At 31.4% G+C, this 144179-nt stretch overlaps 12 protein-coding genes, 5 non-coding genes and 1 pseudogene across 19 annotated transcripts; 11 read left to right on the top strand and 7 right to left on the bottom strand.

Moving 5' to 3' along the window:
- Positions 1 to 4051: 4051 nt before the first annotated feature.
- LOC114176981 (vacuolar iron transporter homolog 4 pseudogene) lies at positions 4052 to 5131 on the bottom strand (annotated as a pseudogene).
- Positions 5132 to 7569: 2438 nt separating this feature from the next.
- Positions 7570 to 8405, top strand: LOC114179395 (vacuolar iron transporter homolog 2-like). Its single transcript, XM_028065723.2, has one exon. The coding sequence runs from the start codon at positions 7643 to 7645 to the stop codon at positions 8258 to 8260; it is 618 nt and encodes a 205-aa protein (XP_027921524.1). The 5' UTR covers positions 7570 to 7642; the 3' UTR covers positions 8261 to 8405.
- A 7129-nt stretch (positions 8406 to 15534) lies between these two features.
- Positions 15535 to 18241, bottom strand: ATRZ-1A (RNA-binding (RRM/RBD/RNP motifs) family protein with retrovirus zinc finger-like domain-containing protein). 2 transcript variants are annotated; one of them, XM_028064581.2, is made up of 4 exons: positions 18064 to 18241; positions 17082 to 17198; positions 16226 to 16784; positions 15535 to 16138 (listed from the first exon to the last, which is right to left on the bottom strand). In XM_028064581.2, exons 2-3 carry the CDS (start codon positions 17190 to 17192, stop codon positions 16248 to 16250), a joined length of 648 nt encoding a protein of 215 aa, XP_027920382.1. In that variant the 5' UTR covers positions 17193 to 17198; positions 18064 to 18241; the 3' UTR covers positions 15535 to 16138; positions 16226 to 16247. The 2 variants fall into 2 exon arrangements, with proteins under 2 accessions (XP_027920382.1, XP_085527818.1); XM_085671692.1 differs by lacking the exon at positions 18064 to 18241 and having other exon boundaries at positions 17082 to 17204.
- A 5088-nt stretch (positions 18242 to 23329) lies between these two features.
- TRM11 (tRNA modification 11 protein) lies at positions 23330 to 26814 on the top strand. The gene is made up of 6 exons (XM_028060943.2): positions 23330 to 23671; positions 23768 to 23979; positions 24629 to 24946; positions 25075 to 25149; positions 25309 to 25383; positions 26131 to 26814. Exons 1-6 carry the CDS (start codon positions 23455 to 23457, stop codon positions 26683 to 26685), a joined length of 1452 nt encoding a protein of 483 aa, XP_027916744.1. The 5' UTR covers positions 23330 to 23454; the 3' UTR covers positions 26686 to 26814.
- A 33369-nt stretch (positions 26815 to 60183) lies between these two features.
- On the bottom strand, positions 60184 to 62724 carry LOC114175043 (uncharacterized). The gene is made up of 2 exons (XM_028059798.2): positions 62259 to 62724; positions 60184 to 62171 (listed from the first exon to the last, which is right to left on the bottom strand). Exons 1-2 carry the CDS (start codon positions 62722 to 62724, stop codon positions 60184 to 60186), a joined length of 2454 nt encoding a protein of 817 aa, XP_027915599.2.
- Positions 62725 to 65573: 2849 nt separating this feature from the next.
- LOC146887483 (uncharacterized) lies at positions 65574 to 66832 on the bottom strand. The gene is made up of 2 exons (XM_085670252.1): positions 66769 to 66832; positions 65574 to 65857 (listed from the first exon to the last, which is right to left on the bottom strand). Exons 1-2 carry the CDS (start codon positions 66830 to 66832, stop codon positions 65595 to 65597), a joined length of 327 nt encoding a protein of 108 aa, XP_085526378.1. The 3' UTR covers positions 65574 to 65594.
- A 1953-nt stretch (positions 66833 to 68785) lies between these two features.
- KU80 (Ku80 family protein) lies at positions 68786 to 73853 on the bottom strand. Its single transcript, XM_028066286.2, has 12 exons — positions 73715 to 73853; positions 73417 to 73509; positions 73273 to 73324; positions 72714 to 72845; positions 71756 to 72159; positions 70934 to 71220; positions 70628 to 70823; positions 70319 to 70525; positions 69844 to 70011; positions 69461 to 69748; positions 69196 to 69326; positions 68786 to 69102 (listed from the first exon to the last, which is right to left on the bottom strand). Exons 1-12 carry the CDS (start codon positions 73727 to 73729, stop codon positions 69042 to 69044), a joined length of 2034 nt encoding a protein of 677 aa, XP_027922087.1. The 5' UTR covers positions 73730 to 73853; the 3' UTR covers positions 68786 to 69041.
- Positions 73854 to 88778: 14925 nt separating this feature from the next.
- Positions 88779 to 92036, top strand: LOC114176778 (uncharacterized). Its single transcript, XM_028061939.2, has 7 exons — positions 88779 to 89028; positions 89130 to 89186; positions 89556 to 89681; positions 90542 to 90611; positions 91117 to 91209; positions 91326 to 91439; positions 91716 to 92036. The coding sequence occupies exons 1-7, from the start codon at positions 88877 to 88879 to the stop codon at positions 91767 to 91769; spliced, it is 666 nt and encodes a 221-aa protein (XP_027917740.1). The 5' UTR covers positions 88779 to 88876; the 3' UTR covers positions 91770 to 92036.
- A 10381-nt stretch (positions 92037 to 102417) lies between these two features.
- TRNAV-UAC (transfer RNA valine (anticodon UAC)) lies at positions 102418 to 102490 on the top strand. The gene has a single exon. It is a non-coding gene; the product is annotated as a tRNA-Val (tRNA).
- A 277-nt stretch (positions 102491 to 102767) lies between these two features.
- Positions 102768 to 102840, top strand: TRNAV-UAC (transfer RNA valine (anticodon UAC)). The gene has a single exon. It is a non-coding gene; the product is annotated as a tRNA-Val (tRNA).
- A 2755-nt stretch (positions 102841 to 105595) lies between these two features.
- Positions 105596 to 109507, top strand: LOC146887482 (uncharacterized). Its single transcript, XM_085670251.1, has 4 exons — positions 105596 to 106151; positions 106329 to 107291; positions 107781 to 108487; positions 108596 to 109507. The coding sequence occupies exons 1-4, from the start codon at positions 105596 to 105598 to the stop codon at positions 109505 to 109507; spliced, it is 3138 nt and encodes a 1045-aa protein (XP_085526377.1).
- Positions 109508 to 112523: 3016 nt separating this feature from the next.
- TRNAV-UAC (transfer RNA valine (anticodon UAC)) lies at positions 112524 to 112596 on the top strand. Its single transcript has one exon. It is a non-coding gene; the product is annotated as a tRNA-Val (tRNA).
- A 50-nt stretch (positions 112597 to 112646) lies between these two features.
- Positions 112647 to 112719, top strand: TRNAV-UAC (transfer RNA valine (anticodon UAC)). The gene has a single exon. It is a non-coding gene; the product is annotated as a tRNA-Val (tRNA).
- Positions 112720 to 112881: 162 nt separating this feature from the next.
- TRNAV-UAC (transfer RNA valine (anticodon UAC)) lies at positions 112882 to 112954 on the top strand. Its single transcript has one exon. It is a non-coding gene; the product is annotated as a tRNA-Val (tRNA).
- Positions 112955 to 116118: 3164 nt separating this feature from the next.
- On the top strand, positions 116119 to 118681 carry LOC114176592 (putative clathrin assembly protein At1g03050). Its single transcript, XM_028061675.2, has 3 exons — positions 116119 to 116341; positions 116520 to 117306; positions 117425 to 118681. Exons 2-3 carry the CDS (start codon positions 116622 to 116624, stop codon positions 118504 to 118506), a joined length of 1767 nt encoding a protein of 588 aa, XP_027917476.1. The 5' UTR covers positions 116119 to 116341; positions 116520 to 116621; the 3' UTR covers positions 118507 to 118681.
- Positions 118682 to 119514: 833 nt separating this feature from the next.
- LOC114176593 (large ribosomal subunit protein eL42) lies at positions 119515 to 120434 on the bottom strand. The gene is made up of 4 exons (XM_028061676.2): positions 120279 to 120434; positions 120017 to 120196; positions 119831 to 119905; positions 119515 to 119735 (listed from the first exon to the last, which is right to left on the bottom strand). Exons 1-4 carry the CDS (start codon positions 120279 to 120281, stop codon positions 119676 to 119678), a joined length of 318 nt encoding a protein of 105 aa, XP_027917477.1. The 5' UTR covers positions 120282 to 120434; the 3' UTR covers positions 119515 to 119675.
- A 7567-nt stretch (positions 120435 to 128001) lies between these two features.
- On the top strand, positions 128002 to 131783 carry LOC114175993 (Mitochondrial substrate carrier family protein). 2 transcript variants are annotated; one of them, XM_085670649.1, is made up of 7 exons: positions 128002 to 128248; positions 128325 to 128400; positions 128697 to 128792; positions 129150 to 129350; positions 129465 to 129666; positions 130315 to 130450; positions 131275 to 131783. In XM_085670649.1, the coding sequence occupies exons 1-7, from the start codon at positions 128132 to 128134 to the stop codon at positions 131473 to 131475; spliced, it is 1029 nt and encodes a 342-aa protein (XP_085526775.1). In that variant the 5' UTR covers positions 128002 to 128131; the 3' UTR covers positions 131476 to 131783. The 2 variants fall into 2 exon arrangements, with proteins under 2 accessions (XP_085526775.1, XP_027916667.1); XM_028060866.2 differs by having other exon boundaries at positions 129150 to 129666.
- Positions 131784 to 134821: 3038 nt separating this feature from the next.
- Positions 134822 to 136510, bottom strand: LOC114177146 (NAC domain-containing protein 104-like). Its single transcript, XM_028062400.2, has 3 exons — positions 135934 to 136510; positions 135417 to 135688; positions 134822 to 135316 (listed from the first exon to the last, which is right to left on the bottom strand). The coding sequence occupies exons 1-3, from the start codon at positions 136094 to 136096 to the stop codon at positions 135179 to 135181; spliced, it is 573 nt and encodes a 190-aa protein (XP_027918201.1). The 5' UTR covers positions 136097 to 136510; the 3' UTR covers positions 134822 to 135178.
- Between the last annotated feature and the right edge of the window lie 7669 nt (positions 136511 to 144179).

Raw genomic sequence — 144179 nt, 5'->3', positions numbered from 1 at the left:
GCAATTTAAGAAAAGTTTCCCTGAAAGTGACTTATTAAATATATTATGATAACTTTTCTTTCAATAACCCTACATTTGTCTAGTTTATACATGTTAGATGAGATAATGGTTTTCTTTTTATCTCTTCAACATGTTACAAGAGATGCATCAGATAACAGAAGTTAATCCTATATTAATCACTTTAACCAGATAAATTATTGTTCACTCCTTACGTTGTTTGAGCAAAATACCCTATATTAATCACTTTAACCAGATAAATTATTGTTCACTCCTTACGTTGTTTGAGCAAAATACAAACGTGGTAACCATAGAATTCTGATACAGTCTGTATATCTGTACTGAATATATACGACATAGAAACTGTGCAGCATGAATACTTACGCAATGAGCATTAATTAGAATACAGACTTCATTCAATATAACCCAACAAGGATGATTGTCGGGGAGTAATTAGTTTCATTTTTGGAGCAAGAAAAGAATATAATTGAAGTGTAATATCATTCATGATAATTATGCATTGGAAAGAAAGTGGATATGTGTATTAATTCGGGAAGTTAAAAATCAAAAGCATTGTTTTTAATGATAAGCCTTTTTCTTGCTATTGTATATAACTTACCCGAATTTTATGTAGTTAATCAATATAACCCAACAAATTTTTCTACTAATTAGTATAAGACATAACAGTGTTTAAATCAGTTGTTTGAACAAATAATATTATTTAACTGTCTTGTACTAACAATACACTTATTTTTTGTGACCAAATTTAATATGAATCGAGTTAAAATTTAACAATTTTAACATTGAAGTGATTCTTTTGGAGTTTTTCAAATTATAGAACAGTGCTAAAACCCATAAATTTAAGATAAAGAATCTGCTAAACAACGAGGTAAATATTACAAATCCTTCTAGTATTATGGTAATCATATTTACTAATGGCTTTTGCTGGTACTGCAAACAGCAAGAGGCCATAAAAAAGAACTTGTTACGAACTATATGGCTGTGTGAAAGGAAAGAGAAAAGAATCTGATATAAGAATAAGAATACCTAACAAAAAGTGAAATTCAACACGTTAAAATTTTAAAATCGGAGAAATTGGGTGGGAATTTCAGCATTCTCACTGCATGTCCTTAAAGCAGAAAAAAAAGTACAACCTGACGAACCCACTACGGGAAAATTAACACTAACAAAGCAATAATGCACAATCCACTTTGAGATAATATTTTCTTAAATGGAATTAAATGCAACGAGAAGATACTAGTTTTAATTTTAATTCTTTTATGCTAGGTATTCAATGATGTGGCATGTGGCTTTCTTGCGGTGTACACACTCCCCTAACTTATTTAATGATAAATACTTGGATCCGCAAATCCATTATGTTTTATAGTTTATACTTTTGTTAATGAGTAAAGGGCTACTACTAACCTATAACAAAGAATATGTTGAGTGTCGGAATAATATATCAACCTAGAGATATCTTCAAAATATACTCAAAGGTACACCGGTCTTCTACTTAGCTCGACACGTATCAGGTAGTTCTGGTGTCTACTTCCTTCTTATTCTTTAGTTGACCACTCTTTTTCCTATCTTCGTGATCACAAGTCTTGTTCATTATTTCTGTCGAGATGTTCTTTTACGATGAGGGTGGGTGACCTTGGCAAGGGAGCCTGATCACTCCAACACTGAAGTTAGTTACTAGTAATAACATCAAGAATGCAATAAATGGGATCATTAGCTTACCTCATGAATAGTGTTATTTATACTACCTAGATGGTCCCTGCTTGTATTGGGCCTAGGTTTTGTAGGATTAAATCGTCTTAGGGTTTCCTAATGCATCTACATGTCTTTAATCACTTTGTGATCTGTCCTTTTGCCTAGGTGGATCTGTACCGCAACACTGACATACGTGTCCCTGACTGATAATTTAGTACGTTCAACATGTGATTTTAGAACAAAACAGTTACATCCAAATACACGAAAAAATAGGTGCATGACTATACAATTTTTCAAAAGGAGACAAAGTTGTGAAGTCGTGATTTTGATTCAAAATATGAGTTGATGTAAGAGTAGCTTGCCCCAAAAAACACTTGGAACACAAACAGATAATAAGAATGATCTTACAAGATATGTTTCCTTTCAGCAAAACCATTTTGTTCAGGAGTATTAGTGCAAGAGGTCTGGTGTATAATTCCATTAAAGGCAAGTAAAATGGTAAAATCATTAGAAATGTATTCACCCCCAAGTCAAAACGAAAAGTTTTTATGGTTGTAGAGTGTTGGGTCTTTACAAAAGCATTAAAATTTTTGAAAATTATGAGATAATCAAACCGACATTTCATAAGATACATAGATCCAAGTGAACGAGTGAAATCATCAATAAAAAAGAGACATAATATCTAGAACCTCCTTTGGTGGATATAGGAGAAGGTCCCCATACATCATAATGCACAAGATCAAAAGGAGCAAGAGAAAAAGAATTACTTTTATTAAAAGTTAAAGTGAAAACTTTTGCCAGTTTAGAACCATTATAATGAGAAATATCATGATTGTTCAAAGTACACAAGACTCTAGTAGATGCTAAAAACTTTAAACGAGATGCAAAAACATGACCCAAACGAGAATGCCACAAATGAAAATGTGGAAAAAAAGAAGACAAACGAAAAGAAGATAAATCCACACTAGAGGCTGCAATTATTAACTCTTGAACTGATTCAAGACATAGAGCCCACCTTGCCTACGGCCTATCCTAATCACCTTCTAAGATGTGTGGTCCTTCAGATGGAGAAAAGTACATGTTATATTCAGAATCATAAATTTTCTCAACATAAATAAGATTATTCATATCAAGACCAGGCATGTAGTAAATATCAGACAAAGATAAAGATGATATGACAATGGTACCAATACCAGATAATGGAATTGAATTACGGTTAGCAGTTGCAGTTGAATTGGATGAGTTAGGTGATAACGAAACAAAGAAGACAAATGATGTGACATATGATTAGTGGCACCCGAGTCAATGATTCATTTTTCAGAAGATATATTCGGTGATAATATATTTTGAGATCTCAAGGCTATGTTGGCTTGCGACTGGAAAGCAAGTCTAATTTCCTTTGTTAATAATTCATTAACAACATCATCAACAAAAGGTAGAGTGCTACGATGCAAATTTGAACCACGCAAACTTTCAAAATTACTACGCAAGGCTATAAGAAATTGAACCAAACATCGTGATTTCCTATGAGTAATATACGGTGCAAAAGCACTCAATTCTGCAGGCTCAGTCAAGGCAAGTTAATCCCAAAGGATTGTCATGATAGAATAAAAGTCTTGAGTTTTCATGCCATTTTACTTCATTTCACAAATATTTGTCTCAAGTTAATATTGTTTGGAAAAATTAGATTGTGTATACCATCAGATAAGTGATCTCATACCTCAGTTGTAGTATCATATTTTTCCAATTGATCGTCAATCGAGTGTGCGACAGAATTATTGACCCAAGTGATAATTTTAAAGTTATCAATTTTTCATACCACTAAAGCAGTAGCATAATCATCAGCTTTGGTGTCAATTGAATTTTGTCTTAACACCTGAAACATAACCCCCCACATGGACTTTCCACAAAGAAATTTTTTCATAACATAACTCCAGTATGAATAATTTTTACCATCCAATTGCATACTAATAGATTGAAGAGAATCATCTTTACGAGTCACCATAACAAATTGAATGCAAAATAGAAATGTGAACCATATAGCGGAAGCAATGAACGAAACAAACTACAAACCCAATATTAGAGGATTACAAATACCTTAAAATGGCATAAAGAACATGGTGTGGAACCTCCAAAAATGCCTTAAAGTGGAAAACAAAATTGCTATCAGATGAAACAAAGTCAGTATAAAACTAATGAAACCTAGTAAAACGTTTGAAAATTTGTGAAAGAAACTTATAACTTAGGACTTAGGTATTAGGGTTTAGAGTTTAGGATTTAGGAATCCCTTATCAATCATGAACTGTTTAGGACTCTTGATATCATGTAGAAATCAAAGAAATATATGAAGAAGAGCATTATGTATTATTGATTGTCTAGACATTGTTACAAGAGGTGTATTATATAATACATAAAACTTACCTTAAAAGTTATAAGTAAATAGACCTAAAACATGAACTTGTGCTAACAATATTGAAAAAGGATAATAGATTAACCTATACAAGAAAATAATAAAAATCAGTATTTAATTCCTAACAAGTTGGGTTCATTTTAATAAAAAACTACCACAATCTACAAAGAGTAACACATGCCGGCACAAGTACTCATTACAAAACCAATAAAAACCTTTACTAAGAATATCAAACACATTCAAAGTTGAGCAGAGCCAATCAATCTGGTGAGGCCAAACGTTACAGCCATAGCCATCCAACCTCCAATCAGAACCCTAAGACAGGACCTCATCACTGGAGTTTTTCCAAGAACTGCTCCAACCCCTCCAAACACCAACAAAGCCACGCTAACCGCAGCAGCAACAACTCCCATCCTAATCTTGTGGCTCCTTATAAACACAGCTGCTAGCATTGGCACCAAAGCACCAATAGAAAAGGCCAGTGCTGATGCCAGTGCAGCCTGAAATGGGTTTGGCAACTTCTCCCTTTGAGCTTCTCCATTCACTCCTCCATTGTTATTAGCTTCCCTCTCTCTCTTAAGCTGAGTCATCTCTATGTCATACTGAGTGTACACAGAGACAAACTCTCCAATTGCCATGCTACAAGCCCCAGCAACTAATCCAGCAAAACCAGCAATAAGCATGGCACTGATGTCTTTCTTAACAGCTCCAACACCCATCATAAGTGAAGCAACCGAGACTAACCCATCATTGGCTCCCAACACTGCTGCTCGAAGCCACTGAGCCCTTTGAGAATAGTCAATGTTGCTCTCTTCACTTGGTTTTGGCTCCACACCATCAGAATGGACAGGGATCTCAACTTGGTTTGATGAAACATCGTTAATTCTAGCTCCAAGGTTTGCCATGAAGGATGATAAAGACAAAATGAAGCTGGAAAATTAATACAGAAATGGAAAAGGAGGAATTTGATGGTGTTATGAGATATTATTAAGAGCTTGTGAGCAACACACGCTTCCAATGAAGAATATTTATAGTGAGGGATATGGTGAAGTTTGAGGTGTCAATGTACCTAAATTTTGATAAAGGAGTAATAATGGTGATCAGGAAAGCACTAATTGCAAGTTAGTGACTTGTTAAAAAATATATATGGTTCGCGTTTAAAATTCTCCACCAAAAAGTGGATCCAGGTCTCATCAGATATTCCACTTCAATGTAATTTTTATACGTTATTCATCTTATTGACTCCAATCATGTTTTTAGGTTTGGTTTATTAATTTGCAGATTGTAACAAGGAAAATTAATATATCAGATTTCGAGAATATATGAATAGTTAAGATTTAGCTTAAATGTGTTCAAACTTCCATATAGTAAATGTGTTCAATCCTGCTTTTTGCTTTAAAATCTCCTATAGTAACAGACGAATGTATTCCTATAGGTTGTGCATTTGATATATTTTCTTATTGGCCGCGTCTGAAATATCCTCATCTGGATAGCTTGCCAACACAAGACTATATATGAAGTTTCTACATAGATTTTTCTGTACGGATCACATTTCTTCTGATTTTTTGTTGCATTCAATGTCTCAACGCAATAGATAAAATGAGTGTTATATTTTCTTCATTTTAAGTAAGTGTCATTTGAAGTTTGTACTACTATTAAAATATCTATAGAAAGGTAAGAGAATGTACACCAAGTTATAAGTTGCTTGAGATATGCAAATCCGAGATTAATTAATAACTACTTTTAGTATTCACTTTTGCTTGTTATAGGTCAGTTTTGACTCATGTTAAATCTATGTTTTCTTACCGTGTCAATCACCACCATCATAACTTATATAATATTTGTTGAATTGTTAAAGAATTGTACGTAAGTAGGCAAAGGAAAAAAATAGGAGAAACATATGAATGTTAAGTGGTGTCCTTTAGGTTGTAGCCACAAAACAATATTCAAGACAATACAAGTAGAATATGTATATATATAATAACTTGGAATTTTTGTGATTCATTGAGAAATCATATGTAACTTAGGCAGTTGAAGCTTATGATGTAAGTAAAGAATCCCAGAGAAAGTAAAACAAATGGGCTTCTTAATTTAGAATTACATAGACTGGGATTTGGCATGAGATTATATATTATATTTGTTGGAGTGTGCACTCCACGGGATAGTGGTCATTAAAGTAAAGTGATTAATAAATTGGAGTGAGGAGTGTGTAATCCACACTAAAGCTACAGGCTACACACTTTCCTGAAGGAAAAAACAGCCAAAACTCGGTGCTTAAGTTTATCTTTCTGCAATTTAAAAAGCATTTCCTGAAAGTGACTCTAATGATATTTGGCTTTCTTTTAGTGTGTGTTATCATTACTTTTTTTTCTAATTTTTCCTTGTATATTGGAATAATAGCCATTTGTTGAGTGCTCCTCTTCCTTCATTTATTTTGTTTAAGGCGAGATATCTTATTTTTCTCTTCAATTGTTACAAAGGACACATTAGATTAGAGGAGGTTAGACCCATATCATCGTGTGAAATTATGAAAACCATGATCAGGTTGCTGATTCCTTAAGTGGTTTGAGCCAAAAGACATAACCAATGCTCATAAACATGTGAATTCAAACCAGTCTAAAACCTATATAGCACCATCGCAAACACTGTGTGAAAGACATGAGCATAATGATCATTAATAAAAAAGACCTGGCATGCATGATTGTGGGAGAGATAGAGAGAGAGAGAGAGAAAGGTACATCACACGAACCCACTAGGGAAAATTAACAATAATATTAAAGCATAATGCATGTCTCCATTTATGATTTTAGTTTTCTAGATTTGAAGAAGGAACTGGGGTGAGATAATACTAGTTTTAAATAGTTATTATTTCCTCATATTCAAAAGTGGCATGAGGCTTTCTTGTGGAATACACACACCCCTGAATTGATTAATCATAAATACGCCGATCCTCACATCCTTAAAGTTATGTTTTATTATTTGTTTTTAATGAATAGAGGGGTTGCCACTACCCTAATCTATATTATAAGTACAATGGAACATTCCCTTGTTAAAGATAACCCCTCCACTAAATCTATACCTTCCTATCTCTATTCTCCAATATTATCATTCACTTATCATTCACAACTTTGAATACGCACTCCAATTTTGAAAAAAAAAATGTATATATTTTCACCATGAGAAATTGTGAAAAAGCTAAACAGATGCTCCTTGATGATATAAACATATCCTATGCGTAGTGACCAAGATAAAATGAATCATACAAAGCATCCAAGCAGGTCCATGAAAAAAGTTCATTCATTGTTAATTAAAAGCTTCAGGAATTATTAAAACAGGTGGCCACCCTTCATAGTGCTCTCCACACCATCACCACTGAGGTCCATTATCATCAAGAATACCTAACTGTAATCTTACTTCTATGTTCTATGTCTATATAATAACTTCCATGAAGAGAGTGTGCCCTCCACAGGCAATCTTTTTCTATTTTCCCTTTATCCTTGTACCTTTCAATTCTTGTGCATTATGGATTCTCTTGGCACCAGTGGCAATGAAATGCCAATTAACCATGTTGAGATTCTCAAACACTCCAATGATATAGAAGCAAATGACATGGAAGAAAACAATATTAAGTACTATGAAAGGGAACAATGTCTTGGGGCAGCAGTGTTTGGAGTCAAAACTGGGTTGTTCGTAACCACCTTTTTGATGACTGCCATTGAAGCTTTCAATGAAAACATCATAGCCATGCTTCTTGCTGGTTTCTTAGGACTAGTTGCTGGGGCTTGCAGCATGCCAATTGAAGAGTTTGTATCTGTTGACACAGAGGTAGCTCAAATGAAAGTCCACCATAACGAACACAACGAAGTGGAGGAAGATGATAACCTTCTAAACCCTTTTCAAGCTTCCTTAGCATCAGGAATTGGATTTTCTATTGGTGGAATGGTGTCAGTGCTAACAGCTGTTTTCATAAGGGACTATAAACTCAGGCTGCTAGTTATTTCTGTGGCTATGTTGGCATTGTTGGTATTTGGAGGGATGATAGCAGTACTTAGAAAAAGTAAACTAGTGAGAAGGAGTGGTGATAGTGGTGATAGTGGTGATTGGAGGTTAGATAACTATGGCTATTATTTTTGGATTTAAGGAATTAATTGGGTGTAGTAGACTTTGAATGTGGTTACCATATATACATAGACAAATAACTTCAGTTGTTTTCTCTTCCTTTGTTTTCTTTGTCTAGATTGTGAAGGTATTTTCTGTATGAGAACATGTCTAATTGGGGTGCTAACTTTCTTCTATTCTTCTTTCCCTCTGGTGTTTCATTAATAAGCATTCCATGTCTCTATCTCTCTCTCTGAATAAAGCACTGAACTACTTACTATATATGATGTGCATGCACACTTATGAGTACACCTCGTTTTGCAATAAGAGGCAAAATCCATGTTTAATAAAAATGAAAAAATCATTTTATACATGTCATTCAGAAGTAATCAACTATTAACCCATTCAGCATATGACAGTCACATGATATAATGTGTTGCAATGATATGAGAATTATAATGATATGACACTAAGACATTATAAACTGGCTTGTTAGGACCCGTGGCAGAAGATGGTGATATACCTCGGTTTTCAATTGAACTGAGGCAGAAGGTGGGATAAAAATCTTCAAAACCAGATACAATCCATCTCCTTCCTCTGGTGTGCGAAAACCCTAACCTTCTTATTTTCTTCTCTGATCCTCTGTGTGAGTTTCATCAAGGAGTTGGAGAAGTGTACCAGTAGAGTGGCTGGTTGTATTGCATTTTGAATGGGTTTGTGACGTTGTTGTGTTTGTGACTCTGGTTGTGTTGGTTATGGAGATCTCATGAGGCGCTGCTATGCGGAATCTCGCAATTAGGGTTTGCGATGGCTTGGTTCAAATATTGCAGCGTTCAGTTTTCTGGCATGGTGGACGTGTGTTGGCCAAGTTCGCTAGTTCGTCTGCGAGGAAGAATCTATGGCGCATTCTAGATCGTTGGGTTCGTTCCAATTTGTTGCAACGAGATTTTGGTAAAGAACTGGTTCGTTTTGTGAGTGTAGGAACGTCAACGAAGCTATGTCAATGGTGATTCAAAGGTGTTGCGTCATTTTCGATATGCTCGTGGTCATGCTTCTCGATTTGCTCCCCCAGCATTATTCCGACGTAGTTCATATGGTGAAGATGATGTGGATGGCTGGAGTGGAAGGACAAAGAAAAGGAGAGAAGGACCATTTCTGCATTGGCTGAGCTTAAGAAATAGATAGAGGAGTTTCTAGAAAAATAATTTATTTGGCCATAAGGATAGAAGCTCAAGGTTGTGTGCCAATTACAAGCAGCTCAACCAGATTACCATTAAAAACAAGTATCCTTTTGTCAAGGATAGATGATTTGATCGACCAGTTGTAGTGTTTTCAAAGATTGACCTAAGATTTGACTATAATCAAATCTTGGTGATGGATGAAGATGTACATAAGACAATTTTTTGGTCCAGATACAAACACTATGAATATGTAGTGATGTCGTTTGGGATGACTAATGATTTTTCTTTGTTCATGGATTGCATGAATAGAACATTCATGCCTTTCTTAGATAAATTTGTTGTTGTATTCATAAACGACATTCTTATTTATTCCCAAATCATTAAAGAACATATTAGCACAATGTTGAGTATTTTAAAAGAGAAACAACTATATGCAAAACTGGCAAACTGTGAGTTTTGGAAGCAAAAAGTACAGTTTCTAGGACATGATGTTTCGGTTTAAGGGATATTAGTAGATTCTACCAACGTGGAGGCAATGCTTATGTGGGAGTGTCCTGATATAGTGTCAGCAATAAGAAGTTTTGTGAGATTAATGGGGTATTATATAAGATTCCTAGAAGGATTCTCCAAGATAGTGACCCCTTTTACACAACTAACCTACATGGATCAACCATTTGTATAGACAGACAAGTGTGAACGGAGTTTCCTTGAAATCAAGAGGAGGTTAACCAATGCCCCGATATTAGTCATTCTTGACATAAGTAAGTCTTTTGAGGTTTTCTGTGATGCTTCTCATCAGAGATTGGATTGTGTGCTAATGCATGAGAAGAGTTGTGGCATATGCTTCATGTGAGATTGATGACTGTTTCATAACAATCATTTCTCAGTAAGTGTACTGGTACGTAGTAGTATTAACAAGTGTCGTATCCACATGGATTTAACAAGTATATTAGTAGTTTGATTTTTGGGTTTTTTGATTGATAGAGAGTGCAAGTAAATAAAAATAGTAGTAATTAGATAGATTGAGTGGAGTAGGGGCTATGAATTGATTTCATCTCATCTTCTTCTACTACACCACTACCATCTTGTTTACTTACTATGCAAATCATTCAATACCTTGGGAGTACTCTTTCTATGTAGATTTAGGTTCATTCCTTATACATTAGAACCTAAAGACTCCAAACCCAGTGTGATTCCTCAACTCCTGGTAGAATGAGTCCCTACTTTAATGTGCAAGACTCTTTCCTCTAGCATCCACTTTGGTATGCCATGAAGCATCCAGTACATGTTTGATGATTTAATTGGACAACAGTTTGAGATTGGTTTCCCAACTCAAAATCCAAACCAGTTAAATAAGATTAGTGATCAAGTCATCATTTAGCATAAATCAAATCACAAACAATTGAATGAAAGCAAAGATAAATACCCAAGAAGTAAAAGTGAATAGAATTAGAATTGATTACATCAAACTTGGACACGAGGGAATTTAGCTACTCAGAATATTACAATGCAATTCTAGCAACATCTACACATAAGATCTATACTAAGAACATCTTTCTCGTGCCTCACAGACCCTATTTTATCCTACTATTACATTGTGGAGTCTCCACTCAATGCTTGAAATGAGGACCCAAACTCTTTATTTATAGGAATTTTTGGATGATGCTAAGCCCAACTTTTGGTGTTCAGCCACAGGGGGTTACTTCATAAGTGAGTTTCCTTCTCAGCTCAGCCCCTTGTCCTAGTGCTTAGCACATGACCTTTCCTTCTTAGAAGGGTTTTCTTGGCTGCTCAGCCTCGTGGATTTGGGCTCCAGGTTTCCTTGCAAAGAGGGTTTCCTCATGAGGCTCAACTCCATTTATTATGCTCAGCCAGAAATTCCAAATATGTTGTCTTCTTTTCTACTTCCATGGCTTAGGTCTAGTAATGTAGCTTAGCTGCATACTTGATATTTTCTTTTATTTTTACTGCAAAATAGCAAAATATCATTATAATTCATAAAACTCTATTTCTCAATATCTCATTTTGTATTTTAAGCTAAGGAGATTTGTTTTATATACAAAAGCACCATTTGATACATGATAAGTGTCAAATTCAAATGGAAAATTTACTTATTCTTAACATTTATCAGAGATCTTAGAAATTTTAATAATTAGAAAAATATTCTTATATGGTTAAATATTTTAAGTAAAAGATGAAAATGTTTGTTAGTTATAATTAGAGGATTTATTTTATTTTAAAATATTTTCTAAGAAATAAGATTTGGTGAATAATTATTGAATTAGAAAAATATTATTATATATTGTTAGATATTAATTGATATTGTCGGATATTGTTATATTGTTACAAATTAAAAGAAATCTTGAGATATTGTAAGATATTATGAGATATTCTTATATATTATATATTATTGTTAGATAATAATAGGTGAGACTAAAATATTGTATTTCCCTTAGAAATATTAGGCTTATAAATATATGGGAGAACAAGGTTTAAGGGGAGAGTTTTAATAGAAACGACGGCAATTCAAGGAAGAAGGAAAAAATTTTTAAAGGACAAGTTTTGAAGGCGAAGAAGGGAGAAGTGAAGAGTAAGAGGCGAGGGAGCTTACATTCTTGTTTTCTTTTTTTCTTGTTTTCTTTCTTGTCTTTTTGTTTGTGTGTGATGTAGTACTTTATATGAATCTAATTTGTGGAGTAGATGCTATTTAGTATGATTATGATGACATGTAAATTTGTTCTAGTTTGGAAATGTAAATATATATATATATATATATATATATATATATATGTGTGTGTGTGTGTGTGTGTGTGTGTGTGTGTGTGTGTGTGTGTGTGTGTGTGTGTGTGTGTGTGTGTGTTTGTGTGTGTGCGTGTGCGTGTGTGTGTGGTGACTTTGTGAGAGGTGGTGAAAGGTAACTCTGCATAGTTGCACCAGAGTTAAACTTCTTTGGGGCTCTTGAGGATAATGATGGGAAGTGACACGTGTGTACTTCATTGGGGAAGCTCTCGAAGAGAGTAATGGGAAGTGACACCTATGTTGGTAAGTTGCATGCGAGAATTACAACTCAATTTCTCAACGTTGAGTTCACTGATGGTTTATTATATCCAGTAATGACATGTTTTGTATGGTTGTGTGAAACAATTGGTATAATTATATGGTGTTGTGAGCCATGTGGATATGTAAGGTTTGGGTGAGTTGTTATATTATGATTGATGTGTATTCTCATTATGATGTTTTGATGTTTGTATGTTAGCTCACCCTTCCATTTTTGTATGTATTCTATTTTTTGTTACGATGATTATGTAATATATTTGTATATTACATGGGAGCAGAGGATGATTTTGGTAAAGATGCACAACAATGAAGAATGAAAGTTGGCAAGACAATAGAATAATAGAAAATTCTTAGAGTTTTAATTTTATTGTTAATTTCATCAATTTATCAATAAATTTTGAAGGTAAGATATTGTTTATTTTTATTTATTTTATCTAATTAAGTGGTGACATTTTTTTTAAAATACCTATTTGAAATAAGGTTGTTCATGTAGTTATAAAACATAGAAAAGCAAAAATTTTTGGATGTTACACTTCAAGGCATCTGAAGATTCTTAAGAAAAAGTATTCTACTCATGACTTGGAGTTGACAGTAGTGATGTTTTCCTTAAAGATATGGAAACATTGTCTTTATGGTACACAATTTCATGTATTTAGTGTCATAAGAGCCTGAAATATTTGTTTAATTAGAAAGATCTAAAATTGAGACAACAGATATGGATGAAGTTTTTGAAAGATTATAACTTCCAGCTATAGTATCACTCAGGAAAGGCTAATGTAATGGCAAATATGTTGAGTAGAAAAGCAGTTCATATGTCATCTTTAATGATAAAAGAGTTGGTAGAAAAGTTCAAAGATATAAAGTTGAATGCGAAGTTGGGTGATTAGTTCTTCTCAAATGGCTTCTATTAGTGATTTTCTTAGGTTGATCAAGGAAAAGCAATTAGTAGATTCTAGATTGAAGAGTACAAGTAAATTGGTGGGAACTAATCTGACTAAGGAGATTGAGGTTGTGAGTAATGGAATGTTAAGGTTCAGAAAGGTCATGTGTATATACATGATGATGAAATGATAAAGAAAATTATATTAGAGGAAGGTCATAAAGGTCATGATAACATGCATCATATCATGACTAAGATGTGTATAAAGATCTGAATGAGTCTTTCTAATAATCAAGAATGAAGAGGGATATAACACAATATGTAGCATCATGTTTATCTTGTTAAAGGACTAAAGTAGAGTATCAAAGGTCAAATGGTATGTTGCAACAACCTGACGTGCCTACGTAAAAATAAAGATAGCATAGCTAGAGACTTCATTACCCATTTGTCAAGAGAGGAAATGTTGTTATATGAGTGATAATGGACCACTTAAGGAATAATGCTCATTTTTAGCGTATAAATCTAAGGATGTCAATTACAAAGTTCACTCAGTTGTATAAAAAAGGTGATGAGATTGCATGGAATGTCATCTAACATTTATTCGCTAAAATTGGATGGTTACAGCTGATGATTTTTTACCTCCAATAACCTTTTTAACTATCCTTAACAATGTCATAATAGTTAACATTTTATTTTCATTTGGATTTATTCAAATAAAATGAAGAGCTTTATAAAATGATTAATTTAATTAATTAACCAAATTGTCTAAAAATGTAAAATATCCTACTAAAATAAAGCAAACATACATGTACAACAAACTAAAATTAAAATTATATACGTTTAAGTTAAAGCAATTTTTAAACATAAATTTATTGTAATTATTTTTGTAACAAAATCATCTCGTTTAAAAGAGCATTTTAAAAAAGATGTACATATTTAATCAATAACCGTGCCACCAAAAAAGAAAAGAAAATAAAAAGGAAAACAGGCTTCTAAGCATGAATTAAAACAGAGAAAAAAAAACATTCAAAAACAATTTCAAAATAAAAAAAGAAAATGCTTTAAAAATTTAAAACTAATCCACATGCTTGTAGCCTCACCACGAGATAATGGTAAATTTTACAAATTTACCCATTTACATAATTTCTTATGTAAATTACACCCACCTGGTAAAAAATCAATCTCTATGTGCTGCTTTCTTTTTGTCAGGTCAGGGGCATACATACTCAAGTTAATTCTATCCTCGTATCATTTCGTGCGTCAATATGTAATCAAAAGCATAACAAGTTTTTAATTCTATATATAATCAATTGTTTTTCCTTTCAAAACATCTATTTATATCTATTTCAAGTATTTATAAAAAAATAACTCGATATTCTTTATACAATACAGTGACATTATATCAAAACTAACTTAGTAGACACGTGAAATAAAACTGACATAAAAATTAAACCAAAACAATTAATTTCTTAGATATCCAATTTGAAAACAAATTAGTCAGTACTCGACTAAAAATATTGTCATCAAATACTTATTTAAGCCAAGATTAAAAGCATGTAACAATACCCATAAGGCATGGAAATTTGCAAAATTATACAAATATGAAAATGGGTCAGACAGAACAGGTGAATGAAAACAATAGATTGAACAGGGTTTGGCATTTCACATGACAACAGATATATAGACATAAATTTTTAGCAGAGAGCATGATAACCAAATTACAAATTTCTGGAGATAAAGAACCAATTTCCTTTGATAATGATAGTGAGAAGGTTAAGTAAGGCGGCAATCTGAAATCTGATATTAACCTTGAGGTTGAAGAGCATGGAAATATGGGAGCAAAGTGAGGTTTCACTAGCGCTCTATGGTAAGACAAACTGGATCTCAGCAAACAAAACATTACATGCAGGCAGGTAAAAAGTTGGATGAGAGCAATCTTCCACCAAATAGAGCAACAACGTAAAAAAAGCAATGGATCATAGTTGCTCAACGGATCATGATCTCCCAAACAAAGTGCCACAATCATAGAAAAAGGAACCCCTTTCCATCAGTGCCCCGTGAAGAAAACAAGAATGGTATGCATATTTGAGTGCAATTGTGGGTAGCCATTTGCAGCTGAAAAGATTTTTTATGTTTTAAAAACCATGCATGTCCAATAAGCAACAAAAGAACCCAATGATGAATCCAAAAAGACCACATTAAGCCAAGAATCCTGCCAAAAGGTCAATAGCATTAATAAAGCGCAGGCCAAAGCAGAAATCTAGCAAAGAAGAAAGTAGGTGTGCTAGACAAATATTCAATAATTTACCGGCTTGACTACTTTTACTCAAAGATCCTGAGACGGGATAGCCAAATGGGCATTCTACTTTTAAAACTTCCTTCTCCCAATGAGAAGAAGCAAAACTCCACATTTGGACCTCCATCTTGGTCTTTCCAAAACCCAACACCAACAAAACTTTCCAATACGTCTTAAACTGAATCAGGTAATCCAGCAGCAAATATGTCATACGCAACTCCCCATGCATTAAAGTCACAATTCACAAGATACCCAGCAGCAGCAATTATAGATAGCATAGAGCACAACATCGAATTTGACCGCAAGTCAAGTATGCATAAGATTTCACTAGACCAAAAGATCAGCATTTAGGAACATAAAGAGTTTGCAAAATGTGCTGAGTATTGCATATCAAAATACTGGTATCAATGATCCATCCAAACAACAATCCCAGAAGTCCAGAGCATTGTGAAGTGGGAATGAAAAAGAAAGTTGAAGCATTGACAGCGACCTCTTCAATTTTAAAGCTGTAAAAAATCACAATTACAACTTCATTAGAACCACAAACACAAAGGGCAGAAAGGAGATATGAGAGATCATTACATGCTGAATACCTCACTGAAAGATTAAATTATATCAACGAAAGCCTCCTGATCCCCGTCGCTCTCGCTCATATGGTCCTGCACGATCACGATGATATCGATCATTTCCAGAATCTCCATGACTACCGCCATCCCTGCTGCGCCCCCCTGAAGAACGGTCTGCATTTCTATCTGGACCATAGTGACCACCACCACCACCACCACCTCCACTGCTTCCACCATATCTACTTTCCCTACCACCATACCTTCCACCACCCCTGGACCCTTCACCAGGGCATTCCCTAGCAAAATGACCAGGTTTTCCACACTTAAAGCATTCACCACCATTAGATCCTCGGCCCCCTCCACCTCCATAATCTCGGTTACGATCACGATCACGACCACGCTCCCTGTAGCGATCACCATCATCTCTAGTTGATCCTTGTTGAGGCTGGGCTCTATCAACAGTAATAGTCCGCCCATCTAAATCCATCCCATTCATAGCATCAATAGCCTCTTCCATTGCTTTCTTATCATCAAATGTGACAAATCCAAAACCACGTGAACGCCCAGAGAACTTGTCAACAACAACCTGTTTCAAATATATGATGAAAGAGAACATTAATAATTTCCAAAACAAAAATAATGCTTAGATTCTAAACATATTACACATACTCTTTGTATTTTGTTCATTTGATTTGGTTATAAACAAGTACATCAGATATGTAATTTTACTCCTAGAACAAAAAAGAGAGGATAAATTCCAGATATCAGCAGAAAAGTACAGCATAAACCAATTTCTACGCAAAAAAAAAAAAATTGATACTGATAACAATAGTTTCAGCTAGATGAACTACAACTACTATAGTTATAATATGATACTGGTCACCTTTGCCTCAACAAGCTTGCCAAACTTTTCAAACGTATCCTTTAATTTTCTATCAGATGTTGACCATGCAAGGCCACCAATGAAGCAGCGATACTCTTCCACATCAGACATTTTAAACTGCATAAATGCAGGAAGACAAGCATTAATACTAATGTTTGAATTAACTATGCAAGATAAGCCATCCCACCATCTAACAAATAGCTGGAAGTACCGGTCTCTATTAATATAGCCAATTAGTTTTCAAAATTTTAAGGAATCAATTTTCTTTTATGAACCAAAAGACAGCATAATACTATGATTAAAGATATTGCCCTACTTGTGACAATTTACATCTACATTTCAACAGAATAAAAATTTAACGGAAAAAAAAAGGTGACTATTTCCTGGAAGAAAGCAATAAAAGTTGGCTATAAAGCAATCTTGTGTATCCATGTATCAATGCTAAAGGATTAAGAAATGCTGAAAAAAAAAACTTCACCATAACACATTTTAAGGGCACGGCTCTTCACTCGGTCACTTACTAATCATATTTAAAAATTGAGGGAGAAATTTTCAGGGAAGAATTTTTTGTTCAAGTTTTTATGTATAGTGTAGCAAAAAGACAACCTGGGCAAGAAAAACCTAACTAGGAATAAAAGCACAAAAAAATAACCAAGACACAACTATGATTGCAGAAAAATTAAAACAATAAGTCAAATTATTAAAATTCAACCTATATAGTCCCTTATGCAAGCAGAAACCTTTACTAAAATTGAGAATTTTAGGGACCAGAATTCAGGCAAGCGAAACAACCCCGTAACTTCCAAACACAAAATTGACTAAACTCATTATCATATTCAGCTTCTAATTGTTGTTGCTAAGCGAATTAGGACAATTAGAAACCACTTTCAATCAGAAAGATACGAATTTGAATTGAGGGAGTGAAAGAAGAAGAAAATCAAGGTTAAATACAAAATTAGGTAAATAAAAGGGAGAAAAATACCGATGAGTGGAGAAGTAGTTCCGGGCAAACACGCGGAAGGAAAACCTAACCGAGCCGAAGCGGAAAATGAAGATGAAAGTTTGCGGAAAGACAAGTACTACATATATACAGCACTAACACCCTCGTTCCTAGGTTACCCTCAAAATATGACGTGTTTTTTTATCTATTTTTCATTTTACCCATGTTATATTTTTTTTTATAGGCTTAAGAGTATTTTTACTTCTTAAAAGATCTACGAGTTTTTTTTATTTTATTTTACTCTTTAATTCTTTTATTTCTATAAAATGTGTAATTGCTGTTCCTAATATAACATTTTTGTTTTGATTTTTATAAAATATTTGTCTTCAATTTTCATTCTCCAAAATTTTAAATTATTATGTTTAGTCTTTTATATATATTTTTTTTAAGATAGATAAATAATAATTGTTTTACACATCTTTATTTATGGTGTAGTAACATTATCACAACTATTATATGATCCGGCTCGACCCTTCACGTATTGATCATTTAATAAGCCAACTTAACCTGACTCACTTATTAGTAAGCCAAAAATATTTGAACTCGACCCAGCTCACCATGGGTTGGTGAGTTAAACGGGTTGGCTCACGAATTCACTTAATTAAAAAAATACAATTTTTTTCAGTCAAAACTAAATTATAATTCTAATTAAAATCTAAATAAATTTTAATACAATTCAAATACAAACCAAAATCACAAAAATACAAATTATCTATGTGTTGGCTAAAAAACAATCTAACATGACCTAAATGCAAAGTCAAACTTAACAAAAAACACTTGAGTAACCCTTCATTTGCGGGTTGGTGAGCCAACTTGGCTCACCACTAGTTCAATTCGGGTGAGTCGGGTTCTAGGTGAGCCGGGTCAAAAATCAATCTGTATTGAAATTTGTAAAAAAAATTTAACCCAACCCGACTCAAAATCGTAGTGAACCGGATTGGCTCGCGGGTTCCAACCCATTTTGACAACTCTATGACCTTTATAATGCTTACTTTATATTTTTGTTTAGCAAACAAATAGATAAATAGGTCATATAAATATTAAGATTCAAAAATAGTAATTTTCAATTTTAAAGAAATAAAACAAACTCCAAGGATCAAAATAAGATTTTACTAACTTTATAGAAATTAAAAACATGTTTAATTCGGTTTTATATTTTAAATTGATTAACAATAGGTTTGAATTTTAAATAAATATAATTTTTTAAAGATATGCAAGACATTTTTTATAAAAAACAAATAAAAATTAACAACTGTGATATTAAAAAAAGGTATAATTACTAATTTAGTCCTCTAATCTTTTGATTTGGTTCATTATAGTCCACTTATTATTTGTTGATTCAATTTAGTTCTCCAATTATTTAAAAAAGTTGTTTAAGGTCCTCCAGTTGAAATTAACAATGTCTTCGTACATGACACGTGTGTCAAGTCGTGAAATTTTGAAATAAAAAATTATAGAATTTCATTAGAGTAATTGGATTACTTAAAATTAAAATATTAAAATTCACCTAAAAAGTAAGAATTTGAAAATTTTCTTATTTTTAAATTCATATTTTGATCTTTGTAGTTTGGTTTAACTTAAGTCTGGACTGATTCGACTCGACATAACTCAATTTGATATGGCCATTACTCAATGTCTCGACCCAACTCGACTTGACCTAACCTAATGCAATTTCTTTTACCTGGACCCAAACCAAGTTAGATTGAATCGAACTTGATACCATATGAGCCTAGCCCAACTTCGCTCAACCTATACCTAGGTCGACTCACCTTGAACCGCGTTGGACAAACTCAGCTCGATATTGGTATGAGTCGACTCAACTTGACCTTGGTATTGATCGGGTTAGGCTAGATATGGTCTTGATCAGATTAGGATCAATCTAAGCCTAGTTCAACTTAGTTAAACGTGAGTTGTTTTAACTTGGATGGAGGTTGACATGTCCTAACTAAACTCAACCTAGGTTGAGGTTGACTCATCAACTTAGGCCCAAGTCAACTTGGCCTGACTCAATTAACTCATGTTATACTGACTCGACTGAGTCTAGGTCAACTTGTGTCGTCTTTGTCTTGTGGATGATCTAATGACATGGGTCTAATTGGAGCATCCAATAATCTATGCATAATCTTTTATGTCTATTTTCCAAAACTTTTAGCATTTGTTCATGTTCTTACTATTTCTTCTTATAAGAAAGAAGAAGAGGATGAAGTAAAATAGGAGAAATATGAGTTGTTAACGTACAAATTCATATAGTAAAGAAACTCACTCATAAAAAGTTGAGTTCATCCTTAAAGAAGGAGAATATAAAAAATCTCACTTATTTAAATATTATTTAATTGTCTTCGAAATTTGGAAGTCTGAACGAACTTACTCACTCTTGAGTTTCTCAAAAGATAAAATATAATCTCTTATTTCAAATATACTTAATCGCTTCTAATAGATAACAACTCAATTGTCTATATCCACCTATTTAATTGAGAGAACTATAAAAAAGTACAACTTCCAACGATATAAAAAGTTTACCTTTATTTTCAAATTCTCAAAAACCTAAACAAATTATTATTTACAATAATAAAAAAACCTTTAATATAATGATGATTTATGCAATATAATAATACTAATTTTAACTTGTGGTTTAGTACAATGAAAGAAAGCTCTTATCTTATTTTTCTCTTAAAATGGTGACATAGTCATATGAAAAAATATATTTTAACTTTATTTAACATGTTCCTAGAATGTAAGACCCACCTTAATTTTTATTCCTTTCTGCCCTAAATTTTAAGGACCTATCCTGAGCAGATGGCCTTGATGGGTGGTCCATAGGGTGTCAAGGCCCTTAAAGCAGCCAAGACCCCCATTATGCACTCACTTTGCCAAAAACAATGGTTGACTCATCTTCCTTTTCAAAACAGAAGCTCTGCTAGAGTTTAGAGCTCCGCCATCTTAAAGCTAGCTCGACCTCGTCTCTTCTTCACGTAAGTCGTATCTCACTCACCTTCTTCCATTTCTAACTTATTTTCGTGATTCCAACTGAGGGTCATCCTTATAACCTTGTTCCCTATCTGTCCATCATTTTTCCAGCTCTAAAATCTACTCTGGGAGCTGCTGCGTTCGTGGGCTTAGAGTCGAAATAGTTGCTAACTCTTTCCAGGTAAGGGAAGCTAGGTTTTCGAGTTTCGAATCATTTTTGGTCTGTTTTTGATGTGGGATGGACTGTTTGTTGTTGTGATCATGTGGGATGCCTTGTGTGGTGATTTAGATATAAAAATGTAGTTGTGCAGGGAGAACAGCGGCGAGATCTGATACTCTCGCCCAAATGAGCTTGTCTTGCCTAAGCGAGACTGACAGAGACTCGCTCAGGCCTTTTGCGCGAGTTGTCGCTCAGGCGGGCTATCATCGTTTTAAGCGAGAGGATGCCTCGCTCAGGCGAGAAGATCTCGCCTAAGCGAGCTAGTGCAGAGGGCCATTGTTCCAACTTGTCGAGCTCTCGCCTAGGCGAAAGGAGCTTGCTTGGGCGAGAATTCCTCTCGCCTGAGCAAGACCTCTCGGCCTGAGCGAGAGTTGGGCGAAATGATGCTTGGGTACTATTTCCATCTTTATTTTTGGGTGTTTAATACATGTTTGGTTGGATTGTTATGTTCAAGTATGAAATGAGTGAATATGCATGAGTAAGATGATGTATAAGTTGTGGATGGTGGACTTCGATGATTCTTGGCATGAAATGAACATGAAGTGGTTGGTTATCAAAGTGACATGGTATTGATATGAAACACAATTCTATATTCATGGTTTGAGAAGGATGAATGGGTATGGATTTCAAGAGTGGATATGATTGAGGATTTGGTTGTAAAGGTTGGCATAAGAATTATGTACATGATAAATATTACTTGATTGATTGAGTATGATTGGTCTGTGGTCAGTGCGTAATCCCATGAGTCTTTAGATGAGACCTCATGGTTGTGCTTCAGTGGTCGGGACGTAATTCCATGACCCCTGTTAGTGGGAGGGAGTCCATGGTGGTGTCTCATCTATATAATTTGGTAAGGATTCAAGGTAAGGTTGTATCCTAACACTCTAAGGAGTCAGTTAGTTTCACTTAGAGCGAACTGACTCTTGTGGTGAGAGTAGCAGGAGGTCTGAAATCCATTAAGGGCTAACCTTGTGTGTGAGGGTTGAAACATTGTAACACTTAGCTCGGGGATGAGCAGAGAAATCCACCACAAGTGCAAGCATCCGCTGAATCCGACTAAATTATATGTATATGGATGAGTCGAGTCTGAGTGTTAGTGTATTGTTTACGAGTCAAAACATGATTTGGTTGACATATATTCATTTGTCTGTGAAATAGCATGTATTTGTATGATAAAATGTTTTGTACTCTAGCTTATCCTTTTGCTTGTTTGGTTGCTTTGTATGTGATTTTTCGCCTTTGCGATGATCATCAATTTATTGATGTGAGCGGATGCGAGAGGTACTCGAGGTCAACAAGAGATGGATGATTCTCCTGCATAGTCTACCTCGATTGGACTTCTTTTATTTGGGCTTTTCCCTAGGGCTATGGCCCATGTACTCTTTTGGCTTTTGACGTATTATCAACTATTGCTATGTCCTTGTTCTTATTTTTGTATTTGACATCGTGGTGTGCCTAATTCCTCTTTTGTCTCTATTTGAACAACTGTATAGAGTGAGGTTTATACTTCAGGACCGCGTCATTATATTTCTGTGTGATACTTTTTTGTTTAGGGTTATAAATTAAACGAAGTGTTACGCATAACACTTAAAATAGTACGAAATTAAAAATATAGTTTAATTTTCAAACGCTATGTGGAGAAATTCTAATGAAAAACTCGAAAAAAAAAATTTCACCTGCGCAATAAAAACGGAATTCACAAACTTAAAAATGAAAATTACATATTAAACCTAACATCAAACGACATATATATGTCTGATTATAACAATCATAGGTTTTGTATTTAGGAAAGCTTAAACATACAATTTTTTTTTTTACAAAAATAAGAAAAAATATATTTATAATTTGAAAGGGATGGAAAACGTTTTTTTTTCCCTTAATATATATATATATATATATATATATATATATATATATATATATATATATATATATATATATATACACACTGAAATAAGTAAAAAAAGAGTGTAATTTTTGTTAACCAAGAACAGTGTAATTTGTTTATACTGTTTTGGTAAAAAAAGAATCGAAAATCTCATACCAAAAAGAAGAAAAAGGAAAAGGGCTGCGAGGGTTTAGGGCTGGGTTTAGTACTTTCGCTTTCTTTCTCTGTGCTTTGGTCTCAGTTCTTCAATTTCCTTCACTTTCAAACACTGTTTTGCTTCCAGAGAGAAAAGAAAACCATGTGGTATTTGTGCGTTTTCTACCACCGGTTGTTGGATTACAGAAAACCCGAAGTGGAATCTCTGGCACAACTTTTTGGAGCCATTGAGGACCCCCAAAACGACGACGTTCCCTTCCAACTGCAATGGAAGCTCCCTCCTCACTACCACACCGATTCCCCTTTCCATTTCGTAAATCTCCCTTCCGAACAACTTGCTCATAACATTGCCACCCGAAGTCAGTTATTACCGTTGAATGGTTTTTCGTTTTGTTTTATGGGTCTGTTTAAAGTTTCGATTTTTAATCCTTTTCTTTTGGGCGGAGATTCTGCAGGCATACTTGTGAAGGGAATGTATGAGCTTTGGGGGGAAGGGAGTAGCTACGAGGAGTTGAAAGAGTCTGTCTTGAGTTACCCTGATGAGAGGAAGTTGCCGTACTTGGATTCTGATAGCACTTTCAAGATTACTGTTGATTGCTTCGGGAAGGTCATTAGCCTGGGGGAGCAAAAGGAACTCATTCAAGGGCTCTCTTATATCCCTTTCAAGGTGCGTGGGGTGTTCTTTTAATCTCGTTGGTGTGGAATATTTTATCAGCCTATTTCTCAGCTTTGGTTGGGCTATGTAGGTTCGGAAAGTATTGAGAAATTTGAGATGCTATCTTGAATGCGGGAAACTATTGACTTTGTGCTTGCTCTTGTGGTTAATTGATTCTAGACAGCATTTTAAGTGTTTTGTTTTGTTAGGTAGATTGATTATATATAATCTCTTGAAATTCTATTTGAGCATTTGATTTTCACTGCCATTTTATTGGAATGTTGTCTGATGTGGTTGAGCAAGACGGAAACTGCATTGTAGGTTCTGTGAAGGGTTTTCGGATTTTATGTCACAGTTCCCCTTTGGTTGAGTTAATGTTTTTTAGTATCAACTACATTTTCAACAAGAAGTACCAATTTTATTTTATTTTTATGTTATAATTCATCAAGCGCTTTGAACTTTTCTAATGCATTGATTATTATTTTACCTTTTTCATCTGGGCCTCTTGTTTTCCCCCTTTGTTTTTATTTGAGCTGACCAGAGTCTATTTATATTTAGTTTCAGAGATGGTTATGATCAATGAAATTTCTCATTATTTATTGAACTTGTATTATTTTGCAAGAGTTTATACCCATCATTGCTTATTCATCTCTGTTTGCAGGGGCGTGTAAAGTTGAGAAACCCAGATCACAACTTCTGGCTTATAGAAGTAGATAACTATGGAGGTAATAATGGTCTTCCTCCAATTGTACAAAAGAGAATCTTCTTTGGTCGTGAAGTGGGTGGGGCTGATAGGAAGCTTATACCCACCTATCAGTTGAAAAGCCGTAATTATCTTGGGCCAACAGCAATGGATGCTGAAATGGCTTTTCTAATGGCCAATCAAGCTCTAGCTACTTCTGGGAAGCTTGTTTATGACCCTTTTGTTGGAACTGGAAGTATTCTTGTTGCAGCAGCTCATTTTGGAGCAATGACCATGGTTAGCCTCTTCCTTCCTCTTCTGGGGGATTTTTTTTTTGCTACTTATCCTATTTTTGCATTCTTTTTACGACTGATTACTTCCAGGCAAGTTATCGCCTTTAACAAGTACGGTTCTAAATTTTTTAGGGGGCTGACATTGACATTAGGGTAGTCCGTGATGGACGTGGTCCTAACTGTAATGTTTGGAGTAATTTTAAGCAGGTAAATGTGCAAACAAACACTGTCATTAGTTGTTACAATGGTTATTTATGAAATATAGTGTTTGTATTGTTAGAATTTAGCACCTGAATTATCTATTTTAGGCATACTCTATAATTTGTATTTCAATGTGATGGACTTATTTAGTTGCACATTTTGCAGTATGGATTACCTATGCCTGTTGGTCTTCTAAGGGCGGATAACAACCTTCCTCCATGGCGTCCAACGTTGAAAGAGGTAATTATTTGAAAACAAAAAAATCTTGACCTTATACTTTTGTTCTTAATTATTTATCTATTTTTTTTTTCAGTGAGAACATCCTACTTGCTGTATGTCTGGACTCAAGATTTCCAATATCAGCAATTTATTGGTGTTTTTGCTGTCTAACTAAAATAAAGTATAAAATATTATTTATTTGGGCTTTCTGTTATTTTTACTAAATTATGCAAGTAATAGATTGGTATTACTGATGATTTGAATAATGGTACACTTATGTTTAGCAATAGATTTAATCCTGGATTGGGTTTTCCACCAATCCCAATCATTTTTTCAAATACCTTGCTCTCTGAGCCTGCTAGATCTCTTTAGGTTTAGAATTGGATTATTGAGTCTTGTTTAAAATGACTGTTCAGCAACACCCAAGCTTTATGTCCTTATCCCATTATGGGCAATACATACAAGACCACCCTGAGATAAGAATGCAATCTACCAAGTCATTTTACTTGACCACTATCTTCTTCCGAAAGATTTGAATGAAGAGAACCTTAGTGTAAGGTGAATAGTAATATCCAGATTAGACGCAATTGGGTATTAGATAAAATTATAGAAATAAGTTGGGTGTCATGTTCCGCCACCAGTTGATTTGTACTCGATTTGGCAAGATAGCTGGGGCATTTTCTCTAATTATGTTTGAAAGTGCAAAAGAAAATGTTGGTTGCAATGTTTATTTATAAGAAAATTGTTGAAATCTTTTCTATTTGTTAGGTATTTGATGCCATAATATGTGATCCTCCTTACGGAGTACGAGCTGGGGGACGCAAATCTGGTGGTCGGAAGCTGCTAAAAGGGGCTGTGGAACCTTACACAGTTCCTGACGACAAAAGAACAGATCACATACCATCAACTGCACCTTACAGTTTAGTTGAGTGTGTGCATGATTTGCTTGATCTTGCAGCCAAGATGCTTGTAATGGGTGGAAGGCTTGTGTTTTTCTATCCTGTATTGAGAGAAGATGATTTTGCTGAAAACCATTTTCCAGAACATCCATGTTTTAAGTTGATATCTTCCTCAGAGCAGATCCTTAGTTCACGTTATAGCAGGGTATTACTGACAATGGTGAAGACAGGTCCTTACACAGAGGAAATAGCTGAGGTGGCTAGGATAAAGCATATGGAGTTTAAGGAGAACCATGTAAAGTGGTTGGAAGATGGTAATCTTCATTCTGCAGTTTTTAGTCCAGCTGATGCTCACGTAACAGAGGCTGCTGATCCCAAGCTTATTAAGGATCCAAAGCCTAAATACAGAGGAAAGTATGTTTAGTGTTAATGGCTTAGATGCTCTTCTCCCTCACCATTACAATAGACATTAGACAGCACTGTATTTCATTACATGGAACCCAATGTACCCTTTTTAGATTCAAATAGTGAGTTTTTCTGTTTTTTTTTTTAATATTATTCATAGACATATCTTTTTCCACCACTTTATTCAATTTGAATCTGAAAGTACCTACCGCAACATTTTACATTTTTATTGAGTAATTCAATGTATCCACTTTCTATACTCACCTCCACTTGAACACATACAGGTATACACTATAAGTCGACGAGTTGAATAACGTGTTAGATAAAATATGAAAACTTTTTTACAACACTTTTAGAACTTTTTTCTAATACAACGTGTTTAAAAGAAAAGAGAATCTTAGATGTAGCATGTTAAGACATATATGACGAGATGCAATTCTACTTGTCACCAAGGTTTTAAAAATAAAAAATAATAATAAGTTTTGGTAAATCTAATAAGGTAATCAATTGTGAACCAAGTTATTTGAAGTCACAAATAGATGACATAAGACTAAACGACTTACAAAGAAACATTAGAAAAGTTGAGAAGAAACAACAAACACATGAAGAATTAGGCAACTGTGTTCTCCATAGACAACTCTAATGGTACATTAGATCTATAAGAGGATCTCCTACATGTTTGAAAGAGTAGTGCCACATACCTCAAAGAAGATAACACGTCCATTCTACTCTCATGAGCAAAATATGAATATTAGCAAAGTATCAATAAAAGCCAAACATCTATTGAAAAACTTTAACAAGGACATACTTGCAGACTGGGGCAATTCTTACAAGGAACAGAGATGTCATCCCCCCAAAAAAAAAAAAATTTAATTTTATATATCTTTTTAAATTAGGTAGTAGTTTATTGAGAATTAAATTGGATTTTTTTATATCTTTTTTAAAGTATAACATATAAAATTAAATATAATAAAGAATAACAAAAATTCTATTAAGATATTTTTTATTTTCTTATTGTCTTTTGAGTTTTTTACATATTATATTCATCTCTCGCTCTTACATGTTTTTCTTTATTTCTGAAGAAAAAAAAAAGTTAGACACAAACTCATTATTTCTATTATTATTTCTGATAATTGTGGCTTGATTATCATAACTTGTTTTTAAGTTTGGCTTGTGATTGGTGTCGTACTTACACAAATAAATAGTTTAAAATGTAGTACGAGTAGTTCTTTCAAGGCTGTGTCTCCCAGTGACCATTATTTTCAATCAAAGGTTCCAATCCAACATAAGTAAGGGGGTGGGCAAATTCAAAAATGCAATAAAAAAATAATGAATGAAACAATAATTAAACAAATTGGCTCCCTGATTCGAATGCTCAATAATCAAATTCCTCAAAATATATTAAACTCACTCAAAATCCACAAAAGGCCTTTAAAAATTATTATACATGTTTATATATTTATTTAGATGTTATTACATTGTAGGATCTATGAAAAGATATGCTGCATATGTGAGAGTACCAACTAATCCAAATGTTCAATAATCAAATTCCTCAATATATATTAAATTCACTCACAATCCACAAAAGGCTTAACAATGAGGTGATCAATGCTTTCATTTGGTTTAACAAAATATAAAGATGAGTAGCATCCATATGAAAATGATCAGAATCACTATCTTCATAAGCAAAGTGTATTTCTATGTTCTTTTCCTTATATTTTAAGATGCTTTAATTTACGACAAGTACAACTCAACTGACTTTTACCACCGTAATGATAACTTATATTATCATTTTGCACCCACTTATATACTATGAAATTGCCTTATCTTTAGTCGATCTGAGACTTCCAACACATTTTTATTTAGAAACATATTCATTAAATACAACAGCCGTAACAAATTCATTTTTATTTAGAAACATAAGAATATGCGAAATTCCGGGTAAATAAATCTTTATAATGTTCTAAGTATTTCTTTATTTTCGGATACAATTTATATATATATATATATATATATAATATTAGGATTTTATAAAAAATAATTATATATATTTCTTTATTAGGATTTTGTTACGCATTTTAAAGTTTGAATTTCAAAAAAATTATAAAATATAAAATCAATAGATTTGGAAGAATTTTATATTTTTACAATAACTCAATGAATTTTATATACTTAAAACAAAATTATTAAAATTATTATTTCATCGGTTTTTTAACATTTTTTTAACCATTATATACACACATGTTTGTATATATGCTTTGTTTTCTCTAAAATATTTCAAAAAAGAAAAGCATCTCTATTTATAAGAACCTCTATTAATTCTCATCATCTAATATTATGCTCGATGTAAATCCAATATTAATAGAGTTAAATAGGTTTATCTCTTTTGGTATATCGTAGACTTCTATCATGTAGTCATTTACTTTCACTGTATTTCATTATATAGTAAAATCCAAAACAACAAAAGTATTTAATACAAATTAATTAAGTACCTAATCTATTGCATTAAAAGAATATAAATGTTATAACCATCATATTAATGTAACTTTCATCAAGATAAAGTACCGTTATAACTGTCGTTTGATATTAAGTTTAATAGCATTTACTGTCCTAAATCACTTACTAATTAGACGTTAATTAAAACATTTAGTAATTAATTTTTAGTATCCAAAGTCTTCAGATCGTACTTCTAATGGTACATTTTTCTCTTTTTAGTCATATCTTATTATGTTTTTGAACAATTCTTCACGTTAGTGTTCATAACTTCTATAAATATTCTGTAATTACTTTTATTTTTTTTTCTACCACTCTTATACTTAAATGTTCACATTAGATTTCATAAATAGTTTTTCGATTATTGAGAAAAATGACATGTTTTGAATTCTCACACTTGAGACTAAAATCAAATAGGTCTTGTAGTCATAAAATCTAAAAAACTTGTAGATAGAAAAATAATTAAATAAATTTGACAGTAAGAAAATATATTAATAACAAATCATTGATGGTCGCCTCCCTCCTTACATATAAAATAGATCAGTTCCATTTCAAAACTATTTAATTTTAATTTTCTTTAAACTAATATATAACTACCATATTAAAGCTATTTAATATTTTAAATTTCAAAATTAAGGACGTTTTACAGATTTCAAGTTCCATTGATTTTTCCCCTGGCATATACATTAATAAAGTAGATATAATTTTTATGATGACTAATATTCTACTAGTTCTTAGTTTTGTTATAAGATCTAATTAACTATTACTAATAGAGAATGAAATAGAGCTAGACTATTTAAATAATTTGGTGCAAAAAGATATTTTATCTTTTCTCTGCATAAGAAAGGACAATAAGTAGTAATGGTATTTAAAAAACATTTAAAGCAATAATATTATTAATGATCCTCCATTGTTTGATTTAAACAAAAACACATTGGAATGGTGATACACTTAGCATGCACAATGGCAAAGATGTTTATCCGTGCAATGACCACCTTTTTCGCAGGGCACCAAGCAAAGTTGATTACAACGTTTGTCATCCGGTGTATTTGGAATGCAACTGCTTATTTGGTTCTCAGTACAACATTTGAATTCTGTTGGTACATCTTTTTTGTTCATCAATTCAGCTAAATCCATCACACCATTCTCAAACCTCGATTCTGCTCCAACTATTTTCAAACACCAATTATTCATTATTGTAACTTCATAAGGAACATATATAATATATAACATAATGGTTAGTTTCTTCAAAAATACCTTTCTTTTTTCAATTCTCCCACATTACTATACAAACAATCTAGTTTACAATGTGAAGCAAAATTAATGAATTCGATGGAATGGAACATATATTCCACTATGAAGAGCCACAAATATTAATCACAATGAAAATTGTTTAGCTTCTATGATCATGAAATTGAGTTTACCTAATATTAGTGAGAAGACGACGAGAATGGCAGCGTAGAGTGGTAGAACTCTTCTGGCTGGTATTGCCATTTTAAAATTATATGGTTGTTGTTGGTATATGGACTAAAACTAGGATGATAGGTGATATAAATAGGTGGGTCAACCGAGTTCAAATTCTCTATTGGTTGTTTTGGTGCTGTCCTCTACTGAGCATTAAAAATACATTGTGTTGATATTTTAAATATCTTTTTAATATATTTTAAAATGTCAAAATTAGTGGTAATCAATGTATTATGAATGCACACTAGAGGAACAACACAATAAAATCCAACAGAGAATCCAAATTCGGGCAACCTCACTATTGCCTCATGCATACTTAAAGATCATTAATGACTACAATAAACCTAAAATTTTAAAATTAATGTTTATATATTTATTTAGATGTTATTACAATATAGGATCTATTACAATATATGGTGCATATGTGGGAGTACCAACTGATCCAAATGCTCAATAATCAAATTCCTCAACATATATTAAACTCACTCAAAATTCACAAAAGGCCTTTAAAAGTTATTGTAAAAGTTTATATATTTATTTAGATGTTATTACAATATAGGATCTATGAAAATATATGGTGCATATGTGGGAGTACCGGTTGATCCAAATGCTCAATAATCAAATTCCTCAACATATATTAACTCACTCAAAATCCACAAAAGGCCTTTGAAAGTTATTATACAAGTTTATGTATTTATTTAGATGTTATTACAATGTATGATCTATGAAAAGCTATGGTGCATATGTAGGAGTTCCAGCTGATCCAAATGCTCAATAATCAAATTCCTCAACATATATTAAACTCACTCACAATCCACAAAAGGCTTTTAAAAGTTACTATAAATGTTTAGAAATATTTGGTTTGGAAGATTTGGTGTTAACTTTCTTTGGCCTATTCCGACCAGGTTTTCTGATAGTTTGATATGCCTCATCATCTTCATTAGAATTAGAATATTTCTTTACATTAGGCATATTAGCCTGTTTAGAGGCTATTTTCAATTCATCAAAAAAATGAGCTTCCTTAGACGTACAAAAATTAGGAGCTACCTCAAAACTACAATGAGGTGAGTCTAAATGTTGTGAAACCTTCAAATTATTGATATTAGGAGTAATATCCCCACAAAAAGTTATATCGGCAAAAGGAATGAAAGTGCACTAGCATACCACTACCAGTAGAAACAATTAGATTATAATGTTTTTGAATATATATGTTGGGCAACGACAAAAGGTTCGTCACAAAATATTTTCCATGAAAACAATAAAATTCATTTGTTATTTTATATTGACCACAATATCATTTTGTTTTAACCACAAAGTTTTAAATTTTTTATGCATAAGGAAAAATAAAGCAGAGCAAGATAACAATTATGTCATATAATTAATGAGACAATTTAATCTTAAGAACTCAATTAAAAAACTGAAAAAAAATTAAATATTTCACTAGAAGAAAATTTTTAAATAATTATCAATTTTATGCCTAACAATATATTTAGAAGCCAATTTCGTGATTAGAAACTAATTTAGAGGTCAATTCTTTTGGTAGCCAAAACCTTAGTAGCTAATGTTAGTCACTAATTTGGAGACCAATTTATAATGGAAACAATTTCAATTACCAAGTTAAAGACTAGTTATAATATTTTAAGGTTATTTTAGTTACCAATAACTTATAGTTTATAAATTGGTTTTTATTTAGATGTTATTATACAAGTTTATGTATTTATTTAGATGTTATTACAATGTATGATCTATGTAGGAGTTCCAGCTGATCCAAATGCTCAATAATCAAATTCCTCAACATATATTAAACTCACTCACAATCCACAAAAGGCTTTTAAAAGTTACTATAAATGTTTAGAAATATTTGGTTTGGAAGATTTGGTGTTAACTTTCTTTGGCCTATTCCGACCAGGTTTTCTGATAGTTTGATATGCCTCATCATCTTCTTTAGAATTAGAATATTTCTTTACATTAGGCATATTAGCCTGTTTAGAGGCTATTTTCAATTCATCAAAAAAATGAGTTTCCTTAGACGTACAAAAATTAGGAGCTATATTAAAACTACAATGAGATGAGTCTAAATGTTGTAAACTCTTCAAACTATTGGTATTAGGAGTAATATTTCCAACAAAAAGTTATATCGGCAAAAGGAATGAAAGTGCACCAGCATACCACTACCAGTAAAAAAAACTAGATTATAATTTTTTTGAAAATATATATTTGCCAACGACAAAAGGTTCGTCATCAAAATATTTTCTATGAAAACAATAAAATTCATTTGTTATTTTTTATTGACCACAATATAATTTTGTATTAACCACACAATTTTAAATTTTTGATACACAAGAAAAAAATAAAGCAGCAAGATAACAATTATGTCATATAATTAATAAGACAATTAAATCTTAAGAACTCGATTAAAAAATTGAAAAAATTTAAATATTTCACTACGGTAAAATTTTTAAATAGTTACCAATTTTATGCCTAACAATATATTTAGAAGCCAATTTCGTAATTAGAAACTAATTTAGAGGTCAATTCTTTTGATAGTCAAAACCTTTATAATGAAATATTAGTCACCAATTTAGAGACCAATTTATACTGAAAACAATTTCAATTACCAATTTAAAGACTAGTTATAATATTTTAAGGTTATTTTAGTTACCAATAACTTATAGTTTATAAATTAGTTTTTAAATTGGTCAACTAATTAATTTTTGTCACTAAAATTGATCATTACTCAACAACTTCTTTGAATTGTTTCCGATATCAAAAATTATTATTACAAATTAAATTAAATTTATGACATAATTAAAACTTAATTAAATGTTATTTAAGATATAACTATTTTCGAGGAGGAATGTTGTTAAATGTTAATAATTGACTATTCAACATTCCTTTGAAATTTTAAAAGGTTATTTCTATTATAGATTAAAGCTTATAATAGAGAGAAGAAGATACAAGGAAGAATACAGAATGAGAGAACGGAGAACAACTTTTGTGTGTGTTATTATTGAAGATAAAAGTTCTATTTATAGATACAACATTGGAACCCATAAAGGACACAAATAAAATATTTAATACAAAATATTTACAAAAATAGTAATAAATCATATGAGTATCAATCATATCAATCATATCAGTAACACTATCAAATCAATGGACAACCATTAAGTCATAACACTCCCCTACGATGTCCATTGATAAAATAATGTGCCTCGCTAAAACATTACTAGGAAAAACCCTTTGGGATAAAAACCTAGTGAAGGAAAAAGAATACATAATTCAAAATAATATTGTTCTTTACATCTTCTTTTCTCCCCTCATGTAAACTTATAACATTAAGATGACATAGTCCAATTTTGTGAATCAATTGCTCAAAAGTTTTCCTTAGTAAAGACTTTGTAAATAAATTTTCTTAATTTTCACATGAGTGAACCTTTTGGATCTCTATATCACCATTTCTTTGAAGATCATGAGTGAAAAAGAATTTTGGAAGAATATGTTTTATCCGGTCTCCTTTAATATATTCTTCTTCCAATTGAGCAATGCATGCACTATTGTCTTCATATATGGTTGTTGATTTCATTTTCCCGTGGATAAACCACCACAAGATTGTCGCACATGTTGAATTATAGACCTTAACCAAATGCATTCACAACTTGCCTCATGTATTGCTAAAATTTTTGCATGATTTGATGATGTTGTTGTTATTGTTTGTTTCACAAACCGACATGAAATCGTTATACCATCACATGTGAACAAATATCCTGTTTATGATCAATCATTATGAGGATATGATAAATAACCTAGATTTGCATAACCAATTAGATCTGATTTTGAATCATTTGTGTAAAATAAGGCCATATTCATAGTGCCCTTAAGGTAACGAAGTATTTGTTTTACTCTATTCCAATGTCTTCTTGCAGGTGAAAAACTATATCTTGATAAAAAATTTACAACAAATACTATATCAGGTCGAGTATAATTAGCAAGATACATTACTGCTCCTGTAGCACTAAGATATGGGACTTCAGGACCAAAATGTTCTTCATCTTTTTCTTGAGGTCTAAAAGGGTCTTTATCAACATCTAACGACCTCACCACCATTGTATAAGCTTCTTGGTGTACAAAAATACCTTTGTTGAAATACTCAATTTTTAATCCTAAACAAAACTTTTTTCTTCCAAGATCCTTCATCTCAAATTACAATCGATTGCCTTTGTGAGCTCATTAGGAGTTCCAAGTATGTTTATGTAATCTACATAAATAACAATTATGGCAAATTCATTCTCAGATCTTTTCATATAAATACAAGGACAAATAGGGTTATTTTATACTCTTCCTTTAACAAGTACTCACTAAGACGATCATACCACATACGTCTTGATTGTTTCAATCCATAAAGGAACTTATTCAATTTTATCGAATAATCCTCTTTAGAATTTGCTTTGTTGGCCAAATTAAATCGTTCAGGGAGTTTTATATAAATATTATTCTTCTGAGTGCTACATAAATAGGCTATTACAGCATCCATGAGGTATAAGTTAAACCTTCTTGTGCAACAAGACTAATTAAATATCTAAATATTGTTGCATCCAATATTGGAGAATATGTCTCTTGAAAATCAATGCCAGGTCTTTATGAAAAATCTTGAGCAACTAATTGTGGTTTGTATCGAATAATTTCACCATTCTCATTTCGCTTTTGTACAAAAACCCATATGTACCCAATAGGTTTTACACCCTCGGGTGTGCGAATTACAGGTCCGAAAACCTTTCGTTTAGCAAATGAATCTAGTTCTGCTTGGATTGCATCTTTCCATTTTGGCCAATCATTTCTTTGTCGACAATCTTCAATTATCATTGGTTCTTGATCCTCATTGTCACTTATAACATTCATTGCTACATTATATGCAAAAGCATCGTCAATTTTGACTTTATTTCGGTTCCATATTATATGATTCATGGCATAATTTATTGCGATCTCATCATTTTGAGATTCTTCAGGAACCAAATCATTAATTATGTCAAAAGAATCTTTTGGGACTTTTACCCCCTCGATTAGGCAATCTTGCCTTTTTTTCCCTTTTCTCATTCGAGGATTTTTATCTTTGGAATCGACAGGCCTACCACGCTTCAGGCGTGTTTGAGATTCATTTGCTATATTAGATTGTCCAACATGAATATAAATTCTGATTGGAGCATTAACAGCGAGTATATGTGACTTAGTTACCTTTTTCTGTCAGTAAAACCATTTGGTAATTGGTTGGTCAATTTTTGTAAATGAATTATCCGTTGAACTTCTAGTTCACATTCTTCTATACGAGAATCAAGATGAGATAATGATAATTCAATCCAACCAATATCTTTTTCCAGTTTCTTTCTTTCTCCCCCTAACGTTGGAAAATCTGATTCATCAAAATGACTATCAACAAATCGAACTGTAAATAAGTCACTTGTTGATGGTTCAAGATATTTTATTATCGACGGAGAACATATCCAACATATATTCCCAAAAGTCTTTGAGAACCAATCATAGTGCTTTTTGGTCGGGAAATTGCTACATACAAAACACACCCAAAAATTCTTAAATGAGAAATATTAGGTTGCTGACCAAAAACCAACTGTAGAGGAGAGTATTTGTGATAACTAGTTGGTCTGATACGAATCAATACTGCAACATACATAATTGTATATCCCCAAGTAGTCATTGGAAGCTTAACTTTCATAAGTAATGGTCTTACATTCAATCTTAAACGTTTTATCAGTTATTCTGCAAGTCTATTTTGAGTATGAACATGTGCTACTGGATGTTCAACTTCAACTCCAATTGACATACAATACTCAACAAAAGCATGAGATGTAAATTCACCAGCATTATCAAGACAAATTTTCTTAATTGGATAATTTGGGAAGTGGACTCTTAACTTGATCAATTGTGCTAATAACTTAGCAAATGCCTGATTTCGAGTTGATAGTAAAGAAATATGTGACCATCTAGTGGATGTATCAATTAATACAATGAAATATCTAAATGACCCACATGATGTTACCCTGTATTCCTTCTAAAAATGAGATTGACTCATTTCTAATTTTTTCTAGTGATGGTCTTATTATCAACTTTCCCTGCGAACATGAAGTACATGAGAAATCATTGGACTGAAGAAGTTTTTGACTTTTAAGTGGATGTCCACATGAGTTTTCAACTATTTTTCACATCATGATATATCCAGGATGACCCAACCGATCATGCCAAACAAGAAATTCATTTCCATTTGTAAGCTTCTGCCTTACAATGACATGCGTCTCAATCGCATTAATATATGTGTAGTACAAACCTTAAAAGAAGGCTCATAATTCCTCCAATACACATTTTTTATTTGACTCAATTCGAGTGATATAAAGATATTCGATATCTCCCTCATTATTTGTCTCAATATGATATCCATTTAGACGAATATCTTTGAAACTTTATAAGTTTCTATTGGACTTAGGAGAATAAAATGCATTTTTAATATGCAATCTTGTACCTCTTGGTAGAAGTATGGTAGCTCTTCCAGAACCTTCAATTATATTTGTAGTACTAGAAATAGTACTAACATTGACTTCTCAAATTACCAAACAAGAGAAAAATTTATTACTCTTGAGAATTGTATGAGTTGTTGCACTATCAATAAGACATGGATCCTCATCATTGATGCTAACGCCAACATTCATTCTTCATATAAACATAAATATCAATATTAGATATTACTCTGTAAGAGTAGAAGAAAAATAAAACATCTAGAGGATTTTATTGATCAAGAAAAACTTATATATAAGCAACATGAAACATGAAACAGATATAAAGCATTGCCTTAAAATTAAGAACATAATATGAGAAAATCCTTTTTTTACACTCTCATCACCAATGAGACGATCAATGCTTTCATTTGGTTTAACAAAATATCAAGATGAGTAGCATCCACATGGAAATAATCAGAATCACCATCTTTATAAACAAAATGTGTTTCTATGTTCTTTTCCTTATATTTTAAGATGCTTTAATGTACGACAAGTACAAATCAAATGATTTTTACCACCTAATGATAACTTATATTATCATTTTGCACCCACTTATATACTATGAAATTTCCTTATCTTTAGTCGACCTGAGACTTCCAACACACCTCCCTCATGCCGAGGTATATACATCTCGTGCGTGAGACTAGACATTAATGGTGGTCCGATAATGGGTGGAACTATATGCCCAACAAACACAAATCTCGCTAGGATAGGCTTTAAACAATGGCTCTAATACTATGTTAAAAAAATGGATTTTAAGCCTAACTCAACCTCATGAAATTGGTTTGTAAGGTGAGATTTTCACCACATTTTTCTTTTCCCCTTTTTTCATATTATTATTCCACTTCTGGTGATAAAATGTGTATTTTTGAATTTTCCTATATAACCATGTCCACAATCATGATTCTTAGCATAACCACAACCAAGGCTACGACTTTGACCATGAAAATATAAATCATAAATATTGATTCATTCTCTTCTCGGAATGGAGTAGAACCAGTTGAGCAGATCTCATGATTTTGCATCAAAAGCTTCATTGCTTTTTTTCAGCCATACAAATGTATGAAATAAATTCAGAATATTTGTGAAATCTCTTTTCACAATATTGTTCTCGTAGGAGCAAATTAATTGCTCAGATGTTTTATTTCTTTCTATAATGGTATCATCAATACCCATTGCATCTAAATGTATTTCAACGTTTAATATCTATGATAAATAATTATTCTCCGAATTATCAAGGGCTTCAAATTGAAGGTTTGCAAGGTTTGACATGTTTACAACTAGTACATAAAATATTAATAATAATCAAATTTTATGTATGAAATTACTGAAATCAAATAATAATAATAATAATAAGGGAGAGATGAAAAAACAATCTAATACTTATCATCACACAAATAAAAATATAAGATAAAGTTGAATGAGGAAAAGATTAGAAAAAACCTCAGCTTAGTTATGTAGAGCATTATCCTTACAAACAGTGGCAAAACTTGAACAAAAATTTTAGGGGGGCCAAATTATATTTGTTATATCAAATTATTTTTTTAATTATTTTTTTTAATTTTTTTACATCATTTTCTCTATTCAAAACAAGCACTCATGATAATAGAATCCAAAACATTACGACAATAATATATATGACAGAGTAACATAAAGTTTATCATCAACAATAATATATTAAAAAAAATGTACCTTTACTCAGAGTGTTCCTCTACGTTCTTTCAATGATTTCAAATATTCAATAATTGAATCAGAACTGAAGATAGTTGCAATATCTCTTTTCACGAGAATCAGCTACATGTAACAATGAAAACATCTGAGCTAGGTTATCCACTTGATTTTTTACTAAAAAGATAGCACGGTAAGCAATATACAACATCTTTTAATGGCGAATACTCTAACCATGAAGGAAATAAGCTAAACCATGTATACTGAAATCTTCTTGGATGATCATCTTTATCAGACAACGAATAATTTTCTAGATACATTTGATATGGACCCCATTTTAGATAAGCCCTCTGTACCTCATCAATTTGATTTGGTGGATATTGCCAAATTTGAATATGCTTCTCCGTATCATGTTCTAAAACAAATTCTGGAAGATCATGAGTGAAAAAGAATTTTGGAAGAATATGTTTTATTCGGTCTCCTTTAATATATTCTTCTTTCAATTGAGCAATGCATGCACTATTGTCTTCATATATGGTTGTTGATTTTATTTTCCCGAGGACAAACCACCACAAGATTGTCGCACATGTTGAATTATAGACCTTAACCAAATGCATTCACAACTTGCCTCATGTATTGCTAAAATTTTCCCATGATTTGATGATGTTGCTGTTATTGTTTAGTTCACAGACCGACATGAAATCGTTGTGCCGCCACATGTGAACAAATATCCTGTTTATGATCAACCATTATGAGGATATGATAAATAACCTAGATTTGCATAACCAATTAGATCTGATTTTGAATCATTTGTGTAAAATAAGGCCATATTCATAGTGCCCTTAAGGTAACAAAGTATTTGTTCTAAAACATTTTCAAATTCATTATATGTAACTTTAGGAACCTTAGAAAGTTGTTTTTCATTTTCTTCAATTCTTGGATTCTCATGAAGTTTCTCCATTTTAGATGATGTAGATGCATTTTTTCATCTTCATCACAAGCCTTCCTCTTGAAAAAAAGAATTAAATTCTTTTACTCTTTACCATGATTTTTCTAATATAAATTTGTCACCTCTCATCTATTTACAAAACGAAAAATTATGAATATCCCAAATTAAATCTTAAAAACAAGACTCAATATTTTAAGAAAACTAATAACTTCTAAATGATTAGTTTTCTTTACCTTAGAGTAGATTCATAATCTTACACTTCCCTTACACAACTTCAAAGCCTAAAATAGAGCTCTATCTACACAAAGAAGAGTTTGATAAACAATTAGAGCATAATTTTATGATCTCTAATCGATAGAGATATGCCTAAAGTGTGGCAAAGCTACATATAAGAGGAAAACATATTGCTTCGAAAAAAAAAGGTAAAAAATGAACTTACTCAAAAGAATAAATTGTTCGGTCCAAAATGTTCCTGAACTCCACAATTTTACCGTAGTGCAATTTGATTTTGAAAATAATAAGAAATTGATGGTGAAAATTGAGATAGAAATAAGAGGAGCGAAAGAGATGGAGATACGAAAGAGAGAGAAACCAAATAAAAAAATATAAAAAATTATAATAGAGAGGAAAAACGTAATTTTTAAATTTAAGAAAATCTTTTTTCAAACTAAATTAATATAAATAAAGTAATAATATATAAATATTTTTTTAAAATATGTAAAAATTAAAATTAAAAAAATTTGTTGGGGAGCCATGGCTCACCTTTGTCATATATATGTTCCACCTCTGGTTAGAGAGAAAAAAAAAACATACCTTAAAGCTTAGTTGAATAATCCTCATCCTCATAACATTTTATAAATTAAAGCTAATAATATAGAGAAGATAAAAGGAATATTAGAGAATGAGAGAACGTAGAGCAACTTTTGTAGGTGTTATTATTCATAGGAAAAGTAAATTAATTAATACAAAATATTCACATGAATTATATGAGTATCAATCGCATGAATCATATAAGTATAAATGATATGAATCATATGAGTAGCTTTATCAAATCAATGAACAACTATTCATTCATAACAATTTTATATTTTTTTTTAATAAATATTACTCGCTACTAATTTTATAGTTTTAATTTAATTTCATTATTACCCACGTCCTTAATTACAACAGCCAATCAATTCATTTTTATTTAGAAACATAAGAATATGCGAAATTTCGTGTAAATAAATTTTTATAATGTTCTAAGTGTTTCTTTTTTTCGGATACAATTTATATATATATATATATATATATATATATATATATATATATATATATATATATATATATATATATATATATATATATATAATATTAGGATTTTATAAAAAATAATTAGATAAGAATGATATCATTTTGTTACGCGTTCTAAAGTTTGTATTTCAAAAATTTTATAAAATATAAAATCAATATATTTGGAAGAATTTTATATTTTTACAATAACTCAATGAATTTTATATACTTAAAACAAAATTATTAAAATTATCTATTTCATCGATTTTTTAACATTTTTTAACCATTATATACACACATAGTCTGTACATCTGCTTTGTTTTTTCTAAAATATTTCAAAAAAAAAAACATCTCTATTTATAAGAATCTCAATTAACTCTTATGATCTAATATTATGGTCGATGTAAATCCAATATTAATAGAGTTAAATAGGTTTATCTCTTTTGGTATATCGTAGACTTCTATCATGTAGTCATTTACTTTCACTGTATTTCATTATATAGTAAAATCCAAAACAACAAAAGTATTTAATACAAATTAATTAAGTACCTAATCTATTGCATTAAAAGAATATAAATGTTATAACCATCATATTAATGTAACTTTCATCAAGATAAAGTACCGTTATAACTGTCGTTTGATATTAAGTTTAATTGCATTTACTGTCCTAAATCACTTACTAATTAGACGTTAATTAAAACATTTAGTAATTAATTTTTAGTATCCAAAGTCTTCAGATCGTACTTCTAATGGTACATTTTTCTCTTTAGTCATATCTTATTATGTTTTTGAGCAATTCTTCACGTTAGTGTTCATAACTTCTATAAATATTCTGTAATTACTTTTATTTTTTTTTTCTACCACTCTTATACTTAAATGTTCACATTAGATTTCATAAATAGTTTTTCGATTATTGAGAAAAATGACATGTTTTGAATTCTCACACTTGAGTCTAAAATCAAATAGGTCTTGTAGTCATAAAATCTAAAAAACTTGTAGATAGAAAAATAATTAAATAAATTTGACAGTAAGAAAATATATTAATAACAAATCATTGATGGTCGCCTCCCTCCTTACATATAAAATATATCAGTTCCATTTCAAAACTATTTAATTTTAATTTTCTTTAAACTAATATATAACTACCATATTAAAGCTATTTAATATTTTAAATTTCAAAATTAAGGACGTTTTACAGATTTCAAGTTCCATTGATTTTTCCCATTAATAAAGTAGATATAATTTTTATGATGACTACACTAACACAAAAAAGCCCTATAACGTCACCCATATAACGTCTGTCTAGAAAAAGTCCCACGTTAAAAATGACCGGTGGCATTTTTGTAAATTATTTGACTTTTTTAACGTCTGTCCATTCCAACACAGACGTAATTTAACGTCTGACCCACAGTACCCCGACCTTATGTTAAAATTAACGTCTGAGCTCTCTGCCCCCGACTTAAATTAACGTCTGACCCACTCTGCCCCGACTTAATTTAACGTCTGACCCCCTCTGCACCGACGTTAAGTAACGTCTGACCACGCAGGCCTGACGTCAATTTTTGGGTTTTCTCTACGCGAAACGCATAAACCCTAATTGTTTCGTCGCGCCACCAATTTTTCGCGAAGCTTCTTCGTCGGCAACCACCATTCCGAACTCCTCCAGGTAATTTTTGAACGTTTTTCACTACCAAACTTGTTGGGATTTGATTATGGATTGATTTTAGGTGTTTTGAACCGAATATTTTCCGTTTTCATCCTCATTTGCAGTGTTTCACGATCCTTCTCGTCGATGACCATTATTCCGACCTCCTCTAGGTGAGTTCGAACATTTTTCACCACCAAACTAGTTGGTATTTGATTGTGGATTGATTTTAGGCGTTTTCAACCGAATATTATACGTTTTCATCCCCATTTGCATCGTTTTGAGATTATTTTGCTTGTTATCTCTTTTTCATTGTATGTATGTAATTGCTTGTATTTTTTTATTTGCAATTATAATTTTTATCTTAGACTATTTTTTTTTTAGTTTTTTTGGCCTATTTCTTTTTTTAGTTGAATTTTTATAATAATATTTGTAAAATTACGAAATAAAATTATATTTATTGTTATTTGTAAAATTGGACTAATTGTATTTGATTTTTTAATATTATTGTTGCATTAATTTTTATTTTATGTATGTAGATTTATTATAGATTCATTGTGGACCAAGGTCGATCTGCCGTATATGGATTCATTGAACCTCAAACCATTCAACCTTCGGGAAACTCACATGACCACATCAAACTTTATTTGCAAACATGGATGGTTGAGTCAAATAGAGAGATCTACTTTGCCCCATACATTGATGCGTATGTTTTTTTTTTAGTAATATTTTATGAAGTATTATTAATTATTTCTGCTAAGTACTTGTGATTGACGATAGGTATCATTGGCAACTATGTGTCATCATTCCAAGACAATGCACGGTTGTATGGTTTTATTTATGCCATAGGAAGATTCCATCTGCTTTGAAAAACATGTTACAAGAGTAAGTATTAATTTTTTTCAATAACCTATGTATCTACTTAGTTATAAAAACTAACATTTGAATGACCACCTTTTTCGCAGGGCACCAAGCAAAGTTGATTACAACGTTTGTCATCCGGTGTATTTGGAATGCAACTGCTTATTTGGTTCTCAGTATAACATTTGAATTCTGTTGGTACATCTTTTTTGTTCATCAATTCAGCTAAATCCATCACACCATTCTCAAATCTCGATTCTGCTCCAACTATTTTCAAACACCAATTCTTCATTATTGTAACTTCTTAAGGAACATATATAATATATAACATAATGGTTAGTTTCTTCAAAAATACCTTTCTTTTTTCAATTCTCCCACATTACTATACAAACAATCTAGTTTACAATGTGAAGCAAAATTAATGAATTTGATGGAATGGAACATATATTCCACTATGAAGAGCCACAAATATTAATCACAATGAAAATTGTTTAGCTTCTATGATCATGAAATTGAGTTTACCTAATATTAGTGAGAAGACGACGAGAATGGCAGCGTAAAGTGGTAGAACTCTTCTGGCTGGTATTGCCATTTTAAAATTATATGGTTGTTGTTGGTATATGGACTAAAACTAGGATGATAGGTGATATAAATAGGTGGGGCAACCGAGTTCAGATTCTCTATTGGTTGTTTTGGTGCTGTCCTCTACTGAACATTAAAAATACATTGTGTTGGTATTTTAAATATCTTTTTAATATATTTTAAAATGTCAAAATTAGTGGTAATCAATGTATTATGAATGCACACTAGAGGAACAACACAATAAAACCCAACAGAGAATCCAAATTCGGGCAACCTCACTATTGCCTCATGCATACTTAAAGATCATTAATGACTACAATAAACCTAAAATTTTAAAATTAATGTTTATATATTTATTTAGATGTTATTACAATATAGGATCTATTACAATATATGGTGCACATGTGGGAGTACCAACTGATCCAAATGCTCAATAATCAAATTCCTCAACATATATTAAACTCACTCAAAATTCACAAAAGGCCTTTAAAAGTTACTGTAAAAGTTTATATATTTATTTAGATGTTATTACAATATAGGATCTATGAAAAGATATGGTGCATATGTGGGAGTACCAGTTGATCCAAATGCTCAATAGTCAAATTCCTTAACATATATTAACTCACTCAAAATCCACAAAAGGCCTTTGAAAGTTATTATACAAGTTTATATATTTATTTAGATGTTATTACAATGTATGATCTATGAAAAGCTATAGTGCATATGTGGGAGTACCAGCTGATCCAAATGCTCAATAATCAAATTCCTCAACATATATTAAACTCACTCACAATCCACAAAAGGCTTTTAAAAGTTACTATAGATGTTTAGAAATATTTAGTTTGGAAGATTTGGTGTTAAATTTCTTTGGCCTATTCCGACCAGGTTTTCTGATAGTTTGATATGCCTCATCATCTTCATTAGAATTAGAATATTTCTTTACACCAGGCATATTAGTCTGTTTAGAGGCTATTTTCAATTCATCAAAAAAATGAGCTTCCTTAGACGTACAAAAATTAGGAGCTACCTCAAAACTACAATGAGGTGAGTCTAAATGTTGTAAACCCTTAAAATTATTGATATTATGAGTAATATACCAACAAAAAGTTATATCGGCAAAAGGAATGAAAGTGCACTAGCATACCACCACTAGTAGAAACAATTACATTATAATGTTTTCGAATATATATGTTGGGCAACGACAAAAGGTTCGTCACAAAATATTTTCCATGAAAACAATAAAATTCATTTGTTATTTTATATTGACCACAATATCATTTTGTTTTAACCACAAAGTTTTAAATTTTTTATGCATAAGGAAAAATAAAGCAGAGCAAGATAACAATTATGTCATATAATTAATGAGACAATTTAATCTTAAGAACTCAATTAAAAAATTGAAAAAAATTAAATATTTCACTAGAAGAAAATATTTAAATAATTACCAATTTTATGCCTAACAATATATTTAGAAGCCAATTTCGTGATTAGAAACTAATTTAGATGTCAATTCTTTTGGTAGCCAAAACCTTAGTAGCTAATGTTAGTCACCAATTTAGAGACCAATTTACAATGGAAACAATTTCAATTACCAAGTTAAAGACTAGTTATAATATTTTAAGGTTATTTTAGTTACCAATAACTTATAGTTTATAAATTGGTTTTTAAATTAGTCAACTAATTAGCTTTTGTCACTAAAATTGATCATTACTCAATAACTTCTTTGAATTGTTTCAGTTATCAAAATTTATTATTACAAATTAAATTAAATTTATGACATAATTAAAACTTAATTAAATGTTATTTAAGATATAACTATTTTCAAGGAGGAGTGTTGTTAAATGTTAATAATTGACTATTCAACATTCCTTTGAAATTTTAAAAGGTTATTTCTATTATAAATTAAAGCAGATAATAGAGAGAAGAAGATACAAGGAAGAATAGAGAATGAGAGAATGGAGAACAACTTTTGTGTGTGTTATTATTGAAGAGAAGAGTTCTATTTATAGATACAACATTGTAACTCATAAAGGATACAAATCAAATATTTAATACAAAATATATTTACAAAAATAGTAATAAATCATATGAGTATCAATCATATTAGTAACTCTATCAAATCAATGGACAACCATTAATTCATAACACTCCCCTTCAGTGTCCATTGATAAAATAATGTGCTTTGTTAAAACATTACTAAGAAAAACCCTTTGGGATAAAAACCTAGTAAAGGAAAAAGAGTACATCATTCAATATAATATTGTTCTTTACATTCTCTAATTCTCCCTCTCATGTAAACTTACATCATTAAGATGACATAGTCCAATTTTGTGAATCAATTGCTCAAAAGTTCTCCTTGGTAAAGGCTTTGTAAATAAATTTTCTAGATTATCACATAAGCGAACCTTTTGGATCTATATCACCATTTCTTTGAAGAATTTTGGAAGAATATGTTTTGTTCTATCTCCCTACACATGTGAACCCTAAAATCTCAATTATCCCTCATTTCATCAATTTACCACTCAGTGCCCTCCAATCATGTGTTTAAGTTCACATATACTCCATTATGCTTCAAACACACATAACTTTATTGCCTTTTTTCTACACAATTATCTCCAAAACCTTAAATCCCTAATCTTTTGAACCCTAATATTCATATATATCAATATTCGTTCAATTAACTCAAACCACATCATATTGCAATAATTAATCTCCTCCCTCAATCAACCAACAGTTAAGAACCCATCTTCCCTCGATAAAAAAAGTCCAAAACTCACAAAACACCAAACACGAGCCAAATATGCTTGTGTCGCCTGGCAGGTATTCCTACAAATCTAGGATTATTTTATCACGCACCATGGTCAAAAATATTATAAAATAATAAAACAATTAAATTAACACATTAAGGGCATACACAAGACTCGAACCCTAGTACTGTTCCTTGTCATAACTTCCCACATTAAATATTATAAAGATCGCATTACCCATATTTATAATAAATATTTATTTATTATAAATATTTATTTATTTATTTTTCCCGAGTCTTACACTAGTCAAGGCTGATGATGTGCAGAAGATAACCTTTAGGTCTAGACATTTGCATTATGAATATGTAGTTATGCCATTTGGTGTGACTAACGCTCCTACCTTATTTATGGACTATATGAACATAATCTTCAGGTTGTTTCTAGATAAGTTTGTTGTAGTCTTCATAGACGACTTTCTTATCTGTTTAAGAACGCATGAAGAACATTTTGAACATTTGAGGATAATGTTGGGCATATTGAGAGAGAAGAAGTTGTACATCAAACTGTCTAAGTGTGAGTTTTGGATGAATAAAGTGCAGTTCTTGGGGCATAGGATATCAACTCAAGGGATAGTAGTGGATCCATCTAAAGTGGAAGCAGTGTTTTAGTTGGAGCGACCTAAGTTTGTACCAGATATAAGGAGTTTTGTGGGTTTAGTTGGCTATTTTAAGAGATTCATAGAAGGATTCCCTAAGATAGTGGCACATTTGACACAACTAACTCGCAAGGATTAACCGTTTGGTTGACTGATCGGTGTGAAGAAAGTTTTCAAGAGTTAAAGCAGAGATTGACAAGTGGCCTGTGTTAATAATTCTTGACACATGTAAATCTTTTTCAACTTACTGTGATGTTTCTCATTGAGGATTAGGTTGTGTGCTTATACAAGAAAGAAAATTGTTGGCTTATGCTTCAAAGCAATTAAAGGTTCATGAGAAGTACAAGTGGTTGTACTCTGTATGAAGGTCAGAGAATTTGATTTGGTGGAACAGTTTAGAGATATGAAATTACAAGTGGTTGTAGGAGAAGATGTCATCAGATGTAATCATATGACTATATCTAGTGATTTTCTTAGATTGGTGAAAGAAAAGCAATTGAAGGATCCTAGCTTTCGGAAAATAGTGTGTTTGCTTGGCACAAAATAGGTAAGGACTTTGTGATAGAAGTTTATGTTGTTTTGAGATTTAGAGGCAGGGTTTATATTCCTGAGGATGCATAATTGAAGAGCATGATTGTAGAAGAAGGGCACAAGAGTCATCTTAGCATGCATCCTAGAATGACGAAGATGTATCAAGACCTGAAGGAGTCTTTCTAGTGGTTTGGTATGAAGCGTGAGGTAGCTCAATTTATAACGGTCTGTTTAACGTGTTAGAAAAAGGTGGAACATTAGAGACCAAAGGGGGTGTTGCAATAGTTAGAAATATAGAGTGGAAATGAGATAACACTACCATGGTTTTGTTACTCATTTACCACAGTCAGTGAGAAGTCATGATGCTATCTAGGTGATAGGTGAACAAGTGACAAAGAGTACTCATTTTCTAGCTATTAATATGAGGATGTCTATGGCTAAGCTAGCATAGTTGTACATCAGGGAGGTAGTGAGGTTGCACGGAGTACCTATTAGCATAGTATCAAAGAGAGATCCAAGGTTCACTTCTAGATTCTGGAATTCTTTACAAAGTGCTTTGGGTAGTAGATTGAATATGAGTTCAACCTATCACCCTCAAACAGATGGTTAGTTTAAGATAACGATTCAATCGCTTGAGGACTTATTGAGAACGTGTGTGCGTGATTATCTTGGTGCGTGGGATGAAGGTTTACCTTTGGTAGAGTTTACCTACAACAACAGTTATCATGACAGTATTGGTATGACTCCGTATGAAGCATTATATGGCAGGAGATGCAGAACTCCTCTATGTTGGTATCAAGATGAAGAAGCAGTGTTGGTGGGACCAAAATTGTTGAAAAACACCACAGAAAAAGTGAAGAAGATACAAGAAAGGATGAAGGCATCGTAGTGTAGGCAGAAGTCATATGTTGATCAAAGGAGAAGACCTTTGGATTTTGCAGCTAGGGATCAAGTTTTCTGGAATTTAACCCAAACCACTAGTGTAGGAAGGGCTATTCCTTCGAGAAAGCTTTCTCTAAGTTCATTGGCCCATATCAGATTTTAAAGAGAATTGGACCACTAGCTTATGAGATCTCTTTACCTCCTCAGTTGGCCAATCTTTATCCGGTGTGTCATGTCTCTTAATTAAGGAAGTATGTGTTTGACCCTTCACTATCCTAAATTGGAGGATTTGTCAAGCAAGGAAGATCTCTTCGTGGAGGAACGCTAAAAAAAACAATATAGAGGAAAATCTACCAGTCTTATCAAGGTGGTTTGGGATAAGAGAACAAGTGACTTTACTTGGGACTTAGAAGAGGATATGAAGCAGTCATACCCACATTGTTCTCTTGTAAGCCAATTTTCGAGGTCGAAAATTTTTATCGTTAGGGAGAATGTGAGAACCTAGAAAATAGTATTTTAAGAGTGATGGTGTTTTAAAATAATGAGAACCTATTATTTCAATAATATAACGCCTAATTATAATTGAAATTTCATAAAGGGATCTTATTACTTAAAAGCATTTCATATCTCTAGAAACCTTTTTCTTATAGCTCTTCCATCTTTCTAGGCTATCTAACATTTTGATCATCCCTTTGAAGATCGGAGACCTCCTGCGTGATCATTGCGGTGAGATCTTCAAGTTTATCTAATCCATCTCTCTTTGAGGTTGCATGTGACTCTACTAGCTTTTGTATGGTTCTCTGTTGATCAAGGGTCATGAGGATATGATCTGATCATTTTGTGATATTTATATGTGTAGATAGATTACCTTATGGCATAGGGAAGGTCTTGGGGTTCTTAGATCTAGTCAAGCGTTTACTCAGGTAAGGGAAACTAGTTCTTATCAGTATGAGTGAGTTGGGGAAATTGATGGTTGTGTATTGATGTTTTCTTTAATTAAGGAATGTGACAGGTTATGATTGATGAAATTGTTATAGTAGGATTAGTTTTTGTGATTTGATATGATGATCGATGAAAATTGGTATGTTAAATGCTTGTGGTTTTGCTTTTGTGTGTGAATTAGGTAATTGAGACTATGGTCAATTGATCAATTTGGTACCACATTTAATTGGTGAAAATTGTTTTGAAATGAAGTAATAAGAGAGAAGTATTAGATTGATCTATTGGATAGACCCAATTTACCTAAATCACAGCACCAAAATCTGGCTTTTCTTATACAATGTTGGGCCTTATATACCAACATTGAGCGCTGGCTTTTATGAGCCAAATGGCGCTAAGTGCTAACCATGTCGCGCTTAGCACTGGAGACCCCTATAGGTCTGGAAGCAATTAATTGCCATGACGTTGAGTGTTGTGTGCTGGCGTTGAGCGCTTGTTTTATAAGACGAATGGTGATGAGCACCATATACTAGCATTGACCGCTCATTTGTACGAGGCAAATGGCATTGAGCGCCAGCGTTGAGCGTTAGATGCCTTGTTTTAACTTTTTGGCTTGTTTTGAATATTTTAAATTGCTTTATGATTTAAATGAAGTATGTTTATAGATTTTATTACGATGAAATGAATATAGAGTGTTGTGGTGAACATATGTATTGACATTTGAAGGATTTCAAAAGAAATCCTTAATGTTGGTATGGTTAGTGGATGTCATTGATATGGGTGTGTTTGGAAGGAGATATCTTGAATTCTAATAATTATTCAAACTCACATAGAGTAGAATGAGTTTTATGGTGAGAGTGGCAGGAGGTTGTAGCCTTTGGACTTGTTCTTCGGTCATTGGCTATGATTAACCTTGTGTGTTTGCTTGATGACCCCTTGTGTCTTATAATCTATGAAGTCTAGAAACCATCACAAGTGAATATCTTTAGTGATACCTATATCTATACCATGTATTCAGATAGTTGACTTTAATGTCAATTGCTATGTGTGTATAAATCTTTATTGTATTGGTTGACATGTTATTTAATGTGAATTACTTTTATAAGCATGCCTTTCCTTTTATACTAGCTTTTTGTTTTTCTTACTACTAAAATTTTCTATATTTCATGAAGATTTTCTTGCGGATTTCTTACAACAAAACTTTGCAAGAAAAGTATTTTTTGCCATTTTTTCTACAAATTTTGATCGATAAATAATACTTTTGTGTGTAATTAATTACAATAAAATTTAAAAGTTTGCAAAAAAACTTCGTGCAAATTTTTTATAAAAAATATTTGCAGTATTTTTTTTTTTTACAAAAGAAAATCTGAAACAATTTTTGTTGTAAAAGAATCGGTTTAAAAAACAGCAGGTACCTTTCTCTTGCAAATTTAAATTTGGCAGGTAATTTTCTTATAAACTTTAAATTCGTGAGTAATTTTCTTACAAATATTAGATTTGCAGGTAATTTTTTGTAATTTTTTGCGAAAAAATTTCCCAACTATTTTCTTCCTGAGAAATTGTTTTTCTAAAAATAAATTTGTAAAAAAAATCTGCAAGTGCTTTTATAAAAAAATATATAATTTTTATTTATATTATTTTCAAATGATTAAACAACTTATTAATTTTGTAATTTATATTTTTAAGTATTTAAAAATATAAATTACAAAATTAATAATTAAAATAATAACTGTAATTCAGCGAAAGTTGATGAACTTTGATGCAAACATTTTAATAGTCTGCCTATGTTGCCAATTTCATGAAATTGAAATCATATAACAAAAGCGTTAGAACATAGAGAAATAAAATAAATAAGTTACAATGTGCTTCACTTTAATCATGCAGCACAATATATCAAAGAACATCAAGTCCTCCATCACTTCCAATCCTTCGTTGTAGTTATAGGATGTGCAAGCCAGATTATCATATGATACAATACAAAATGAATAATTATAAACAAGAAAGTGAAGCTATAACACAAGGAAGGGAAGCATGAGAAATAAATATCTCACTAGTGGTAAATATAAGCTATATGATTACATAAACTATAGCATGCTAAATGCTCCAAAAATCAAAGAAATAAAGAAAAAAACAATCAGGAGAAGCTTTCATCTTTTTCACTTATACTATCTTGTTTTTCCTTTTGCATAAAAAAAAGGAAAATAATATATTAACAGCTTTTTGATAACTTATCTCACAACTTTACTTGGCTCTAACATTTCACTTTACTTAAATTTTTTTTTTCTACAGTATTTGAAATAAATGTTCCAACAAAAATGGGCAGAAGGCAGAAAGCGTGAGTGAAGAGCATTTCGTTCGTCGTCTTCAAGTGGTGATTTTCGTCTTCAACCGTTGTTCTTCGTTACCACTCCTATTCTTCTAAAAATCTATCTTTTTCTTTTTCACATATGTGTTGTTCTTCAAAGACCCTATTCGACAAAATCTCTATTGGTTCGTCTTCCGTATTGTTTGGTGTGGAAATGAGGGGTTTTTATTTTAGTGCCGCAGTGATTGTACTGTTGTAAGTTTGTGACTTTTGTCTTTGGGGTGGAATATAACCGAGATCAGTTCTTTGTAAGGTTGTTGGTAGTTGAAGATGGGTTTTTGTTGTGTTTTTTTTTTTGTTCTGTAAAAGGCAAGGAAGATTTTTTCTTTGAAATGTGGAAAGGGATGTTAACAGGGCGGATAGCATACGGGTAGTAATTTCTAGAGATGGCAAATAAATCCGTTCCCGTGAGTATTGCCCGAACCCGTCCCCGTTTTGACGGGGAATCCCCGCATTGACTGGGTATGGGTATGGGTATGGGTAATCCCCGACTTTTTCAATTGGGTATGGGGATGGGTATGGGGATGTACATATCCCCGCCATAATACCCGTCCCCGTTTAAATTATTAAAATATTTATAATTAATTAAGTAATGATATATATATATATATATATATATATATATATTATATTATATATATATTATAACAATAAAGGGGATTCCTCTTTTTGTGTCCACATTTCATAATACCCGTCTTACCCTTAGTTATTTTAAAAATTAATTATATCCATTTTACCCTTAGTTATTTTAAAAATTAATTATTTTATAAATAATTTACTTTTAATCATTTTTTTACAAATCTCTTTTGTTTTAAATTATTATTTAAATTTTCTTTTTACATAATTTAATTTTGTTATTTTTGTTTAAATTATTTTTATTATTGATCTTAAATTTCTTGAAAATTATATATTTATTATTGATCTTAAATTTCTTGAAAATTAAAAAATGCGAATACACAGGCGCGACAGCGCCTGTGTGTTCGCTAGTTATATATAAAGAGGATTCCCTCTTTTGTGTCCACTTTCAATAATTCCAACTTTACCCTTTACAATGTAATTGTTTGTTAAATTTTAAAAAATTAACAGTTACTTTTACAAGATTTTATAAAACTATTTATTTATCTCTTTCTTCTTTTTTTATATATAAAGAGGATTCCCTCTTTTGTGTCCACTTTCAATAATTCCAACTTTACCCTTTACAATGTAATTGTTTGTTAAATTTAAAAAATTAACAGTTACTTTTACAAGATTTTATAAAACTATTTATTTATCTCTTTCTTCTTTTTCTCCTATTCATCAATAATTATTTTTTCATATTTTCTCTATACATTTTATTTTATTTTTTATAAATATAATTTTATTTTGTTTATTAACTTAATAACATTATAATATCATCAATTAATAATATAATATCATGCATATTCAAAAAATACGTGCACACAGGCGTGATAGCGCCTGTGTTTACCCTAGTATATATATATATATATATATATATATATATATATATATATATATATATATATATATTATTTTTTATTTATTCTAATTATTTGGTTTGTCATCAAACTCATTCGCATCTCAATTATATTTTTCATCTTATCATAACTTTTAAGTAATTATGTTAAAAAGATGTACGTCAATTAAAAAAATTTTATGTCTCACATTTGAATATTTCTATTATTTTATAATATTTTTATTTATTGTATATTTTCCTTTCACATGAAAATGTTTAATACTCTCAATTTAAATATTTAATAACACAAACCTTTGGTTTACTAGGTAATATAAAAAGAAAATATTTACTTATTATTATTAGTTTTTGTTTCATTTGAATAACTCTTTTTTTTTTCGCTAAAACAATTTTTGTAATTTCTCAACCATTAAGTATATATGTTGATATTTGAAAAGTTTTCTTAGATCTCTGTGGTAGTTTTCATCTTATTATACCCTTAATTATACATTTGTTTTTTTTGGTGCAATTTATTTCAATAGTATCTCAAATTGTTTATAAACATTATTTAATTTTTAATATTTTTATTTGTTGTTTATTTTTATTATGTAGAATACTATTTCGATATATTTTATCTATTTATTTTTATTTTTTAACTTATTATCAATCATACTGTAATTTTTTCTCTATAATTGTATAAATAACCTTTATTTACTACAATATAAAAATTTAATGTAATTGTCATTAATTTTTTTTATCACCATCCAACAAAATTGAAGTTCAAAAGATACAAGATCTATATTAAAATTTTATTATTATGATTATCATTTGTTCTTTGTATCATTTTGATTCAGTGATGTATTATAACTTTTATTAGTGTATAAACAAACATTTAAAATATATTTTAATTTGAATATTTGTTTTCCTTTTATATTTTTTTAAAAATATTTTTAAATTTTATCAACTAGGTTTCATTAATGTTTGCAAATTTAATAAATGTGTTGGTTCTCATGAAATTTTATTTGGTATTATAATCTAAAATGTAAACAATTATAATTTATTTTAAACTTTTATTATGATTATTATTTTTTCTTTGTATCATTTTGATCAAATGATGTATTATAACTTTTATTAGTGTATAAAAAAGATATTCATTAGAATTTAAAAGGTTGAAGTAAACAAACATTCAAAATATATTTTAATTTGAATATTTGTTTTCCTTTTATATTTTTAAAAAATGTTTTTAAAATTTTCAATTATGTTTCATTAATATTTGCAAATTTAATAATTATTTGGTCCTCATGAAATTTTATTTGGTATTATAATCTAAAATGTAAACAATTATAATTTATTTTAATCTTTTATTATGATTATTATTTTTTCTTTGTATCATTTTGATCAAATGATGTATTATAACTTTTATTAGTATATAAAAATTATATTCATTAGAATTTAAAAGATTGAAATAAACAAACATTTAAAATATATTTTAATTTGAATATTTGTTTTCCTTTTATATTTTTTAAAAAATGTTTTTAAAATTTTCAATTATGTTTCATTAATATTTGCAAATTTAATAATTATTTGGTCCTCATGAAAATTTATTTGGTATTATAATCTAAAATGTAAACAATTATAATTTATTTTAATATATTTGATATCGAAGAAACAACCATCCTTTTAATATGGAATATTTGATAATATAATGTTTCCTTTACCATAATTTTTTATTATTTTAAAAAAATTAATCAAAATTAATATTGAAGTAGTAAGAAAACGGGTATGGGTATGGGTACGAGATTATACCCGTTACCCGGTGGGGATGGGGATGGGACAAAAGTTTGATACCCGTTGGGTTTGGGTATGGGGATGGGGATGAATTTTTTTTACGGGGATGGGTATGGGATTGCGAAACCCGTGCCCGCCCCGCCCCATTGCCATCTCTAGTAGTTTCCCTTCCCATACTTGCTAGATAAATATCAGTCACGTACCCGTATCCATATCCGTTGGATATCCGTTATGCAGATACCCGCCTATTTTTTTTATATCCGTGGGTATTCATGGGTACTCGCGGGTATTTACAAAATTATTTAAAAAACAAATATTTAATCATAAATTCAAATAAAATAAAATAAAATACATCACTTTCATAAATTTTAAATAAAGTTCAAATAAACGCAAATTCAGACAAGTCTAAATAATTATAAAAGTAAATATAAAATGACGTTCAAACACAATGAAAATTCTTTAATTAGTATTTTGATCAAAAAGTCCACTTTCTCCGATTGATTCCTAAAAAATAAATAAATAATAAACCTCAATTATCACGTGCCAAGTATTCTTATTTTGATTCCATCATTTGACAATAAACATACCATAAATGTCATTGTCTATATAAGATTTGATGTGTATGCCCAATTTCAAATAAAGGAAAGAGAAAAATGTCAATAGGTGTACTTGGTAAAAGACAACTTACCAATACTTAAAGTTTGAAGAATGTAGACAGAAGACAAGATGTACAACTTAAAAAAAATTAAGCCAGAATATTTTTTACTAATATATATATATATATATATATATATATATATATATATATATATATATGAGGGTACTTTTGTGAATTAAAGTTTAGCGGGTACGGGTATCCACGGGTACAGATACTATGATACCGTACCCGTCCCGTTAACATACAGGTATCAAAAATACTCGTATCCCGCAAGTAGCAGGTATCCATTTTTAATATTCGTTTCCTACCCGTTGTGGATTTTATCCGCGAATACGAATTTTTTTGACATCCCTAAATATGAGTGGTTGAAGTTAGGGTTAACTCTTTTCTTGATGAAAGAAAATAATTCCCTAATAATTATTATGTGCTTAGAGTTAATATCTCTCAACTCATGATGTATGATTAACCAAATAAATATACATTTATCAAAATTAATTTTACAAAAGACAATCATAATTACAATATTTCAATTATCTTATTTTCATAATCACTCTTCAAATATTTTTATTCCCAATTAATTTATAAATATTTAAAGTAAATATTTTTTTTAAATGTATATTTACTTGAGTTTATAAATAAATATACAAATATATAAAACTAGATAAATGTTATTAAGAATTCATTCATCAAAAAAATAGAATGTCAATAACAAACGACATGCAAAATTCGAAAAAACATTATAAGAATTTAGTCTTTCGTGTAAAGAAATTGTATTTGAATAATAAAAGAGTCTAATTTAAGAAAAAACTTTTTTAATAGTCTACTCACATTAATAATAAAGTTCAAAATTGATCTATAATAGAAAAAAGAAATCGCTAATAACTTCTGTAAATATTCCGTAATTACTTTTTTTTTTCTTCAACTCTTTTGCTTAAACGTTAACTTTATATTTCATAGATATAGTTTTTCGATTCTCGACAAAAATTATGTCTTTAATTCCTCATTTAACACTAACATCAAAATGTTTTAGTTTTTTTAAAATCTAAAAAATAGAAACATAATTAAAAATAATTCAACATTAAAAAGTATATTAACAATTAATTATTGATGGTCGCCTCCCTCCTTACATAAAATATCTCCCATTTCAAAACTGTTTAATTCTAATTTTCTTTAACTAATATAACTTCCATTTCAAATCTATTTAACATATTTAATTTAAAAACCATTGATGTTTTACAAATTTCAAGATCCGTTGGTTTTCCCCTCGCTTAGCAATTTCTATGATGGCTATTATTTACTTAGTTTCCTATAAGATCTAATTAACTAAGACATATATAGAATGAAATAGACCTAGTGCATTTAAATTATTTCGTGTAAAAAGATAAAAGAAAAAAAATTATCGGTATAAAAGAGAACAAAGAGAGTAATATTATTTAGAAAACATTTCATCTAGTAATATCTTTGACCACAAAAATAAAGATTATGGTTGCTCCATTGTTTTTAAACAAAACACATCCGCTTTGTTTGTGTACGTCCATCCAATTATCATTTTCGTTGATACTTTATTGGGTTAACTATGTTTTTGGTCCCTCAAGTTCCAGTGAATTTTGAAATTAGTCCCTCATCAAAACTTTATATCAATTTAGTTTTTCATCTTTCAAAATGTGTGAATTTAGTCCTTTTAACCAAATTTTGTTAAGTTTATCTGACGTTTCAAGCGCATTTCATGATAGTATTTAAGTTAACATTAAAGCAAAAATGTGTCAAACAATGTAAATAATTTAAATACTATCATGAAATGCGCTTGAAACGTTAGATAAACTTAAAAAAATTTGGTTAAAAGGATTAAATTCACGCATTTTGAAAGATGAATGACTAAATTGGTTAAAAATTTTGATGAGGGACTAATTTCAAATTTCGCTGAAACTTAAAGGACCGAAAACATATTTAACCCTACTTTATTAAGTATAACCCTCCAAGAAGAAAAGTGTTGTGTTTTCCCTCTTCCCTTGCTCCTTACTCGACATAAATCATCAAAACTCATATTTATTGTTATATCTAATTTTCATCTTCCTCCAAGATTCATATTTGGAGTCTCTAATTAAATTTAGAGATTAATTTAAAATCAATAATAATTAGATAAAAAACCAATAATTAATACTAAAGATTAATTTAGACTTTAATTTATAAATCAATTATAATTTTTATTCATAATAGAAATTATTTTAGATACAAATAATTTTTAATTTATAAAATAATATCTAATTTAATTAGTATAATAAATAATGAATTTATGTTTATAAAGTTAATTATTATTTAATTATTTTCTTATAGTGTCTATTATCTATCAGTATAATTAAGATAGACCCTGATATATGAAAGAATAATCAAATCTTTTAGAAATCTAGAGATTAAAAACAATCTTTTAAGTATGTAGAGAAAAGATTAAAAAGAAGTGCGAAGAGAAAGTTCTAGAAATACGGTGATTTTCTGCAAAATGATCTTTAATTAGCTAATTTTTTGGTATTTTTAAACTTTATACTTAAATAATAAAATATTTATCCTTGATTTCAATTATATCACTTCCACTTTAAAAAATTAATTAGATCCGTATATTTTTTAATGTGAAATATATCTTTATTTATTATCTTTTTCGGAAAAATTACTTGAATTAAAATGTTATAACTTACGGTAAACAATCAATAATTACATTAAAAAATCAAACTATAATTTTAAGAATAAGAATTATTTTCGTTATAATTAAGGAAAATTTATTTTAATTGTCTTAATTTTAGAATTTAAGGATTTAGAATGCTTATCTTACGCACGAGTTTTTTGTAAATATTTTTTATATAAAACAGTGTATAATAAATCATATATAAACTAATTTATAAAACATATGTTATAAATAAATTAGATGTTGAAAGATTGTTGTGAAAATAGTTGTAATTTGTTTAGCATGAAAGTGAATAAAAAAACTTAAAAGTAAAAATTAATAAATCATTATCTTTAAGTGAAATTAGTATTATAACCATTCTCATTATAGAAATATTGACTACATTAAAAAAAATATTATATATATATATATATAATAACAAATTTGAATAACAGGATGTGCTAATATTTGATTGAGACTCTTAAAATTATAATAAATTTGACACACTTCAATGTCATATGGAAAAAGTCAACTATTGTAGATTTTGAGCATATAAGTATTATTTTTGTAGTATTAGATGTAGATGAGAACTGATACATTGACACGGTCAATAAAAAAATGCATTCACTTAAAACCTTCATAAATAATATTTTAACATGTTTTTTTTAATTTAAAATGTTAATATATATTATTATATATTATTATAATGGATTGCAAATAAATGTTTTTGTTTTAAAGATACTAACATATAAAAATGGGTGATATAAATTTATGTCGAACTAAATTTTGACATAAAAACCTCACACATCGAAACTGGAGGCACATTACATAAATAAATGTATACAAAAGAGGAAAAAGAAGTAAGAACTTATGTCAGACAGTGCATGGTTTCATGTAATTTTCTTGGTTATTTTTTACAAAATATTTGGTTTTTATTTCAGACCAAAACCTAAAATACAAAAAAAAATCTCAATACAATGTAACTTTTCAACTAATCGAGTAAAAAAAAAGTCTAATTTAACATATAAACCAATTAAACAAGAAAATAACATAAATCAGTATCCAGACGAGTATGAGATGAATATTTATCCCGTAAATAGGATACGGGGAACTACTATTCTATCCAGTGGCGGAACTAGACCAAAAATTGTAGGGATGCCAAATTATATTTGTTATATATAATTTTTTTTTAATTAAAAAAAATTAATTTTTTTACATCATTTTTTTTATTCAAAATAAACATTCATGACAATAGAATCTAAACAATATAACAATAATATATATGAAAGAGTAACATAAAGTTTATCATCAACAATAATATAAAAAAAAACAACAAAAGTTACCTTTATTCAGAGTGCTCCTTTACGCTCTTTCAATGACTTAAAATCTTCAATAATTGAATTAGAGCTGAAGCTAGTTGCAATATCCCTTTCAATATAGATTATCATAGTGCTTGCTAAAAATTCAGCCTCCATCTTATTTCTCAACTTGTTCTTGATTATTTTCATTGCAGAAAAAGATCTTTCAGTTGTAGCTGTAGAATCTGGAAGAGTCATGATAAGACGAAGTAATCTATCTATCAAGTAGTAAACTTCAGACTTTTTTGTTGTTGCCAAACATGTACATAACTCTTGCATTGTTGATAAATTCTTCAAATTTGAATCTTGACGAGCATCAATAATGAAATGTTGAAGTTGAAAATTCAAATTAATCTTCTCTTGCTCATTGAAATCCATGGGATAATATTTTTCCACAAGAGTGCAAATTTTATCAATATTAAAAGCTTTATAAGCATCCTTAGGATCCAAAGCAGAGCTTAGAATTAATAACTCCATTGCTTGGTCATTAAATCTACTATTTAACTCTTGTAATTGCTTATCAATGGTAACAAAGAATATTTCAACTTTAAAATAATGCTCCATTGTAATATGATCCTTTTGGTGACGAGAGCGTCCTTGCCTTGCTACATAAGAAGCCCCAAAATTAGGCACCTCAATATCATGTTTTTCACAAAAAGAAGTCACATTTTTTAATAACTTATCCCAACCATTTTCTCTCAAGTTTTGAATAAGTCCTTTTGTAGAACAAACTAGACGCATAACATTAACTATATCCTGAGATTGTTGTTGTAATGCTTGACAAAGAACATCTGTTGTCCCCATAATTTCTCTCATCAAATACAAGATCAGTATAAACTCAAATGAGGTCAAGCTTTTGTAAGCATTATCAGCATCACCACGTTGTGAATAAGTAGATCCATCAACAGTAATTTTTTCTAGAACTAAACAAGTTGCATCATACATATTGATCAAGCTACAAATAGAAGAGAAATGGGAGCTCCAACGGGTATCCCCAGCTCGTTTTAAAGTACCAATTTGATTTGCCCCTTTACCCTTTTCAAGCTCATCAATTTCTAACAAATATGCAATTTCATCTAACTTGGTAGCCTGTAACTCATCATGACGTTTACTAGAAGAGCAAACAATATTGACAATGAAAGTCAATTTTGAAAAGAATTGGTGAATTGGAATAACTTCTCTTGATGCAGCAACCAAGGCAAGTTGTAACCGATGAGCAAAACAATGAACATAATATGCATAAGGACAATCAGTCAAAAATAATGCTTGAAATCCATTCCATTCTCCTCTCATATTGCTAGCACCATCATACCCTTGACCACGGATATTAGAAACATTAAGATTATGTCGAGATAGTACAACACACAATTCATTCTTCAAAGTTATTGCTGCAGTGTCTTTAACATGCACAATATCAAAAAATCGCTCTTGAATAAAACCATTTTTATCAACAAATCTCAAAACAAGAGCCATTTGCTCTTTTTTTGATTCATCACGAGCTTCATCGACAACTATACAAAACTTGGAATCCCCAATTTCCTCACGAATATGATTTTTCACTTTACTAGAAAGAATATTCAATAATTCCTTTTGAATTTTGGGTGAAGTATATTTGGAATTGAATGAAGCATTTTCCAACACAACTTTTGCAACTTCATCATTGTATGATGCTATGAGTTTTATCATCTCAAGAAAATTACCTTGGTTCCTCGATTCAGTACTTTCATCATGACCTCTAAAAGCACAAGCTTGAAGTGATAAAAAACGAACTGTGTCGATTGAAGTCTTGAGACGTAACCGATTCTTCATAATTTGATCTGAGCTTTGCACTTCCAAAACATTCCTAATGTGACAATTTTGATTTAACAAGTCTTGACAAGCAGACACTGCAATATTGTGTGGTGAACAAGGATCCTTCCCAATGTGTTTAAGGAAAGCACAATTTTTTCCATTATTAACTTTCCTCCAATTTTTAAAACCTATAAAATAACATTCAAAAAGTTAAAACATGTTGATGACAATAAACTTATTGCCAATTAGAATTCAATGAAAATAAACTCAATTACCTGTAACAATGAAAACATTTGAGCCAGGTCGTCCGCTTGGTTTTTTACTAAAAAGATAGCATGGTAAGCAATATGCAGCATCTTTTAATGGCGAATACTCTAACCATGAAGGAAATAAGCTAAACCATGTGTACTGAAATCTTCTTGGATGATCATCTTTACTAGAAAATGGATAATTTTCTAGACGCATTTGATATGGACCCCATTTTAGATAAGCCCTTCGTACCTCATCAATTTGATTTGGTGGGTATTGCCAAATTTGAAGACGCTTTCCCGGATCACGTTCTAAAGTATTTTCAAATTCATTATGTGTAATTTTAGGAACCTTAGAGAGTTGTTTTTCATTTTCTTCAATATTTGGATTCTCATGAAGTTTCTCAATTTTAGATGATGTAGATGCATTTTTTTCATCTTCATCACAAGCCTTCCTCTTGAAAAAAGAATCAATTCTTTTACTCTTTATCATAATTTTTCTAATATAAATTTTTCACTTCTCACCTATTTACAAAAATATAAAATTATGAATACCCCAAATTAAATCTTAAAAGCAAGACTCAATATTTTAAGAAAACTAATAACTTCTAAATGATTAGCTTCCCTTACCTTAGAGTAGATTCCTAATCTTGTTCTTCCCTTACACAACTTCAAAGCTTAAAATAGCTCTATCTACACAAAGAAGAGTTTGATCAACAATTAAAGCATGATTTTATGATCTCTAACAGATAGATATATGCCTAGAGCGTAGAAAAGCCACATACAAGAGGAAAACATATTGCTTCAAAAATAAAAAGGAAAAGATGAACTTACTCAAAAGAAGAAATTGTTCGGTTCAAAATATTCCTTAACTCTGCAATTTTGCCGTAGTGCAATTTGATTTTGAAAATAATAAGGAATTGATGGTGAAAATTGAGATGGAAATAAAAGGGGAGAAAGAGATGGAGGCACGGAAGAGAGAAACCAAATAAAAAAGTATAAAAAATTATAATAGAGAACAAAACGTGATTTTTAAATTTTAAAACAGATTTTTTAAACTAAATTAAGGTAATAATATATAAATAAAGTAGTAATATATAAATATATTTTTTTAAAATATATAGAAAATAAAATAAAATAAAAATTAATTAATATAAATAGAGTAATAATTTTTAAATATTATTTTTTATATATATAAAAAAAATGAAAACAAAAACGGTTGGGGAAGCCGTGGCTCTCCTGTCCCTCAGTACTTCCGCCCCTGATCCTATCCTATCCGTTCCGTTTACATCCATAATCTTATCTATTATACTAAAATGACAAAGAAATGAGGCAAATTAATTTGGTATAACTTGCACATAAAATTCTATGTATTAAAAGATGTTCAAACTTAGGGTATATAAATTATAGTGACCAGTTCTGCCCCTTCCACTTAAAACATTTGTATCAACCATAACTCTAATTAAAGTTATATACTGTTGTTGTAACCTTAAAATATTTAAATTTTAGATTGAATATGTTTTTAATCTATTAACTTTCATGAAAAAATCGATTTCATCCCTAAAATAACATTTGAATCATTTTCATCCCAAACATTATTAATAAATGGATGTAATCTTCATTACCAAACAACGTTAAAGACTTATTGATGTGACAAACGGTATTGTCATGTGTGTGTTCACGTTAGTGCCCTTTCCCTTCTCATCTTCCTTCCTTCCTCTTCCATGGTCTCACCTCCCCTCTCATCCATATTCTCCACTCGCAACCACCATTATTAGAGTCTAATAAATAGAGATTAATTTAGAATTAATAATAGTAAGTAGATAAAATCTTAGTAGATAATATTAGAAACTAATTTAAACTCTAATTCACAATCCAATTACAATTATTTTATTAATAATAAAGACTAATTTAAATATCAATAATTTTTAGTTTATAAAATGGTGTCTAACTTGGTCAATATAATGGCTAATATTTTTTGTCTCCAAATTTATAATTATATAATGATTTTTTTTGTAACGATGGAAGAAGTAAAGGAAAATGAGAACATGAACACACATATCACACAAGTTTATATTAAAGTTGAGAATAAAAATATATTTAATCTTATATTTTTTAAATATATTATATTCATTAAAATTACAATAATAATAGGTGTAAGCATATGAAAAACTATTTTTAAATTACATCCATATTTTAACATGCGATTTTTTTTTCCGTAAAATTATTGGGAGCATAATTTATATACTTAAAAATTTAAAACTCTTATAGTTTATTTATTAAGAGTTGAATAAAAAGTTACTATAGTATATAATTACAATAGTGTAATTAGTATAGTAATAATCTATACCATTATACATGAAAGGATTGTATCTTTCTTTCTCATTTTACCCTTTTAATAGCGTTTTTTTTTTAAATTGAATTAATTATAATATATCAAATTTATTCTTACATAACTTTTTTTTTAAATTTAAATATTTTTTATTTTATCACTTTCTTTAAATTAACTACTCTTTTTAAAACTGAAATAACTACAAAATGAGTACAAATTATCTATAATTAAATTACAAAAGTTATTTATTTTTATAATTATAATAAATATTTTTTTTATCATAAAAAAGATAAACATGTACGTAGCTCATTTATTTTCAATAATAATAATAATAATAATAATAATAATAATAATAGTAATAATAATAAGTGGTGTAATAATAATTCAAGACTTTCTTTCTGAATTGAATACATTAATTTTTGTTTAACAGTATTATATTTATGAAATTTATTACAATATTATAGAAATTTAATTCTAGAAATATATTAATAAGCAGTGATGTGTGTAAATTAATATTCTATGTTTTATAAAATCAACTAATGATATATAATAAAGTTCCATATAAAAGACATAAATCAACTTATGTTTAATATATTGATTAGAAAATACTGGTTGCCAGAAGTCATACAACATTCCATATTTTTAAATAATTTAATATAAGCTAGTGATTTTTTTTTGGGTATTATAAAATACAGTTAACTATCATGTTAACCAATGAATTACCATAAATTAAATCAGATTTTACAATTCGTCTTATTTTGATTACTTGCTTGTTGATATGATCTGAAAGAAAAGAGTATGGTTTTTTATAAAATTTGCGTACCACATTGCAGGGAAAATAGTTTATTTTGGCTCTTTTGTACCTTATACTGTATGGTGAATCTTGAAAAATACGAAATTCTATAACCAAATGATGCATAAGACTTTCATGAGCTAATTAATATTCATAGAATTCTGTATATAGTATACTAAGATTTTGAATCTTCATCGTCTGATTTGTAAACAGACAGGAAGCAGTTATTTTTATACATTTAGCAGTAACAATGACAACGATGTTTTGGGTGTTTTTTGCCAAACACTTTGCAAAAACCACCTTTTACGCAAGGATGCATTAGGCAAATAGTATTACAATGATCATCGTCCTCTGTTTCTGGATTGCAACTTCGTACCACGTTGTCGTAACAGCAATACACATCCGTGTGTATATTTTTTATGCCCATCAATTCACCTAATTCAGCTAGTTTCATCGTTTCACTCGTTTTCATTATTTTTTCGTATCTTGATTCTGCTCCAACTATATTCACACGCCGATGATATAATTTCATAAGCAACAAAATATGTATCATAATCATTTATAACGTTATAATCATTAACAACAACACCTTTTAACTTCAACATGCATGATGTGTTAGTGCATGACCTTTAGATAAATTAACCTTGTATCTCCTGAGCTTGAAATGGTTAATACATGAAACTTATTTTTATTCACTAGAAATAATACATAAATTAACCTTATATATAATATATTTAACGTAACAGATTTTTAAATCCTAGAAATAATGCATTAGTAACAGTTTTTAAAAAGGAATAACTTAAAATCATAATAAGATGGAATATATTTTTAATAAAATTTAAGACTAATTATAATCATTTACCTTTTAAGATATGTTCAGCTCGTTGTAAAGGAGTCAAATTAAAATGAAAAAAAATATATATTAGATTAGATTATGAGAGATAAAAATATCTACTACAATCAAGATATTATGGATAAAAATATGATTATGAAAATAAAACTTATACTCAATTAGGTTTTAATAAAAATTAGTAAAAGTAACTGTAAATACTTTGCATATTAATATCAACAAATCCAAAACTTTCCCTCATACATACATACATATATATATATATATATATATATATATATATATATATATATATATATATATATATATTAGATTTTTATTTATTTATTTAAATATTACTTGTATGGATAAAATAAAATATTTTTTCTTAAATAAATTGAACCGAATAAAATTTTAGATGAAATAAAATAGAGTAATAATAAGTTATGTATTTGATTCAAAATAAAAATTATTTGGTAGATTTAATTTTAACCCTAATTTCATTCATGAATGTATTCTGAACATCAAAGCATAGAACAAAAACCTTTTTACTTTTCTATTATATCATAAATATTGAGTTTACCTGATAAAAAAATGATGACAACAATGACAGCAGGGAGTTGAAGACTTTTGGTTGGTCTAGCCATTTTCGATGTTTTTTATTTGATTGCTTTTTGTGGAATAGAAAGGCATTGCAATATATATAGCTGGAGTGATAACTTGAATTTGATTCGTTACGTTCAGAAAAAAACTGGCAAATAAGTTTAAAACATTAATGACTTGTATAAAATCTAAAAATAACTTAACGAAGTCATTTAGTTTATAACCTATACACAACAATAACAGATGTTTTAAATATTTAAAAAAACTTCATTTTCCAACCATGGTTTGCAATAATATATATGAATCCAATCAAATGAAGTATTTGAAAGGCTAAACAAAACAATTTAGATAATTAAAGATTATTGGTATCTAAATTAGTTTTTATTATGAATAAAAAATTATAATTGAATTGTGAATTGATCTTTAAATTGGTCACTAATATTGATTATTAAAATTTTGGCTACCACAGCAAAATTAGTGTATAAATTTATCATAAATTAATTAGTGATCAATTTAAACATTAATTTTTTAAATTTTAGTTTATGAAGTGATTTTTAAATTGTTGATTATAGTAACTAATTATTTTTTATTTCTATAAAATTGGATGCTATTTAGAAATTTTACTATAGTGATAATATAATTTTAAATTAATTAAACTCATTGAATGAATTTAAGTGTGTTAATTAAGGAAAATTTAGGTAGATTCAAAAGGAAATGGATAACTAAACTTTATAAAATTGGTTTAGTATACCTAAATATATTATTATTTTTGTAACCGTTTTTTGATGTATATATTTTACTCTTATCACTATAAATTGTTTTATTAATTATTTTGTCCATTAAATTTTATAATTCTTTTCTAGGAATGTATGTTTTATAAATTTAATAACATTTTTAATTTAATAATAATTAGAATAATTAATTTTTTATTTTTTTTCTATAATCATAAGATAAAAATGGACACAGAGTAAGTGCATGTGTTTCGTTTAGTATAATATGAGATCTCTAATATTGTTTTTATTATCATGTTGTCATCTTATTATAAGGTACAATTTCCAAGTTTGGTTTATGAAGAGATAAGTCAGAAGAAGAAAAAAGTGAAGAAGGTGAAGTGTGTTTTGTGAGTGAAGATGGAAAAAATGGAGGGATGGTTTGGGCTGACGAAGGTGCCCTCACTAAAAGTAGTTTTATAGCTACAAGTTTTAAGAAATTTAATTTAATTTAAAATAAAATAAAATTCAACACATGACTATCACGTGTTAGTAGAAATGTTACTTGTCATGGGAGATAAAATTTAACGTTATGTAAGATAAAATTTAACGTTAAAAATAAATGATAATTTATTGTTAAAAAAAGAAGCAAACATAATTAAAATTTCAAATAGAAACTAATTATAATTTTTTTTATAGTTGAGAGACAAAAATATATTAAATTTTTTATATATTACAAATACTTTTTTCCTTGTAAAATAGACTACACTATCTTTTAAACTTTTCTTCTTTTTTTAAGTCATACTTTTCTTCTTTTTTAAGTCATAACAAACTAGTGTGTCTTTTATTTAAGGATAATCATAATATGATTAATATTTTTTAACTCATCTATTACGCTCTTGATTTAATATGAATTATTAATTAATATACTATCATCTTTTTTATTGAAAGAATAAATGACTCAAAAAAGTAAAATATGTGAATAAAAATAGAAAATATAATATAATTTTCTTTATTTCGAGTTCAACAAACTTTCCTCTCCTCGCTAATCATATGTTCCAAACAAATGCATTTGAGAAAACCAAATATTATAACAGACTGAACTTCACAACTACAACACAGAGAGAATCAGATATTTAAAAAATTATACACATTAACAATATATTTTTTATGCTTACTTTAAACTCGGTACATGCATTAATTTTTAATTACCTTCTCATGTATAAAATCTTCTTGCTAATGCTGCATGAAAACTTAGATTTTAACATTAAAAAAAAAACAATCACATAATATCATTGCAAAAGTTTATTGTGCTGATAACGTATGCTTGATAAACTCAAGCTTATCAAATTCTGAATTGTCACAAATGGAATCAAAGTTACAGAATCTCAGGCGAGAACAAACAATATTACAAACAATATTCACAAGGTATTCCTATGTACTTTTCTTTATTTTTTTTTTCACAAATCCGTTAATTATACAAGATAATCATTCTGAGACAAAAATAATGTAACTTTTAATTTCAGTACATATAGAGAAGGAATCATTCAACTTTTGGTTCAGATTTAACCAAGAAACATCTGGCTTCCTCATCAGTAACATCACTGTTAAAGAAACCAAAGAACAAATTATGATCCAATAAAGAAAACAAAAACAAAAAAACACTTGTATGAATTGAATGATGAGAATATAAAAACCTGTCTACAGCTTCTGTTTTGGAGATCAAGGTAAGATCCTTAGAAGCAAGATATTGACAGAAACTGTGAAGTCTATTCTCTCGACAGAATTTACAAATATGTTTAAGGAAATCATTGAACTGTTTTGGTTCCTTCACAAACCAAAAATTGTTAATTCAACAAGTTAAATAGCCAAGGCAGATAAAACAAAGAAATTCAAACAGTGATAACAGTTAAGGGTTGAATAGCGAAAATCCTAACCATCTTGAATAAGGGAGATGATTACCTGCACAAGGATGCAACCCTTGCGAAGCACAACTAAACATTCCAATGCTTTAGGATAGTTATCACCTTCGTGAGAGTCCTCCACCAGGTCAAATATTTTATTTTTCATTTCATCGATCGCTTTTACAACCCAATTTGGACTATCTCTGCGGGAAATCAAGGCTTCAAAATCTTGGGCAGGAGTTAGATCCCCGATTTTCTCAACTTCAACAGATGCCTTTTCAATTACATTGGCAGGTTCATCATTTGTAGAAGATCTCTTTCCTCCCCATAATCGCCTAGACTTTTTCTACAGCAGGACATTTTGAACGTAAATCATAGTTGATGTTGTTCCAAATATCACAGTGCATGTTTAAAAAATAAGACCATAGGACTCATTCTCACCAACGGTTGTCCCTTAAGCTCGAAAGACCTGCAAAATGAGTCTATTACAGATTTGTTTTGCAATAGCAGGTCGGCATCAGGCTCTGTAATTTTCTTGAGTGTCTCATCAATAGGAGGTACCGCCACATCTGGATCCTTTGATTTCAGCTCAAGGAAACGATAAAAGCGCTGAAAGGTTGAAGAAATATATGTTAACTTTATCTTATGATTACCCTTAAAAGGGCGAGAGGAGATAGTTTATTAGAGATCAATGCTAATTTTTTCAGTGGGGTAAATAAGCTGATTAACTTTAAAAATAAACAAGATAACAAAAATTAAGCATACTTCTCCATGTCTTAAAACATCCAGCACTAGCTCTAGCCAACAAGACACACTAAATGCAGATTCAGCAGAAAAAATAAAGATTGAACTATGAGTGGATAACGGCAGGAATGAGAATATAAACCAGAAATATCTGAGTGGATAGAATAAGAACCTCTAACACTGGATTAGTTGTAAAGTCAGGTAGCAAAACTTCCTCTTGCCCATGTGGTGCAAGGTCAAGCGTTTTTATTAAGTTAGCTGCAGCCTCTAGCTGTTGTTCATTTGGCTGCCACGAAGCTGGGAAATTAGAGAAGGAAGGGAATTGAAACTCTCTCACATCCTCGGCAAAAGGAAGTACATTTAAGTAAAATGAATCAGGCTGCACAGCATAATCACAGAAGCAAGAAATAAATAAAAGTATAGGCAAAATTAAAGAGAACAGATAAAACTATAAAATACAAGCAACAGAGAAAAAACTAACAATATTTTCTTTATCGGATAAATTAGGTGTCAAGACCCCAATGATAGCATTTGATTGTCCCTTTCTCCAGACACAGCGTAATATTGCCACCTTATCCTTTTCCTTCATGGCTCGTGCAAGAGCAGAAACTGCAAGCATGGCTCTTGTATTTCCAGGTTGAGGTAGGAACACACATACATCTTTCATGTAATGATGTCTTAAGTGCACATTTCATTTTCGGACAGGTATATAAGAGAAACAATGAGTCAGGAAATCTCCTAAAACAAAATCATCAAATATATTTTTCTAAAACATATACTATCTTACCTAAATACATTAGAAGAATCAGTAAATCCCAAAAGCTTCACACCCTTTTCGGGTTTGAATTTAAACGCATCCCAGTGAGCACTGGATATGGGAACTATTTGAGGCCCATAAGCATAGCCTTTAATTCTTTGGTGAGGGGGGAGAACTTTGTCACGATCTTCACAACTCTTGTGCTCATAATCTGTTTTGAGTTCATGTTTAGCATATTGATCATTTGGAGGAGCCTTATTAGAATATTTCTTCAGTGTAGGAAATTTCTCTTGTGCTGTTTTCTTGTATACCATTACCTGTTTACCATCACCATTTTTTTACTAAGAATGTTCTATTTAAAACACAATTGGACAAAAAAAGTCCACTTGCTTGGTGAATCAACTTGTCAGACGGACAAGAAAAAATATTAAAGACACAGTAAACAAGCAATCTTCAACTTTAAATTCTGTTCACAAATCATGATATACATAACTCCAGAAAAATTTATACTTAATATTCTAACATAAAATTAAAAGAAATATGGTATTAAATAGTAAGATGTTAGAGAAAACATTGTATATGCCCCTTCACAGTAAACTTAATCAGAGATAAACTGTCCATGGATCATGGTACACGGACAACAAAAAAATATAGCATTTTATATCTGGTGATCATTTACAGTGGAAAAAAGTTTGTAAGAAGGCATAGCAAAGTTAAATATCTTACTCAATATGACAATGACAATGAAAAACATGTGAAAGGACTATGATGGGTTCATTGGATAAATGACATTTGAAAGGTACATGGATTCATGTTCTGGAAATCAAATTTATTTATATACACAGATCTCACCTTAATGCTCAGGTTTGGACGGATTTCAAGATCCCCTCTGAAAATTGTAACTAGAGTTATATTTCTTGTTTTAAGAGCACCAAACAAAGAAATTGGATTCTCCAAATACAACAATCTTGTTGATGTTTCCTTGGAAAAAATATTTAACAAACGATCATTCTCATCCATTATTTCCCTGTTTGCATCTTGGCCAAGCTTTCCTCTAAAAATAATACTTTCCATTTTCATACCATGGGCAGTCAGCTGTTTGGCAATGATGGTAACTTGCTCTTCCTTTGTGCCTTCATCAGGTTCTTTTATTGGACATTTTGCATTTGTGATAAGACAGAGACGTTTCTTTCCCTTGATTGTTTGATCAAATTTTTTTATCAACATATCCATGCCAATAATGACAGCATCAAGAACTAACATCAAAGTCAAGGAACACAAAAAAGAGTAACAGCAAGCTGATGAAGTAAAATCTATGGCAGTAGGAAAGGATCAACTTCCTCCTGGAAATTTAAATAGTCAATCTTAAAAGGTTTTTCTATTTATTGCATCACCTGATTTTAATTACACAAACCTAGTGGTTTTCAGGGACATCTAGACTTGTAATACAGTTTCATGCAAAAAAAAAAAAAAATACCATCGACAAAAGTTAAATAAATCAACAAGTTACTGAATAAGAAAGCAAGTAAACTGTAAAGCCGAAACAGAGGATTATATAGACAAATACTAGAAAAGGAAAAAGAAAAAGACCTAATTTGAAAGATTAATTCATTTAGTAAAATAGTGTAATCGGAAAATCTAATCTCTGAGATTGCAAAAGAAAATACTTTTGGCCAGAAGCAAACATGTGAATATTTAATTGCAGGGCAAAACTCAAAATCGTATGGTAATAATTTTACATGTTAAAAATGTTATCAATTAACAAGTAAAATCTAGCATAATATAAAACAACCAAGAAATTTATGGATACAATCACCATCAGTTGTTCCTCGAGGCAGCTGTTGTAAAGCCTCAACAATATCTCCATCGACAACTTTAATCTTTTTTAAAACCACAACATGTTGATACCCACCAATTTCCGTAGTTAGTTCATTATCAGTATCTGAGGAAATGTCAACATAAACACAGGTGAGGGAGGAGCCCTAAGTCATATGTCACAACAGGAAAATGACGTAATTAAAGAAAACAAATAGCAAAGTATAAGAGGGATTCTTCCATTGAAACATGGCAACATGAATAGTTACTAGATAATAACAGTAAGCAAGAAATGAAAATGAAAAAAAAAAACTCAGTCTAGTCAACAGGGAAAATATTCTATTTACAATCAGAATGAAAAACAACAGAAGAAACAGGAAATTCAAGGAAGACTCAATAATTTCTCAGTTCTTACTCCCCATTTCTGCATCACAGACAGTTACCCTTTTTAGTGCAAGCATACTCGGCAATCACATTACAATAGAATCAAATGCACATAAAAATACCAAATCAACACGATTCATTGCACTGTAAAGATCAAAGTGAGTGAGTACCTTCAGCTCCAAATAAGACTATTCCGACTTCATCACTTTTGCTATATATCATCTGCAAATAAAACAAAACCAAAACACACAAGACTAAAATAACAACAATAAAAAAATTGAAGCTTTGAATAAGAGGGTCGGAATGATTAATACCTTCTTTTCTACAAGCAAGGAGCAGGCTTTCTCAATTTCAGGAAGAACAGAATGCATGGATGGCCCCACATCAAGCAGAAGAAGAACCGCATCCTGTTTTTGTAACATCGTTGAGGCAATACAAAAAATAAATTACACATCCAGAAGTAATCAAATTCAGAAGAACAAAAGGAAAGACAATAACATTCTAAATGGGGTTTCCCCTGGAAATGAGTAATATTGAAGTAAAACCCTAAAACCAGAGAAGTGAAGTGGGGGAACATTAAAGGGTACAGAAAAACGAAGTTAAAAATGGAACCTTGATTGGAGGCATGGATGGAGAAGGGGAGAAAGAGGGATATTGAATTTGCCCAAGAAGCAGAGTTGTATATACAGGCTTCTTTCACACTTCCCGCTTCAAGAGAGATTCTTCAATAGTATTTCTAACTAGTATTTGCACCCATGTGCACGGGACTATTTAAATTACAATATATTTATTATACTAATTAAAATTTAATATAAATATTTTATTTGATGAAGTTAAAAAATATATTTTAATTATTTTCATATTGAAATAATAAGAATGTTTTTAAATTATTTGTAAATAAAAATGAGGAAGTTTTTTAAATCTTTCTTTTCCTAACCAAACCTAATACAAAGCGTCAGTAAAATGAAAAGAATTTCAACAATTTTTAAATTAAGATTTTGAATAAAAATGTATAATTTCAATTGATTAAATATAATAAGTAAAATATATTTTCATTTAGCAATTTTATATTTGATATGTAAAAGTATATTTTTTACAACGAAACCAAATAAAAGAATGCTTTATATAAAAATAAAGAAGTAATAATATTAATTATAATAATTAAAATTAAAAAGTGACAGTATTTACTATTCATAATCCCAACAAATAACAACAATAAAAATCAAACGAAGAATAAAAGTTATTAAAGTATTAAAATATAATGGACTATATGTACTCATGTCCTAATATACCTAGTCACACAAGAAGCAACCCTAAAGAAAGGATGAGAAAGTTTCGGTCCTCGTTCCCTAAGGCAACGAGTCTTAAGAGCCAACCTAGCTATTCGTCCTTATCTCCCAAAGCAATCAGATCTAAGAAGCCAATCTAAGTACTCGTCTTTGTCTTCTAAGACAATTAGTCCCAAGGAGCCAACTTAGCTACATGTTCTCATTACTCAAGGCAACCTGTCGCAAGAAGCTGACCCAGGTACCCGTTCTCGTCCCTTCCTGCACACTAGAAGAATCGCTGAAAACAAATCAATGCATGGCCTAACTGGATGCATGTCGGCCCAATAAGATGACATGTACCCAAACTAGGTGGTTGATTAAGTCAGTCTAATGATCCATAAGAAAAGGTAACCACATCTTAAATAATTTATTGTGATTATTAGGTAATAGGACTATGAAATCAAGGCTCAATCAAGTAAGACCTATAAACTCCACTATAAAAAACACATTTTACAAAATATAATTATTTTGACATTAGAATCGTGAATCTCCATTTGACTTTAACATTCTTTTGGATACATTCCTACTTTTCATGTATTCGATAGTTGAGGACAAAATACCCTTGTAGCAAAAATCTTTAAGCTCAGTGTTGGACTTGGAAACTCCATAATACCCAAATTCCTATCATATATTCCAAATCCGGAATCCGTTAGATAGATGGAAAAGTCTCCATGTTCTTTTCATTATCGATTTTTCTTTAATTGTTTTGCCCAACATTGACCCAAATATTCTACCGTTAAAACTGTTTGTTTTTCTGAAGTAAGCATCCTTTAATATCTATCTCCTATACTATAATCTTTTAACAATACATTTGATCAGACCATATTATTATTCTCCTTTTCATAATGTATAACATTTCAAACGTCCAGCAACAGATAAAACTTCATAAAAATGGACTCAAGTCAAAATTTGTATCTTTAATAAATGATTTGATAAATAGAAGTGGATGAACACTTAACTAGATATATTTTATTCAAAAGAGAAGAAGTGTTGAGTCTGTTGAAGTAAAAAACAATTAAATCTCAAAGACATAAGAAACATGTAATATACACACAAACCTGACAAAATATTCTATGAAGAATTTGATAGGTAAAGTGCATGAATATCATATACGATAAGATTCTCTTTGTCTATGTGGAAATCATGATTTCTATCCAACTCCCAAAATTTGCAGTGTATAACATAAAAATGCTCCCAAGAGAAAAGCCCATTATTAGGTAAAGTTTTGACACGTAAACAAAGACATTACATAAATGTAACGATAATAACAGTTTCTCTACCTCAACCTTGTTGACATCTTCTTCTTCTTCAGCATTACCGTTGCGTCAATAATTTATGGATAGAGAACTTAAACTAAGGTGAGATCTTCCGCTTCTGATTATCACCTTTGTTCCAATCTCATAGGATTATTGTAGTGCCATAATGCATACCTCTACAGTTCTTATCACCATAGAAAGCATCCACACTAAGATCAACATGATTAGATTATCAATAGTCCTTTAAACCATTGGATGGCACCTGAAATGATAAAAAAAAGTGTCACACCAAAAAAGTAGATGTCTACAGTTTCGCCATATTTCTACGGGAACTTCTAACAGGATTGACCCCATTTGACATGACACTAGAGGAAGCAACGTATGCAACCACTCACACAATTTGTTATTGTATTAACATATTCTTCTTAACATATTTCCATCGTCTTATGTTTATTTTTATATACTTCCATAAGAAGGAGTATTATTTTAGTGAAATTAATGGCATCGTCCTTTAGCATTTGTTCTCATGTAATGCTCGAGTTTCTAGAAGTGAAAGCTCGAGATAAGAGTGATATGATCCTTCAAAAACCTTTATCTGATACTACGGACTTCACCTTTGTGTATAAATTTATGTTTAAAACTTAAATATCCTATTTCCCTTGTCTAATTTGGAGTGTCATATGTTATGTATGATGTGATTAGCGTAAACTCAATTACACCCCATAATTGGGCATATCAAACGGATTTCGAAATCCTATGTAATTATCTATATATAACAACCACTACTAATAAATTCATGTAATTTTATCAACTAAAGCATGGTCAGAAAGTTAGGTGGATTTATGTAAATGGTGCCCATTATGGATCTTTTTTTACTGTATATACCCAATCCGACAAGGGTTTTAGGAACCAAATTCTCAAACTGAGATGTGTTGAATCTAATAAGGAAAATTATTTTTCTTGCACTTCAACCACTCCCCTAGGTTTTCACTATACTGACAAATAAATCTTTATTTTTTTTTGTGTCTGTTATTATTGTTTGTAGGTAATAAATCAAATCACTTTATTAACTATTTTTAGGTATTTTACAAATCATTAACGTTTTAAATTGAGTTGTTAGTTTTCTCTACAGCTAACTCATTTTTGTCCTGTATCTGTATATATGTTGCAATTCTCCTTTAATTTCACAAAAATAATTAAACATAAAAACATTGAAAATGGCTGGACCAACAAAAAGTCTTATGCTACTTGTTGCAATTGTCGTAATCAATTTATTTTCAGGTGAACTCAATTTCATGATTGGAGAAACTAAGAAAGTTTGGTTTTAATGTTTGTTTTAGAGTATACTTTCATGGTAGTTACCTAATAAATATATGGTTCATTCTTTAAACATTTAAGATTCGGTTAATACAATACACTCCATGCATTAACTATTTAAGATTCACTGAATACAGGGTTAATATATATTAAGGTCATGCAGTGATGCATGCATATTGACGTTAAAATGTGTAGTTGCATTGATCACCTATGCATGTGAGAGGAGTTGATTATGAAGTTATAATTGACTATTGTAAATATTATGTTATTTTGTGAACACAGCCGCAGCAGAATCAAGGTATGAGAAAACGATGAAGGAGAGTGAAGTGATTGATTTAGCTGCATTGATGGACGTAAAAGATATACAAGCAAATGTGAAATGTTGTTATGACAACCAGGTACAAAGTTGTAACCCTAGAACAAATGACGATAAACATTGTAATTCCCTTTGCCTAAAGCATCTATGCGAGAAAGGTGGTCATTGCAAAGTTTTTGGTCGTAAACACCCAAAACAAGTTTGCCATTGTTTGTGCTAATTGTATGCAAACCCTAAACCCCAAATGTATGCAACATGTAAAATATATATTTTCTCATCGTTCTTACCGAGTTTGGTCGATCAATCTTAGAGGTGGGTTGACCGACTGTTGACTTGAGAATGATGTCCAAATCACAAGGAGGGAAAGTCTACCTATAAAGACTTATTGATGCTCAAGGCAGTAAGAACTATATGAATAATTATTTGTGAGTATATGTGATAATGAGTTGGATCTAAATATGTGTTATGTAGACATATAATTATTAGGCCTTTGAATATGAAATGTATATCAACAAATGTAAATTAATATATCAAGTTTCTATTTGTAAATCATATATCATATACATATTATATTTTCCCTATTTAGGGTGGTTAAAATATAATATGTATCTCTTATTTGGATCCTTAGATAATGTGCGTATTCTAGTATGCGTTAACATACAAAATTAATTATAACAACGAGTTGGGTAGGTACATAAGCCCCCAGAGCTGGGAAGTTTAATGAATAAATGAAAGTGGATCCTATAAACTAACGAATGAGTTCATATGTTATGCAAAACTCATTACCGAGTTCTTAGTTGGTTTAACAACTTATTGGGGACAAGATCAACCCCCTTTATTATATCGTGACACGTTATGGACTACCATAAATACTTCCTTCACACTTAATTAGTCTCTGACTTATTAACGAGGGTTTTTCGGTAGGCGTTATTGTTACCTCTATAGCTTCCGACAAGAATCTATTCTGATCATTTTATTTACACGTGGCATCAAATGATTCGAAAATCTAATTTTAATTTTTAGTTTCAAGAAATGCTTCGCTAGGGATACAATTCCCCCACTAAGTAGAAAGTTTCAACTTCTTCTTAACCTTACTTTTAAATGTTCAATCATTTCATCAATCACTTCATCTCCTCCCACTTTTGTACCTTATTTTGAACTACACCTTGTCTTCACTTTGCACTCATCTTCATCCAAGCTTCAGAGTTCGTCGTCGTCCTTGCTCAAGGTTTGCCCCTAGGTCTTCCTTTTTTATTTATGATTCCTATGATGAACAACATCCCTTGGTTAGCTAAGAGATTATTGCCATCGAAGATTATGTGTACTCAAGTCATACTAAGTTGATTAGTCGAGGAGATTTTTCTAAGGAACCAAACTCTACTCCTCTTTCCCTTGTTCCTAGCCGTAAAGGTGTAATACAAAAACTCAAAGTTAGGGATTCTTCGAAGGTCACTATAAAGAACACGTTAAAAGGGGTAGAAGAAATAAGTTTCCTCCCATTAGTCACCTTAAGTACTTTTAGGTTCATCAAGAAGTTGTGACCTTTACCTCAGCTTTTCTAAGTACCAAGTAGGTAGAAGGCTTTGTGCCATCCTTTAGCATTTGTTCTGATGTAATGCCCGAGTTTCTAGAAGTGGAAGCTCGAGATAAGAGTGATATGATCTTTCAAAAACCTTTACCCGATACTACGGACCTCACCTTTGTGTATGAATTTATGTTTAAAACCTAAATATCCTATTTCCCTTGTCAAATTTTGAGTTTCATATGTTATGTATGATGTGATTAGCATAAACTCAATTACACCCCAATAATTGGGCATTTCAAACGGATTTTGCAATCCTATGTGATTATCTATATATAACAACCACTACTAATAAATTCATGTAATTTTATCAACTAAAGCATGGTCAGAAAGTTAGGTGGATTTATGTAAATTGTGCCCATTATGGATCTTTTCTTACTGTATATACCCAATCCGACAAGGGTTTTAAGAACCAAATTCTCAAACTGAGATGTGTTGAATCTAATAAGGAAAATTATTTTTCTTGCACTTCGACCACTCCCCGAGGTTTCCACTATACTGCAAAGACCTAGAAAAAAATTTAAGTGTAGGGCCGAGCACTACCTGACGGTAGAGGATAAGAGGCAGATATATATAAAGGGGCTCCCTCGATCAATAAGTAGTAGGGCGCTCCTTAACGTTCCCTTTGACGAGAACCCAATTGTGTTATTCTTTGTAGCTATCCATTGTTTGATTATGCCTTCTTTTCTTTGAATAAATATTTTTCTAATTATGTTTTATTCGTATGCAATGATCAAGGGAAAATTTTAAGGAGGCAAATATATATAAAGTTTGATAACTTTTATGATGGAAGTGGAGATTTTACTAATATTGACTCTTAAAAAGATAAAGGTAAAATGAATGCAAAATCATGGTGAATTATGAGTATAAGAAAATAGACTTTTCGTGTTGGCCAAAACTCGATGCTAACAAGTAAAAGTCAACGCCAAATAGTTGTTAGTGTCAGATTTGCATCCCATGAATATGCAACTCTAAAATCATGGACACTAATTCGTTAGCCTCGGGTTCTGAACATGTATGTAGCGTCAACTTAGCTTATGTATTTTATAAATAATTTTTAAATTAAATTTTTAATTAAAGCAAATTAGTGCTATCTTAGCTGATGTTAATGCATCTTTGTTTCAAAATTTATTTAATTAGTTTAATTTTAATTGAATTTTTGTCATTTTGGACTAAACTATTTGTGAAACAAATTTTTCAAAATTGAAGGAAGAAATAACTTAACTGTGAAATATTGCAAGAAATGTCCTTTCATTGGACAACAATAAAATTCTTAAAATTGTTGACTTGTCTCCGCACAAATAGATCCTATAAGTTGTATCTTTTAATAACGATGACCAAACATAATAGTCAAAATAATATTAGAGATCTCATGTTCTTTAGATATATAATTGAAATGATAATATATATTCATTTAGCCTATACTAGTTTTATAAAGTTTAGTTATCTATTTACTTTTAAACTTATGTGTAATTTCTTTAATTAACAGGATTAAATTCATTTAATGATTTTAATTGATTTAAAATTAGGTTAATGGGCACTAATTTATTTCTGTTATCCTTATCCAGATATTTTTCATGTTGTTTATTACGCTTCTTGCTTTTGTTTTCTTTTTTCAGTTTGTCCAGTATTTCATTTAATTGGATTAATGCAGTTCATTACAAACCATGATTGGAAAATCAATTTTTTGTTTAAATCTTGAAGCCTAATTTTTTTTTATGTCTGTTATTATTGTTTGTAGGTAATAAATCAAATCACTTCAGTAACTATTTTTAGGTATTTTACAAATCATTAACGTTTTAAATTGAGTTGTTAGTTTTCTCTACAGCTAACTCATTAAGGCCATTCTTGTCCTGTATCTATATATATGTTGCAATTCTCCTTTAATTTCACAAAAACAATTAAACATAAAAACATTGAAAATGGTTGGACCAACAAAAAGTCTTATGCTACTTGTTGCAATTGTCGTAATCAATTTATTTTCAGGTAAATTCAATTTCATCATTGGAGAAACTAAGAAAGTTTGGTTTTAATGTTTGTTTTAGAGTATACTTTCATGGTAGTTACCTAATAAATATATGGTTCATTCTTTAAGCATTTAAGATTCGGTTAATACAATACACTCCATGCACTAACTATTTAAGATTCACTGAATACAAGGTTAATATATATTAAGGTCATGCAGTGATGCATGCATATTGACGTTAAAATGTGTAGTTGCATTGATCACCTATGCATGTGAGAGGAGTTGATTATGAAGTTATAAATGACTATAGTAAATATTATGTTGTTTTGTGAACACAGTTGCAGCAGAATCAAGGTGTGAGAAAACGATGAAGGAGAGTGAAGTGATTGATTTAGCTGCATTGATGGACGTAAAAGATATACAAGCAAATGTGAAATGTTGTTATGACAACCAGGTACAAAGTTGTAACCTTGGAACAAATGACGATAAACATTGTAATTCCCTTTGCCTAAAGCATCCATGCGAGAAAGGTGGTCATTGCAAAGTTTTTGGTCGTAAACACCCAAAACAAGTTTGCCATTGTTTGTGCTAAATGTATGCAAACCCTAAACCCCAAATGTATGCAACATGTAAAATATATATTTTCTCATCGTTCTTACCGAGTTTGGTCGATCAGTCTTAGAGGTGGGTTCACTGACTGTTGACTTGAGAATGATGTCCAAATCACAAGGAGGGAAAGTCTACCTATAAAGACTTATTGATGCTCAAGGCAATAAGAACTATATGAATAATTATTTGTGAGTATATGTGATAATGAGTTGGATCTAACTGCGTGTTATGTAGACATATAATTATTAGGCCTTTGAATATGAAATGTATATCAACAAATGTAAATTAATATATCGAGTTTCTATTTGTAAATCATATATCATATACATATTATATTTTCCCTATTTAGGGTGGTTAAAATATAATATGTGTCTCTTATTTGGATCCTTAGATAATGTGCGTATTCTAGTCTGCGTTAACATACAAAATTAATTATAACAACGAGTTGGGTAGGTACATAAGCCCCCAGAGCTGGGAAGTTTAATGAATAAATGAAAGTGGATCCTATAAACTAACGAATGAGTTCATATGTTATGCAAAACTCATTACCGAGTTCTTAGCTAGTTTAACAACTTATTGGGGACAAGATCAACCCCCTTTATTATATCGTGACACTTTATGGACTACCATAAATACTTCTTTCACACTTAATTTTGTCTCTGACTTATTAACGAGGGTTTTTCGTTAGGCGTTATTGTTATCTCTATAGCTTCCGACAAGAATCTATTCTGATCATTTTATTTACACGTGGCATCAAATGATTCGAAAATCTAATTTCAATTTTTAGTTTCAAGAAATGCTTCGCTAGGGATACAATTCCCCCACTAAGTAGAAAGTTTTAACTTCTTCTTAACCTTACTTTTAAATGTTCAATCATTTCATCAATCACTTCATCTCCTCCCACTTATGTACCTTATTTTGAACTACACCTTGTCTTCACATTGCACTCATCTTCATCCAAGCTTCAGAGTTCATCGTCGTCCTTGCTCAAGGTTTGCCCCTAGGTCTTCCTTTTTTATTTATGATTCCTATGATGAACAACATCCCCTGGTTAGCTAAGAGATTATTGCCATCGAAGATTATGTGTACTCAAGTCATACTAACTTGATTAGTCGAGGAGATTTTTCTAAGGAACTAGACTCTACTCCTCTTTCCCTTGTTCCTAGCCGTAAAGGTGTAATACAAAAACTCAAAGTTAGGGATTCTTCGAAGGTCACTATAAAGAACACGTTAAAAGGGGTAGAAGAAATAAGTTTCCTCCCATTAGTCACCTTAAGTACTTTTAGGTTCATCAAGAAGTTGTGACCTTTACCTCAGCTTTCCTAAGTACCAAGTAGGTAGAAGGCTTTGTGCCATCCTTTAGCATTTGTTTCTGATGTAATGCCCGAGTTTCTAGAAGTGGAAGCTCGAGATAAGAGTGATATGATCTTTCAAAAACCTTTACCCGATACTACGGACCTCACCTTTGTGTATGAATTTATGTTTAAAACCTAAATATCCTATTTCCCTTGTCTAATTTTGTGTTTCATATGTTATGTATGATGTGATTAGCGTAAACTCAATTACACCCCAATAATTGGGCATTTCAAACGGATTTTGCAATCCTATGTGATTATCTATATATAACAACCACTACTAATAAATTCATGTAATTTTATCAACTAAAGCATGGTCAGAAAGTTAGGTGGATTTATGTAAATGGTGCCCATTATGGATCTTTTCTTATTGTATATACCCAATCCGACAAGGGTTTTAAGAACCAAATTCTCAAACTAAGATGTGTTGAATCTAATAAGGAAAATTAAGTGTAGGGTCGAGATTGTCAAGGATAAAAGGCACATACAAATAAAGGGGCTCCCTCGATCGATAAGTAGTAGGGAGTTCCTTAGTGTTTCCTTTGTCGAGAACCCAATTGCGTTGTTCTTGGGTAGCTATCCATAGTTTGATTATGTCTTCTTTTCTTTGAATAACTATTTTTGTAATTACGTTTTATTTGTATGCAATGATCAAGGTAAAATTTTAGGGAGACGAATATATATAGAGTTTGACTAATTTTATGATGGAAGAAGAGATTTTACTGATATTGACTTTAAAAAAGAAAAAGGTAAAATTAATGCAAAGTCATGGTGAATTATGAGTATATGAAATTAGAATTTTAGCGCTAGCCAAAATTCGGTGCTAACAAGTAAAAGTTGACTCTAAATAGTTATTAGTGTCAAATTTGCCTCCCATGAGTATGCAACTCTAAAATCATGGACACTAATTCGTTAGCCTCGAGTTCTAAATATGTAAGTAGCATCAACTTAGGTTATGTAATTTATAAATAATTTTTAAATTAAATTTTTAATTAAAGCACATTAGTGTTGCTTGGTTGATGCTAATGCATTTTTGCTTCAAAATTTATTTAACTTAGTTTAATTTTAGTTTAAGTTGCATTAGTTTGTCTTAAACTAATTGTTAAACAAATTCTTCAAAATTGATTAAAGAGATAACTAAATTGTGAAATATTGTAGGAGATGTCCTTTCATTGCACAATAATAAAATTCTTAAAATTACTGACTTGTCTGCTTGCAAATCGATCCTCAAAGTTGTGTCTTTTAGTAAGGATGACAAAACATAATAGTAAAAACAATATTAGAGATCCAATATTCTTTATAAAGATTAGTTATCCATTTTCTTCTAAACCTACCTGGAATTCTTTTAATTAACACATTCAAATTCATTCATAAGTTCATGTAATGTAAAATTAGGTTAATGGTCACTAATTTGTTTTTGTTATCCTTATCCAAATCTTTTTCTTGCAATTTATTATGCTTCTTGCTTTTATTTTCTTTTTTCTGCCTGCCCAATAGTTTATTTGATTGGATTCATCCACTTATTGCAAACCATGATTGGAAAGTTTTATTTTTAATATTTTAGCCTCATTTTTTTTATGATTGTTATTGTTGTTTGTAGGTTATAATCAAATGGTTTTATTAACTATTTTTAGGTTTTATACAAATCATCAAAGTTTAAAATTAAGTTCCTATTTCTCTCTATAGCTAACTAACTAAATCCAAGTTATCCCTCCTTTTATATACATTGCAATTCTCCTTTTATTTCACAATGGCAATTAAACATGAAAACATTAAAAATGGTTGGACCAATAAAAAGTCTTCTACTACTTGTTGTCATTGTTGTGATAATTTTATTCTCTATTAAACTTAATTTGATGATTAGAGAAACTAAGAATGTTTGGTTCTAATGTTTGTTTTACAATATACATTAACTAGAATTATCTAATGAATATGTGTTTCATACATTAAGATTTAAGATTTAGTGAATACAAATACGTTCAATGCATTAACCTTTTGAGATTCGGTGAATACAAGGTTATTTATCTTAAGGTCATGTGTTATGCATGCATGTTGAAGTTAAAATGTGTTGTTGCATTAATCACGTATGCATGTCATAGGAGTTGATTATGACATTATAAATGATTATTGTAACACCCATTTCGAGATGCTATGTGTAAGAAAATTTTCTTTAAAACATAAAATGCATCCTAAGGTACCTTCCTATATTAAATAAGAACATTACAATCATTTATTCTAAAAGTGACACTTGTCAAAATAGTTATCTGAAACAACTTTACTCATTAAAATGAAATATGGTTCATCTAACCAACTAAATTAAATCGTCAAAATAAAACTTAATATCCAATCTTTCGGGTGCAAAAGCAAAGCCACTACACTATTACATTTTATTTCCAAAAAAAAACTTTTAAAAAGGTCCAAAACTAAACTTCCCAAAGCTTTCCCCATGAGCTCCTCACAGCTAAGCATAAACATCTACTCCCGTATAACACAAGTTATACGATAATCACAGGTGGAAACCACAACCACAAACATGTAAAGGTGAGCAAACCATGTATCTCATCATATAATCATGCATATCAACATAGAACTCACCTAGCATTATCATAATATACAAAAAATAATCCATAATATCCACAAATACATGTTCTCAACACCACGTCATGAATCCATCAACATATTACCACCATGTAATATCAAATGGTATGGAATTCTCTCACAGTCAGCCACATGCCTTTTATGCACACCAACACCTCTTGGAAAAGTTGCTTCCCCTACTTTCCATGGACTTATAAGTAACAACTCCTCCCACTCGACAAAGCCTTGGGTAGGAGCACTCTTGCTAAGCTCATGCTAAAGACTTACGGAGAAACGAAACCCTTTTACCTTAACTCGACAAAACCCCTTGGGTAAAAGAACCATCATCGCCTTACAACTATCAGAGAATCCATATTGTCCCACTCCATATGTATACTCATTCATGAAACCTCTCATCACATCATGCCATATCATTCCATTCCATACATATGCCCATATAATTCTCATCATGACACACATAAAGCAATAATCACATGATTATACGTATTCATGATCGATAACACGCATGCACATTAAGGCCTCATCATCACATGTATTACAACACATTGATATAATACAATCTTCACCATTGTATTTACCATACATCAATCATTTGGCCAAAACATCCAATATATTGCAAACAAAGCCTATCACAATTTATCACAACAAAATATCAACACAATGCAATCATGTGTGACATATATCTCCAACTACAAACCTTCGAAATAAGATCACACCGTTCAAACTAAAGAACAACATGTTATGAACCAGCTGTCAAACTTTCAGCTAAATCAGACGGTTAACAAACCAGAAAACACAATTTTACGAAAACTATGCAAACTAAAAAAATCAGTGGTGTCAAGCACCATAAGCCAATGGCCAGTGCCATACCTCCATAAAAAAGGGCCACTCAACGCCCAAAATTAGCGCTCAACACTAGACCTCTCGTAAAAATGCCCAAAACCAATGTTGAGCGTCCAACGACATGCAAACACACCCAGAAATATGAAAAACAACGTAATTACACATACTTTTGACAATTTTAAGGCACACACAAAGACAAAGGAACATAAAAACATATTCAGTATGCACCACACTTCATAGCATTCCATCCCTTACTTCCCAACCTTCTACTTCATGCAAATACTTTACTGTGCAACACACCAATTCACCCAAAATACTAACTCAATCCTTCAATAATGAAACATCATGAATTTATACTACACTTATTTCTACACCAGAACATTAGCATAAAATTTTCACGCCATAAACCATCTAACTTCACCTTGAGACCATTTTAATCCAATGTGAACAATGCTAGCTCCAAGACAATCCTCAACTCTAATTCCAATAAAAGATAATAAGGCTCAAACAATAATTCTCATCTCATTTGACCACAATTTTTTACACAAGTTATCATGAAATTTGATCGACTTACCATCCAAAGGCTTCCTTCTCCTCCAAAAATCAAATTCCAAGAGAACAAATATAGTATGGACATAATTTATTACTTTTATCCCAATTTTGCAAGATGGCAAAAAGAATAACTCTATTAGCACCATGAACGCATACACATAGTAGAACAAATTCAACCTATCACAATTTTCACCCAATTCATTAAGATTAACCATTCTCAAGGTAACAAAACCTTACTTTAACCCATAGTCCATTACAAACACACAACCCCCAATACTCAAGCAACTCGCCAAATTATGTCAACCATCACATTTTTCTTGTCAATCTGTACGCACAACAATATTTCAATGTATACTCAAGGATCGAGCCCATGACCACTAATCCCATAACAAGTTTCTAGTTGAAGGAAAGATTGGTCTTTGAAATTGGATGACACATTGTGGGCTTATAAGAAAGCATTCAAGACCTCTATAGGCATGAATCCATTTCACTTAGTGTATAGGAGAGCCTTCCATTTACTTGTAGAGCTTGAGCATAAACCCTTTTGGACTTTAAGGGCTCTAAATTTTGACTTAAAGGTTGGTGGTGAAAGAAGAAGGTTTCAAATGCATGAATTGGAAGAGTTAAGGATGCAATCTTATTAATCTACCATAATCAATGAATTTTGGAAAGGGAGTTCAAGCCAAATAATCTGGTGTTATTATTCAATTCCAAATTAAGATTGTTTCCAGGGAAATTAATTTATTATTATGGTTGGTTTTCTCCTTGGCAGGTGAGTATTGTGGAGGATGATATTTATTAGAAATGCTTTTAATTTTTGAAATCTTCTGTGCATTAGTTTGAACTAGTTTAAAAAATAGGTTTTGGTTGGATAATGTCGTAATGTTGTTTTCCTTCTATTTTTCTCGAGTTTCCTTCTTCTTTTAAGTTCTTCTACGTTTTGTGTCAGATTGTCCGATTTTTTTGGTTGTGGGATATTTTTCTTCTTTCTGAAAGGCATAATATTTTATTCTTTTTGTAAAGGTTATTTTATTTAACAAAAATTTGTTGATGGCATTTTAGGGTAAGGTTTTTCTTATTCTTCCATTGATTTTTGACAAGGTAAGGTTTTGTGATTTTCGGTTCATCAGGTATTAATTATATAGATATAAAAAATTGTGGGGTTCCTTTGTCCCTTTAAAGGTCTTCAATATTTTTTCGTTAAACTTCTTAAATTAAATTAATATTTTTTTCATCAAAATTAAAGTTGTGAATAAAAATAGTTTGTTTTATTAGTGTAACTAACATAATCTTAGTGTCAGTTTTGATAAAATCTTTGCTCTACTTTAAGAAATTTAACAAAAATAACCAAATTACATCAATTTTTAAAAAATTAGACTAAATTAAAATTAAAAAATCTAAAAGATTAACTTAATATTTTTGACTAAAAAAGTGGATCATAGGAGTAATTCAAGCAAAAATTTTGCATTCCAAAATATTGATTAAAAATTGGTCACAGTAACCCATCTAACATGTAATTTAAAAAAATAATTTAAAAGAAATTTTAATCAATATACACTAAGAAGACCTTAAAATTTTGAAAAAGTTATACAGATTTCTCAAAATTCTAAACAAAAGTTAAAGAAAATATGTTTTAAAAATGTTATTTTTATAAAATGAAGTTTCCATAGTTATTGTTTATTTATAATTGTTATTAATTTTCCTAATAAAATATTTAAATTTAAATATAAAAAACTAAAATTTATATTTTTAAAATTTGAAAGTGAGTTCATCGGTTTAAAGTATCATAATTAAAAACAAGTTTAAAAAAAATCAAGAATAAAAAACCTGTTCTTTTCTTGATCAAACATTCCAAATATTTTGTCTTTCTAAATATCCAAATCATAAAAAATAGTGCTAAAAGGAAGATTCCCACCGTCCACCTTCTTGTATTCAACACATGATTCACACCTCATTCTCAAATATTTAATATCACATTCTTCAACGTTCATAAACAGACCAAGTTCTTTAATTTTCTCACGATCACACCTTCACTTTCACCTCCCAACAACAATGGCTTACGTGACTCCTGCAAGCTCTTTCTGTAGCTACCTCAAGTTTCCCTCCAAACCCAACAATGGTAGAAGTAGCTTTTACTCTTTCCCTCGCATTCTGTTCTGTCAGAAGCACCAGGATGATGTTCCCACCGACCAAATCCACCGAAGGTCCTTCACTCTCTCGCTTTTCTCACTCTTTTATATGGATTGATCATAACCATCTTCTAAAATTTATTGACATCTAATTTTATTTTTTTTGTATATTGAAGAGCACTCATTTTGAGAAGCAGTGAAATAGCGACCATTGGTGCTATCTTCAACTTCAGGTACCCCTCCTCTGTTTTGGGAAAAGTTTCAATTTTTTTAATGTAAATTTAATCTAAGATTTGATTTTGTTAATGGGTATTGAGACCCTTTTGGATTTCAGTTTCGGTTTTGCTTTGTGCTGGAAATGGGTGGTGGTTAAAAAAGAGAATTTGGTTTGGGTTTTGTGTTTTGGTAATGCTCTGTATCAGATATCTATCTGTTCGTCTGTTCAGTTAGTTGTTTCCTGGTTTGTTTCTTATGCTGTTCTTCTGTTTTAGTTTCCCTTCTCTGTGTATATAAGTCCTCTGCTGGACTGAGTTTTTATCAAGTCTTATTAATCAAATAAGTCCTTCTGCGATTACCACTCTGATTTGCTTTATCTAACACAGTGGGAAAAAACCTGATTACCTTGGAGTGCAGAAAAATCCACCGGCATTAGCTCTGTGTCCAGCAACTAAGAATTGTGTATCAACCTCTGAAAATATCAGTGATCGCACACATTATGCTCCTCCTTGGTAAAACTCCTCTTTTTTTCCTCATTTTAATTTTAGTTTTGGTTTCATGGGATTCTATGAATATGTGAAGTAAATGCAATCATTGCAATGTTTTAGTTGTGTTTAGATTAAAGAACTTAAACACCTTAGTTATTTGTTTACTGATTATGTGCTCATAACGAGAGTAATTATGTATAATTTGTTACTAGTATTAAAAAAACATGGTTAAATTATTTTCATAAAGTTCTAACCTATTTTCACAACCTATTCTTGAAAAAAAAAACGAAATAGACTGAAAACAACTTATAAAGATATCGTAAGTTATTTTAAACACCATGACTTGCAAAAATACTTATAAGTTAAAAGTTTTTTCAAACATGTTGAAAGTTCAAGTATTTCCGTTTTTGTTGTTCTTTTGAGCCTTGATTTTCGGGTAAGTATCAAGTGGTGTCAAATTTAGGTATTGATGAGTATCTGGTAAACCAAATTTAGGAGATAAGTTGTGAAGGCTTGTTTCTTTATTTTTTGGATTTAGTTCAAAAGGATGTTATGGAATATTTGTGAAAATCAAGTTGCAATAGCAAAGTGCACTTTGAACAATTTATCACGATTTAAACACCTGAAAATTGTGCAACTGGCGGCTTTGGACTATTGACTGTTGAACAATGTTTACTTGACAGAAGAATTGGATTACTGATCACACAAATATTGGCCGGTGAAGTTGTACAATCTTTACTGTTACTATTTTTTTGATAAAAGAAACTTTTCTCTAGCTTGGTCTTTGTATTATTGAGTATGGTCCCACCAAATTCCAAACTTTATTATCGGAGATGGATGAATCATGATGTCACTTTGTTTTAATTGTTTTCTTTCGTTTTCAGGAACTATAATCCTGAAGGCAGGAAAAATCCTGTGAGCAGAGAGGAAGCCATGGAGGAACTGATAGACGTGGTAAAAAATCTAACTGAACTGAAGCAATGAATTTTATCACTGGATTGCAATTGTTCTTTCCCTTCCCTCACTCTGTCAAAATTCATTGTAATTTATAAAATTTATCAAACTAGGGTTAGTACTACACTTTGCAACACACTCTCTCTATTGCAATTTATTTTCTGTTATTGGTTAAACTTTATTGAAAATTATAAAGTCACAAAAGAAACTTTAGGAGGGTAACCTACATACTTGGTTGGTTTTTAATAACTTTTTACCAATAATGAAGAGTTATCTAAAAGAGTGTTGAAGATCCTTCTTTAATTCATGTAGTCAAATCAAAATATTTGAGTCGAGATAAGATAACCCTTATTACTTGTCTGTTTTGTAGGATCAAATCAGATCTAAACTTTAATTATAGTGCTAACCTTTTTCTAGTTTGTTATATATAATTGAGTTGTAAAAGCTGGATATTTGCACTTTTTCAATCATTTATGTTAAAAACCAGTTCCCATGATGTTTACAGATTGAATCAACAACACCAGACAAATTTACTCCAAGGATAGTTGAAAGGAAAGAAGATTACATCCGTGTGGAGTATCAAAGCTCAATCTTGAGGGTACGTGTAACTTATATCTTAGGAAACTCATCATGAAAAATACAATCATTTTATATATTTAAGTTGGTATCATCAACCATCTCTAATTTCTTTTTTTTTTTGTCATATTCTATCAGTTTGTGGATGATGTTGAGTTTTGGTTTCGACCTGGCAAGGGTTATACTGTGGAGTATCGATCTGCATCTCGGGTGGGAAACTTTGATTTTGATCTGAATAGGAAAAGAATAAAGGTATGGTTTTAAGTTGCATAAAGAAATTATTGGTTTGCAGGGAAAAACTTCCTTTTTCTCTCATATCATGTCTTGACACTTGTTAAAGTTTTTAATGATTCACTAAATTTGTGTCTAAATGATTTTCTTTTTTTGTAAATTAGTTAAACTAAAGGTAAATTCAGTTAACTGTACTTTGATCAGAAATAAATTGACATTGTTTTAGAAGGTAGAGAGAAAGAATGCAAATCCTTACCTTAAATATTGTTGTGATGAAAACATCTTGGTTGGTGTCAGGCACTGCGACAAGAGTTGGAGAAGAAAGGATGGGCATCTCAAGACACAATATGATGAATAAACTAAGGCACAAGTCACATCATCGTCTTCATCTTCGCAAACATTATTTCATAGACTGTGTGTGACCTTCTACACTTTAGTAATTGAAATGAAATCTCACAGGATCATCATTGAAAGCAATATTTTGTTTCATGATTAGAATTGTGGAAATCATTGAAAATTGTGGCAATCTTGGAAACATGCTTACCAAGATGTAAAACCTTGGTAAGACACTATCCAAATGGGTATAAGATGATGAATTCTAAGATGTGGTTAGAGAGAGACTCTTATTGAATAAATCCAGCTATACTCAATCACAAGAAAATCACAAGAAAACTAAGGGTCTTTATCCGTGAAGATTGATTTGGTGAAGAGGGAGATGATGAATTTGAGTAGATTAAAAGGTGAAATTTGTGTTGTTTATCGAAAATGATTGAATTTAAGTAAAGTTTCTAAAAGTTTGAATAATTTGATTGATATGATAATTTAAAAATTAAGTTTAGTGGAAAGAAAAACAAGATTAACAAATTATTATTTTTGATGTTGAAAGTAATTTAAAATTACATTTAGATGAATTAGATTTATTTTATAAATAATATTTAATGAATAAATTGGAAAAAAATTTATTTTAATAAAAACATAATAAAATACAATATATTTACATATTGAAATTTTTTTTAGTAGTGAGTTTAGCAATTTGAGATATTAATTATTGTTATAAACATAATTTTAAAAGTAATATTTTTGCATTATTATCCTAATTATATGCAATATTATTAGATCTGTATCATTAATTTATATAAATTAAAATAATATTTTCATGAATTAACTTGAATTATGAAAAAAAATAATAAAAAGCATTACGATAATTTTATACAAATTACTTTCAGAGACAATGGCAAAATAATGGAATTTCTCAATTTTTTTCCTCTCTCTTTCTCATTATAAGGGAACACCTTAGTTATTTTCAAATCATTACTCAAGTATTCTAAGTACCCTCAAATAAACATATCGTGAGGGATAATATACATTTGAAAAATTCACATGCTCAAAATCAGGTTAATAACTATTTATTATTTGGTTTAAATTTGTTTTTAAGACTAGTATAAATACATAGTCTTTGGAGTTGTAAAATAGCCAACAAACCACGACAACTACAATTACATGTAAATACAAATACAGAGTTTTGTTATGTGTGTTATTTAATAGGGTAATTTGATTAATTAAGTGTTTGTACCAATAGTATCCTTTTAATAATGAAATTAATTCTTCTTTTTTTTCAATTTTATTTGTATGAAAATTTCGTTTCCCCAACATTTAAAGGAATGGAATGAAGATGTAACCCCTATCTTGAAGTTCATTGATTTGTGCACTCGTTTTCTCTTTAAAAGTGAGTTCAATCTAAAGTGGGTTTTTCAAGAATTTGAAGAATTTGATTTATTGTGGAAAGTTTGTCTTTGTTTCGCCTTGTATTAGAAGTTACCTTTGTGATCAAATTGGATGTTCTATTTTCTAATTTTAGATGTATCTATGTCATGTTTTCAGAGGATTTTTTTATTTCCTCGATGCATTAACAAAAAACATGGTACAAAAAAAAATTGGAATTTGGTTAATAAGGTCATTTTAAAGTCTCAGATCTTGAATTATTGTTTTTGTAATTAGATTAACTAAAAAATTTCTTCCGTTTAGATTTAACTCATGCACCCCAACATTTACACAAGTTCTTTTATCAAGCTACTTAAAAAAGTTTAGAAATATAAATTGACCATATCTTCTAGGTATATCAAACTCTGATTAAACAAATTTATTGTATTTTGTGATTATCGTGCTCCATTTATGGGATGACATAATACATTGATGAAGTTAATCATATTGATATATTAAACAACTAAAAAAAAAAACAGATTACTTTGGTTTTCATGTAATAAAAATGTTATCTTATACACTACAAGAATCTACAAAAATGCTCAAAAGAGAGCATCGGATTATAATAAGACACAAAGGTGTCTCTTAGACCAATGCAAAACCGACTTTAATAAAAAAATAAAAAAATAATGGTTTGGAATATGACTATATTATATCGTTGAGAATTCAATTATATCGTTGAGAATTCAATTGAGTCTTAGTTTTATATTGAGTAAAAATGAGAAAGTATTATATAAGGATGAAGCATAAATTTTTCTTAAAGTTTTGGGTTGAAGGTGATGTCAATTTCTTACATGTGAGTTGAACTCATGTTTTATTTGTGGGTTAAGCTTATGTTTTATTGGTATTGTATTGTCTTTACCTAGTGATCCTTTAATAAAAGATCTCTCGCTTAATTATTATTTAAATATTTTTTATGAGTAGGATTTTAGCCTTTATACTATCATGGCCTTGGTAAAAACACTTGAACAAATAGGGTAAAAGAAAAAATTATAAATGGCTCACTTGGATTTCAAATTTGGTGAAAGCCGATTTATCAATCAAAATAGACATCTCGAGTGTCCCTCCTTCTGGCATTTAAATTGAAGTATCATCCATTCATTCTTTATCCCTAAAGAAAAATAAAGTTGTCTTCTAACTTAAAAATTAAACAAAAGTATCAAAATTTAAACTTCAATATTTAAATAGGATTCGTTTTAAATAGAATATCACATTACCACTCATTACTTCTCCATCTATTGACAAACCACAAGAGAAATGAGCATGCAATCTTTTCATGCGCTACATGCAGCCCATATCCTATAATTGGCTCCAAGTTCTCTATGTAGGTTCCATGTTAGAGATAAGAAAAGAGAAGAGAAGGTAATTGTATAGATATGTATAAGTTATGAGAACAAAAATATATACAAAATGTGTTCGATGAAAACAACTAAAATATAGTTTTCATATTGATTTATTGAAAACTTGTCCGATATATAAAGTACAATATCCCATAATATAAGAAAAAAAAATAAAACTTAATATATCATTATAATGTTACATTTTATATAATTTTATTATATAAAATTATTATTCACTATTTTATTATGGATTAGCATTAATCAATAAATTAAGTTATTTATTAATATTAATTATATTGCACATAATTTATTATTGTATGGGTAATCTATATAATTTTGAGTTTCTGATGAACCATCCGTGATGGGTTGGATTGTTTAGTAAATGGTCTGTGATGGGCTTGAATAATCAGATACATTTTGTAGAGGTCCCTAGTCTCTGCTAAGAGGTTATAAAACTGATACCCCATTAGTCAGTTCTAAGTGTAACAACGTAAAACACTCTTACGTTTTAGAATATCTATGAGAAAGAGAACAATAGCATCTCATACTACGTGCTTCCATGGATCCTTCATTGATTTCGGGTACACAATTTTTAACTCATACTTGAATATGTTTTTGAATATATTGTATTATTGTATCTTATATATATATATATATATATATATATATATATATATATATATATATATTATTCCTATCATATAATAATACAAGAAAATAAAATATATGATATCTCCATCAATAGAATTAAAATCAGGAGATATATGATTTTAATTCCTGATTTTCTCCTTATTTTAATTCTATTGATGAAGATATCATATATTTTATTCTCTCTTTTATTATCAAATATTTATGTATTATGATGATATATTAGGTTTTATTTTTTTTTCTTTATATTATGGGGGATTGTACTTTAATATTGGACAAGTTTCCAATAGATCAATATGGAAACTATATTTTAGTTGTTTTTCATCAAACACCTCTTGTGTATATTTTTCCTTCTCATAGCTTATACATGTCTAACATGGTATCAGAGAGGTTATAAAATTGATACCCATTAGTCATGTTTAAGTTTAGTCATGTTTAAGTGTAACAACAACGTAAAACACTCTTATGTCATAGAATACTTATCAAAGAGAGAATAGTAGCATCTCATACTATGTGCTTCCATGGATCCTTCATTAATTTCGGGTACACAATTTTTAACTCATACTTGAATATGTTTTTGAATATATTGTATTATTGTATCTTTTATATATATATATATATATATATATATATATATATATATTATTCTTATCAATTGGTATCAGAACCTATAAGATACAAAATATAATTATTCTTGTAGAAGTGTATCTTAATTTTCATAACTATTTACTGAGGCATGAAATATTAAATGGAGATATTAACTTTCTCCCTTCAATTAGAAAATTGATGAAGGAGTTTAATTAATTTTACGTGTTTTGTTCTCGAGTGCCATGAACATTAATTGCTATTTGTCCATATTCTCTTTTTCGTTTTCGTTTTTCTGGTGCTGCTCCATGGTAAAATTATTGCTAATTAATGAATTTTCAAAAAGGGATTAAAATTATTAAAACCCCAAATTAAAGAAACCCTAACCCTAATTAAAATCCCTTTCGAACCCTTCATCATTCTGCTTGGAAATCGAACGGTCTGTCACCGGCGGCAGAGCTACGGCGCATCTGGCTTGATTCGGTATCTGTCACTGGTGCGGTGAGTGCGGTGATGATATCGCGGAGGTGCCCAGTCATGGCGGTATCGCAAGATATCGTCGCTTAAGGACCCTTTCGCGATTGTTTCGCAATGGTTGCAGCGATGGTTTCATCGCCGAGGTTCGGCAGTGCGAATGGTGGTCGTTTGCTTGAACTAGTGGTCCCTGTTCACGTCACGGTGGCTTGCTTTTTTGTTCTCTTGTGATGGGACGCGATTTTGCTCACGGTTAAGAGTCGTAGTTGTTGCCAACGACGTCGATCAGATTCTGATGTACGTAACAATGGTGGGTTTTCACGGTGTTGTGTGTGGTGGTTTGCGCAACAGTAATGTTGGTGGATGATGGTCACATTTTTTGGGCCTGTGTTTTGCACCCTAATAGCCCATGAAATGTTTTTTAATTAAAAATAAAATAATAATAATAATAATAAAATAAATAAATGAAAAAAGAGAGATAATAATAAAAATAATAATTATTATTATTATTATGATTTCATGTATTATATAACTTATTATATTTTTGTTAAGCATGATATAATTTTATATAATTGTTAGCTCACCTATCGTGGGTACAGTTGTATAAAATTTATTGGGAATAATATAATTTAATTATTTTATTAATTAATTTTATATTACATTAATATTAATCATACCCTATCGGTATTTTATTATTAATGTATTTTATTTTTCTTGATACAATGTATTTTTTGAATTTTATTATGTCAATTATTTGTCTTGTACCCTATCGGTATTAGATTTCTTTTGACATGAGATGTGCATTGTATTTTTTATTCTAATTATATTTCTTATTATTATGATTCGGGACCCTTAGGCGGGATCATAGTAAATGAGAAATATTTTGATATTATAGGCATATCTTGTTGTGTATTCAGAAACATTTACTTTGTTTATTTACACAATAAGTATGTGTATTAAATGTTTCTTTGTTATTTTGATACCAGCTTCTTTGCCTGTGCCACTGACTTCGGTCAAAACTTTGAATGGGACAAATTTTGAGGACTAGAAAGAATCTTTGGATTTATATCTGGTAATTACCAATATGGATTTTTCCTTGAGAGAAGCAAAACCTCTTTACGCCTAAGTCCACTAATGTCCAGAGAGCTTCTCGTGAAAAATGGGAATACTCGAACAGGGTGTGCCTGATGGTGATGAGATACACCATGGAGAAGTCTATTCGATAGAGCATTCCGGATAATAACAATGCTAAGGATTTTATGATATTAGTTGGTGAGAAGTTTAAGACTTTTGACAAAGCTCAAAAGGGTCAATATCTGTCACTTCTTGAGAAGACCAAATATAATGGTGTCAGTAGTGTTCGTGAGCATATGATGAAGCTTGTGCACTATTATAACAAACTCAAATCTCTAAAGGTAGAGCTTGGTGATAGTTACTTGATATGGCAGATTATGGAATCTCTTCCTTCTCAGTTTGATGTGTTGAAGACTTCTTACAACACTCAAAAGGAGGAATGGACAATTTATGAAATGATACCTATTATTTCTCAAGAGGAAGCATCGATTAAAAAGACCAAGTCTCATAGTGTGTAGTTCACAGCTATTACTTCTGGCACTAAACCTGTGAAAAAGGGATTCAAAGGTAAATCTCGTCCTAAAAAGGGGAACACAAGGAAAGCATCAGTGATTTTGGAGCCTAAGAAGAAGTACTTCAAGGGGAATTGTGCCTAATGTAAGAAATTTGGGTACAAGCTAGCTGACTGTTATATTCTTAAGAAGAAGAATGTTGATAAGGAAGGTATACTCCTATATGCTCTAGCTTGTTTTGAATCTAATGTTGTTGATGTTCCTACCAACTCTTAGTGGTTAGACTCGGGTGCCACTATTCATGTTGTGAATTCTTTACAAGGGTTCAAAAGTATGAGAAAACCAAGTGATGTCGAGTCCAAGATTATCATGGGAGATGGAGCTAGAGCACTACTTGAAGATATAGGAGTAGTTTCTTTAAATTTACCTTCTGGACATGTTTTGTTATTGAAAGATGTTGTTTATGTACCTTCTATGAGAAGGAATTTGATTTCAGTTTCAATTTTGGATAAATGTGGCTACACTTTTGAATTTGGTAACAGTAAACTTGTTGTTTATCCCAATTCAATTATTGTTGGCTCAGGAGTTTTATATGATGGACTTTACATGTTGAATCTGAATGATATGTCTGTTAATTCTGTTATTGGACATAAGCGTAGTAGAGTTGATGAAAATTCCTCTATGTTGTGGCATAGATGTCTGGAACATATTTCTAGACCTCGGATTGAGAGGTTGATTAAAGAGGGTATTCTGCATGATTTGAATTTTTCTGATTTTGATACTTGTGTTGATTGCGTTAAGGGCAAGCTTATCGCAAAAGTAAGAAATACAGGAGCAAACAAGAGTGACAATATGTTGGAGCTTATTCATTCTGATATATGTGGACCTATCACACCCACTTCCATGGAGGGATATAGGTATTTTATCACATTTTTGGATGGATAGATCTCCTATAGGAAAAATCAAGTTCCTTGGATGCTTTTAAATCTTTCAAAGCTGCTATTGAGTTGAAAACAGGAAAGAAGATGAAATGTGTAAGGTTTGACAGAGGTGGAGAGTATTATGGCAGATATGATGAGACTGGAAGAAATCCTGGACCTTTCGCTAGATTTCTTGATGAATGTGGTATTGAAGCTCAGTATACTATGTCTGGTACTCCTCAACAAAATGGAGTTGCAGAAAAGAGGAATCACACTCTTTTAGATATGGTGGGATGTATGTTGAGTCATTCCTCTTTACCGGATTTCCTTTAGGGAGATTCTTTAAGGACTGTTGTGTATATTCTTAATCAAGTACCTAGCAAGTCTGTTTCAAAGACTCCTTATGAACTCATGTTTAGGAAGAAGCCAAGTTTGAGACATTTCAATGTGTGAGGCTGTAAGGCAGAGGTGAGGCCTTATAATCCTTAGTTAAAAAAACTTGATCTTAAGACTGTCAGTGGGTTCTTTATAGGTTATTTTGTGGGTTCTCATGGTAGTAGGTTTTACTGTCCTTCTCACTTTATGCGGGTTATTGAGTCTGACCATGTGGTATTCTTTGAGGATGATTTGGATAGTGGGAGCAATGCACCACAACCAGTCACTCTTAGAAGAACCCGCATCTTGTGTATATTTTTCCTTCTCATAGCTTATACATGTCCAACATTGTATCAGAGAGGTTATAAAACTGATACCCCATTAGTCAATTTTAAGTGTAACAACGTAAAACACTCTTACGTTTTAGAATACCTATCAGAAAAAGAACAATGGCATCTCATACTACGTGCTTCCAGGTACACAATTTTTAACTTATACTTGAATATGTTTTTGAATATATTGTATTATTGTATCTTATATATATATATATATATATATATATATATATATATATATATATATATATATATATTATTCCTATCATATAATACATGAATACATGATAATAATACAAGAGAATAAATTATATGATATCTCCATCAATAGAATTAAAATCAGGAGATATATGATTTTAATTCCTGATTTTCTCCTTATTTTAATTCTATTGATGAAGATATCATATATTTTATTCTCTCTTTTATTATCAAATATTTATGTATTATGATGATATATTAGGTTTTAGTTGTTTTTAATCAAACGCCTCTTGTGTATATTAGACAAGTTTCCAATAGATCAGTATGGAAACTATATTTTAGTTGTTTTTAATCAAACGCATCTTGTGTATATTTTTCTTTCTCATAGCTTATACATGTCTAACATGGTATCATAGTCATTACCTTCTCTTCTTTTGTCTCTAACATTCCATGCACACAAACCGGATAAGTCACAAAATTAAGCAAATGAACCAAAAAAATATAAACAAAAAGAAATAGAGAATATTAGTTGAAAAGACCGATATGAAAGTATAATTTGGTTAATATAATACCATGTTATTGGGAGACACTATGTTTGCTTATAAGAATTTATTGTATCCGTAAATTGGCGAGCGAGTATTTGCATCTTTGTTTTTGTTGATTCACGTGGATATGCAAAGATGGATATGAGAAAGAGTGTTGCACCATCTTCGCCGAAGCGAGAAGTCTTGCAAGGATACAAAGTAATATTACCAAAATGACCCTCCTTCTTTCTTCCTTTTTCTGCATTTTATAGACTTTGTTCTTATTGAACCCTACATTTGGTTGTGAATATAAGTGTACTAAACTGATTCTTACAGCTTTTTATATTTTCGTTATTAATTTCCATAACTGATTCCATGGGTTTTAATATTTTAAGAATTGATTCCCATGAATCTATTAATTTTGTAGAATCGATTCTATGGCTTTTGATATATTTAAAATTGATTCTCTCTCTGTCAAAATAGATTCTTTAGTTTTAATTCTTATTTTTATAATAATAATAATAATTTAAACTTATATCACATTTATTTTCAAGGTTAAAATGATCGTCATCTAATTTTATCCATTAAAACATTTTTTATCTATCATACCTATGACATCATACACAAACTTTCACAAATTTTCATCTCAAATCCACTCAAATCACACCATGTTTCCCTTAATCCAAACAACACCACAATCTCCTCTTTATCCCATCACATTCATTCATTCACTCTTCCTCAAATTTTCTCTTAATCTAAACACACCCTTAGTTTCGTAACATATTCATCATTGAAGAGACAAATTTAAATTTATAAATACGTACATAGCATTATAACATACAAAAATTAATGTGTTATTATGTACAACTTTTCATCATAAATTGAGTTTAGTTAAAAAAAAGCACAAAAAAAACTTCAAATCTAGTTGTGCACTTGAAGCTTCTTTAGGTTAAAGGATTGGCTTGAATAAGTTTTCAGTTTCAACAACATGCAGATGAAAAGTCAATAATTGTATTGTAAATGCGAATGGGCAAAAATTGAATTAATTCTTGAATCAAAAGTTGAACAAAGAAGCATAAGTTGTTGTGGTGTAGTGGTTATCACATTTGTAACATCCCAAAACAAAATTTCCAAAAGAAAGAATCTTTCAAATAGGTCATTATGCATAGCAAGGATAAAAGAAACATTATGTATAAACTAGTAAGCACATGAAACAAAAAAGAAAAAATAAACCACAGAAAGATACCCATTACCAATTCATAATCATGCATAGACTCTTAACTTTCTTATACATCAACCATCTCAAGAACACGGATAAACAACCAAAGGTCAATCCCCCTTATCTGGTACCCCTTGCTCCAATTGAAATTACTAGAGTCCTTCTTGCCCCACACTTGCTCTAGCCTTGGTCTCTTCTCTAAATTTGCTCTCAATCATCAATACTTCCTCTAATTAGTGTCCATAATGTCCTCTCAACAGCCCTCACAATATGGTAGTCTAAAAAACCCACTTTCCTCCAACAAAATTGATCTTAACTACACTTTAATTAGGCTTAATGACTAGAAAACGGGATTGCATTAAAAATGGTTCTAATTGCCATTCAAAACCATTACTAGATGGTTTTTCCAACCCTTCCATCTACCCCTTAAGACGGCTAGGGTTTATGCTCCTTCACTGTCATGCCAAAAAGAATTTCGAAAAAAAAAGGACTTTATTTGCACACCAAGGTTCAAACACACCACCATCCAATTGTCAAGTCAATGCACAACCAATCAACCAATTCATGTTTCATTATAATTCCTATACATATAGGATTATATTACCACTCATCATGACCAATCATATTATCAAAACAATAAACAATTAAAATAACATAAGACTTGAACCCAAGTCCCCTCATAATAACCAAGTACTCTGAACCATTTAAGATAGTACTTTTCCACATCATAAAATCCAACATTAAATGTCATAAAGGCTCCCACTATCTGCATTTATTAAATAATTATTTATCTAACTATTTAATCTTCTCAGGTCTTACAACGTTAGTCTTACAAACTAAAGGTCCCCAATTCGATCCTGGGCAACAACAAGTATATTTATTCAAAATCGTTTTATTAAGTTTTGGATCTATAAGGTTGTGTTTGTTCTATTTAAACCTTTATGTGTTACTAAGCCTCCATCAACATTAAGGTGATGTCTAGTATAAAGGTTAAGGTTGGAAACATTAATCACAAGTTGAACAAAGAAGCATAAGTTGTGGTGGTGTAGTGGTTATCACATTAGTCTTACACACTAAAGGTCCCCAGTTCGATCCTGAGCAACAATAAGTATATTTTTTCAAAATCTTTTATTTGGACCTATAAGGTTTTGTTTCTTCTATTTAAACATTTAGGTGTTACTAAGCCTCCATCAACATTAAGGTGATGTCTAATACAAAGGTTAAGGTTGGAAAAATCAATCAAAAGTTTAACAAAGAAGCATAAGTTGTTGTGGTGTAATGGTTATCACATTAGTCTTACACACTAAAGGTCCCTAGGCATCAAATGTCTAGTACAAAGGTCAAGGTTGGAAAAATCAATCAAAAGTTGAACAAAGAAGCATAAGTTGTTGTGGTGTAGTGGTTATCACGTTAGTCTTACACACTAAAGGTCCCCAGTTCGATCCTGGGCAACAACAAGTATATTTTTTCAAAATCTTTTTATTAACTTTTGGACCTATAAGGTTTTGTTTCTTCTATTTAAACTTTTAGGTGTTACTAAGCCTCCATCAACCTTAAGGTAATGTCTGGTACAAAGGTTAAGGTTGGAAAATCAATCAAAAGTTAAACAAAAAGGCATAAGTTGTTGTGGTGTAGTGGTTATCACGTTAGTCTTATGTAACATCCTTTTTTTTTTAATAAATTGTATTATTTATTTTAAATAAAACACTTAGAAAATCTTCTATGTTTACTAATGTTTTGTATTTTATTATGATGTAGTTTAAACATTAAAAATATTATTAAATAGGTGTGTGTAAAAAAAAAAATATATGAAGAATTTTCTAAAAGAGATAAAAAAAAATAATATAGAAAAGAAAAAGAAAAAAGAAGAAGAAGAAAGGATAAGAAGATAAGAAGAAAAGAAGAAAAGATAAGAAGAAAAGAAAAAAGAGAGAAGAAGATAAGATGAAGAGATAAGGATTATCTCTTCATTAATGCATGTAATCATGATTTTGAAAGAAAAGATAAGCACATGGCTTGCTTATATATATATGGGATGAGGTTACGTGAAGGTAAGGAAAGAAAGAAAGAAAGGACAAAGAAAAAGAGAAAGAGAAAGAAAGGAGAGAGAGAGAAAGAGGAAGAGAAAGAAGAGAGGGAAAGAAAGTATAGAGCAAAGATTCAAAGAGATCTTAGTCCTCTACAAATATTATTAGTGTGCTCTTCAATCAATAAGGTAAGGGGGAGTGAGGTTAAGCTCTTATATATTAATCTTGATAAGCTCATGGGTTTTATATTAATCTTTTATTTATTTTGATTCATATTATTCTATTTACTTTCATTTAACTTATTTTCACTTATTATCCTCTTATATTTATTTTATTTAATCTCTAATTATATACTGATCCTGTTTATTTATTTATTTTATTTAATCTCCAAATATGTATTGATCCTGTTTATTTATTTTATTTAATCTTTAGTTACGCATTGATCCTATTTATTTATTTATTTATTTTATTTATCTCCAATTACGCACTGGTCCTATTTATTTATTTTATTTTATTTACCTCCAGTTACGCACTGGTCCTATTTATTTATTTATTTTTATTTATCTCCAGTTACGCACTGGTCCTATTTATTTATTTTATTTTTATTTATCTCTAGTTACGCATTGGTCCTATTTATTTATTTTTTTATTTTTATCTCCAGATACGCACTGGTCCTATTTATTTATTTTATTTTTTATTTATCTCCAGTTACGCACTGGTCCTATTTATTTATTTTATTTTTATCTCCAGTTATGCACTGGTCCCGTTTAATTTATATTTTTATATTTATTTATAATGTTCTAATCCTTATCTAATTATTTACTTAAAGTTCTTGCTTTGATTCTTATTTTATCATTATTTTATAATTAAAAATAAAAATAAATGTGAAGTGAAAGTAAATATTATTTTATTCAGTGAGCTTGGATAGAAGAAAATTGCATATACATTTTATCGTTGTTTTATATTCTTTGTATATTGTTTATACAATGACATGAATTGATAGTCATCACATTTTATGACCTTTGAAAATACCCAAGAGTGTGTGTCAGTTAAGTAAGAGTTAAGTCTGGTTTCAATAAGTTGAGATTAAACCAGTGTCAAAGTATTTGTATTTGGGAAGTCACAGTTTGGTACACTGCGGGATGAAAGGCAGGGACCATGGTTGGGTCTAAGGAAGTTTTACCAAGTAAGTGAATATCTGGATAGTTCAAAATAGCGCACTGGACTAGGATATTCATAGGCCAAACTTGGGACTATCCGATATCTGCTCGGCATCGCCAAGGTTAGGTAGTGAGTATATATCTCTTTTGTGAGCCGATGAATGGCTAATATTCTCGAGAATGAAATAATTATGATTGTACCAATGTTTTATGAGAAATACTCAACTACCTAATCACTTCCCAAAGGAACTTTTGATGTTCAGATTGGATCATCATAAGTGAAATATGGATCCATATGTCTGGTAAAACAAGATCAAGTTTTGTGGTTGTAGGTCCAAATCTAGGCCCCCGGTGTCTGTATTGTTTGTTGAGTTTATTAAGATTGATATTTAAGGCTTATAAAGACCTCACTCCTTTCATATTTTTCTTTCATATGTACCTGTTGCATGAGCAGAAGATGAACCTGCTCAATGAGAGTTGTTCGGGATATTATTGGTGGATCTTCTGAAGATTGACTCATGGATAATTTTTATTAATATATTTAGGAGATATTAAAAATACAGATAATCTTCTATTCTGATGTAGAACTCTTAATATTTTACAAATACATATTTTTGTAACATTTCATGAACAATTATAGAGATGTATACTATATATGAAGTTATGTTATTATTAATGTTCTCTCAAGGATAATCGTATGGAAAAAAAAAATTTGATTCCATATTTTTTTATCAAATAATAATTATTTAGTATAGTAGTCGGGGCGTCACATTTAGTGGTATCAGAGCAGTTCCTTCTGTCAAGACCTTGGGTATGGTGTCTTCCATGTTTGTAGTCTCTACTAGTAAGTAGAGGTGCAAGTTGTTTGTTTATACATTTTTCTTGTAAAAGAGAAATGCAAGATAAGTAGACTAATAAAAGTAAGTAATAACAACAATTAATACTTGTAGTAAGGATAAGTTTTAACAATAATTAAAAAAAAATCTAAAGAAAACTAAGGAAATTGTTCATTCTTTCAGGAAAAGATGGATAACGGACCAAACATTACCAATGGGTTGTTGGAAAGAATGACAATTGTCCTAGAAAATATGAGCCAAAAACAAAATGTTGAACCCATGGAAAATCAAGGATTAGAAACCTTTCGCAGGAATAATCCACAAAAATTTAAAGGGGGATTTAATCCTGAAGGTGCTCAGTCATGGATAGCAGAAATTGAGAAAATTTTCATCGCAATGACGTGTGCAGATGCAAATAGAGTCACATTTGCTACATTTATGCTCGTTGAAGAAGCTGAAAACTGGTGGAGATTTACAAAACAACAATTGGAGGATGAAGGGAGACAAATTTCTTGGGAAACCTTCAAACAAAAGTTTCTGGAAAAATATTTTCCAGAGGATCTTCGGAGGAGGAAAGAAGTTGAATTCCTTAATCTTCGTCAAGGAATCATGTCTATAGGAGAATATGCAGCAAAGTTTGACGAGTTGTCAAAGTTTTGTCCTTACTTTCTTGATAGAGTTGATGAACGTTCCCGTTGTTCTAAGTTTGAAAGTGGACTGAGACCTGATATTAAACAAGCAGTTGGTTATTTAGAGATTTCTTCTTTTCCCACTCTTGTAAACCGTTGTAGGATTTATGAGGATGATACTAAGGCAAGACAAACTTAATGGAGGCAAGGAGGGCCTTTGAGGCACAAAAGAAATGATTTTAATAATAAGAAACCCTACCAACGTCCATCTCATACTTCGTGGAATTCTTCAGGACAAAGACATTCCTCTGCTGCCAATAATTCAGGCATAACCAACCTTATCAAATGTTTCCACTGTGGAGGACCTCATCTGTCAAGAAATTACACCACAAGGACTATAACTTGCTTCAATTGTGGAAAGTTGGGTCATTATCGTACTGAATGCAAAGAGTTAATTAAGGAGCAAGGAAGTGGGGGAAGCAACAACAGAGGAAATAATCAACTTGGAAGACTAAAGACAACCGGAAGAGTCTTCACGATGAATGGTACTGAAGCTGTTCAATCTGAAGATCTAATCCAAGGTAAATGCATCATAAATGGTCACCTCGTTAATGTGCTATATGATTCAGGTGCTACTCATTCTTTCATATCACATGAATGTGTCAAACATTTAAAGTTACCTGTCTCTTTATTACCATATGATTTAACTGTGTCTAATCCTACCAATGTTCCAGTCACAACTTCACTTGCATGCACAAATTGTCATATTTGTATAGGCAATAGAAGTTTTTCTGTAAATCTTATATGTCTACCCTTGTCTCATTTGGATATTGTTCTTGGAATGGACTGGTTATCTTCCAACCATGTTCTCCTAAATTGTCACGAAAAGACTTTAATTTTTGAATCACACATAAGTGACGTTTTTGACTCAAAAGAATTAAAACAGAGTACTGCCAACCACAATGAAATCCCAAAAGGATCTCAAGTATACATGATCTTAACTTCTTTAAAAGTCAAGGAAATTCCAGACATTAATAAGTTTCCTGTTGTTTGTGAGTATCTTGATGTTTTCCCTGAGGATGTTCCTGGCTTACCTCCACAAAGAGAAATAGAATTCACTATAGACTTGGTACCAGGATCAAGACCTGTGTCTATAGCCCCTTATAGGATGTCACCTCTAGAGTTAGCAGAGTTGAAAAAACAAATAGAAGAATTGTTGGATAAACAATTCATCAGACCTAGTGTTTCTCCCTGGGGTGCACCAGTATTGTTAGTCAAGAAAAAGGATGGCACAATGAGGTTGTGTGTGGATTATCGTCAACTTAACAAAATCACCATTAAAAACAAATACCCTCTACCAAGGATTGATGATTTGATGGATCAATTGAGAGGAGCTGTGGTATATTCCAAAATTGACTTAAAATCTGGCTATCATCATATTCGAGTCAAGGCGGAAGATATTCAAAAGACAGCATTTAGGACAAGATACGGTCATTATGAGTACTTAGTAATGCCTTTTGGTGTGACCAATGCTCCTGCCATTTTCATGGATTATATGAACCGTATTTTTCATGAATTTTTGGATAAATTTGTGGTTGTTTTCATTGACAACATTTTAATTTATTCCAAAAATCATGAAGAACATGAGAGACATTTGAGGATTGTGTTACAAATTCTAAGAGAGAGACAATTGTATGGAAAATGGTCAAAGTGTGAATTCTGGTTGAAAGAAGTTCAATTTTTAGGACATGTGATATCACAAAATGGCATTGCAGTTGACCCCTCAAAGGTTCAAGCGATATTGCTTTGGGAACAACCAAAGAATATCACAGAAATACGTAGTTTCTTAGGATTGGCAGGCTACTATAGAAAATTCATTGAAGGATTTTCTAAATTAGCATTGCCTTTGACTAAGTTAACACGTAAAGGACAACCTTTCGAATGGAATGAAGCATGTGAGTTTAGTTTTCAAGAGTTGAAGAAAAAATTAACATCTACACCTGTTTTAATCCTTCCTGACCCTACAAAAAATTTTGAGGTATATTGTGATGCATGTGGACAAGGATTAGGATGTGTGTTGATGCAAGAAAGAAAAGTTGCAGCTTATGCTTCACGACAGCTCAAGCAACATGAGCTTAATTATCCTACACATGATTTAGAATTAGCTGCAGTGGTGTTTGCGTTGAAAATATGGAGACATTACTTGTATGGAGCAAGGTTTGAAGTTTTTAGTGACCATAAAAGTTTGAAATACCTTTTTGATCAAAAAGAGCTAAACATGAGACAACGTAGATGGATGGAATTTCTTAAGGATTACGACTTTGAGTTGCAATATCACCCTGGAAAAGCAAATGTTGTTGCGGATGCTTTGAGTCGAAAGTCTATACATGCATCCATGATGATGATGAAGGAATTGGATTTGATAGAATCATTCAGAGTCTTGAACTTAGTTGTAAAACTTAGACCTAATAGCATATGCTTAGGAATGTTAAAAATATCAAGTGAATTCTTAGAAGAAATAAAAAGAGCTCAAGAAATAGATAAATTTTTGCAAGAAAAGTTGATAGCAAAAGTTGAAGGAAAAGAATCTGAATTCCACAAGGATTCAAATGGAATCATCAAGTTTAGAGATAGAATTTGCATACCTGCAAAAGAGGAGTTGAGAAAGTTGATAATGGAGGAAGCTCATAAGAGTAGCTTAAGTATTCATCCGGGTGCTACAAAGATGTATCAAGACTTGAAGAAAATGTTTTGGTGGTCTGGGATGAAGAAAGCAATAGTGGAGTTTGTTGCAGGTTGTCTAGTGTGTCAGAAAACAAAAGTTGAACATAGAAAGCCTTATGGGGAACTACAATCCTTAGATGTACCGGAATGGAAATGGGAAAGCATATCCATGGATTTTGTGACAGGTTTACCAAAGACTGTGTCTGGTCATGATGCAATTTGGGTCATTGTAGATAGATTAACAAAATCTGCTCACTTTCTACCTATTAATATTAGATTTTCTTTAGAAAAGTTAGCTCATTTGTACATAAAAGAAATTATCAAGCTGCATGGAGTACCCTCTAGTATAATTTCTGATAGAGACCCTCGTTTTACATCTAGATTTTGGGATAGCTTACAAAAAGCCTTGGGAACAAAAGTTAGGCTTAGTTCAGCTTATCACCCTCAAACTGATGGACAATCAGAAAGGACTATCCAATCTTTAGAAGACTTGTTGAGAGCCTGTGTTTTAGAACAAACTGAAAGTTGGGAGAAATTTCTACCACTTATAGAATTCACTTATAACAACAGTTTCCACTCAAGCATAGGAATGGCTCCATATGAGGCTCTATATGGGAGAAGATGTAGAACCCCGTTGTGTTGGTATGAGAATGGAAATTCCTTAGTTTTGGGTCCAGAGGTAATTCAACAAGCAACTGATAAAATTAAAATGATCAGGGAAAAGATGAAAACTTCTCAAGATAGGTAGAAAAGTTACTATGACAAACGAAGGAAACCCATTGAGTTTGAAGAAGGAGATCATGTTTTCTTGAAAGTTACACCTGTAACTGGGGTTGGTAGAGCTCTCAAATCTAGAAAACTTACACCTAAATTCATAAGTCCTTATCAAATCCTTAAAAGAATTGGTTTTGTCGCATACCAAATTGCCTTACCTCCAAACCTTTCAAAACTTCATAATGTTTTTCATGTGTCTCAACTTCGTAAATATATTCATGACCCTTTTCATGTGATAGAACCTGATATAGTACAAATACGAGAAAACCTTACTTATGATGTGCTTCTTGTGAGGATTGGAGACTGAAGGATTAAACAACTTCGAGGAAAGGACATACCTTTGGTAAAGGTATTGTGGAATCAACAAGATGAAGGTGATGCAACTTGGGAATTAGAAAGTAATATGAGAGAGATGTATCCCCGTCTTTTTACAACCACGTGAATTTCGGGGACGAAATTCCTAAAAGGAGGGGAGAAATGTAACATCCTTTTTTTTTTTAATAAACTGTATTATTTATTTTAAATAAAACACTTAGAAAATCTTCTATGTTTACTAATGTTTTGTATTTTATTATGATGTAGTTTAAACATTAAAAATATTATTAAATAGGTGTGTGTAAAAAAAATATATGAAGAATTTTCTAAAAGAGATAAAAAAAATAATATAGAAAAGAAAAAGAAAAAAGAAGAAGAAGAAAGGATAAGAAGATAAGAAGAAAAGAAGAAAAGATAAGAAGAAAAGAAAAAAGAGAGAAGAAGATAAGATGAAGAGATAAGGATTATCTCTTCATTAATGCATGTAATCATGATTTTGAAAGAAAAGATAAGCACATGGCTTGCTTATATATATATGGGATGAGGTTACGTGAAGGTAAGGAAAGAAAGAAAGAAAGGACAAAGAAAAAGAGAAAGAGAAAGAAAGAAGAGAGAGAGAGAGAGAAAGAGGAAGAGAAAGAAAAGAGGGAAAGAAAGTATAGAGCAAAGATTCAAAGAGATCTTAGTCCTCTACAAATATTATTAGTGTGCTCTTCAATCAATAAGATAAGGGGGAGTGAGGTTAAGCTCTTATATATTAATCTTGATAAGCTCATGGGTTTTATATTAATCTTTTATTTATTTTGATTCATATTATTCTATTTACTTTCATTTAACTTATTTTCACTTATTATCCTCTTATATTTATTTTATTTAATCTCTAATTATATACTGATCCTGTTTATTTATTTATTTTATTTAATCTCCAAATATGTATTGATCCTGTTTATTTATTTTATTTAATCTTTAGTTACGCATTGATCCTATTTATTTATTTATTTATTTTATTTATCTCCAGTTACGCACTGGTCCTATTTATTTATTTTATTTTATTTACCTCCAGTTACGCACTGGTCCTATTTATTTATTTTTTTTTATTTATCTCCAGTTACGCACTGGTCCTATTTATTTATTTTATTTTTATTTATCTCCAGTTACGCATTGGTCCTATTTATTTATTTTTTTATTTTTATCTCCAGATACGCACTGGTCCTATTTATTTATTTTATTTTTTATTTATCTCCAGTTACGCATTGGTCCTATTTATTTATTTTATTTTTATCTCCAATTATGCACTGGTCCCGTTTAATTTATATTTTTATATTTATTTATAATGTTCTAATCCTTATCTAATTATTTACTTAAAGTTCTTGCTTTGATTCTTATTTTATCATTATTTTATAATTAAAAATAAAAATAAATGTGAAGTGAAAGTAAATATTATTTTATTCAGTGAGCTTGGATAGAAGAAAATTGCATATACATTTTATCGTTGTTTTATATTCTTTGTATATTGTTTATACAATGACATGAATTGATAGTCATCACATTTTATGACCTTTGAAAATACCCAAGAGTGTGTGTCAGTTAAGTAAGAGTTAAGTCTGGTTTCAATAAGTTGAGATTAAACCAGTGTCAAAGTATTTGTATTTGGGAAGTCACAGTTTGGTACACTGCGGGATGAAAGGCAGGGACCATGGTTGGGTCTAAGGAAGTTTTACCAAGTAGGTGAATATCTGGATAGTTCAGAATAGCGCACTGGGCTAGGATATTCATAGGCCAAACTTGGGACTATCCGATACCTGCTCGGCATCGCCAAGGTTAGGTAGTGAGTATATATCTCTTTTGTGAGCCGATGAATGGCTAATATTCTCGAGAAAGAAATAATTATGATTGTACCAATGTTTTATGAGAAATACTCAACTACCTAATCACTTCCCAAAGGAACTTTTGATGTTCAGATTGGATCATCATAAGTGAAATATGGATCCATATGTCTGGTAAAACAAGATCAAGTTTTGTGGTTGTAGGTCCAAATCTAGGCCCCCGGTGTCTGCATTGTTTGTTGAGTTTATTAAGATTGATATTTAAGGCTTATAAAGACCTCACTCCTTTCATATTTTTCTTTCATATGTACCTGTTGCATGAGCAGAAGAGGAACCTGCTCAATGAGAGTTGTTCGGGATATTATTGGTGGATCTTCTGAAGATTGACTCATGGATAATTTTTATTAATATATTTAGGAGATATTAAAAATACAGATAATCTTCTATTCTGATGTAGAACTCTTAATATTTTACAAATACATATTTTTGTAACATTTCATGAACAATTATAGAGATGTATACTATATATGAAGTTATGTTATTATTAATGTTCTCTCAAGGATAATCGTATGGAAAAAAAAATTTGATTCCATATTTTTTTATCAAATAATAATTATTTAGTATAGTAGTCGGGGCGTCACATCTTACACACTAAAGGTCCCTAGTTCGATCCTGGGCAACAACATGTATATTTTTTCAAAATCTTTTTATTAACTTTTGGACCTATAAGGTTTTGTTTCTTCTATTTAAACTTTTAGGTGTTACTAAGCCTCCATCAACCTTAATGTAATGTCTGGTACAAATGTTAAGGTTGGAAAAATTAATCAAAAGTTGAATAAAAAAGCATAAGTTGTTGTGGTGTAGTGGTTATCACGTTAGTCTTACACACTAAAGGTCCCCAGTTCGATCCTGGGCAACAACAAGTAAATTGTTTTATTAAGTTTTCGACCTATAAGGTTGTGTGAAGCATAAGTTGTTGTGGTGTAGTGGTTATCACATTAGTCTTACACACTAGAGGTTCCCATTTCGATCTTGGGCAACAACAAGTATATTTTTTCAAAAATTTTATTAAGTTTTGGTTCTATAAGGTTGTGTTTGTTCTATTTAAACCTTTAGGTCTTACTAAGCCTTCATCAAGATTGACGTAATGTCTAATACAAAGGTCAAGGTTTGAAAAATCAATCAAAAGTTGAACAAAAATGCATAAGTTGTTGTGGTGTAGTGGTTATCACGTTAGTTTTACACACTAAAGGTCCCCAGTTCAAACTTGGGCAACAATAAGTAAATTTTTTCAAAATCTTTTTATTATATAAAGTTGTGTTTGTTCTATTTAAACCTTTAGGTGTTACTGAGCCTCCATCAACATTAAGGTAATGTCTAGTACAAAGGTTAAGGTTGGAAAAATCAATCAAAAGTTGAACAAAGAAGCATAAGTTGTTATGGTGCAGTGATTATCACTTTAGTCTTACACACTAAAGGTCCCCAGTTTGATCCTGGGCAACAACAAGTATATTTTTTCAAAATTTTTTTATTAAGTTTTGTACCTATAAGGTTTTGTTTGTTCTATTTAAACCTTTAGGTGTTACTAAGCCTCCATCAACCTTGAGGTAATGTCTGGTACAAAAGTTAAGGTTGGAAAAATCAATTAAGTCTAAAACTCAAGTAAGTCTGAGTTGGGCCCAGATCAACTCGGTTGGAGTCTTGACTCAACTCAACTTGAGGTGAGCCCAAAATTACTCTACTCAAGGTAGCCTTTTTAAACTTGACATTGATTCAATGTTGGCCTAAGTAAACTTAGTGTAACATGAGCCCTACTCTACTTGGCCTTATATGGAACCAACTCACCTAGGTCTGATATTTTTCTGACTTGACTTGACCTGATGCAACCCGAGTGAGCCTTACTCAAGTCATATTGAGATGAGTTTGACTTACCTCAACTCGTGGTGCAACCAACTCGAATTGACCGTAAGTAAGTTTGATTCAACTTGACCCTTTGTGGGTCTAACTCAATTTGACATGATATGAATGCAACTCGACTTGGATTGATATGAGTCTGACTCTTTCCAATATGAGCTCAATTGAACTCAACATGAACTCGACTTGGATTGATATGATTCTGACTTGACTCTTTCCAATATGAGCTCAATTGAACTCAACATGATGTGAATCTTATCAATCTTGACTTGACCTGAACTCAGCCTAACTTATGCCCAACCCAAACAACCTACTTGACTTGAGCCTCACCCAACCTATCCATTTTTAGTTGGAACCCACTCGAATAGACTAGCCTATACATTGGCTTTGACTTATGAAGCATTTCTACATTTTGATTATGTGAACTTTTTCTTCTATGGAAATTTTTAACCTCGACCTACAAGAGTTAGGACATAACCTTATGAATAGAACCAAATTGATAAATCTAGTTAAAGGTGCATCAATAACTATAATGGTAGTGACAACTAAGAAAATGCAAAAAAGAAAAGGTTATTTTAGTATTTTACTATTAGTATTGGGGTGCATGTAAGAATCGTGGCAGTGCAGGAATAAAAAGCCATAATCATGATTATATGAAAGAACTATTGTGAGGACGAGTAAGAAGAGAGGAGAGAATCACATTTATGAGGCCCAGATGTGGATACGCACTCAGACACGACATGGATACGGATACGGAGATACACCTAAATTGAAAAAACATAAGACACGAAAGTTTCAAACTTTTAACTAACATATTGTCAACTAATACAAAAATGGATCTAATTTATCTATCTAATATCTAAAAAAGGGAAAAATAGTGATCATATAAGATTGTTTTCCTCATTTTTATAATCATAATAGAAACTTATGTGATAAGTTTACAAGTTTATGAATTTTTTTATAAAATCATTGAATTTGTGATTATTAACATTGTGTTAGAGTTATGTCAAAATCATGTTAAAGATAAAAAAATGTCTTTCAAATTGAACACTTTACTAACACATGTGTCGTACGAGTATATATATGTGTCAGTGTCCAATATATGTCTAACATAGTATGGCGTGTCGAACTTCATAACATATAAGTGAAGTCAGATGTGGGCGCTGGAATGGGAGGACAATGCTACATTCTTCTTTCATTTTTCAAGATTCTCAAATGACTCACAGAGGAATATCTTTGCAAATTTTCAAAATAATTGGGTAGGTTTTGAAAATTGTTTATCTTAAAAGAAGGAAGAAAAGATTGAATTTGTAGGATTCAAAAGTATTGAATGAGAGATATGAAAAGTTTCACAACTTAAAGCTCTCATTACTAATTCAAATACATACACTACTACTATACACAAAACATTAACTAAATTCAGATTTAAGCATAAACTAAATGTAATCATACCGGAGAATTATCATCACGTACTTAGTTTATAGCCTAAAAACAAATTCTGACACGTATATTTGTAACTTTTTCATTTTCAATTCATTTATCAATAAAATCGGAATTGATAAAGTGAGATTGAAGAAAAATGCATAATAACAACTTTAGAAACTTGTTACTAAATACTATTTAATAATGACTCAATATATTATCAAACTTGTAAATTAAGCAAAGTTACAAAATATTAAAAGTTAAAAGATTAAAGGATAAAAAAAAAGGAATGAAAATTGCAGATAATTACAAAATTATAGAAAAAACTAAAACAGAAATTATAAATTTTACAAAATATAGGACCAAAATTATCCTACAGCCCATAGATTTTGAAGTCATTGGTGGTGGAGAAGAACCAAGGGGATGCAAGAGAAATGGTATGTGTACCATTTAGCAATTAGAATGTATTTTAGAGGTGTTAAGAACCAAAGGCAAAATCTTTCACCCATTGATTGTGTACAAGAAGGGTTATGTTTGTGAAGATCCAAAAATTTCTCAAAAAAGTACTAAAATATGGAATAGAATAGAAAAAAGATAAATTCATTTTGTGACATTTTTTTTTTCATTTGATTCTATAATAAACTGGTTTATAATAACATAATTTAAAATGGAAAATATTACATAATTTGTTAAAATTGATAAACATGGTCTCTTTAGAGTTAATCCATATGTGTGTTTTGTTAAAGAAGATCATTGGAGATATAAGAATACTTACCTAATTACATCTTTGACTAACCTCTTTAGCTTTAATTGTGTATGATTGTGATCCTCTAGTTTTCTCTGCTTCTTTAATTTTGAAATAATTCGTATTCTAAATTCATCGCAAACCCTTCAATAAAGAAACAAAAATGAAAATTTGAGAGTATTAGAGATAAAGAAAATAAATAAATAAAAAGTTAAAATTTGCTTTATTTAAAAACTAAAATTAGATTGTGCGAAAAATATCAGCCATGAAAGAGAAAAAGCAAGCTAGCATACATGTCATGACAACTCATTCTGCTACCACGTTTTCATGCTACAAAAATGGGCTAAGCTTGGCCATTTGAGCCTGATCATTACCTTCACGCAGAGAAGAAACAACAGAGGGAAGGGAAGAATAGGGAAAAGAGAGGACTATAGAATCAACTATGTATCCTTCTGTATACCCTATTCTTCCTTTTCCTTCTAAACGTCAAACAAATATTTTTCTTCTTACTTTTTAATCATTCTGGGTTTAAGACATTACAAACAAACACTTTCATCGTAATTGTTGCCCCTCCTGTGTTCTTCAGGTAGCATTCTCTTTCTGTTTTTTTTTTTTTCTTTTGCATCACCCTTGTATCCTTTTCTCTGTTCAGAAATTTTTCAAAAAGGCAAGCCAGCCTTTAGATTGAATTTCAAATGCATCTCCATGGATATAAACTTATGCATGCAGGCCCTGTGAACAAGGTTTGATTTTGTAAATTGCAGGAGGGGACACGTTCTTTGAAGGGAAAATTAAGGAAATTGAGAGGTGGAAAAGTAGAAGATTTAATAGTGTGATTCGGAGGCAATTGGAAAAGGTAAAAATCGATGGCTCCAGGGTCATTAAGAAGAGCCATTGGAGCAGTGAAGGATCAAACGAGCATAGGCCTAGCGAAGGTGGGAAATAGCACCTCACTTGCTGATCTTCACGTGGCAATTGTAAAAGCAACGAAGCATGATGAATACCCAGCTGAAGAGAAGCACATGAGGGAGATTCTGAGCTTAACATGTTACTCTCGGACATTCATCAGTGCATGTGTAAACATCCTCTCAAGGCGTCTCAGCAGGACCAGTAGTTGGACAGTGGCTTTAAAAACACTCATTTTGATTCAAAGGTTGCTGTCGGAGGGTGATCCTGCGTATGAACAAGAAATATTCTTTGCAACTCGTCGCGGGACTCGCTTCCTCAACATGTCTGATTTCAGGGACAACTCAAAGTATAATTCATGGGAATTCTCTGCATTTCTACGCACCTATGCATTATATCTAGATGAAAGACTCGAGTATAGGATGCAAAGCAAACGTGGAAAGCGAAGCAGGTTTGCTTCTGATGAGGAAGAAGACGAAACCATGGAGAGAGAAAGTGAAAATGGTAGACATTCTAGAGAAAGAGACAGCGAAAGAGAAATGGTCAAAGCCACCCCAATTTCTGAATTGAAAACTAGCAATCTGTTTTCCAAAATGCAACACTTGCAATTGGTGCTTGAGCGCTTCATAGCTTGTCGTCCCACAGGTTTATTACTATTAGAACTATTAAATTTCATCGCAATTAGGAATTTACATGCATCTTATAAGAATTCTATGATTATAAAAGATTTGCATCTTGATTACTGTTTTGAACTAACTAACAGGGAAAGCAAAGACGCATCGACTTGTGACGGTGGCTCTCTACCCCATTGTGAAGGAGAGTTTCCAAATATATAACAACATCACAGAAATATTGACTATCTTCATTGATCGTTTCGTTGGCATGGAGATACCAGAGTGCATTAGGGTGTATGACATTTTTTGTCGCGTTGGGAAACAATATGATGAGCTAGATTTATTCTACAGCTGGTCCAAGAATATTGGAATTGCTCGCTCTACTGAGTACCCCGACATTGAGAGGGTTACAACAAAGAAGCTAGAGATCATGGATCAGTACATCAGAGACAAAGCACAAAACAAGAAAAACCAAACCCAAGAAGAAAACAGCGAAGAAGAAGAAGCAGAAGCAAAGGCAGAGGAGGAGAAGAATGAAATCAAGGCACTGCCAGCGCCAGAACATTTATGCCAAGAAGCAGCAGAAGATGTTGTAAAGGAAGAGAGGAAGGAAGAAGCCAGAGAGGAAAAAATAGTGCAAACAGAGCGTGATCTATTGGATTTTGGAGATGACATGGTGACAAGTGAAGAACATGGAGACAAGCTAGCCTTGGCATTATTTGATGGTGCAGTAGCAGAATCAAGTGCAACGCAAGCGCTTCCTTGGCATGCATTTGATGATGCAGTAGATTGGGAAACAGCATTAGTCCAATCACCCAGCAACTTATCAAACCGAAAGCCATCATTAGGAGGTGGATTTGACACACTTTTGTTGGATAGTATGTATAGACAAGCAGCAACAAATGCAGCTATGCAGGGACAAACTTATGGCAGTGCTAGCAGTATGGCTCTAGGGTTTAGAGGAGGGCCTGCAATGCTTGCATTACCTGCACCACAAACATCAGGAGGCAGTGCTAGTTTAGATCCCTTCGCAGCCTCATTGGCAGTGGCACCTCCAGCTTACGTTCAAATGTCAGAGATAGAGAGAAGACAGAAACTGTTAATGGAGGAACAGGTGATGTGGCAACAATATACAAATAGCATGCACGGAAATGCTGCATTTACAATACAACCTAACAATACTTATCAAATGCCTCAGTATCAACAAAACTATGGACATTATTATTATTAATTAGGACAACTTTTCCATTAGTTTGCAGTTGCACTTGACCCCAGTAGAAATACTTGTGTCTGAGCTCCTTGTGTCTGCTGACCACTCCCAAAAGTGTAATGTAAACCCACAAATAATATCTCATATATTCATTACTACATTTTGTTCCCAGTGTACTTTATTTCCCCAATGATTTGTTCCATGGTAATTGAATCAAGATAAACAATTATTTATTGAAGAACTTAAATTTTGCATTTTTGAATCATTTCATATAATGAAAATGATTCATAAACATTAAAAATATTAAACATATACCTAAAGGTATAAGTTATATAAATATGCAAAATGTACTTATTAAATTGATTTACTACATTTTTTTTTACCTTAAATATAAATGTTCTATTATTACTTAGTATGGTACTGAGTGAATACCAGTAATGCCTCCATACCAGCACGTTTTTCTCCCTCTAACTGCACTGACTTCTGTAGGCACTTTATTCTTGTTCATTGACTCCATTGAATGAGAGAAAGATTAAGATCAATAAACCAAAAGAAATTAGGGATTTTACAAATCAACTTGGACAAAACGAACGGAAACCCAAATCCATGGAGTTTGTAATTCAAGCCACGATTCCCGATTCGAAATACAATTCATGCCTATTGTATCGTGAACCACAGTTCCTAATATGATTTGTCCTACCATTGTCAAATAGTGAATATACCAAATTTACTAGATTACAAAAATACGGAACTACATTCAAAACTCGACAATTAACTCATTCCTAAATTCAAGTGCCATGGCTAATCCATAACAACTTCACAACACAATCCAAATTCGACAATTAACTAATTTCCTAAATTCAAGAGCCATAGCAAATCCATAACTTCTTCGTAACAAAAAATAAACAACTGAATTTTAAAACCCACAACTGCATTGCTCCCAAACAAAGTAAGCCAAAGAGCGATTCAGTAATGCACTAAGAATATAGATAGATGAAGCCAAACTATACGAAATAGACACAGTTCAGATTCAAGGAATGCAAAAAACTAGTCATTGATACTATAACAGTTCTCAAACAAAACTAAATAATATCCTCAAACACAAGGTATTACTCCAAAATTAAAATGCCAAAGACGGCAAACAACAAAAAATAAAAATAAAAATGAGTGTGTGAAATAGCAAATTCCAACTAAAACAGAGAGGTTCCCTTTCCCTTTTTGTCGCCGCCGATTTCGAAGTGCTTGCACCTCTGCAGATTAGAAACAATGCAAAAAATTAGAGCAACGAGTTCAAAACAACAATACGACAATACAAAAAAATACGACAGGAAGAGATTACAATTACCTTGATTGGATGTTGGGAGACATGTTTGCATCCCTGGCACTGGAGCCTCAGCACGATTTTCTTGGTGGTTTTTGCCTAATTAATTATAAAAAACGTGAATTAGTTATGAAAAACGTGAATTTAGTGACAAAAAGGATAAACAGCGCTTGGAGTGAACGGTATTGTCTTCTAGGGTTAGGGAGGTACCTTTTTGTGGAAAACGGGCTTGGTCTGTCCACCGTAACCGGACTGTTTACGGTCATAACGGCGTTTTCCCTGAGCGGCGATGCTGTCCTTACCCTTCTTGTATTGGGTGACCTTGTGGAGAGTGTGCTTCCTGCACTCCTTGCTCTTGCAGTAGGTTTTCTTGGTCTTCGGAACGTTCACCTTCCAAAAACAGTTACAAAAAATTAGTCACTGCAAAACGAGATCGATGGGAGCTTAAGGAGGAAGAAGAAGAAAAGCTTACCATTGTTGCAGAGATTGGTGAAGGAAAGCGGAAGCAGCGGAGTAGGGTTTAATGGCTTCTGCAAATTAGGGTTGGTTTAGTGTTCTTTCTCATCTTTTTCTCTTCTCGGAGTTGGGCTTTCTAGTACCAAGAAACTAAGCCCATAAGGTAATGTCTGGGTCGAGTTTCGTGGCCCAAAAAATATTCTTCCTTCCTACGTATTGGGAATTTCTTTCTGCACTTCCCTTCTTTCTTAGTGCATCTCATTAAATCTTATAATCCAATTTTATCCCTCAGTAAAATTAAATACCTAAACCTATGTTTTGGCGATGCGTGATGAAAGATAAGGAATGGAGCTCCCTATTCCTCCTCCATCAGAAGCCAACTTCAAAGAACTGTCGCTGGTGCATAATCAAAAGGTAATGCCTTCTGAATTATTCCTTTTTTTTTAACACATTCTGTAATATATATTTCAGAAATGTAGAAAAAAAATTCAGAATACATATTTTAAAATATAATATTAATATATTTCAAAATGTATACATTTAGAATGTAATTTTTTAAATATATTTCGGAAAGTATTTTTACATTTGGAAACATGTTCTGAAATATGATTCTACTATATATATTTAAAAAATACATTTTAGAATGTATATTTAAGAAAGATTTTCCAAAAAAAAAAATATTTAAATTTTTTTTTTCAAATGCGTATTACAGATCATAATTCTGAATTCAGAAATAGTTTTGGGTTGAAATTCATTGAAAAAAAAAAGACTGCAACAGTAATTTTTACTTTTTTGTATTATAATTTTAATAAGGAATAATTTAGAAGTATTATGTTTTATGGGTTGAAAGAGGAAAAAAATTTCCATCAGAATTTTAGAGGATTAAATTTTAGATTGTTACTGGTCGATGACCCGTGGGACGCACGGTTTGTCTATTTATTTATTTTTTTCTTAATAAGAGTTTTCATTTTTGTAAAAAAGAATAATAATAAAATGGTAAAATTATTATATAATGATAGTGGATGATAATAAATAATAAATAATAAAGTGATTGATTGTTCGGTATTTGAAATAAGCCTCTTATAAATATTATTATTAAAATAATGAAGAAGTAATTCTAATATATATGATAATGTTTTCAATTTTAAATATAATAGATGAAATTGACATTACAATATAGTGTTGCTAATTGATTTACGAAATAAATATTCGAAGACTCTTTTATAGTATGGTAATAATTAGTTAATGGTATGGTAATAATTAGTTAGTGTTTGAGGTTATGGAAAACTCTTTTGGAATTTCGTATTAGTATTATGAATTATAAATAGAGATAATATTTTCAACATTATGGATCAGGGGTTGCAATAAGAAAATTCGTGTGGTGAACTTAGCAAAGCCCATGTGTAGATGTGTGATGGTTATTAGGATCCACAATAATGGTAGAAGCTAAATATCGGTGCTCGAATATTATAAATGTGAATACTGTGTTGGTATCTATATGAAAGATAATTACTCTAGATATTTGTATGTTGGAATCATGATGTGCATTGGTGGATGAATGGATTAGCTTTCGTTTATTTTGTTAGTGTTGGTGTGGTTTGGGTGGATAATTTGTATTGTGAAGTTTGGGTGTTTTGGTACAAAGGAAAAGTATTCATCCTGATTATTGATAATCATAGTAGTTGCATATGAGGTCTAGGTATATGTTGTAAACAATAGCTTCAATCGGATCATTAAAGTCCAAAATTAAAAATTCTGATGGAATCTAAATTTCTATTAAACCATCATTAGGTCCGGATAATTTTCATCTTTGAGTTTAATTATCCATTCAAAGAATTGTTTGATTTCTCTTGCTTTGTTGTTTTTCGAATGACTTTGTGATACATACATGCGTTTTTGTTAAAGTTATAGTATTTGACAATGATCACATAGATATAAAACATTTATGATCTATCTAAAATTTGATCGGGTTTCTCGTGGAATTACTAGAAGGATCTGTTTAAAATTTGTTACGTGATTGACAAGTGTATCAAATCACACAAGTAATAAAGTGAAATGTGTAACATCCCTAAGAAATATTACTTAATTAAATAAATAAGTAAATAGTTGAAATTCAAAAGTCACAATATTATTATTCTCAAACGCGGAAAAATTTAAAATAATATCCAAGGCGCCAATATTTAAATGAAATTAAAACATAATGTCATTACAAAATTCAAAATTCCAATAACATAAATGAAAACCTAGTAAAATCCCTAGCTCTAATCCCAGCTAACCCTCACTCCGTCGTCTGTGCATCTACAGTATCACCTGTATCATCATCTACTCTCGTGTAATGAATCACACGATCATCGCCAATCACAAACAGAAATGGTAAGCTGATAAAATTAGAAATGACATATAAAATAACATAATCTATATAATAAGACACACATCTTATTCATTCTAATTAGTTCTTGGCCAAGACCTTATCCCCAAGGTTTTTCAACCTTTACAATACACAAATAGTTAGCCTCGGATTCAGGGTTTATGATGCTCACACGAACCTGCCCGCTTGTGGTCTTGCCTCTATGAACCTCCTCGCGCGTAGTCATACTCTACGAACCTCCCCGCTCGTAGTCCTGCTCTACGGACCTACCCGCCCGTAGTCCAACACATGTGATCCACCAACTACGTACCTTCCCGCACACAACACCTCTCAAGTGTGAGCACAAAACATACGAACCTACCTCGCTCGTATCCCCACATTTGAGTAACTGGATATGAATCTCCCGCTCATATCATCACATGTTCACCACCATCCATGAACCTACCCGCTCATGACACAGCATCTCCGGATCCAAGTAAAGCATCATTGCATAGAACAACACACACTGGCCATCGACAACAACATTATCGCCTAGCGCCGCCAGGCGAAATCTACCCAAACCGCCTGGCAGAACGCCTCTACCGCTAGGCGCCAAGTCATTGCAAACCCTCTGTTTGAAGTCTATCGCTTGGCGGACCACACCCCGCCGCCAGGCGCCACGCGTGACAATAACCCCCTGGTGCTCCTATCGCCTAGCGCACACACCCATGTCGCCAGGCGTTATACTAGTAGCGAAAATCCTACTGGTTTTTGCACCCCAAAGCTAGTTGGCTTACCACCCACGATACTACCACAAGTCCAGAATTACACGCACCATCTAAGATTAAATTCTTGGAGATTTGCAGTCCTCACAAGGTTCGATTGCTTATTAACCATAATTGTCAATTCCTTGATTCAAGGCCTATGAATTCACTAAGTCCTTTAAAATTGCATAATGCCTTAATCCCACTTATAGAAGCTACCACTAATCCAATATTTCAATATAAGGCCACTAGTCTCTAGTTAAACCCAAAAATGTATCCAAGTCTTGCATTTTAAAACTCCTACCAATCAAGTTTACGTAGCTATGATTTATACCTTAACCAACTAAGGCATGACCCTCTCAGGTTCCATTCATACACATCCAAGAAAACTTGTGCCTTCCAGAACCGAAGCTTTTGATTAGAATTATCATTCCCCCTCTCTTTCATTAATATTTCTACAATTGCACATGGACATAGTCGTACTATCACACTTCTTAACTATTCCCACTCTCAATTATTATATGTGTTTTGGTCCTTCCCTTTTCATCATCTAGTTTATATTACCACTCACTTCCATAGGTCTCTCCCTTGCTGCCAATTACACCATCTCGCTGAAATGGGCCTGCACCTCGTCGTCACCTAGCGGTAAGCTGGGTTCCACAAGGCAGTGTATCAGAACCAGAAAGAACCTCCTATCTCTGTGCCTGCGCGTAACCCAAGGCCCTAACCCAAAATATTTCCAATTTCTAAAAGGACCACAATACTCTAAATCGCATACGCTACATTAAAGCTCCCTCTCCAATTTCATTATTATGTCCATCAACCCTTACTCTCTAGAATTGGATTCCAATCGCCCTTCTCAAAACCTCTAGCGTATACCCATGCTTCGTTACTCACAATTTTCCCAAAAGGGTCAACACATAATCACTTATCATTCATATCACGACAATAAATCATCCAATATGATTGATACCCCTAATTTTTCCCAAAGTCATAATAACTCCCACACAGAACACCAAAAAATGAACAAAAACAACGCAAACAGTGTCGCGCCGCCTGACAAATATTCATCGCTGCTAGGCGGTTCATGCTAAAACCAAGAACATAGTCAAAATTTGTTGTGTTGCTTGGTGGCTCGGGCTTTACCGTTGGACAGTTTCTGGGCAGAAACCTATAAACCTCGAAAAACAGCGTGAATACACAGAATTTTCATGCAATTATTTCAAGCAAGGTCCAATACAACATGTGCGAATTTAAAACATATACAAACAACTCCCCTTACCTGGAATCCTTGCTCCAAATTCAAATATTTAGTGTCTCTAACCCAAAAGCTCTCCTAGCTTTTTCTTGCACTCCAACAATATCTTCCACACTCAATCCTCTCAGCAACCAACACGAAAAATACTTATGGAAAACCACTGCTTGAATCTCACGCACAAATGCAACACTCCCTTCGCTTCCAATTCTCTTCTCTCTCACAATTACTACCCTATAAAACTCTTTTTGTATTTTATTAAACATATAGTGTGCAACAATATATGATAAATGCTTCACTGGGATTGGGTTTCATGATTAAATTCAAAGCAAAAACACCAAACAATATACTTCTGATTCTTTCTCTAGCATTCACATCTTCTGTAAGAAGTTGTAATGTCTTAATGATAAGTCTAAACTTGAATAATAAAAAACATATGTCTAGTAATTTTTATTATAAGTTTGCATTAATGATCAAGATTTTGATGTTACGAATGATTAAATATTTCACATTTATGTCTAACATGTGAAATCTATTAGTTGTTTTATCCTGATTAGGTTTCCCAAATTATCTTTCAATCAGCAGGTACTCCCACATATGCAATCAATTTAGAATATGCAGTTAAACCAATAATAGAACACAACAGTGATGAAAAATAGTTATATTGAATAGTGAAATTCACAAAGAGTTGAGAATACATTACACACAACCTACATGAATAAAGGAGTTATTACTCCTTAACATTTTGAAATTTCAAAAACATGCTTTACATTTGTTTTGTACATAAATCTTTGTTTGTGATGATGACGTTTGTTAACTCAGATCCTTACTCCAAATCAACTCATTTGTAGGTATTCTACAATTCAAATGTTGAGAATAGTAAAACAATAACAATAACCTCTCTATCTACAATAAAACAACATATAAATAAAACAAAATTGCAATACACATATACTGCTTTAGTAACTCTTTCATTTCTTTTATTTATAGGAAATCTTGATCCATGAACAACTTCATACCATGCCAAGAGTTGAATATGGACACAGGCCATGCACCTGACAAAGTAAACAATTTAGTTAGTTGCGATTTAAACCAATATAGAAATACATAATTAGTTTGATACTAGAAGCAAACTTGATTTTGGCTTGTGTCAAGATTATCACAAAATCCCCAATTTCTTTTTGTTCCATCCAATAGCTTAAAAACTTTGTTGCATAGAAATCTCATAAAGTGCAGCCAATTGTACAACCACTACATATTACAATTTAAACTATATTAAGTTAAGTAAACACCCATTAAATAATGTAATTCAAACAGATGAACTTACTCAACTTAGATCAAACAAATAAAAAACATGTATAGAATTTGCATTGGTTTTCACATTGTGCACAATGGCAACTATATCTAAATGGAAGCCAAACAATTAGAACCAATAATAACATTATATCTAAATGGATAAGTCAAACAATTAGCATCAATAATAACACATGAAAAAAAGAGCACAAATAAACAAATTGCACATCCAATCAAGGTACTAGGATAAAAGTCACCATCCCTAATTTTCTTGATGCTTTTAAAATTAAATGATATAAGGAAGTGGTTGTACTTTAACGATAGTGGCACAAATAAAAATAACTTAAATGCATGGTCATATACATGATAATGTCCTTGGTTCTTCAGAATTTTAAAATTATGCATGACATATGTCTCATTCTCCACCAACCTATCTTCCCACGCAACTAGATCTTCTTTCCTAACCATGGCCAATATAAGGTCACCCTACAATTGTATGGAAATTTCATTAAAGTACACAAAACTAATAAACATGAAGTAAAAAAGACTTTCATCTAAGGTAAGACCATAGGAAATATATACGTATTTGATCATCCATAAGAATCATTTCCATATGTTTGCTTCCATCCTTATTCTAAACATACAAAAACTCATTGATTTTAACCCAAAGTTTAAGTGTCTCCCTTTTCCCATCAACATCTTTAATTTGGTCGAACTTATTATCCGTTCTAAACAACCATATTCAATATTCAACAACATTACAAAACACAATAAATGACCAATAAAAGTATAAGAGTGTAAATGAATCCATTCCTCTATCCTGAAAAAGAGGAATGAAATGCACAAACAACAACTAACCAACATTTAAAACAATCGACAAACATACCAAAATGTAAAGAGAAAAAAGAAGAAGAAAAAAAGTTAAGTAAGGCAAACAAACCAAAATGTAAGAAGAAAAAAGGAGAAGAAAAAAAGGTGAAGTACCAAAATAAGAAAACAACAACAAACAAAACGAAAAAATAGAAGCAGAAGAAAAAGAAGAATATCTGACAAACAAAACCTTACCTTATGAAAGACGAATAGAAGAAAAAGAAGCATAACCATCAACAACTCTTTGTTAAATAAAATAACTTTTACAAAACAAAACAAATATTATGCCCTTCAGAAAAAAGAATAAAAAAATTCCACAACCAAGCAATTTGACAACAAACAAAGAAAAACATAAAAGAAGAAGGAAACCTGAGAAAAAAAATAAAAAGGAAAACAACACAACGACATTACCTAACCAAAACCTATATTTTAAACTATTTCAAATTAATGGAGAGAGGATTTCAAAAAGTACATTGGTATTCTGATAATGTATTTCCTTTTACTACCATTTGATAGTATTTCTCATTTATATCAACTCTCTTTTTCTTTACGAAATACAAATATTAATTTTTATTTAGAATATTTCACTCTTATAAAAGTTGTCAAATGATAATTAAACAATCTCACACTACTCTCGCCAACATCACCTTTGCATTGCTGAATTACCGATAAGACTAAATAACCTTCAAATGGAAGCAAAAGGATTGGGTAAAAATGAGAATTCGGTTCGGTGCCCTAAGGGAGAAATCAGAGAAAGAAAATTACCCCAAATCCTAAAAAATATACACCCGTCAAACATGTAGGACAAACAATATTAAATTTTTGCGTGTGGTAAATGACCATATAACTAAAAAGGTGTACAAATATCATGATTTTAGGATGAACATTGGTATTTTCTGACCGAAATATTTTTTCATATTACAAAAATTTAATTTTAGAAAGTGTTTAAAACTATATTATAGATTTAATTTCAATATATACTAAATATTTATCGAAGATTAGAATAATTAATACTTTACAAAATTAAAATTTTTGAATATGATGCAAAACGTGGTAGTTTTTTATTTTCTAAAACTCTTTTAGTTTTTAATTCTAAAATATTTAAAAAATATATAGAGTCATAAAATAGACATTCTTTAATTATTTCCAACTTATTTTATACTATATCGATAATTAATAATAAACTAGAATAGATTCTTTTTAGTTTAAGGTAAAAACGAAGGAAAGTGAGAGTGTGGAATGCGTAGGGTTTAACATCGTGTTCCAAAACTCTTTGCCGTGGTTCTTCTCTTCAAAAATTCACTCTAATTCTGCGTTTCCTCCATAGTTTAGATGTTAAGATGAAGGAGTTATCTCAGAACCAAACTATCGCTGTCCATGGTATAGCTGGTGCTGGGTCAGTGGCTTTTGCCACTGCCTTCACTTATCCACTCGACACTATGAAAGTTCTTATTCAGGTTCTCACTTTTTCTGCAACCCTCTTTCTTTTTAAGCCCTACCCATGTGAATTTATTCAAGCTTGTTTATTCGAAGGTTGGTTCCAGTACTGGTAAACAATTGGACGCTGCTCAGGCTTTGTCGAGAGTAGTCTTTCTGTCGGGTAATGCAGGTAATGCTATTCCTTTTCCTGGGACATACTGAATGATGACCTGCTATAGGAGAATTAGAACGTTAAATGCGTGTATGCATAATAGACATGAGAATGCTGGGTGATGATGCAAATGGGTTACTGTGTAGTTCAGGATTGATGGGAAACTTTACATTTGTTTTTGGCATTTTCAGATTTGGTCGCATGTTACAGGTTTTGTGAAGCTAACTGCTGTTTCCTGTTGGTTTCTTGATCCACAATCACTTTATACAGACAGTATGGTAATTCGGGTGTTTTGTTGTTTTTGGACATGTTAGGTTTGTACAGTGGTTTTGGCTGGTTGGCAGTTGGAAGGATTTTTGGTCTGGGAGCACGATTTGGGGTTTATGAAATTCTGACTGCCTTTTATAAAGGTAACTCCTTTTGTTTTTCTTTGAATTCTCTTGTGTGATTAGTATTTTTTGTTTCAATTTTCTCATAAATATCAATGAAATAGAGTCGGACTACTTTCTTTTAATTGCTTATGCTTGTGACATGTTTCTCTTTATATCAATAGATAGTTAGTTTTGAAGTTTTTATAGGCCTGTAGATTGGCATTGTCTGATTTTGAGATGGCTTTTTGATTGCTTGACTTAAAGTTCATTAAGTCTTTCTTTTTGATTATCAGAATACGTTTTAGAGGTTGTACTCTGTAAAGTACAATTTATAGTGAATTTCTTCTTAGGTGGAGCATGATTTGGTGCTCACAAATATATTTTTGCACATGGCAGATGGTCGGGAAGATAATTATTTGTTTCCTTCCGAGGCACTTTTGGCTGGCATGGCATCTGGTGCCATTGAGACTGTCATAAGCTCTCCATTTGAACTCATCAAGCTTCGCAAGCAGGTTACCTCTGCTTCATATGTTCCGAGCCCCAACTTTGCTCTGGAAAATGGGGCTCGGAAACCTTTAATTGCAAGGTTACTTAATGGTTGTTATCCAGACAAAAGGTCCTTGGACCTGTATACTCGTCTTATCTCCACCTTAACAACAAAAAATACGAACATGACTAGTGCTTTACTAGAGTATCCATGGACAATGTCAGGATCTGGGAAGCCACCAGCAGTTTCCAGTGTCACGAGACCATCTGACATTATATCTTTGGAAGGCTGGAGCACTTTATGGAGAGGTCTTCGTTCTGGAATTGCACGAGATTCTGTATTTGGGGGCGTATTTTTTTCAACCTGGCAATTGCTTCACCAAGCTATGGTAGATTGGAAGGCTGTAGGAATGAATCCTCCACCCAGGTTCATCTCTTGTTCATTAATTGAATGAACATTTATTTTGAATCATTCTTCCTTCTATTGTTAGTGTTGTATTTTTAGGGAAGGTAGCTTTGTTAAAAAAATTCTAGATATAGCTAACGATGTTTAACGTTTTTATTTGTATTTACTACTTTTTAACGTCCTTCTACATAGATTGTTTTGTAATAACCTTTATGTGCAATAGCAATTGCTTGTTTTTGTGACAGTAAACTATGTGTAGGTTATTGTTGATTAGGTTTATAGGTTTCTTATTTTTCATTTTCTGCGTGGATTTTTTAAAGTGGATATGTAATCATCTGCATTTGCACTTCCAATGAAATGAAGCCAGAAAAACAAATTAGGCAAGTATGCATCCACAGCTTTTTGTTTTATTAGGTTTTCATGTGAGATTTTCTGTGATTTCTTTTGATAGTTTCTACGAATTAGTTTATGCTGATTTTAACTTATGGAGAAGTTCGATACATTTTTTCTTCATAATTTTTCCCTCCTAGAAGTCTTTTCAGAGAAATTTGTCTAAACAAATCTTAAATTGTATATTGTTGTCATCTACTAGTTCTTTTGGATTAATTAGTTTAATACAAGTGAGTTTAGTTATTCTATTTTGGTCTAAGTGTGCTTGTCCCGACTCAGGTTTAATGAAGACATTGGTCCATTGTCTCCTTTTACTGTTAGTCTTACTGCTGGATTCTCAGCTTCAGTTGCTGCTGCTGCTTCTCATGGTTTTGATACTTCAAGAAGTAGATCACAATGTAATGTTCTTCCAAAGGTATGAATGATACTACTTGTTACTGAAAAGTTTGAAACTGTGTGAACTACTGCCTTATTTATATTTCTCTTACATATAAAGCCTTAGATTCAGAAAAAGGGAAAGGTTGTACTTGAATATTTTGAATATAATGATTTTGGTATTTTGCAGCCATATTCTTTTCGCTAAGAATTGCTTTTCTTTTCTGACAAAAAAAAAAAAATTGGAGGGCAGAAAGAGTACAGAGGACAAGGAGGCTGACATAGTCTACTTAACTAAAGAAAAGTTAACAAAACATGAACTCAGTAACTTCTTAAAGTTTAATTTCTACATTTCAACCCAGAAGAATACCATTTGCAGATTTCACTGAAAGAAAAAAATCTGACGTATTAGGTTCAAGGTCAAAACCTTTTTTCTATTGTCCGAGAAATTAGCATGTTCATTAATTATATTTGTTTTGGGTGATAGGATTATGTCCTGGCAGTCATAAAGTTTTTGTGTTTCAATACTTGCTACCAAAAAGTGTAGTACTGATATCTAGATAGTAAAGTCAAAATTTGAGACTATAAATAGTAGAGAAAGAAATTGCATAATGTCCGATTAACTACGTTAAGCATGGCTTACTAGCAGGTTAGTCTGGGAAATTGCCTTCATATATCAACAAGTGTGACAACAACTTGTCTATCTACTGTTATTTGCTTAAAGTCTATATGCTAATTCTATATGTTGTCATACAACACCTTAAATAGTATTAATATCTCACTCCAAAAAAATAAATACTGTAATTTCATGTGTTTCCAAATTGCAATCAATCTGATAGCTACTCACACTTTGTATGTTTTTAGTACATCTCAATGGAGAGAAAGATTTTGAAATGGAAGCGACCAGGAAACAAGTTTGAAAGAATTACTGGGATCCATCCTTCAGACAGGAATGTCTTGTTCCACGGTATTGGTTGGCGGATGGCTCGCGCTGGGTTGGCGTCATCCATGATTGTAGGAAGCTATTTATTTGTTGCTGATCAGCTTACTTCTATTTTGACTTGATTGCCAAATATTGATACCCCTTGTTGGTTAATATGTAATGTCTACTATTTTTTCTCCTGGAAAAGTGACATGATTTGGGATTGTGCTCTGTACTAGTTAGTAAATGAAAATAGAAAGGAAACAGTACTTGATGCTACCACAGTTGAATTGGATACTGGTGGGAACCAGTACACGGATTCTAGTCCAGATAGAAAGCGAGAAGACTACATTTATTCAATTCATACAAAAGATCCTTGATGTGAGGATTCACAATGGGAATTTGTACCTTCCAATGACTGGTAACTTAATAAGATTATACATTTTCTGGATGTTTATGTATTATTGCTTCCCTTTCTTTTAGTTTGAATATAAAAATAATTGGTTTTATGAATTGTTGGCCATTCTTTAAATTATATACTGAGTACACTGATCTTCATATCTTGCCTATATACACCAGCCTCTTAAACATCCGTATTTTGCCCACAAAGCAATTGTTGTATACGTGTAGTTATACAGCATTTTTGAGTATCCTGGTAGTAGAAAAGACATACTATTTTCTTATGAACATCGTATATTTATCCCGTTTATGTGGTCCCTTAATTGGGTCAGCGTTGTATTGAGTCCTCATGGTGCAAAACCACATCTTTTTGTTTCCTTCATATTTTAGGACCTTTGTCCCTTGGGCGACAAGTTCTCTCCCTTTAGCACACTCAAAACTCACTGAGAATTTTCACCTTAGAAGGGCTTTTCCCTTTTGAGTAATCCCTTTGTGTGGGGTTGACTTATTTTGAACTTTTGTGTTGACTTGTGATGGCTGCATGGGTGGGTTGGTATAATTAACTTCACTCAAAAGCTACCTAGGTATTGGCCTCACAATCATGGTGGCTGGTTGTACTTTTTGCCATTGTAAGGGGGGGAAACATAATTCCTCGAAAACAAGCAAGCCAAAGGGCAATAGGATTGGGTTGGATGAGTACTTCTCAAACACCTGCCTTCCACTTTGTGGCTTTCAATACACATAAATTTTGTTACAAACAACCAAAACTTTATGTACAAGGTGAAAGAAAACCAAGGCCCATTGTGAGGGTTTTCATGACAGACAATCATAATGACTTCCAATTCGATTTGGCATTTTCCACTTTACAGGTCCAAACGGGGCATATAGTTTGTGTGAGATTGAGAGCCACAAACTATAATTATGTGATTCTTCTAAGTAATGACTTTTGGTCTCTTTGAAGTTGCCACCGAAAATCACACCTCACTCAACTCACATGTGTTATGTTAATAACCAAGCACGAGTGAGATGATTAGAAGGTTCAGTGGTTACGAGCTGATTAAGCAATGAAATAGTATTTTTATCATTATTATAATTACAAGAAACAACGGAGACTCGTGGATGCGAAGATCGAAGGGAAGCATACTTAGATAGGACAAAAACTATTCTTTTATCATTTAAGTACCAAGTTTCAGATGTTGGATTCTACCTTAAGATTTCAAACCACGTTATAACTTGTGAAAAGAGTCACATGACTTTAAACTACCATTTTAATCAAAAAGAAAACAACAAAGTGTGTAATGTGATGAATAAAAAGAAAAATGTTATTAGAGTGAATAAAAATGATGAGAGGTAATTGATTTGCTCTTGCTAGTGGATTCAATACACGGTCAAACAGTTTCATCTTTTTTCTTAGTAATAGCTTTGAGATGTCAGTTATTACATTACTTTAGTCCGTTACTCTAAAGCAAAACATAAAAGCAGTGTTATAAAAGCTTTTGTCTGTTTTATCACAGTCTTCAACTCTCATTTTCACATCCTATCAAAATCAAATTATTAAACTTGAAATGAATATACTTGTCGAGGGGCATTGTGATAGCTCTTGTTCTTTGACCAAACCATTTCGGCTAATTTCTCATTTATCTTTCACTTTCATATTCTGTGACACAACTACACTTCTAATAAGCTTTATAATTTTGAGTAAAATTTCTGACTTCACAACCTACCCACGACAAACGAAGTTGTAGTGGTTTGACTTTCACATTATATTTAATTAATAAAGCCTTTCGTGTAACTCTATCAACGGAGTTTTCTCCACACAGAATTCTCCTTTTGAAAAACGGAAGCTGTGTGTTTTTTTTATCTTCAAAAAGTGTGAACTTCATTCTAAACATAAAACAAACAAACTATAAGTATTCGCCACACATCAATTATCAAGCACGCCTTTGTCAAAAGAATCATTGCAATAAGTTGACTTCAATATTGATGTTGTTAAATTATACCATTTGTTTCACTGCTTAACCAGACATGTAATTACTAGACATTATTATAAGTGCTATTGTATATTCTAAAAATGAACCCTTTTCATTTCTCTGGGTATGTTTTTTACTCGATAAGTAAGCTTCATCATATCATTAATTAACGGATCTTGAATTTGGGTAGATGGTAATGACAAAGATGCCCAATAATGCAATTCTGAATTAATTTTTTATTTGGCACATCTATTTTTGTGATTATTTATTTTTTAACCCATGATTGTGGCATTGGAAGTTTGTGATAAAACTTAGAAAGCTCTTGGTCATAATCTTGTCTGTTCTAGTGGATATGTATGAAGAGAGAAAGAAGGTCATGAATGAGGTAAGCATCATGGACTGGTGTGTCACTCTTTTGTGATGACAATATATGGATATAATATAGTGCTCGTGTTGGTGCTTCAAAGCATGCGAATGCTTGCATCACACATGACTTGATGCTTCCCTAAGCAGGAACCCATATGCAACAAAAACAATACAAAGCAAAAACCGAAAAATAAAATAAAATGTCCCTCAGCATTGTGACACAAGACAACTAGCTAACAAATACCATCAAAGTAGGCAAAAGCTATAAAAGCCTAATAGGACTATTGCCCAATGTTCACTTGCAAGCATCCCTTGGAGTGCTCAATGGGCTCCACAACCCTCCACAAAATTTCAATCAACATGAATCTCATTCATTCTCTCAACACTATCCTTGCACGTGAGGATCGCAACTACCAGTTCAAACACAACCTTGAACACATATTAGGTGGGTTTTTCACTCCCAACATCATTTTTTCCATATCTAAACTAACACCATCAAGATTCAAATTCAGAACCAGTTATGGCATTCGATCTCACCACTCTATATATATAAATATCCCAGAAGAAATTTAGTTTCATTTTCATTTGCTTTGTTATATCAGAATGTCTTTTTAAGTGCACAGAACTCTTATGCAACAGTAGTCAAGTGTAGATTATATGGTAAATTGCTGATACATGTAAAGTTAAAGAAACAAGAAATAGAGGTTTTTGCATATCTTATCTTGATTTGCAGGATTAAAGAGTCCTACATTAATGGCTGAGAGTAGATACTAGATATATTGTGATTATCCACGTGTTGGAATAAGGACTAAAGAGCATGGAATTTCCAAGATTGACCTGTGCTAGTGAATGGGATATTTGAAAGCATAACGTCACACTGCATATTGTTTGGTTTTGGCCATGAGTTTCACCTAGTGCCCCACTTGAAAGGCTGCTATGTGGAAATCTAGCTATAGCGACTTCACTGATTACAATGGAACCTAAACTGCTAAAGGCTTTAACTACAACCAGTAAATATCAATAATAATAATGATCATGATAACAACAAAATTAGCTTAAATTAATATCCCATTTGGATATATAATGTAGCTAACTACATCACTTGCATCATTTAATTTGGCAAACTTATTTCCTCAAGATCATCCAATGACAAGAAAACTTCATCCAAACAAGAGAGCTCTGTTCCATCACCATCATCATCATCGTTATCCCGCTCATAAACTCGACATATCACCCATTTACTGTGATCCTGAATCAAACAACCAAAGAAAAACAAATCAGTACACATATCAAATTTCATTTTTTGGGTAAAATTTTCATGTACTATCGGCACTGCACTACGTACTAACCGGTTTTGGTTGTGGTCTTCTTCTGGATGATCTGCTAGAGGAAGCAGAATCTAATAGACGATACTCTTGCATTATCCAATTGGTGGTGTTAGCATCAGGGGCTTCTCCCACATGGAAAACATAATATTTCTTCATGCCAACTCTCTTGTTGCTTGAGCTTGTAATCACTGGCTCTTCCATTCCCATTGGCATCCAATAACCATTCCCAGTGACCCTATTTTGTGTCCTCCTGCTGTAGTAGTACCATTGCTTTCCCTCTGCCAAAGCTCTACCTGCAGCAATGCAAAACCACCCACCCACCCACAATTGATTAATACACACCAACTTTCATTTATTCTCTACCTATTTTTCATCATGAGATTTTCAAATTGACCCTAAATAGCATTCACTTTCAAAAACAATTGTGTTCAAGACATTGTTGTATACTAACCATGCTCACCTCCCTCAACAGAAATTTGAACCTTGCTATTGAGAAATGAAGTAATAAAGCATAAAACATATGTATATATGTGTGTACCATGAAGTTCCCAAGGATCATATGGGTAGAGTTCAAGATCAGGGATGACATCTGGATGGCAAGGTAGAAGATTTGCCTTTCTTTGAAGGAAATGGACGACAAGCTCTTCATCTGTGGGATAAAAGTGAAAGCCAGGTGGGAGGTTGACATTGTTATCTGCCATGCTTTCTAGAGCAAGGAAGAGAGGTTGAGTGAAAGAGCAATAATGGAAAATGAAGGTGGTGAGTAACTAGGTAAGGTGTGGTATTTATAGAATTGTAATGCAAAGAAGGGAGGGAGAGAAAGACTAAATGGACATATAAGAGACTGACGTGAAACTGAAGTTGGCGTTTATCACATACAAATACAATACAATACTGATACATCTCAATATTTTATCAAGTGTTTGATAAAAGTTTTGAGTACTTTCAGCACTCAACATCAAGCAAGCAAGGCGGCGGATAACGGAACGTGATGTACCACTTAGCTAAAACGAGATCTCCAAAACTGTGTTGGAGAGAGATTTGTGTGTGAGACAGAAAATGTTGCAGCTGTTTCTCTCAAAGTTTCTTATTGATTTTTTCTTTTCATTTTGGAATTTGCACAGGTTTATGAGAACTTTTAGACAGAAACATGTGAGAATTGATTTTAGGACGATATGTTAGGCACATACATACTCTTATAAGCACTATTTTAGATTTGTATGTTGTTACTGTTTATGGATATAAAATTTTGCATACTTGTATCCTGAATTTGTATTTTGTGTGTTGTGGGTTATGATCACACTTCATGCTGATATCATGGATGAGCGTTACGAACGTGGCACAAGAGTATGGTTTTGGTGTTGGGAGAGTTGAATTGGGGTGACCGACCTGTTGGAGTATACCTATATATGCTTCATGATTATTAGCAATTATCATAGGATTTTAAATTAGAATTAAAATACAAGGTCTTTTTGTTTGCTTTCTACCCATATGCTTTTGCCTTGCTTTGTAATCAATGGATTAGTAGTAGGAGTAGCACAGTGGGAACTGCACATACATTCCACATGAAACAAAGCAATCAAGTGAATGAGCTAATTTTTTTTTGAAGGGTTAGGGTCCACGAGTTTAACTGATTTGCTTGGGTCATTGGGGGGGCCAAAGAAGCCCCACATTATTTATATAATTAATCAATTATTAAATCTTGCATAAGAAAGAAACAAACATATAAAACTCTACTAGGAAACAACTACTTTGCTTATAACTTTTCCAACCATAAATTACATTTTGCAGCTCTACTATTATATATTTTCTTCTGATTTAGGAGCTCAGCAATTATAATTCTTCCATTAAAGTAGACAACATTATTCTGTTTCTGATGGCTAATCTCAAATTTTATAGTACCATTTGAGGCCAATTATAACCATATCGAGATATAAAATGTGAGGAAGTTACTATTTGCAGTACAAGGTGTTACAGTGTTTTTCTTTTATGTCATTATCTCCCTTTAAGGTGGTACCAACCTCCGTGAGACTACAACCAAAACCACAGGCATCAGCAACAAAAAACATCAAGTTTTAGTTTCAAAATCTTGGTGCCATATCATGTTAATTTTAATTCCTAAGTCTTGGTGCCAGGTTTGAAAGTTACTTGCACCAATTTTAGGTGTAATCCATGATCCCCTCTAAAGGAATAAAGAGTATAGATGTGGAAGCACTATCATGTATTTCTTTGTACCTTCGTATCCATGCCCCATTTCTGGGCTCTGGTGGACCAAGATTTGAGGGAAAACCTTCTATAAGGCATATTTTATCCATAAGGCCCAGTAAGCAGCATTCCCAAGTGTATATGAACTTAGCTTTTCATCCCCATTCCACATGGTCATTGACTTTTCTACTTATCCTTAGTCATCAGATTGGTTGTCGGTGTTTCTTCCACAATGAAACTGATCTTGCATGTTGAAAGTGTGCGTAAATATTTAGTCTAAAAATGACTGAATAACTCTTCTTCAGAACTTACTAATTATATTTCAAATCGTTGGGATAGAGTGTAAATAAAGGTACAAAACTTATTCTTATTTAAAAGTACTATCTTTTACTGTCAAGATGTTAATATTTTGCATAGATGTCACACTCCGGTTCTTTGAAAAAATATTTTTTTTTTCTGAGAGCATTCCAATAATGCATGACATCTATGCAGACAGAAATAGTATTACCAGTGAAAAAAGATTGCTGCAATTCTACTCATGCCTTAGTAAGTGTCAGTGAATTCTGTTAAACACAGGTTTTTTTCAGCGGTTCAAGTTTACTTAGATTAGTGGTGAGTGAGGTTCAATAAAAAGTTTCAAGCGATTTCATAATATCAAACAGTTTATAGTCAATAACAAGTGTGTATGAAAATATAGTTTTAACAGTTCTCTTAGTTCCACATAAGAGCATAGCATATTTGGAAAGGCACTGGTGCAGAATTGTGACATTTTGCAAAACTGTATCATTTTGTACAGTGGAAAATAACGTATAGAGAGTGGTTCTGTGGTGGGGTTTGTGAGAAAGAATGCAAATAGATTGCAACAAGGACAGGGGCTGGAAAGCACACAGTACCCCTTTGTTTCTGCTAACCTTTTCTCAGAACAAATCAATCTTTATACGAGAGAGACACAAACTCAGACATCCATCAAAATGGATAATTGCTGGAGCATTCACAAGTTACAGTCAGATTCATAATGCAAATTTCGGTACATTTCCAATTCATTGCCACATTCTGAAGTAATTAGTCACTTTTTTAGATGATCGAGACATCCAAAGAAATCCCAATTATACTAATATTTTTTCTCTTTTCTTTTTACCTGTTATATAATAGACGTTCAATTTGAATTAGCAAGAGTGGAAGTATGCTAAAAGAGCATTATAATGCCCCAAATGGAATGAGCACGCAAGTTTTGCTGACTAAGATGATGGTGTTACGGTAATTGAGTGGTGGGTCTGAGTTAGGCATGTTTTGCTCTCATACTATCTTATTCCTTTATCCTTTTCCTATTATTGGCCGACATCAAAGGTAGTCACAAAAATTAAATAGAATAATTATACATGTATGCATACAATTTACAAACAAACATACCAATATTAATTTTACTGTCACAAGTAGTTGTTGTTTGTTACATTACATTGAGTAATAATCACTGGTCAAGTACTGCACTATCATCGGACAAGGAAACAGCAAAAGGGTCTTTTTCACCTTTTCAACAGCAAACAGTTTCAATTTCAACCTTTGAAATAAGTAGGGGGCTAATGGGGGTCTCAAAGTCTCAAAACTTTCAATTTCTTTGGTATGAACCACTCATTTGCAAAGTAACAAGTGACTCACTCAATTCTAGGATGGTAAAAGATCACTGGACGTGTCAATTTTCTGTATGAAGCACAGCCTTTGGTTCCCTACTTCCCTCCCATCATTTCACACCTTAAAAGGGTGGTATTCAAGCATAGCTCTAAAGCAACAGTAATTTGACTAGTGAAGCTTTATGTGAATGAACTAACAAGTGTTTTTCATGTTATTAGTCAATTTTGAAGTGTCAAGGAAAATCTGATCTGACTGAGAAAGAAGGGGGGAGTAGAGTGTAGAATAATTCACTCAAGAGTTGTTTCAAATCCAATCAAGAATAGCCAGAAACAGCAGTAAGTGATTGATGCACAGTACAATACGTGTGTGTGATGTTTTTGATTACTTGGATCACCACGAAGTTTGGACTCTGGCTGCTACATTTGTTGACAAAAGAAGCAATGCCAAAGTAATTTAAAACAGCAGTTAGGCAATCTTTGTCAATGATGAAGCCTTGTCAGGTAGAAAAGACCCTTACTAGTACTATTAATAGAACATGCTGATACAAAGAGAAAAACATAACAAAGGCATGATCTTAGGAAAAATAATACTGAGGGAGGGGGAGAGAAGATCGTACATGTCTCATCACCATCTTGAGATGTTAGTGTCAGTGGTGTTGGACTGAAAGCGAACCAAAGTGCTACTACACTTGTTTGATTGACACCATGATGTGCATTCATATCTCATATACCTTCATCCATCAAATGCTGAAATTTGGGCAATGGATTTTGACCCTCTTCACATGCTTTGACTCATCAAAAACTACTCTAGCAGTGATAGCTACGCTACCATTATTACAACACAGGAACTAACATGTAACACCAGATTAACATTTTGAAACATCAGGGTATGCTTTTGATGTAACTATGAAACTTGATAGAAGGTAGATTCTTCACTTCTTCACTGTATTCAAATGTTGCTATATGCAACAAAAATAGGATAATTACAAGTGGAGCATAAAAGTCATAAACTGGCCTTAATATTGACATTACTTGAAAAAATGTACTGTATCTGTATTGCTACTTGCCTTAAAAATTTTACCATAGTGACCAAAAAGATCTTTTATATAGTGTGCATTGCTTCCTCCAAGTCTGTGCTGGTTTGGAATTTAATTTGTACCTTTCAAAGTTGAAAGAGGCTGATCAATAATTAGGGTGTTTATTGTAATAGGAGGAACTCAATTCGACTTGATCTAAACTAAATAGGGTGAATTTTCTTTGTAATTGAATCAAATCTAACCTAACTTAATTTGACTCAAATTTGTATTGGTCGGGTGATGAATTATGTATATTAAATTCTATATCCAACTCAACTCTATCAAAATTATTAAGTAATACTAATACTAACAGTAATATAATTAATATTTAATTTAATTTATTATTGTTTTAACTAAATATGTATTTTGGACTATTAAATTATTCAATTATTTAAATATAAAATAATAGTCCATTAAAAAATGCCAATAATCTAATAAAAAAGTTTTGAAATTATAAATTCAAAAAATTTAAAACTTATAGTTTGATTAACATGAATTTATTAAAGATAGGTTAGATTAAATTAAATATAATAAAGAGAATGTCTAAATACAACTACTCCAATCAGAAAAATAAATTATTAGTTACATGATAGATTTATTGTAGCCTGACCTTACATCTCTACCTGTCATAGGTTGAATAATAATAAGAATAGGAAATAAAAGCGAATTATCCACCCCACATATTTTGAATCAGGTAAAGGAAGAAAATAGGTTGATATGAGATTGAAAAGAAAAAGGTATGCCATGTTCTGCCAATATCAATAATTCAGCAGAAATTTTTTCACTCTAAAATATATTGTTCGCCAACTTTAATCTTACTGTATAAAAGGATCTGCCATGAGAGAAAAAACAAACTATGTTAAAGGAATATGAGGTTACATTATCTATATTTGTTTTTGTTTTGTTTTATTTCAATAAATTTTCTCTTTAAACTTTTTATAACTATTGTAGAGATGTAGAAAACAGTTTAAAAGTGTTAGTGATTTTAAAGATGACACTCAATTATTTTATTTATAAAAAATTATTATAAATAGATTTTTACATTAGTCTAGTTTTATTTTTATAAAAATCATTATTTTCTTTATAATTTTTTTTTCTAAAGTTTTTCTTTGTCTTTCCTCTAACTTTTTGAGTTTGTCATTATCTATTTGATGATGATCATAAACCACTATGGATTCATGACAAAAAGATTTATACTTTTAACCGATCAAAATTAAAAACAGAGTAAATTCACTTTTTGCTTTATTTTTGAGTTAGTTTAGTATTTTGGGACACATGTTGTTCTAGGATTTATGTATGTGACTCAAAAGAGATGATAAAGTTGCATTGAGTGCCTTTTAGAATTGTGTGAAATAGAGATCCACGATTTACTTTTAAATACTGGCAAACTCGATAAGGTGCCTTGGGTAGTAGGTTGAGGATGAACTATGCTTACCATCCTCAAACAGATGAATCAGAGAGGACGATTTAGTCATTAAGGACTTGCTTAGGACATGTGTGCTGAATCATCTTAGAGGTTGGGGTGAAGTGTTGTCTTTGGTGGAGTTCACCTATAACAACTATCATGCCAGTATTGTTATGAGACCTTACGAGGATTTGTATGGCAAAAGATGCAGAACTCCTTTGTGTTGGTAGCAAGATGGAGAATCTATGTTGGTAGGGTCTGAGTTGTTGTAACATATCACAGAGGAAGTGAAGAAGGTAAAAGAGAGGATGAAAATCTTGTAGTGTCAGCAAAAATCTTATGTTGATCAGAGGAGAAGACCTTTGGAGTTCACAAATGGGGATCATGATTTCTTCTAGGTGGCTCTCACCACTGGTGTGGGAAGGGATATCCGTTCAAGAAAGTTTTCTCCTAAGTTCATTGGTCCATAATAAATCTTTAGAGGAATTGGGCCAATGGCTTATGAGATTGTTCTACCTTCTGAATTAGAAAACCTTCATTTGGTATTTTGTGTCTCTCAACTGATGAAGTATGTACCTGACCCTTCTCATATGCTAGAAGTGGAAGCTGTCACAATCATAGCAAATCTCCTAGTGGAGGTGCAACCTATTGGTATAATGGATCACCAAACAAAGCAACTTAGAGGGAAATTCATTAGTCTAGTAAAGATATTTTGGGATAGGAGAATAGATGAATCTACTTGGGAGATAGAGGAGAATATGAAGAAGTCATGTCCACATTTGTTCTCTAGTAGGTCTAATTTTCGAGGTTAAAATTCTTTTTTGTATTGAGGGGATTGTAATTTTTTTATTATTACCATTATCAATCCTATTGTCGACAACTAACTTTATACCACACACATAACCCTTCAAAAAAAAAAAAAAATTCTCCACGTTTGGCTTGCTTTCTCCTAAACCTATATATCTTCTTCTTCTCAATCATGTTCCCTCCTTCCTCAATGTCTAGGATCTGCTACTCAACTACAAGGGAGAGACCTTCTCAAGCCACATGACCTAATTTCCTTAGTGTAGGTAATGTTCTGTCCTCCTCTCTTTCGTTGGTCATTTTGGGTTCACATGCAAGCAATCCTTTTTTTCTTGCATGTGCCATTTAAACCTTTCTTAAGATTGATGGTGATGTGGGGATTCCCAGGGAAGGAAATATTATTTATATAGTAGGGTATGCATTAATGTAAGGAGTCAATACTAGAGGTTTATCCTAATACTCTAATAATTATTCAGACTCATATAGTATGGAATGAGTTATGTGGTGAGAGAGACAAAAGGTCCTAGTTTAGGGCCTTTACTTTGGACAAAGACTATGAAAGGATTAACCATGTGCGTCGAAGGGTGAAACCCATTCACAATGGTTCTACAAATTAGTAAAGGCCACCACAAGTGTGAGATCACCAAGAATCATACATTAATGATGTATCTAGATAATTGAGCCTAAAGTCATCTCTATTTGAATTTGTAGGTCTTGTTTGTTTGTGTGGTTTTGTTTTATTTTCTTTTGCAATGATCACCTTGTTTAGTGTGAGCAGAGGATTATGTAAGGTTAGATGAACCTTTGGGTGATATAAGGAGCTAACAACTTGAGTTTGAAGTAGTTGTTCTTTTTATCATAGATAATTTTGAGATAAAACTTGGTTGTCTAGCACATCTAAATTATATAATTATTATGATTTATTTTTTTGGATGATTGTATTAAAATATTCTTTATACCTTAGACTATTTGATTTGGATTATTTACTATAAAATGTATTATTTTAGTAGCATAATGTTATTATTGGATGTTACACATTTCAATAAAAAATTAAATTCTAAACTATTGTTTAATTAAGCTTCCATTTTTCTATTGATTATATATATATATATATATATATATATATATATATATAAATGTATGTATATATGTATATATAAATGTATGTATATATGTATATGGTTAAAGTCCAACATGAATGGTGAGAAATTTGACATCCATTTTTCTAATATAATTTACCAATTTTATTATAAGATTTTGAGATTTATTTTACTAAAGAATTTATTACAAAATATCAAAACTCAAAAATAAATGATGAAAAATTTGACTCTCATTTTACCGACAAAATTTATAAATGGATCCATTATTAAAAAAGGAGTTAAATATGTTTTTGGTTTCTTAAGTTTCAGTGAAATTTGAAATTTTAAGTTTCAGTGAAATTTGAAATTAGTCCCTCTTCAAAACTTTTGTCCAATTTAGTCATTCATCTTTAAAAATGAGTGAATTTAGTCATTTTAACCAAATTTTGTTAAGTTTATCTGACATTCAAATGCATTTTATGATAGTATTTGAATTGATTACATCGTTTGACACATTTTCGTTTCAATGTTAACTCAAATATTATCATAAAATGCGTTTAAAATGTCAAATAAACCTAACAAAATTT

Source organism: Vigna unguiculata, chromosome 3, assembly GCF_037176805.1.
Source record: "Vigna unguiculata cultivar grain cowpea cultivar isolate G323 ecotype 2 chromosome 3, ASM3717680v1, whole genome shotgun sequence".
Lineage (NCBI taxonomy): Eukaryota > Viridiplantae > Streptophyta > Magnoliopsida > Fabales > Fabaceae > Vigna > Vigna unguiculata.
This window is presented reverse-complemented; position numbering and strand designations above follow the sequence as displayed.

Bases quoted from the DNA above. Each gene is read 5' to 3' on its own strand.
- LOC114179395 (XM_028065723.2), top strand. From the start codon at position 7,643: ATGGATTCTCTTGGCACCAGTGGCAATGAAATGCCAATTAACCATGTT.
- ATRZ-1A (XM_085671692.1), bottom strand. From the start codon at position 17,204: ATGCAGTTTAAAATGTCTGATGTGGAAGAGTATCGCTGCTTCATTGGT. The intron at 16,785-17,081 runs GTGACCAGTATC...TATTTGAAACAG, and splicing joins GCAAGCTTGTTGAGGCAAAG to GTTGTTGTTGACAAGTTCTC.
- TRM11 (XM_028060943.2), top strand. From the start codon at position 23,455: ATGTGGTATTTGTGCGTTTTCTACCACCGGTTGTTGGATTACAGAAAA. The intron at 24,947-25,074 runs GTTAGCCTCTTC...TAAATTTTTTAG, and splicing joins ATTTTGGAGCAATGACCATG to GGGGCTGACATTGACATTAG. The intron at 25,150-25,308 runs GTAAATGTGCAA...CACATTTTGCAG, and splicing joins TTTGGAGTAATTTTAAGCAG to TATGGATTACCTATGCCTGT.
- LOC114175043 (XM_028059798.2), bottom strand. From the start codon at position 62,724: ATGATAAAGAGTAAAAGAATTGATTCTTTTTTCAAGAGGAAGGCTTGT. The intron at 62,172-62,258 runs GTAATTGAGTTT...GTTATTTTATAG, and splicing joins AAATGTTTTCATTGTTACAG to GTTTTAAAAATTGGAGGAAA.
- LOC146887483 (XM_085670252.1), bottom strand. From the start codon at position 66,832: ATGGCTAGACCAACCAAAAGTCTTCAACTCCCTGCTGTCATTGTTGTC. The intron at 65,858-66,768 runs GTAAACTCAATA...GTGTGAATATAG, and splicing joins TGTCATCATTTTTTTATCAG to TTGGAGCAGAATCAAGATAC.
- KU80 (XM_028066286.2), bottom strand. The intron at 72,160-72,713 runs GTATCCATAAAT...CTTTGATGTTAG, and splicing joins AGGAACAACTGATGGTGATT to TTCTTGATGCTGTCATTATT. The intron at 71,221-71,755 runs GTGAGATCTGTG...GATGGTAAACAG, and splicing joins GTCCAAACCTGAGCATTAAG to GTAATGGTATACAAGAAAAC.
- LOC114176778 (XM_028061939.2), top strand. From the start codon at position 88,877: ATGGCTTACGTGACTCCTGCAAGCTCTTTCTGTAGCTACCTCAAGTTT. The intron at 89,682-90,541 runs GTAAAACTCCTC...TTTCGTTTTCAG, and splicing joins ACACATTATGCTCCTCCTTG to GAACTATAATCCTGAAGGCA. The intron at 90,612-91,116 runs GTAAAAAATCTA...TGATGTTTACAG, and splicing joins TGGAGGAACTGATAGACGTG to ATTGAATCAACAACACCAGA.
- LOC146887482 (XM_085670251.1), top strand. From the start codon at position 105,596: ATGGATAACGGACCAAACATTACCAATGGGTTGTTGGAAAGAATGACA. The intron at 107,292-107,780 runs GTGCACCAGTAT...TTCAATTTTTAG, and splicing joins ACCTAGTGTTTCTCCCTGGG to GACATGTGATATCACAAAAT. The intron at 108,488-108,595 runs GTAAAACTTAGA...TTGCAAGAAAAG, and splicing joins TCAGAGTCTTGAACTTAGTT to TTGATAGCAAAAGTTGAAGG.
- LOC114176592 (XM_028061675.2), top strand. From the start codon at position 116,622: ATGGCTCCAGGGTCATTAAGAAGAGCCATTGGAGCAGTGAAGGATCAA. The intron at 117,307-117,424 runs GTTTATTACTAT...ACTAACTAACAG, and splicing joins CATAGCTTGTCGTCCCACAG to GGAAAGCAAAGACGCATCGA.
- LOC114176593 (XM_028061676.2), bottom strand. The intron at 119,906-120,016 runs GTACCTCCCTAA...ATAATTAATTAG, and splicing joins AGCCCGTTTTCCACAAAAAG to GCAAAAACCACCAAGAAAAT. The intron at 119,736-119,830 runs GTAATTGTAATC...TCTAATCTGCAG, and splicing joins TCTCCCAACATCCAATCAAG to AGGTGCAAGCACTTCGAAAT.
- LOC114175993 (XM_028060866.2), top strand. From the start codon at position 128,132: ATGAAGGAGTTATCTCAGAACCAAACTATCGCTGTCCATGGTATAGCT. The intron at 128,793-129,149 runs GTAACTCCTTTT...TGCACATGGCAG, and splicing joins TCTGACTGCCTTTTATAAAG to ATGGTCGGGAAGATAATTAT. The intron at 130,451-131,274 runs GTATGAATGATA...GTATGTTTTTAG, and splicing joins AATGTAATGTTCTTCCAAAG to TACATCTCAATGGAGAGAAA.
- LOC114177146 (XM_028062400.2), bottom strand. From the start codon at position 136,096: ATGGCAGATAACAATGTCAACCTCCCACCTGGCTTTCACTTTTATCCC. The intron at 135,689-135,933 runs GTACACACATAT...GCATTGCTGCAG, and splicing joins TGATCCTTGGGAACTTCATG to GTAGAGCTTTGGCAGAGGGA. The intron at 135,317-135,416 runs GTTAGTACGTAG...TGTTTGATTCAG, and splicing joins GAAGACCACAACCAAAACCG to GATCACAGTAAATGGGTGAT.